The sequence below is a fragment of the Eulemur rufifrons genome, chromosome 7 (assembly GCF_041146395.1).
Source record: "Eulemur rufifrons isolate Redbay chromosome 7, OSU_ERuf_1, whole genome shotgun sequence".
Lineage (NCBI taxonomy): Eukaryota > Metazoa > Chordata > Mammalia > Primates > Lemuridae > Eulemur > Eulemur rufifrons.
The window spans coordinates 12,021,480-12,125,628 of record NC_090989.1 but is presented as its reverse complement, the minus strand read 5'-3'; the positions used below and the strand labels follow the sequence as shown (position 1 = coordinate 12,125,628).

At 37.7% G+C, this 104,149-nt stretch overlaps 2 protein-coding genes across 9 annotated transcripts; both read right to left on the bottom strand.

Moving 5' to 3' along the window:
• Positions 1–3,935: 3,935 nt before the first annotated feature.
• Positions 3,936–14,196, bottom strand: CFAP298 (cilia and flagella associated protein 298). 3 transcript variants are annotated; one of them, XM_069472343.1, is made up of 7 exons: positions 13,533–14,196; positions 11,142–11,309; positions 10,007–10,074; positions 6,534–6,692; positions 5,270–5,401; positions 4,440–4,535; positions 3,936–4,128 (listed from the first exon to the last, which is right to left on the bottom strand). In XM_069472343.1, the coding sequence occupies exons 1-7, from the start codon at positions 13,669–13,671 to the stop codon at positions 4,018–4,020; spliced, it is 873 nt and encodes a 290-aa protein (XP_069328444.1). In that variant the 5' UTR covers positions 13,672–14,196; the 3' UTR covers positions 3,936–4,017. The 3 variants fall into 3 exon arrangements, with proteins under 3 accessions (XP_069328444.1, XP_069328445.1, XP_069328446.1); XM_069472344.1 differs by lacking the exon at positions 4,440–4,535; XM_069472345.1 differs by lacking the exons at positions 10,007–10,074; positions 13,533–14,196 and having other exon boundaries at positions 11,142–11,280.
• A 2,847-nt stretch (positions 14,197–17,043) lies between these two features.
• Positions 17,044–99,256, bottom strand: SYNJ1 (synaptojanin 1). 6 transcript variants are annotated; one of them, XM_069472340.1, is made up of 33 exons: positions 98,802–98,872; positions 97,669–97,814; positions 78,987–79,073; positions 77,242–77,509; positions 73,713–73,938; positions 72,867–72,950; positions 67,036–67,097; positions 65,663–65,759; positions 64,292–64,461; positions 63,195–63,276; positions 60,676–60,828; positions 58,061–58,217; positions 55,804–55,827; positions 53,092–53,283; positions 50,947–51,031; positions 46,668–46,808; positions 46,188–46,380; positions 45,758–45,916; positions 45,381–45,537; positions 44,669–44,786; positions 44,353–44,568; positions 41,322–41,400; positions 38,161–38,323; positions 34,464–34,673; positions 33,192–33,335; positions 32,522–32,560; positions 30,818–30,865; positions 29,555–29,593; positions 29,348–29,418; positions 27,447–27,555; positions 26,976–27,193; positions 23,182–23,205; positions 17,044–20,076 (listed from the first exon to the last, which is right to left on the bottom strand). In XM_069472340.1, the coding sequence occupies exons 2-32, from the start codon at positions 97,790–97,792 to the stop codon at positions 23,185–23,187; spliced, it is 3,936 nt and encodes a 1,311-aa protein (XP_069328441.1). In that variant the 5' UTR covers positions 97,793–97,814; positions 98,802–98,872; the 3' UTR covers positions 17,044–20,076; positions 23,182–23,184. The 6 variants fall into 6 exon arrangements, with proteins under 6 accessions (XP_069328441.1, XP_069328437.1, XP_069328442.1 ...); XM_069472336.1 differs by lacking the exon at positions 23,182–23,205 and having other exon boundaries at positions 98,802–99,256; XM_069472341.1 differs by lacking the exons at positions 30,818–30,865; positions 98,802–98,872 and adding an exon at positions 98,697–98,777.
• Between the last annotated feature and the right edge of the window lie 4,893 nt (positions 99,257–104,149).

Genomic DNA, 104,149 nt, shown 5'->3' with positions numbered 1-104,149 from the left:
GAATTCAATCCATTCAAAGTAATGATAGACCAGGACTCAGCCCGTGGAAATCTGTCTATACCCTAACCTTGGAACCATGCTAGAGTGACCTAGAATCCTACCAGCAAAGAAACCTGTGACCTGCCTGTGCTAGGCCTGGAAGCAGGTGGGGTCTCTCCTCCAGCTGGGACGCAACTCCAGCCTCATTCTTTTATCATTTGGGGCAGTGGTTTTCGGAGTTGAGCCAGTGTGTGTTTTTGCTTACAGCATCTCAAGGCCGAGCTCACGTACCTTTTCCCCCCTCACAGTTAGCTGTTGGTGACCTACTATGGACTGAATGTGCCCTCAAAATTCTTCTGTTGAAATCCAACCCCCAAGGTGATAGCATTAGGGGGTGGGCCGTTGGGAGGTGATTAGGGCATGGGGGTAAAGCCCTATGAATGGCATTAGTGCCTTTATAAAAGGGACATGAGACACCTCTTGTCCCTTCCGCCATGTAGTTACAGTGAAAAGATGGGCGTCTGAATGAGGAAGCAGCCCTCACCACGTCCGGAATCTTCCCTGCTGGTGCTCTGATCTTGGACTTCCCAGCCTCCAGAACTGTGCAAAAATCTGTCATTTATGAGCCACCCAGGCTACGGTGTTCTGCTTTGGCAGCCTGAATGCACTAAACATGAACCAAAGCCGAGTCTTAGGAACCATAGTCTCGTCACTGCTGGCTCAGATGTTAAACTTACCAAAGGCTGCCATCTGCCCTCTCCAGGGAGGCCTCTCTTGGTCCGGTCCATCACAGACGTGCACTCGTCACTGTCCACCGGCTTATGGTTTATACCTACATGAGGTACAAGCAGAAACTTACTGTATATTAACAGCAGACTGTGGGGTGAGCAGGTGATTTTGAGATGCTTCACCTTGAGCAATTTAACCTTTCCGGGCTTTGGTTTCCTAATTTATGAAATGGCAACAATACTAGTTTTTCCCTGATTTGGTTGTTATGAGGTCTACATGAAAAAATATAGGTAAAGTGCTCAGCACCACCACCTGGGATATAGTAAGGTCCCAATAAACGCCAGCTGCCATTGCCGTCATCACGTCTAGTGTTGAGCTTTTCCTGGGAATCAACCACAGCTCTCCTTCAGCTTTCTCTGGGACCAGCAGGACGTTCAGCAATGCGGAGTGGTGACTCCTGGGAACTTGTGACAATCAGAGCGTGGTGGGCCGTGAGCAGTCCCCTCGTCACCTCTCCAAGGGGGTGGTTGCTGAGGCTTTGGCAGAGAATTTGGCAGAGCTCAGACCCCCTCCCGGCTACTGTGCTCCGAGCATGTGGTGGTTCCTTTCCAGCTAGACGGCACATTCTTCACAGAGCAGTTGCCAAGGAACGATGTGATCTTGTGACAGAAATACTGCCCGACGCTGTCAGTTTGCTGTTCACAAGGATTTTAGGTGGTGTCAAATTTTATTACTAGCATTCCTGGTCTCCGTGAAATAATCATGTAAGAAGACAAGTTATGTCAAAGGGCAAAACCACAGACCCAGATGGGCACCTCGTTTCCTTTTGACATGGATCCAAAGTAGGACTGGGTGAAGAAAGAAAGTACCAGACCACATACTTACGTTGATGAATAGCCTGACACCGGCAGGATGACTTCTGCTGATAAACTGGTTTCTTGGGAAGTCCTGGGTGTGACCCCTTGTCCCTACCATCACTAGCTACATGACCTCAGATGAGTCAGCGGGTGGATGCAAAGTGAATTAACACACAGCACAGTGAGCAGAGCGGGCGCCAGGGGCCGCCTGCCTCCCGTTCCGCACGGATGGCTTGTCGGGGGCTTCTCACCTGCTTACACCCCAAAGACCCGCTGCGTCTGAACAGACTCAGCTCAGGGGCTTTGAGCAGAGAAGGGCGGGAGAGGCTTGTTCTTTTTACACTAGTACTCAGTAGTGTAGTGTGGTGCTAGCAACCTAGTGATCTCTTTACTCTCAAGTGAGAGACCCTTTGGCTAGGAAGTTCTGCTTTGGTTAGGAAGTTTTGGTTATGAAGCAAGAGAATAAGTATAATGGCCACTTAGAGCATCTATATCCTACTGAGTCAATAATTCCTAATGAAATGGAAGGAGTGGTTCTTAAAAAGATCTACTGTGATCACGTGGCTTCATTAACTTTCTCTTGCGAGAATAAGAATTTAATGCACATAAACTGAACATTGACAAAGGATGCTCATTAAATAAAATCGTAAGATCTTATTGCAAATTTTATATCATCCAAAGCCAAAAACTATTCATGGAGACATTTAAAATGATAATAAAGTAAAAATGAAAATGATGCAAATTTGGTTTTACAAAATTTGACAATCAACCAAAAGAGTAAGAGGCACAGAAAGATAAAACAGTCAGCCACAGCCCACTTTAGAAAACACTGTTCTGTGATTAAGCTGGGGATCCTGGCCCCGGGAAAGGCTGCCCCTCAGGGGGCGGGCACTGTCCCCGTGCCACCTGCCCTCGCTCCCGTGGCTCCTCTGTGCAGGATGGTGGGAGCTCAGGCACCGGGCAGGAAGGCCAGGGCAGGGGAAAGCCCCGTGTCCTTCACCTTCCCTCAGGGCGAGCATGCTGCCTTTTCTCTAACTAGGGGGACGGGATCCTAGACACCAAAAGACAAGCGTGAGGAAATTTCTAGGCCACTTCTGGTTGCCACAGACAGTCTGGGAGGCCTCCTTCAGATGCTGAGCTATCAGGGCTTGTAGGCTACTTGAATGGTTTACTGGGATGAGGAGTTGGAGTATTTAAAAGCAAAGGTGTCCTACAACACCCAGTCAGGACGAAGGGTCCAGTGCATCCTGCGGATGGTCCCGGAGCCCAAGTCTGACACCACCAGTCCCCTGGGGGCAAATCTCAGCACGCTGAGAGCGGAAGCCAGACTGTGCCGTCCACAGGGAGAGCCGCACTTTACCAGGGTCCGAATTCACTTTCAGGATCTATTCTGATGAAGGAGACGGGAGAAGCTAAGAAACCACAGAAGGATTTAAGTGTCAGGGTTAGACGAGTTTGGCCACTCAACTTACATCACCGGTGTAGCCTTTACTCCTGGAAGACAAGGCCAGAGAGGCATCAACCAGAGGGTGAACTTCACCTTCAAGGCTGGGGGATGCCCGGCCACAGTTAGACTCTTCAGCGGGATGACAGGAGTCTCTCAAACAAGGCTGAGAGTTTGGCTTTAAATACATCCACCGGCCGGGCGCGGTGGCTCACGCCTGTAATCCTAGCACTCTGGGAGGCCGAGGCGGGTGGATTGCTCAAGGTCAGGAGTTCGAGACCAGCCTGAGCGAGACCCCGTCTCTACTAAAAATAGAAAGACATTATATGGACAACTAAAAATCTATATAGAAAAAATTAGCCGGGCATAGTGGCGCATGCCTGTAGTCCCAGCTACTCGGGAGGCTGAGGCAGTAGGATCGCTTAAGCCGAGGAGTCTGAGGTTGCTGTGAGCTAAGCTGACGCCACGGCACTCACTCTAGCCTGGGCAACAAAGTGAGACTCTGTCTCAACAAAAAAAAAAAAAAAAAAAAAAAAAAAAAAAAATAAATACATCCACCAACAGCGCCAGAAGAGAACGGACGCCAGGTGGCTGCGCAGCGGCCTCTAGTGGTCACTGACAGTCAGGTTTTATATCAGGTGCTCGACTTGCTAAGGAAAAGGTCCTTTCAGATTTCCTCCAATACAAGTTGTCATGAGAATATAAAAAACAAAGGAATCGGGAAGAAAAAAAGTTTGTAATTATATTTTTAGTATTTTATTGAAGAAAACCCTGAGACACTAAATAGCTTTCCCAAAAAGAAGTTACACATTTTTCTTTTGAGGATGTATTTATTAAGTCCTAAAACCCTGAATAACTATTTTGAAAATTCAAGCTAAAAGAAAACTAAGAAAACTAGAAATTTCAACATCTTTTATAGAGGGTGGTGGGGTGTCATTTTTATTATAATTATTTTGCCTAAAAGAAAGGTGAGCTAATATTTTTGAAAGCTTCATCAACTGGTGAACTTCATCTTGGTCTCCACTTTATGTCTTTTACTCCATGAAAATGTCTTTTCAAAGCAGTGTTATCTGCCCATGGAGAATTTAAACAGGTGTCGTCATCATTTTCTTCCAGTCTCTGGAAATAAATACGTTTTATTCAGGAAGGCATTTCAGGAGACTGTTTCACACATAAAGAGACTGAAGAAAAAAAATCCATGGCCGACCTTCCTGCTCTGGGCCACCCCAAAAGCAGGACATGTCCAGGGCTTAATGCTGGGGACACCTGGCCGGGCACAACAGCCCTGGACAGATGGTAGAGGCAGAAAGCGGTCCCCCCCCCCCCCGCCCCGTTCTGCAGAACTCATCACCCCCCACCTGCCCCAGGTAAGCCATGCAGGGTACGCCCTGGGTGCCAGCTCTGTGGAAGACCCATCTGTCACCGGGTACCTTGAGTTCCTCTTGTCTCCTGTGATAATACAGCATCAGCTGCTTCTGCTCCTCGCTGCTAATAATAGGTTCTCGGGCTGGAGCTCCCTGTCCCCTCTGAAAAGGTTAGTGCGAGAGCAAACTGTGGATTGAGGCATTCTTGTAGTGACAATCTCAGAAGTGACAGTGAATGTTTTATAATTGCCTTTGCCAACTGCTAAAGATGAACAAGTCATCCACATCTGATCACCCAGAGGGAGTCACCAAGGGACGCCTTGGTGTTCAGCAGCCCTGAGCTCTGGAGGGAGATCAGATGCCATCTCTGTCATAGCCATTCCCAAGGCAGCCACTGAGGCTCCAGTGGGGGAAGAAGGTGCCCAGAGCCACAGGCTGTGGGTGTAGATAACGGTGGAGGGCCTGGTTTCCCCAAAGTTACAGCGTGATGACTTACAAGCACACATAAAACCAAGGCAGCCTTGCAGGTAGACAGCTCTGTGTGACACCCTTCAAAGGCCTCCAACCCTTCCTCCTCGTGTACAGAGCATCAGCAGTTTGAAAAAACCTGAATCGGTGCTCTGGGCTGTACTTTTCATTTCAAGAAACATATTTATTTACTCGTGGCTGTATTTTTAAAATTGATGTCAACATGGCATATTCTTTCCCTCACAAATGAAAACAAACTCCAGTTATTGCCAATGGACCCATGTTTCCTTCCAGTTTTTGCTGGTGTGTGGAAAGAGGATATATTTAGTTTAAGCTGAAGCCAATACGATTAAAATAGTAGTTTTCACAAGTAGTTTAAATCTTTCAGATTTACTGCAAATTTTTATCAGTAAAGCCCAAGTACGTACTTGCTGGATCTTGACGATAATTTTGGTCTTTTCATTTTTGCCCACGTAGTCTGCAAGCTTCTTCGTTCTTCTCAGCTCTTTGGCTGCCCACCACAGCTGTGCCTGTGACTCTTTAATCACGTTGAGTCCTGCCTGGGGCCAATCGTAAGGACCGGCTTTAAGGAGACACATCCCCAGCTGTGGTCCCACCCCAGGGGCAGAGCCTGGCAGGGGACAGGGGACAGGCTTCGGACCCCCTGCTCTCTCCCCATGCCTCCCATGGGAGGCCCTAAAGTCAAAGTCCTTGCTGATTTTAGGACCTTCCCTGCAAGTTTCACCTCGTGCCCTGACTCAGTTAACCTCTTACTCTGGGAAACAGGGAGTGTCCTCTCACCTGCACCCTCGGCCGTAACGTAAGGTCCCGGTTAGATGGATTTGGAGGTTACTGCCGGGGAAGAATACTGGGATCCTGCTGGGCTGCTTTTCTGTTTGTTTTTGTTTTTTTGAGACAGGGTCTTGCTCTGTCACCTGCGCTAGAGGGCAGTGGTGTCACAGCTCACTGCAGCTTCAAACTCCTGGGCTCCAGTGATCCTAATGCCTTGACCTCCCCAGTCCCTGGGACTACAGGTGCACGCCACCATGCCTAGATAATTTTTAAAGATTTTTTTGTACAGATGGGGGTCTTGCTATGTTGCTCAGGCTGGTTTTAAACTCTTGGCCTCAAGCAATCCTCCCACCTCAGCCTCCCAAAGTGCTGGGGTTACAGGCGTGAGCCACTGTGCCCAGCTCCTGCTTGATAGAGTCATAACAGGCCTGCTGTTTGCTTCTGCATAGTCCACCTATTTAAGATGCCTTAGAGAAAAACCATCCAATAGGATAAGCAGTGAGAAAAACAAAGAAAAATGGAATATAAAGCTAAGAAAATAACACAAAGCAAGGAGTAAGACTAGAACACAAATTTCCATGCAAAGGGACCAACACATTTGCATAGAAATAGGAACAAATAAAGTTTCTGGCTTTCCAGCAGCCAAAGAAAGTGGAAATGTTTTCAGTTACTCTCGAGGCCAGCCCCACACACGCGGCCTCTGCTGCCTCTCCGTGTGGGGGCCAAACCCCTCACACACTCAGGGTCCTCTCCTGAACTCAGAACTCTGCTCGGAAGCGCAGCACGGCAAGGACAGAAACCGTGCAGAAAGCAAAAAGCTACCTCCATCAGAGGGGAGGCAAATCCGGAGGGCTTTGGGGGACATGAACTCACCTTCCAGAGTGCCCAAGAACCACATACCTGAGTTCCTGACAAATCTTCTTTATTTTCAAATTCCATCCGGATGGGATCGTAGGGTGGCAACCCCATGGGATAAACAATCATCACTGCCCCTCTGAGCTGGTCCAAGGCGTCTTTCACCATCTCCATAGTGACACAGACGCTGGCTTCCACTTGTTTCTGAAAACGGGCAGCCACTGTTACCTACAATGCAGCTGACAATTCCACACTCACCAATCACGTTCCTGTACAAGACCCTTGCCGGACACTGCCATAGCAACAAAAAGGAACCAAACAGTTCTCCTCCAAAGTGACTGCCATCTATCTCAGGGGCCGAGCCAGCTACCCCGTGGTCTGTATTATAGAGCAGACTGTAACAGCCCCCTGGCGTGGGGCAGGCAGGAGAAGGCAGGGCTGGCAGGGCAGGTGGAGTTTGTTTTTGACGGGCCATGAAAGCCGGGCTGAGGAGTTCGCATTCCCTCTGTCTGCCGTGGGCAGCGATTGCCTTTCTGGGAAGCAGTGGTAAGGCCGGGGAAGTCGGCTTGCAGTGGGCGTGGGGCAGACCCGGCTGCAGGGAGGCCAGGCAGCAGGCTCTGGAGAGCACAGAGGAAGGCGGATATAATGGAGAATATATCTGGTCTTTTTTTTTTGAGACAGAGTCTCGCTTTGTTGCCCGGGCTAGAGTGAGTGCTGTGGCGTCAGCCTAACTCACAGCAACCTCAAACTCCTGGGCTTAAGCGATCCTCCTGCCTCAGCCTCCCGAGTAGCTGGGACTACAGGCATGTGCCACCATGCCTGGCAAATTTTTTGTATATATATATATTTTAGTTGGCCAGATAATTTCATTCTATATATCTGGTCGTTGTACTCGGTTCCTGGCACAGAGCTTCAAACACTTGTGGAATTTCCTGCGTGACAGGAGTGTCTTTTGTTATTTACAGTGAGTCCTTTTTCACCATACCTGAGTTTGTGCTAACATGTAACCCACGGCTGGCACAAGGAAGAGGCTGGCCACGCCAGGAAGATCGAGCACATGATCAGTGGGTCCAAGTGCCAGCCTCACCCCCACCACCTCCAAGGAGGGGAAGGGGCCAGAGACGGAGTTCAGTCACACGGCCGGTCATTTAATCAGTCCCACCTACTTAACAAAATCTCGATAAAAATTCTGGACATGAAGGCTCAGTGGAGCTTCCTGGATGGTGAACACATTGACATGTTGGTGACACGACTGGATTCCACGAGGCGAGGGCATGGAGCTCTGCACCCCAGTCCCCCACGTGTCTCTTCCATCTGGCTGTTCTTGAGGTAGCCTTTAGAGTAAAACTGTAATCAAAAGCATATGCTTCCTGTGACTTCTGAGAGTCCCTCTAGTGAATGACTGAACCTGAAGGGAGGTGTCGTGGGAAGCCCCAACTTGTGGCCAGGTCCAATGGGACCACTTGTGGCTGGTGTCCGAAGTAAGAAGAGTCCTGTTGATGACCTTGCCCTCTAACTTGTGGGATCTGAGGCCAGGCGTCGTGGCTCACGAGTATAATCCTAGCACTCTGGGAAGCCGAGGCAAGAGGATGGCTCGAGGTCAGGAGTTTGAGACCAGCCTGAGCAAGAGTGAGACCTCATCTCTACTAAAAATAGAAACAATTAGCTGGGCCTCGTGGCGAGTGCCTGTAGTCCCAGCTACTCGGGAGGCTGAAGCAGCAGGATCGCTTTAGCCCAGGAGTCTGAGGTTGCTGTGAGCTCGGCTGACGCCATGGCACTCTAGCCCAGGCAACAGAGTGAAACTCTGTCTCAAAAAAACAAAACAGGGGTGGGGTGGGTAGGGAAAAAAAAAAGAAAACAAAACAAAAACTTATGGGATCTGATGTTAACTCCAGGTAGTTAGTGTCAGCATTGAAGGACTTTGCCCTTAACCTGTGCGGTCTGTGCTAACTCTGGGTCGTTAGTGTCAGAACTGAGTTGAAGTGTAGGATGACACAGCTGGTGCTGGAATGCAAAAGGCTACAGAAGGGCTTTAGATAAAGTGGTAGCTGTGGAAGTGGGAGGAGGAGGAGGTAGATTTGAGAGGCATCAGAGGAGCAGACGGTACAGGACTGAACTTAAGGCACATGGGTGACGGAGTGGGAAGTGTTGGAGATGGCACTGAGGGTTCGGCCTATAGAACCAAGACACTGGTAGTTCTGGTACTAGAAAAAGAAAAGCGTGTAGGACGTGCTTATTCTTAGGTGCCGAATACCGAGGGAGAGGAGTGTGGAAACAAGAGCAGTGTGACCTTGAAGTGTTGGCTGGATGTTCAGGTAGAACCATCTCGGAACCGGCTGGAAATTCAGGTTGCAAATTAAGGAAGATGTCCCGGGTAGAGGACAGAAGTTTGAGAGTTATCTGCAAGGGGTGGAATCTGCACTTGGCAGGATAGAAACAAATGCCGAGGGAGAAAGAGGGCCAAGGATAAAGCACGCTGAGAAGTACACGGGCAAAGGGAAGGAGTGGTGTGACAAGCAAACACTTCCACAGCAGGAAGTGTGGGGGGCGAAGGGTGTAGAACAATGTCCAGGCCACTGTTTTCTTACCATGTTCTGAGATGGGCAGATGTGACCAGGTGTTAACAGTTATTATTAACACTTTTAAAAAAACTGTTGTGGTCAAATGCATTTTGCAAACACTGGATTGAACCAAGGCCTTTCCTGCAGGGCTTCACAGAGGCTGACTATATTAACAGGCGCAGAGGGGCAGCCTTTCCTGAGGCTCTTAAAAGCTTAGTGAAGAGCTTGAAGAGTTCACAAAATACTGCTTTGGCAGTAACAGTTTTGCCAAGCAAGCCAGGAAGAGCAGGAGAAAAAGCAACCGTCAACCCAGAAGACTTGCAGATGAAGGTGGTAGCAATTAATGCTCCCAACACATAAATAAAAGCAAGACACAAATACCAGTTCTTTAAAGATCCTTAAACTCTTTTCCTGCAGATGCACATTATCTGCATGGCGATGGTATAATCTATGCTTCTCCCTCTATGAAATACTTTCTGTATAAATACTTAAGACAATGACAACAAACTTATTTATATTAAACATACATTATAATGTCAATAAAGTATCTGTAGAGCTATTCTATGGCCACGATATTCAAATATCCCCATTAGCTTTCTTAAGTTCTTCAAAAAGGTAAAAGAAACGAAATCAACATGCATCAATTCATATTTGTGGTACAAATGAACCTGTATTTACACGGCCACAAAAATGTGTGTCTGCCCATGAGAACCGGGAGGATTCTGGACCACTGTCATAATTAGGAAAAGGAAAAGCTATCACCCACTCCAAACATGCTTCTTTGCTTTAACTCTGGAAGGTGAAAAGAAAAGAAAGGAAAACAAAAGAGAAAGAAGGGGGGTGGGGCGGAAAGGAAGAGAAAGGGGAAAAAAGGGAAAGAAAAGACTGAGAGATAAGCCATAATTGGAGTTTCTATCTCAAAAGACAAGCTTTAGAGCATCATTTTAAAAAGCTAACCTTAGATATGATTGCTTTGGCTTCTTCTATAGTCTTCTTTAACACTTGCTTCATTTTTTCATTTGGAGCTATAAGAATAGAGAGGGAGAGAGACAGCATCAAATATACAGCCTCTTTAAAACTATTCTTAAATATCTCATTTCCTTTTATCTTATTTATTCTTAATAAATAAGAATATTAATCAGACATTGAAAATATTAATACAATTTTGTGTTAGAATAGAAATGGTTAATTTATGAATATACTGGTTTAGAGATGAATAATGAACTGTTAACTGGTTCATGTGAGACAATATTTTTTTTCATTGATATAATTCCTTCTGAAAAGCAAAGACTTCTTCGGATTGAGAATGAGTTTAGGTATAAAAGACATGGGAGACAACCACTGTCCAGGTTACAATTCAAAGGAAATAATACTAAGAATTCCTATTATCCCCAATATTTTAAAAAATATGTGTTTGAGCTTGCAAAGGCCTTGCAGGGAAACTGTTTTTATTTCTTCTGCTCCTAATAGCGTTTTAGGGACAATCAATTATAGTTTTTTAAATGGAGCTTTTAATGCGGGTTAAAAGGGATATGCCATCAAAAAGGATTATCCTTTCTTCCAATTCCATGTGATCAACCATATACTGAACAGAAAAGAATTTCTTCAGTGTTCTGCCAGTGTTCCGCTGAAGTGCTCTGCCCCAGAGAGAGGCATGGCCTTGACCCAGTGGAGACCCAGTGCTGACATTCCCACCTCTGTGTCACAGAGTGTCTAAAGCAGCCCAACGTCTGCAAACAATAACAAAACACAACCTTGAATACATTTTCAATGAGTGTCCGCCAAAAATGATTAGGCTGAACCATATGAAATTGCTAATACTCAACCATTTTTGACTTACAAAAATGGTAATTTCATCTAGTTCATCTAATATACTTATAAGTGAGCTGCAACTTAGTAAGAGCAGGAAGACAGACACTTCCTTTATGCCCCTAATTTATCATGCATTAGAGTTTTACCACAAGGGCTACATATCACAGTATTTTATAATTTTGTATAGAAACATTGAGATCAATTTTTTAATTTAAAGAATTGCTTTCATACTTACTGGTACATTCAGGCATGTGCATGCACAAGTGAGAGAAATACTCACCTTGCCCATTCCTTCGTCCAATGTCATCCTTTTTAAATACTGAACCCCCACTGGGTATACATTTTTCACCCCATTCATCTTTCAACTTCAATTCTTCAATCTGGTCATCAGTCAGTCCTTGCATATTAGGAGGGAGAAATATGCCATGTTCTGCTAATTCTTCCATTTCTTAAAAATAAGGGAAAGTTAGACAAATAGGTATGATAATCACAACCATAACACCTTACACCCCACTGGAATGGAAGCCCCCAGGAGTCAGGGGTCCTGCCCATCTGGCTCCCTGTTTTGTTGACCAAACACTTATGTACCACTTGCTATGTGCCAGACCTGTGCCAGACTCTTGAAAAGAGTCACCGATTCATCCTCAGTCAATAGAAGCACAGAGAACTTAGGAGCTTGTCCCCTGTCCCAGGCAGTCTGGCTATAAATTCCATGCTCTAATCCTTTGTGCTATGTTGTGCTTCCTGGAGTTCAGGAGGCACAAGATTAACACTCACTGAAAGCCTGAACACATACTCATATTGGGTTTTACAGTTTTCCAAGTGTTCACTTAGATGATCTCATTTAATTTAACCTTGTAGGGTAGACAAGACAGTTACTAACACCTCCATTTTCCTTAATTTACAGCTGTATATTCTAAGGCTTGCTCAGTTGACACAGCTAATACTTTACATAAAAACTTCACAAATAATTTATATAAATCAGTGGGGAGGATTTAAGGCAGATCCCATCCCTTGAAAGTAGGAAACATGACGAGGGCTTTGATTTTCTAGTATCATATCCACTACTCAAATGCATGGCTTTATAGTTTTCCTAATCCATATATATTTACCCAAAAACCAATCCACATTTTAACCCTGCAACATTGCCTGCCTTCCTTTCTCCCTTCCTCTTTCCCCACCTCCCTTCCTTCCTGTGAAGGAGGCCCATGAATCTAGGCGTTCCCACAACACTGTGGGAAGATATCATGTGACCTGTAATATACAATACTATGGAACAAATGGTGTAACTGAATGGGATGTTTACTGTCTTTCCTCTCACCACTATCTAAGCAACTGGGGGGCAAGGGGCTGATCTTACCCATCCTAGTCTTCCCAAGGCTGAGCACTGGTGCTTGAGTCACAGTTAACACTGCCAATTGTAGAATACATCAAAGGATTCTAAGTTCACTAATATGACTCTTAACAGTTGGCACCACATTTCCAATTTATAATGTTATAGAAAAAGAAGTTGAGTTTCTTTTCTCCTCAAATGCTTTAAGTTTTAAACAACATTTCTTTTTTTTTAAATAGAGGTGGGGTCTAATTATTATGTTGCCCAGGCTGGGCTCCAACTCCTGGGCTCAAGTGATTCTTGAGCCTACCCAGTAGCTGGGACTACAGGCACACCCACTACACCCAGCTTAAAAAAACATTTAATATTGAGCTTGTTTTGCAAGCACAGTTAAACTATCTACATGCTCTAAGAGGCCATGACCCTTAAGTTCTCCACAGTGCAAAAATCACGTATTTATGTAACTTAATAAATCACATAAGGAATATATCATTTATTACATATATTTATATAATTTATATATTTAACATATGTGTGCGTACATATATAAACACTCAATAATTTCCTAGATGACACCTGGGGTACCATCAGGTCATGTTTGAGAGCTGTGCTAATTCGGAAGGTACTAGCTGCATTAATCAATTCAAATGAAATAAAAGTTAAAAATTCCATTGCTTGGTCGCACTAGCCACATTTCAAATGCTCAGTGGCCACAGGTGGCTAGTGGATACCTATAGGATAGCACGAATAGGGACTGGACAGCGGTGCCCTAGAGAGGATGCGAAGGACGGCGACCGCAGCGGAGAAACAGGCTCACGTCTCCAGCAGTGGGGAAAAGAACACCACGACTTTCTCGATGTTTTCTCACCTTTGAAGAGCAGTCCCAAAGCCGGTGGCTCACCACCGGAAACTGCTTCACCTCGAAAGTCTCAAAACAGGGGATTCGCCTTTTAAAAACCCACCCAGTTCTCATCCCACCCCTCACGCTTGTTGAAGTGCACCACATCTGCTCTTCAGCCCGGTCTTTCGGCTCCCTTCTGGGGCCTCTTCTCCCTCACTCACAGCACCCCAAATCCTGGCTCCGAGAGACATTTAGGCACACTTGGCCTCGCCCGCTGCCCACCTCCGAGCCGGGGGTGCCACAGGGGCCCTACTTTCTCTGGTTCTTTATTCATCTCCGCTTAACCCCGGTGTCCCATTTCAACCTGTGCCGCTGCAAGTCTTTCCCAACCTTCACAAACCTGACCCCTCGCCCTAGCCTGCGCATCTGCCTCCATCCCAGATCGCCCCATTTCTTCATGCCTCCCGCGCCCGCCCGACCCGCGCGCCGGGCCGCACCTGAGCAGAGGCGCTGCACTTTGAGCCGCCCGTTGTAGACGCGGGCCACCTGCACCGTGAGCTCCTCCAGCTCGGTGCTCCCCGGCGCCTGCAGCAGGAACTGGCTCTCGTCGCCTCGCTTCACGTGCAGCAGAACCATGGTGGCCCGGCTGAGGCGCTGGAGCTGCGAGAAGACCCCGGGATGCGCGGCCCGGGGGCCCGGCCGGCCGAGGTCAGCCGGAGGGGAGAACGGCGGCGACTCACTAACGGCCGCGTAGAGGCCGGAACCCGGGGCTCCGGCGCCTGCGGTGCGGGTGGGCAATCTGCACTCCCTTCCGGAAATGGCTGTTGCCAGGAGCAACGACTAAACACAGAGTCCAAGGGGCGGCCAGCGCAAGATCCCCGAGGGCGGAGGGGCGGGGGGAACCTGGCGCGTGAGGAGACCCAGCAGTCCCTTCCCGTACGTAGCTGCTGCCGGGGCAACAGCCACACAGTCTGAGAGGGCAGCTGATCCCCGTGCACTGGCGGAGCTGGCTCGCCGACCCCACTCCCGGAAGTGGCTGTTGGGGCAACTCTCAGACCGAGCAGCTGGAGCGGAGCGCGGGTCGCCCAATCGACTCGCCTAGGGCCCCAGATCCCACCCACGGATATGGTTGGACCGAGGTGGGGACTGCTAGGTCTGGAATGTGAGGTGATGGATACCACAGCAGGTTGCCCGCATCCATCTACCCACAGCCACTCCAAATCCTAGCGTCATTTCCGCCTCTAGCGGCCCCCACTTCCGGAAACTCGTCCTCGCTGCTTCCGGTCTGAATATGTTTGGTGGAGGCGAGCTGAGGGGGTTCGTTGCTCCCCGCTGTTCGTGCTGGTCTGGTTTTTAGGACCCAGGGACCAGGGCGAGTGCCCGGACTTCTTCGCAGAGGCTGATTGGGATTGGCATAACTAGGGTAGCTTAAGCGGCTGTCGCAAGAGCGACCCTCCCGAAAACATCCAGCCAGCCATTGTCTAACAAATTTTTTCTGAACGGCAATCGGGGCCAGGCGCTGTTTCTTCTCGGCGCCCCAGATCCAGAGCCGCTGCTCCTGTGGATCTTATATTTAACTGTGACAAAGATAAAAGAAAAATAGGTAGACAAAACAAGTTCAAATACAGGTACAAAGAAAACTAAACACGGTGATTGACTTTTTAGGTTGGATGGTCAGGGAATACCTAGAGGGGTGGTTAACATTTGCACTGAGTAACTGGGCGCTAGCTAAGCAAGATAGTGCAAGGCCTCTACCCATGGTTATCTTTTTATTCTTGGTAGGGGGCAAGAATACCAAAACTTCCTGTTCCCAAAACTGGAACGTTGATCCTCTCCATTGAAACTATATCCCGGGGAGTGTGTAACTAGACCTGGAAATGCCCAAAGCCAATCTAGGGCTTCATATTCAGAATGACAGTGGATAGACAGAAAGGTGATGGAGTCCAGGGAGAGGGGAAGATCTGTTATCTCTAGTACTGTTGAGGCAGGGATCGCCCAGATCCTGGAACAGGCAGTGTTGGTCTGACTGGCAAATACCTCCCCAGGAAGAAGCGGGCTACTATGTTCTTTTAGCGCCTGTCTGCTGGCCATACGGTAATCCCGTTTCTCCTGAATCCAATTACTCATCAAGCCAACTTCTTAAAAGAAGGTAAAGAGAACCCCTTGTCCACAAACTTATGTATTACAGGGTCTGTGGACATAATTTTTAATAATATCAATGAGAACTGCAGAAAATCTTTGCATAAAATCCCATGTACTATCAAGTTTTGTTAAATATGTAGCTTATTAATCATCTGGTGGAAAATCACAGATCAAGCTCTTGCAGTATCTTTAAATTTGTCACCACTGGCTTGGGCATCGTGGCTTTTGCCTGTAATCCTAGCACTTTGGGAGGCCAGTGCAGGAAGATCACTTGAGACCAGGAGTTTAGGACAGCCTGAGCAAGAGACCCCATCTCTACAAAAAATAGAAAAAATTAGCCGGGTGTGGTGGTGAGCACCTGTAGTTCCAACTACTCGGGAAGCTGAGGCAGGAGTATCACTTGAGCCCAGGAATTCAAGGTTGCAGTGAGCTTGTGACAAGGCCACTGCACTCCAGCCTGGGCAACAGAGCAAGACTTTGTCTAAAAAACAACAACAAAAGCCTTAAAACTCAACAGTAAAAAAATAAACAATCCATTTAGAAAATGGGCAAGAGGACACAGACATTCACTGAATAAGATTGCACATAAGCACTGGAAAAGATGTTCAACATCATTAGCTTTTAGGGAAATGAAGTTAATGAAACATTCACTACTGGATTGCTGAAATAAAACATAGTGATCACAGGAAATGCAGGCAAGATGTGGAGAAACTGGATCACTCATATATTGCTGATGGAATGTAAAATGCTAAGCACTCTGGGGAACGGTCTGGCAGTTTTTTAAAATGAAAGCATGCCATTACCATGTGACCAAGCAATTGGGCCTTTATCCCAGAGAAATGAAAACTTATGTTCACAGCAGCTTTATTTGTAATAGCCCCAAACTGGAAAGACCACCAGTGTCCTTCAGTGGGCAAATGGTTAGATAAACTGTGGTATATCCATACCACAGAATACTACTCAGAAATAAAAAGGAACAAACTATTTATATGTACAACCGAAATAATCTCCAGAGAATTATGCTGAGTGAAAAAAACCAGTCCCAAAGAGCTATGTATGACTCCATTTACGTAACAGTCTTGAAATGACAAAATTGAACAAGGGAAAGGGGGATCCAGGGGATGGGATGGAAGGGGAGTGGGAAAAGGGCAGCATGAGGAATACATTGGTGATGGAAATGTTCTGTACCAATGTTAATGTCCTGGTTGTGCTATAGGGCTGTAGTTTTGCAAGATGTTGCCACCGGGGAAACTGGGTAAAGGGTATATGGGATCTCTCTGAATTATTTCCTACAACTGCACATAAATCTACATTATCTTAAAACATTTTTTAAAAGACTATTATTCTGTAATTTCTTAATCAAAGGTTAATGAACATAATGCAACTATTTAAGAGTCAAAGTTGTTTTGAACATCAATCATATAGATCTGAAAAAAGGCAATACTCAGAAATCACTAGCTTTGGCTTCTTAATTTGGGTCTTTTTAGCCAGTCCCTTTTTTGGTCTGGCTATTTGTGTCCTAACTCCCCTCTGACTCTCAGTTGTTTCTTCTGATGTGAGTCAGAAATCCAGCATTCATGCTTCATGTGTTATTTTTAAGCCAGCATGATTTTGAATGAGGGCCTCTCTTACCGAGTAAGTGTGTGGGCTTTTTAATGATGATTAGTAAACTCAGAAAATCTTTCTTATAACTTTTAAACACTGTATGGAAAAATGAAATCTACAAAAATAAGGTCTTGAATTAAAATGCCTGATTTGGCAACAGAGTTAACCTATTTTCCCCAAATGTCACTGAACTTGTATATGTAAAGTACAATGAAAATGGCTAAGAAAAATTCTTCTCTTTTGAGCGAAGAAGTCAGCATGGTAAAGACAGGTATATTTATTTCACACAACAGCACATTTCACAGGATATGTACATGTCTGTATATCACTGACTTTAATACTGTACTTCTATAAAGTATATAGTTATAAATATTGTATGCCACATAAGCAATAAAATTCTTACATATAAACAGCAATCTACTATAGAGAACAAAGAATTCACAAAGAGATCCTTAGTGTCTAACTTCTGCTCTGCTTTTAACAGAACTGCTAAATATTTAATAATACACAGAATAATGGCTAGTTATTTGCAGCATACCTTTAACTTTCATAACTCTGTGCATTTTCAGCAACTTGCCAAGTATAATTTTCCTGATAAAGGCTGAGCTGCTGATGATATGTATACTTTAGACAGTAGTTTATATTCAATAGGTAACATTGCTCACAAAACTGTAATTTGCACTAGTGATGTTTACCTAACAACGAATTATTTTGCTAATGGAGAGCAAATACTGTATACACTAGTCACATAGATGTTAAAGCCACAATTTCAACAAGTTAATTCACATTTTGAAGCATACTGCTTATAGTAATACTGCTGTTTAAAAGATACTACTGCTGAAATGATTAGAACCTCCAAAAAGCACAATATAAAACTCACAAGAGTTATTTCTAACAGCAAATCCTGGCTGTTAACAGAGAGGATTACTTCTATAAATATAGTATTTTGATAACATTTGAGCTTTTAGAAAAGTGTTTTCCTAATAGATTTGCTTTATGTTAGTGCAATGCGGTTTGCTGTGCTTTTACATTTTACATACTTTTAGCCATGAACTCTATTTTTTGATATTCCCTCAGTGCACATCTTTAAAGGTTAAATGTGGACATAGGAATCTAGGTGGACATATACAACTCTTTATATAAAAGGAACATTAATATAAGTCTTAATGGGTAAAGATGTTTTTAACTTAAACTGACAAAACAACTATTGCTCAAGTTGTTTTCTGATTGGTTTACTTAATGATATCAAAATACTACATTCTGTAAAAATTCTGTGTACTTCTTCATAAAATTAATAAAAGCAGGATCAGCTGCATATTGGCAGTGCAGGAGACAAAATCCACAGCTAATTTGAGGTATAGCCTCTAAAAACTTAAAGCAGCATCATAGATGTGTTTATGTAGCCTCCTAAGGGGGGAGAGAACACACACTGGGTATATCCTCAATTCAAAGCACTCTGGAGATGGCTGCTTTCCCTGCTAAAAGCAAGGCTGCAGAGCAAAAGCAGCAAAAAGAAAAGTGTGGGAGCGAAATGGCCACCATATACCTTAACGTACGCAGAGAAAAGAGTACAATTAGCTCTAATATTTCTCACTGAACTTGGTGGTCTGTGCCTTCCTTGCATATAAGGCTTTAGTGCGTTTTTGAGAGGGCTAGAATATCCATCCATATGATAATGACCACAAAATACGCTGCTTCCAGCTGCAAGAACCTCCTCCCAGAGAAAAGCATATGGAGGTGCTAGAGTGGAAAGTAACAAGATTGTGTGTATCTGAAGGGTGTGCAATGGTAGAAAATGCCAGTTATGTAATGAAAGTATTCTTGTTTTGGAAATAAAATTAATGAAATGTTCAAATTACATTTGCAGCCATCTTTTGGTAAGAAGATATTGAAAAGAGGCCTTTGTTAGAACTTTTAGGTAAAATTTGGTCTGACTGATATCCTAGAATTTAAATTATGAGTTGATAAACCTGTAAATGTGTATATATGTATATGCATACATACACACATACTTTTGAATAAAGCAATGACTTTCAAAACCATTTCACTGTAACTTTGGCAGCTCTTTGGTAAATACTTATAAATACCAATTGTTAACAAGTACAAAAGGGCTGTTGGTAATGTCAGCTAAAAGTTGCATGGGCTTTTTGAGATGCTTCAGAGAAGACTGACAAAAAATTTCTGAATAAGGACTATTTGCTAAAGTAGTTTTAAACACTTTTTATGGCTACTACTGTCTCCTATTCATCCGAAGAGAAACACACCAAAACTCCAGTTAATAACAAGGACTTTTCCTTATTTCTGATATACACATATTCCAACTCTGTATACATCAAATAGTGGTATTTCATGAAGATATCAGTGCACTTAACAATCACTTATTATTGCACATAATGAATAACTAATGCCCAATTCTTTTGGCTCTACCCTGCCAAAACTAAAGAAAAAACAAAAAACCCAGCTGTTTTCTATCATATAACATTATCTTTCTGTAAAGTCTAGCGTGGGTGATGCCTTAGATGCCAAGGTTGTAAACGGATCTACTGGAGGGCTGGTGCCAGGTGGGAGCACAGGGACAGGAGGTGGAGGTGGTCTTCTTGATGGCAACACACAGAAAGAAACATTTGTATCTTTATTCCAGTCATCATTCAACGTCATGTTGGAGCCAGAAAATGAACGTGGTTGATTACCCAGTAAGTCTGGACAAGCTGACTTTGATTTCCCTTTCACACCAAAGTCCTCTTCTTCTTCAAAGGTTACCCATCCTTTTGGGTTGCTAATTTTTACTGTAGACTGGCCCTGCAGATCAAAACTGTCCTTAAAGTCATCAAGTGACGATGAAGGCTTGCTTTTATTATGACCAAAAGGCTTCAGAGAAGGGAAAGGACTGTTAGTAACAGGCTCTTCTTTGGAGAACCACGAAGTTGACTCTAATTCTTGAGATTCAGTTCTAAATGGGTTTCCAGGAGTAGCAGTCCTGTCACTGAAAGGATCTGTGCTGGTCAAGCTAGTAATAAATGGGTTTGAAGAACTTCGCATATTTTCCTGGGATTTACTCCGAGCTGGAACTGGAGGCATTGTTGGCATGCAACTTACAGAACTCAAAGTATTAACGTTACTTTGTGTTGCAGAAGGCAACTGAATCAACCTCTTTGGGTTTGGGGTTAGAACAGGTGACATTTGAACAGATAGCTGAGCCTTTGATACAGCAAGCAGATTAAGTGATAGATCTTCAAATGGATCACCCTTTAATGTTGATTCTCCTTTGACACCGGAGACTCCATTTGTTTTTACCTGGAAAACAAAAAAGAGAATACTGAATAATCAGTTTGTATTTACTCTTAATACCCCCTATCCTTCCTGTCTCAATTATTCTTCCTTTTGGGGGAGCAAGTATACAAATTTAGAAACTAAAAAGCAGTTTTTGTGTAGTTTATTACTCTGGCAGTTTAAGTAAAATGAAACAACTAAAATCTTTTTCTTTAAAAACTCCTTACTAAATAAATCCTTTTCTTAAATCTATTTTTTAGATCCCTAAGAAATTAGAGTTTATTTCATTCAAGCAAATTTTGAAAGGGTAAGAAGGAGAACTCTACAGAATTAACAAATTTGTTCATGTTCAGTTCTATCAAATTTTAACATAAACGTAAGAAACCATTTAGAACTTATGCTAAATCTACATAAACTTCCAACACCCATCTATGATGATGATGTGGTTTCATTGTTCTTTTAAATATATTTTCACTTAAAGTTACTGTGGAAATGCAACTTTATAGATAAAAAATTAATTTTATTAGTATATTTGTATTCATAAACTAAAGAATCTTTCCCTTTTCTGCTTGGAAAAATGAATTTTTAGAGTTCTTTGCCCTCCCCCACCCCTTTTGGAGACAGAGTCTCCCTCTGTTGCCCTGGGTAGAGTGCAGTGGCCTCATCATAGCTTGCTGCAACCTCCAACTCCTGGGCTCAAGTGATTCTCCTGCTTCAGCCTCCCTAGTAGCTGGGACTATAGGCCTCTGCCACCACACTCAGTTAAGTTTTTCTACTTTTAGTAGAGACGGGGTCTCGCTCTTGCTCAGCCTGGTCTCAAACTCCTGAGCTCAGGCAATCCTCCCACCTCGGCCTCCCAGAATGCTATTAATAGGCGTGAGCCACAGTGCCCAGTCTAGTTCTTTGCCTTTTAAGTTCTCTTTTGTAGAATAAACAAATCTGAGTAACATGACAAAACTTTTCTTAACTGACCTTCCTCATCTTGTAAAAAATGTTCCAAAATATAGATGCTATGAATAACCAAACATAACAATTGCTTAAAATGGGGGGGGCGGTGAGTGGGGGTGTGTGTGTGTGTCACATTATCTCTTATGTTAATTCTAAAACCACAAAGAACTTGTGCCAAGAATGGTGCCCAGTCCTTTCTAGGTGACAGAGTTGGCCAAGAACTGTTATCAGTAGGAGTGCTCAGAATTACTTCATGGCCATCAAAAGTTTCGCCTGTTGTTCTAAATCCCTTGGGTCGCTAATTCACAAAAAAGCTGGGTGGAGTGAACCACTGTTATGGGATTTGATCCTGGCCTCATCAGCAAATTAGCTCATCAGGCATTTCATTATTAATTTTCAAAAAAAATCTTTATAACTCTTAAAACTAGGGTAAATGACTTGGACATGTATGCCAGCTTTAAAGATAAAAATATAAATTGTCAGGGTTGGCTAAGACAGGGAAGAAAAAATTTCAGTTCAAAACTTGCAATGTAACAAAATGGAGCACTACTCAAAATGAATTTAAATAATCATTAAAGCAAAATAACTATACTTTCATGAAATATATTGGGAAAAAAGACCAGTAATCCCAATAAAATGTAATTGCATATTATGAAACATGAACTTAGTGCTTAAGAACAGAGAAAGCTGTAAAAAAAAGAAAGACAAAAAAATAAAGAATAGGGAAAGCTGTTCACTTGTAAAAGGAAATGGTCATTACTGAATAACTTTCCAGTATCTGTTTTATTCCATTATCCTACAACATACTTTATAATTGATTGAACAAGTATTTTTCTTCACAATATGAAAAATGTTATATAAAATTAAAGGGTAAACATGTCACAGATTCTAAACTGTATTCTCAATGTATTAAGACAGACCTATATATGAAAATACACTTGAGAGGAAAATTTATATAGATAATATAAAATTACAATTAACAGCCAGGCACCATGGCTCACACCTGCAATCCCAGCACTTTGGGAGGCCAAGGTGGGAGAATCACCTGAGGCCAGGAGGTCAAGGCCAGCCTGGGCAACAGAGTGAGACCCCTGTCTCTACAAAAAATAATTTAAAAAATTTAGCCAGGCACAGAGGTACATGCCTATAGTCCCAGTTATTTGGGAGGCTGGGGCAGGAGTTTCACTTGATCCCAGGAGTTCCAGGCTAAACTCAGCCATAATCATGCCACTGCATTCCTGACTGGGTGACCCGAGCGAGACCCTGTCTCTTAAAAAAAAAAAAATTATAATTAATTCTATATTATCAATATTTGGATTATTTATGAATATAAAATGGAAATATTTGGTTGAGTCTGGGACCAAATTCTCCTATGGCAGATAAAACAATCCACAACGAACACATTATATAGGAAAGGAGAATTTTATGTTCTGCACAGCTTAGAATGGTAGGCACCTGTCAAGTAAATGCTAAACATTTAAATATCTTTATTTTCATGTGTAAGAAAAATTTTTATTTCAAAAGAAGTTAATGTGATAGAAGCAGCATCATTTTTCCCAATCAGACTTGAAATTACAATGAGAGCCACATCACCATTTATTACATTAGAATTGATTTCTAATCTAAGTAGGATTTGTGATGACAACATTAAAATTGGTGGTATTTTCACAGAGAAAGGTGTTGGAAGGACCTTTAAATAATCTTGTTATAATATTAACTTTCATCTTTCTAAACCATCAATTCTTCCTTACCAAAAAGAATCCTGCTACTGAAACTACTTAAAAAAATATTTCCCAAAAGAAAACTAAAAAAATTGAATTTTGTGTTTATGTAATTATGCCATTATTAAAACCAAGAACCAATTTGGTTTTTCCAAATAGTCTTTCATATTACCTAAAGCTTACCTTTTTAAGTTATACTTTTTAGTTTTGTTAATTTTCATAAAAAATGAAGCAAAATATGGTAAAGCATTAGCAAGAACAACTAAAATGGTTCCTAAAATCCAAAATACTAATAAGAAAAAGAAAAAGCAGGTTTTATGGTATGATAATAGACTTTATTAATGTGGATATGTGGTTTTAAAAATGGGTGAGACTTTAGATGTATGAAGCAAAAGCTTCATACATCTAATATGCTAAGACAGATGAAAAGCACATGTAAGATTGATAAATAATCAGATACCTGTTACCCTGATGGTTGCTCCTGCTTTGAGAAAGGAAACACAGACATCAAAGGAAAGAGTTAGGAGGACAATCCGAGATCAACCAGTAACCCTAACAATTCAGTCAACAAAATACTTTTAGTTCTACGTTACATACAGAATCCAAGAGCAGCAATACTTCCAGGTTGTAGCTTAAGTTCAAAAGACAATTCCAATTCCTTTTATAGTTCTGTTGAATTAAGGTCCAAACTTAAATTTTGTCTTTGATTACTAACGAGCTCAAAGTTTTGTTATTCCAAAAATAACATTCCAAATAGGTTTTTGGAGCTCTGAAATATTTTAAGCAGCCTGTTACGGACTGAATGTTTGTGTCCTCCTCAAAAATTCATACGTTGAAGCTTAGCTAAGCCCCAGTGATATGGTATTTGGAAGTGGGGCCATTAGGAGGCAATTAGGGTCAGACAAGATTATGAGGGTAGCACCACCATGATGGGATTAGTGCCTTTAGGAGAAGAGACACCAGGGAATGTGCACGGGGGTGCATATGTGCACTCCCTCTAGGTACACGCACTGAGGAATGACCATATGAGCACACAGTGAGAAGGTGGCTGTCAGCAAGCCAGGAAGAGAGCCCTCACCAGAACTCAACCATGCTGGCATCCTGGTCTCAGACTTCCAGCCTCCAGAACTGTGAGAAAATAAATTTCTGCTGTTTAAGCCACTCAGTCTATGGTATTTTGTATGGCATCCCAAGCAGTCTAAGACATAGTCTTAGAATAGCCTATGGATGTAATTATTAGAGAAAATGTATAAAATGGTACTACTTTGCAAAAGTACAACCAAATTAGTGTTTATTTTAACAAAACGGTCAGGATCCAGGCTTGTTCTATATTACTCAAATTTTTTGAAGGATGATACTATTATTAATTCATCTCATAATTTATTAGTTGGAAGATACAACAAGGTAAGAAACTGGATCTTAATTCTTTAAAAATGAAATCATAATCTTTCTATAATTTGCAGTATTTTTAAAATCTAGCATTCTCAAGAAACAGTTTTGAGGAGAATCTTCCCCAGTCCTAAAGCTTACTTTATTTGTAAATAGCAAAACTAATTTTGACAAGTTAGAGAAACACTATCCTTAAATATATGAAGCACTTCAGAGTTTCCTTGAATTGACGTGAACACTGTCTTGATGCTCTCAAAGTCATGTGCATCAACTCTGGCACTGGATAAGAGAGTAGAGAGTAGATGTCCAGGGCTGTCGTACCCTCCAGTAAATGGATCTAGAATGCTGAGATTATCTACCTGGTCTCTTCCCTAACCGTCAACTTCCATGTCAATACGATGGCGGTGAGTTCTCTTACTTTACTTCCTGCTGGATTTCCCTACTTCTGGTTCTTAGCTGATAACCAGATGACTAAGATGCTGGAAGTCAGACAGATAAGTCAGGCATTTTTCTACTTTGTAAAGGATATATGATATGTTATACAATCATTCAAATTAAAATAATCTTTTCTATATAGAATTATAAAGAACATTTAAATAATAAAAAGTAAAACTGAGTCAGGTATGTTTTTATGTTTTAAATGCCTTGTAGATTTGGGACAGGATTAATAAAGACTTGTAAAAATGACTAATTGTTCAATTCTAAAACTATTTCATGTCATTACCAAAATATCAAATTTGTCATATTTAAAAATCTCACCCTTGTCAGGTTTGAAAATCTTGTATATTTTTCAACTTACAGCTACTTCAGAGAATTTAAAATTTATTATTTTCTGAATAGGTATTATTCTTATGGTTCAAAGGTCAAAAGGTAAAAAAGATAAAAAGCTTCCTCCTCACCTCCCTCCCAGCCCCCCAGGATTGTGCATTCCCTGGAGGAAACTGTAACCACTTCGTGATCTTTCACAAAGACAGTCTACACATAAACAAGACCCCCTCCCTCCGAAAAGGAAAAGTGTGTCTGTGCATATAATGTTCAGTGGAGTTTGAAATCAATGACTGAGGCAAAAAGAAATTTTAGAATTTAAAACAAACACCTTTGTCTTTTTGATGAACTATGACAAGATTTAAGAACACAATCTACCAGCCCACACACAGAGCACATGCTGTCGGCCAGCAAATCACTATACTTATTTCAATGAAAAACAGAAATCAAAACAACTGAAAATCATCTCAAACAATGCTGTTTGGCAATCACTGGCATATTCATGCTGCAATACTGTTTGTCATAAGATGACTTTATAATAACTTCAACCTTAGTTAATAACTAGTGGCTAGTTTGAAAGTTTTCTCTCCCTCCAAATACATTTTAAAAAATAAAATATACTGGAGAAGAAAAATCCACGACTCACTAAAAGCAGACTGGCAGAGAGAAAAGGATAGTGGACATTTATTCTCGAAAAATTTCTACCACTATAAAATATCTTAATCATCCTCAATTTTCTGAACTGAAAAAATGTAGAATACTTTTTGGTAGTAATCAGCTTAAGAGAACATTTTGTTTTTATCTATTATATATCCTTCAGCTTTTATGAATGTGACAGATAATTTAATGAGTGCTGACTGCTAACAATATTCAGATTGTATTAAGAGTCATATTTACTTTAATATTTGTTTTCACCATGTAGAAACATAAAGAAACTGTTAAATTCTTCCAACTAGTTGGACATACCCATATATCTATAAAAATAAATGCAAACTATTACTTAATAAGTAAGCTTAAGGGACATTGCCAATATGTAGTATTTTAGATCTTTCCAAAGTTTAAAATCAGACTTTTAAAAACTTCACACATTTCTTTGGCCTTGATGGCATTTTCAAGTTAAGACTTTACATATGGCTAGACAACAAAATATGTACTTACTAAATATAAATTTCATTTTCATTTTAACAATTTTCCTGAAATGTACATAATAAAAATAAAATAGCTCCAAATAAAAATAAAACAATTTAATGCACATGATCATTCCTCTATTAAAATAACTTTGTATATATACGCCAGAAGTCTTTCCAATTTGAGATAACAGAGCCTCCATGAAAGTATGACTTCAGTACACCAGGGCAATGGCACTGTTTTCTGTGAGACACTAATGAGGTGACCTATTATTTTGATGATTTTTACTATGGTGAATGAGCCTACCGCTATAAGCCCATATCATCTAAACCTATCCAATAACAACTACAACTGTTCGAAATACATAAAGAACCCCAGTGCCAGCTCCAATGCAGAAAAGAACCACTGCCTGCATCAACAGGAACTACAGGATTATTCTGTTTACTGGAAAATAACCACAATGCCAGCGGTCCAGGGACTGATCTGATCTGCCTCTCTCCAGGAAGTGAAAGCCAAAACTAATTTATTGCTGTGAGTGATATGAAAAATAAATTATTATTGTTCATCCTAATTTATTAACTATCCAAAGTAGGCTATGTATGTAATATAAAAAAAAAAGTCACAAACTTTTAACATTAACATGAGAAAATGGCCTGGGACTTGAAAATGACCTAAAGAACCTGGTACAGGATCACTCTCTGAGAATTTCTGATCTAAGCAACAGGTTTAAAAAAAAAAACCCAAAACCCTCAAATAGTTACTAATAGCATGCATTTGTTATGTGACTAGTTTCAGATGTCAAATGAGACTCATTTGTTGAAGTCATATCTCAAGATGCTATTAATATCAAAAGAAAAAAAGAACATTAAAGCTCACATTTATTTCTTATAACCGCCAATGATTAAAATAAGTATGTTCAAAGACTACACCATATGCATCAAAGATAATATTTTGTGTCATAGTGAGACTTACTTGCGGCTGTGACGGAGCTTCTGAAGGCAAGCTATGGGATGACCTGCTCCGAGGTGGTGGCTGTGGTGGGGTTTCCAAATTTGGCTGCGGGCCAGACTGAGGCACAGGTGCTGCCACAGGGACAAGAGGCTCCTGCAACCTTTGAGCAGGTGGGGGCAGAGAAGACTGCGGAGGAAAAGCAGCCTGAGGCTTCAGTGGTTCAGGAAGGAAAGCTGAGCCTAAAAAAACAATGATGTCAGATGTTAGGTGTATTCTAGAAATCCATGTTTTTTCCTTCTTTAGTGAAATGTTAGGAAAACATTCTAGTTGGTTTTTCCCTCCACCAAGTAGACTAATTTCTTGTGGAATAAAGAAGGAAGGATGGCCCTATTTGAATATGTCATGGAAAGTGGGAGATGACAGAAGGGAAAAGAAAAAATGAAGGAACAATATAGAACAAAACTGGAGCGGCATTTCTAGTACAGTGCCTACCTTTGGCTGCTTCTGAGGGCTTGCTTTGGCTTTCAGGAGTCAGTCTTCCAGCAGCCGCTCGCGCATGGCTCTGGGGGGCACTGATAACTCCAGCACGGGGTGGAATTGTCTAGAAACAGGAAACATTATACTCGAGACATTTCCTTATTTTCAACAGATAAGATTCTGTGAGGATATTTGTTTTTGCATCTCATTTACTCTTCTCTAGAATATTCCCCATCCTGTCATTTTAATTGCTTTCTACTTATAGCCATATAGTGATAAATTTTAAAACCTTTTTTGACTATTCACAGTGTGCCAGGCACTATGTCAACTAAGTACTGTGTGGGCAATTTCATTTCATCTTCAAAATATCCCTCAGAGGTAGGTATTATTTTATCATCCCTACTTCAAATTAAGATGAAGAAATATATACAACTTGTCCAAGGCCCTACAGTTAGAAAATAGAGCCAAGATCCAAACTCATGTCTGACCAACTGGAGGGCTAGGGTTCTTAACCATGTGCTGTGTTGTCTTCATGGAAGAGACTGGGACGATTTTAAAGCACACAAGGAGATGGAGAGATATATACCTGAGCAACTTCAGAAAATCTACACCGTGAGATAGATTAATTAATTAATTAGAGATGGGGGTGTCACTATGTTACCGGGGCTGGACTTGAACTCCTGGGCTCAAGCAATGCATTCACCTCAGCCTCCCAAGTAGCTGGGACTACCGGCATGTGCCACTGTACCCAGCTAGATTTTTTTTTTAAACATAGAAGTAAAACTTTTGAACACCTAACTCAGTATTCCAAATCAAATACATTGAAAGGCACATTGGTGAAAAATATTTTTTCTACTTTCATATGTTTGCTGAAGGCTCTAAGCCCCCACTATTTATTTTACGCAAAAGCTAATACACACTTTTAACCTCACAAAAATTCCGACTTCCTTTCCTATCCTTACAATACTAAATAGAATAAAGTTCTTGTGGGAAGTGTGACAGTGAAGTCAGCAAATGGCAATTTTGCCTTTTTTGAAAAAAGGACAATGGGTAATAGACATCTTTAGGTATATTCTACAGCCATTTTAATTTGGAAAGTAATATTATATATAGAAAAGTACACTCAGATTGTTAAGCAGACTGCTACAACAGAAAAGACAAACAATTTCTATCTTTATCAGAAGTAGTTTCTTAAATTGTCACAGCCTTAGGTAGAGTAATAGCTCCCAGTTCCTCACTCTTCAGATATGGGTCTGTCAGCACTTCAGGCTCTAATGGACTAGCCTAAGTCACTGATTACTAGTTTCCATTTCCTCTTTCTCTCTCTTTTTTGGTTACCTATTATAGCCCAGAGAAAATTTTCATTTGGATAAATAATGAAAAAATTATGTGTATAAGAGAACATCTGATAAACATACAGAAAACCACAGATTCATGAGGTAGGGAAAAACCCTGCAACACCACCTGCTCGCCTATTTTTAATACTGTTAGAACCAGTTTTAGTATACTGACTCTATCATAATATTTTTTTCTGAAATCTCACTTAAATCTTTCTTATTGAGGGATGACTATATATCCTCATTAGTTACTCAAATAGTATGATAAAAAGTTGCCCAAATACATCACTTCCTCATATGAGAGAGTCTAAAATATGTATTTCATGACCATAATTATTTTAAGTAAATCACTTTTATTCAAATAAGGAAATCTGTTTAGTTATTTTCACAGAGCATGTTAAAATAATGTTAGAGTTGAAAGGTACCTTAGAGACCATCAAGAGTAATTCCCTCATTTCAGAGTTGAGGAAACTGAGGTCTTGAAGGGTCACATGATCTCTCCAAGGTAACAAAAGTAACTAGTAGCAAACTGGGATCTAGAACCAATACCCCTTGGCTCCCAGGCTAGGTTTTACTTACTGGTCTGGCCGCAGTGTATCCAGCAGGTCCTGGGCCTGCAAGTCCTGCTTGAGGTGAAGGCTGACTGCGTCCTACAACAAAGACATTGCATCATGTATTTAAGTTAAAAAAAAAAAAGTGAAAATAATCAAGAAATCAGGTACTTATGTCCCAAGTGTTTCATGGTCCAGTTTTAAGAGTAAAGTAGCTACATTTAAGTCTTTTTACCTATATTATCTTTCCGTGTTGTTCCAGGGCTTTTGGGTGCTTTGAAGCAGGAAGGGAAAAAAAATTAGTCATAAGTAAACAATAAAGCAATATCGCATAACATCAGTTGGCTGTTCTGCTTCATTACCAGCAGAAATGGGAGCATGAGATAATAACAAAACAAAGTGCTTTGCTTTGGATCATGATGAAGGGTGTTATCAGTACTGAATGAAATACTCCAAAAGAGAGAAAAATTAGAATGCTTAGCCCTTTATAAGAGACAGGTGTCTGATACCTCACTTATGGGGCTACTTTTAAGGTGATATTCCCCACAGAGCTCTCTCTCTCATGAACCTTGAAAATAGCCGTATGAATGGTCCCAAGATGCAGCACTGCTGCTCCTCAGAGCCTGACAGACAAATGGCTCCTTAGCGACAGGATTTATCATTTATCAAGTTACATAAGAGGCTCCTAACAGTGCTGTTTTAGGACTTCACACTGTGGATATCATTGCGGATAAATGATGAGATCCTTTGGATTCCAATAACAAAATCCTATGATTAAGACAGAAGACAGGCATATCTTATTACTAAAGACCTGCCTTATGGAAGACTGTTAAAATATCATTCAAACTCATTAGAGAGACAGCTGAAGGACGAAATGAAATAAATCACTCTTGGGGCCAAAAGGAGTAGGAGGGACTATCAAGGCGTCATCTTAGATATATTCTCCTTTTTGGAAAGAAATTCAAGTATAATTGTAACATGAAAGACATTGGCCCGTTAATAACTATAACCTTAACAAATGGCCTGTAGTCTTAATGTTCCTTTAAGCAAATCTAGCTCAGTACCCATTTACATAAAAACAGCTATGTTATTTGAAATCATCCACAAAATTCTGTATTCTTGAATTTGAATAGTTTAATTATAATTACTAATTTTGGAAACTTCAGATTAGTAAATATATTTCTAAATATCTGACTTATTCTGAAAAGAATTTTGAAGGCATTCTTCTTAAAAGGTTATTTCGCAACCTAAGCTTGTATAAAACACTGAAACAGTACAAACAACATAAGAATCTCAGAGAAATTAAATGGATATCCATTAGAAACTATACACTACAGAGAATGAAAGGAGAAAAAATACAAAGTAGATGGTAAGGAGGCAGAGGAGAAGTTTACAGTTGGACTAAAAAGAGACTTAATATGCCTTTAAACACAGGGGGAGGGCTGACATTGAGAAATAAAATGAGGGAACCATTTCTAAAATGCAAAAGTCTTGTTACCTTCCATCTCTCTCCTAGCCACCCCAGGACTGGGAGGGCCTCCAACACCTTTTTAGAGAAAGAACAGAAGCTATATATTGTGCAGAGCCCATAGCACAGAATGAAAGGCAGGCACACATGATAATTTCTACATTAAATTTACTTTTGCAAAGGCTCTTTTATTGCTTTAAATTTGTTCAAAGATATCAATACAAAACAAAGTGACTTTAGATGCCTAGCCCAAACCTGAGTCCCTCCTTTCCTCAAACACAAGAGTAAAAACAGGATGACAGTTTCCTTTTTATAGGAAATAAATTACTAGCAGTAGGGAATTTTTAAATATGTTTAATGAAGGCCTTTGCTTTATAATCATCTCATTCCTTATATCTAGAGCAAATAAAAACTCCAATATTTGTCAGAAGGAAAAACTCATAAATTAAGTTTCAATTTCATTTTAAATTTTTATAAGACTACATTAGTATCCTAGAAATTAAGTTCTGGATGCGTTACTTTAAAAAAACTTTAAAAGTACTATAATGACTTTCCCCAAGATTACTGCCTTAAAGGAATTATTGGTTAAGGAATAAAATACCTACAAAAGAATTATGAAGAGAAATAATTTTTTAAATTAAAACATTTCTAATTAAGTCACTGGGTCGCTAATAAGAGAGAACTTTCCACAAATTCATTTTAAAATTTATTTTTTACAGGTTGTTTTCCTAATTAAAGCAGATGATAAATAGAAATTATCACAAAAATAAAAGCAGTTTAAAATGGGAAACATTAATGTTTTCTGTAAGCCAATGAAAAAATTATCACCTAGCAGTATTTTGCATAAGCAGTATTTTGCGTAATGCTGAAATAATTTAGTTATCCTTATTGTACAAAGTTATTTAAATTCACACACAGGCAAAGTCAGTCTATAATAAGACCTGAATTGGTCAGCAATGTCAGTTAGAATAGACCAGCTACACATGTACAGTGGGCCTTAGTAATATTAAAACTGGATTTGCAAAAGCTCTTCTAGGGAACTGTGAAAATCCGCCTTATCCTTTCTTGAGAATTAGATCAAATAAATTTGTCAGATGTATAACTCCAATTGACCTGACTTTTCACATAAGCCAAACTACACTTCAAAGAAAAAGTGATCTGTTGTGAATAAAAGTTTCCTCATGAAAAAAAAGAAAATCATATAGTTCTTACATAAACAGATGAAGCATGAATTTTATGACAAGTTATAATAAATGCAAAATGAAAGATATATTTCAGATAATTATTATAACTCTAAATTGCATTCCTAGGAAAGTGCTAATCCACAAGCTTTTCCACTAGAAAAGGAAGGTACTAGAGCATCACTAATCTTGGGAAATGTTCTGAAGTCACCTGAATCCCTTTTGAAATTAGTATGACTTTTGAGGATTAAATCTTTGTAACCAAATTGACTATGTTTACCAAAAAAATTCTACCAGACCTGATGAGTAGTTCACCTATATTTACCTGGGAAATGGAAGCCCTCATTAGTTTTATTCACAAATAAAACTAAGCTCAAATCTTTTACTTAACAAGAATATAACACAAGTTTAGAGCTATTTTTTACTTGGAGTATATATGTCATTCATTTTGACTTTTATCAAACAAACCTAAAATGTCTTTCAGTTGTAGGGCTCAAACTCTAAAACATTAATGAACCAAGATTCATACATGATAACAAATGTAAACAGTTACCTCCAAATTCTTTTCTAGCAGGTGCAGGACTCCTAGCCCCTTATAGTTCATAAGAAAATATGCAGCAGAAAGGAAATGACAGTAAATAAAGAATTGAAATTCCAGTCAAGGTTTTATTAACACCATAGTATCCATTATGTCAAATACTGTGTAGGAATTACATATTAGTATCTAGGTACTATTAAAAAGCTATTATTCAATACATATAATTAAAGCAACAACATTATATTTAATTAAAAACAACAAATATAAAACTCTATATTATAAATTTTATAGAAATTAGTAAATTTTAATGATTTTATGCTTATAAATCGAGAAATGAAGATTTTAGGAAAAAAAATTAACCCCAGTTTTTTGTACCTAAGTTATTTCTGTACCTAAGAACAGTTTATACGCCTAGCTACATGAAACTAGCAAAAACCAAACAAACATCTCTGGTACGCTGGCTGAGAAGGCAACTAGGAAACATGTTAGAGAAATCTACCTGGCAAACAGTCTACCTGGTCTGTCAAGCCTACCATGGTCTTTAGGAAAAACCTGAGAAGTAGCAACAATGAGAAAAAAGCAATAAAATCTAGAAGCTAGAGATTGGAAAACATGCAAAACATTTTAAAGTAGAGTGGAGGAGAATTTTAAATCTAGCAGAAATGAAAATAAGATAGTCTGTCACCTGAAGGTGGAGGAGGCCTCTGCGGGGGAGCAGGACGCGTGGGAGGAGCAACCGGACGGGGAGGTGGGGGTCGCTTGGGCTCTAGGGGCTGGGCAGGATCTTTCTGCTGCAGCGGGGCTGCCGGCTGAGTGTCAACAGGAGAACCTAGAACAGCACATTAGGTAAGGTCAGGTTCCAAATGGCTGCCGGCAGAAAGGAATGGTACTTCACATATACACAAACACACACACACACACACATATATATACATATATATATACATGTGTTCTATTTTACTAATTTTTAAAATTTGTACAATAGTGTAAAGAAAGGGCACATATTTTCAGTATGAATGACAAAAATAGTCTATCATTAAACTACCCTCTGGTACTATGGCAGCAAAAATGCTAACACCACGCTGCCTTTTCACCTAGGCCCCAGGTGCTGAAAGCTGATTTACTAAAGTGGCCCTATCAAGAAGGCACAAAGTATTGTTTAAGTCATTTGTAGTCTGCTGGCCACCAGAGAGAAGAAAAAGAAAAGCCCGAATAGTTACGGGGTCCTTTTTTTTTTCTTTTTTTTTTTTTTGAGACAGAGTCTCATTCTGTCGCTCAGGCTGGAGTGCAGTGGCATCATCATAGCTCACTGTAACCTCAAATTCCTGGGCTCAAGCAATCCTCCTGCTTCAACCTCCAGAGTAGCACTGTACCCGGCTAATTTTTCTATTTTTAGTAGAGATAGGGTCTTGCTCTTGCTCAGGGTGGTCTCAAACTCCTGAGCTCAAGCAATCCTCCCACCTTGGCCTCCCAGAGTGCTAGGATTACAGGTGTGAGCCACCACACCCGGCCAAGTTATGGGTTCCTATCATAACAATAGAAAATTATTAATGATAAGACTTGGACAAACCTAATTACATAGAAAAAGGATTAAGAACAATTTTCATCTACTAACAGGATGATGAGTTTCCATTGAGAGCTTTTGTATGCATATTAAAACAGGGTACACTTTAGCACATGGGTACAAAAATTAAACAACAATGGCTCTCCAAAATCAAACACATTGGCTAGCGCTGCAGTCCCCAATCCCTGGGCTGCAACCCGGTACTGGTCCGTGGCCTGTTAGGAACCGGGCTGTGCATCACTGCCTGAACTCCACTCACCCGTCCCCACTCCCTCTCGCCATGGGAAAACTGTCTTCCATGAAACTGGTCCCAGGTGCCAAAAACGTTGAGGACCACTGGGCTAGAGGTAGTCTTACAAAACTTAAAAAAAAAAAAAAAAAAAAAATACACACTCTGTGCACTTGGAGGCCCAGGAGTTCTTGATGGTGCTCGGCTTGGTCTGACAGGAAGGGAAGGTACAGGAACCTCTGACATTGTAGGTGACTGGCAGGGACTGGTCCGGGGTGAAGAGCTCGGGGAAGTGCCAAGGCCAGAACTTGAAGATGGCTGGAGATGCTGAGGAAGAAGTTCCTCCACTTCTGCACTATAGTCATCAACATCACCTAAGGAAAAGCAAGGTTATCAAAGATACCACCATTTTAATTTGCTTAGAGATTCTTTTTCACCTTAGGTTTTAAAAGGTTAAAATACACAAAATAAACATGTCAATGTTATGGCACTGCAAATGCATGTGGATTAAGCACATTAGGAATATATAATATAAAGATACCTATTATTTCAGAGCAACAGGATGCCAGGACACTAACCACGTGGAGCTGGGGTGGCTCAGTGCTCATATTCCTCTGAGCAGCTATTGTAGAGCTGGCTCAAAAGTTTTCTGCTGTCCCTCCAAACCTGTCCACTGCGCTCTGTGGAACTGCCCTGCTCCCCTGCCCAACCCAAGTCCAGTGCTAGGGTCAACAAGCTCTCAGGCAGCCACAAGCCTTCCCCAGAAGTCTCCTCTCTGGCATAACCCCTACCCCACAAAGACCCTCTTTTGCTTTAACTGAACACCGGTTCTCCCAAGGTCTCCTTATATCCACTTCCCTCAGGATTGGAAAGTGGGTCAGGATACCCCTTTGCAACCTAATTCCAATTCCAGGACATTAATCTTCCAACCCTGAACAAAAAGTCCTATTGCTTTGAGACTATGCCATCAGGAATTTATGTAACAGCCTCCACCTCCACTTGCTACAGTAATCTCCAATCTCCATTCTTCTGTCTCTTGAACCTGTTCGTTGAGGACTAAGCAGAGAGCAGGGTGGTAAGTGGGGCCCTCTCATCTTTCTGCGTGACATCAAAGTCCGTGTGGACAACCCGTCCGACAACCTAAATGCCTTGGTCTCTTTCTTATTGACAATTACCTCCACTCCTAACACAACACACACACCCCTCTGAACTACACCACCTCTGAAATAAACTCAACCCTACATCCTGACCACAGCCTCTCAGCCTTTTAGTTCTCTCCCTCAGTCATTCTTTCTTCCTTTGACGTCATCAGGACCCAGGGCTTGAACCCTCTAATTCTCACCCTCATCCAATTCTGCTTTCTTCTGTGTCTAGCTTCAGATTCTACAGTTCTTCACTTCGACATTCCCCTAACCCACTCTTCTTCCATCCTACCAGCCTGACCAAACCCCAGCCCTGCCTGATTCCACTTTCTACTCTTTCCATAGCTGCACTTGGGCTGCTGAGTGCTGCTGCTAAAGAAGTCCATCTAGACACAGTCCAGATGACAGCAGTCACACAGAATGTGTGCTTCTCTGTCTCTTCTGGGCTCCCAAAGCTGCCTGGCAACTCCATGAAATTTCCAGGTTGGCTCTCCCCCTCACCCCTTCTCCTCAGGAGCTTTATCTCAAAGCTTCTCAACTTTCCTGAAACTGTGGATTGCCTCTCTCTTGCAGATAACTTCAACACTTAACCTTCACAGAGAAAAGAGGTGTCTTATGAAGGGAACACCCTCTACAACAGCCTGCCCTAAGCCCAAGTCTCATCACGTGGCTGGCACTCAGGTATCTGCGGATGACGAATGTGTCCTACCCACCTCGGTTTTCTCAGTGACCTTGCTCTAATTCGGCCCTGCCCTTCCCCAATATTGTCAGCCCTTTCCCCTCTACCAGCACTTTTCCATCAGCACCAAGCACTCTCAAGCCTCTCCCATTTAAAAACAACCATCCCTGGATCCCCTATCTCCCTGGAGCAATTTCCTTCTCTTCTCTCTTTTCCCCCAGTCTCAGCCAAACTTCCTTGAAGAGCTGTCTACAGACACCCTCTCCACTTTCTACCCATACCAATTTGCCACCATCTGGCTTCACCACACCAGACATTATTCTCATGAATGTCACTAACAGCTTCCCTCCATGTTACTTCATCAGGAGGACAAGTTTCTGTCCTCATTTCTCCTCATCTCGCTGTGCTACATGACACCACTGACTACTCTCCCTTCCTTGTTCCACTTCCTTCCATTGATTTTTAAGCACAAAATGGCTCTGTAACATTTCTTATTGTTTCTTCTCATATTCCTTTTATGGATGGCCACCTTCTGTCTAGCTTTAAATTCTGTGTTTCTACACATCTGATCCGAGGACTCTGTGTTTCTCCATATTCCATTCATTCTCTCCTATCTCTACGTGACACTACTGGGCAAAGAAATAAAATGTCCATGGCTTTATTGGCCATCAGAGCTTCCCTGTGAGTCCAGAGCTCTTTCCTGAGCACCAGACCCACATACTCAACAGCTGACACTGACTTGACTGACTCCACAGACATCTCAAATTCAACATGTTCAAAATTAACTTCATCTTTCACTGCACACCTACTCTTCTCCCTGCATTTTTTCCTTCATTTACTCCCTCACAAACATGCTTGCCTCATCAATTTAGATTCTCTTTCTCCCCCTGGGGCCTGTGGACATACCTTCTCCTGGGATCACTCTTCTCTACCTTCCTTAATCCAATTCTCCCCAAGTCATTGGATTCTCAACTTAAATTTCAATTCCTCTGGGAAACTTTGCCCAACTTCCCAAATCCAGGTGAGGCAACTGTCCCATGAGCAACCACAGCACCGTTCATTGTCACATTTATCTCACTTTATTATAATTGCCTGCTTAATTGTGTGTAACACCCAATAAACTGTGAGTTGTAGGAGGGCAAGGACCACAGCTATTGAATTTCCAGCACCTAGCATATACCTGGCACATAAATATGTGTGGACTAAGTAAACAAATGAACAGAGAATATGAAAACTGGAGATAATCTTGAAAGATGTTTAACTCTTGAATGTGATATCTAGGTGGAGAGGGTATCACAATATGATATATTATCATTTTATAAACTAAGGTATGCATTTCTATTTTATTTATTTATTTATTTATTTTTAGAGTTGGTGTCTCGCTCTTGCTCAGGCTGGTCTTGAACTCCTGAACTCAAGCAATATTCCTGCCTCAGTCTTCCAGAGTGCCAGGATTACAGGTATGTGCCACCACACCCAGCCCTAAGGTATGCATTTTAATGAAAAATGTGCTAGGATAATACAGCTTATAGTATTAAAAATGCATTTTTTAACCATGTTTAAGGAAATCATTATATCCCAAATAAACGGTTACATTTATATGGATGGCTTCAGTTTCAAATGTATGTGTTCCTAGCCACTTTAAGTCTTTTTTAATTATGTTGAAACATACCCTCTTTTGTAATAATTATTTTAAACACATTTCTGTTGTCAGAATACCCACTTGGAACTTCTACTTTTTTACCTCAACTTTAAATATTGTGACTAAAGCATTCACCAAAAATACCAATTTGGGCTATTATCACACAAAAATATAAACTAATATCTGTAAAACCCTTAATATTTAATGGTAGGATGGCAAATACATTTAAAGCCTAAGAGCAAGCAAAACAAACATAATACAATGCAAAATAAATTCTAACTAATACTGCTATGTGTGTCCCAAGAAGATGAAGAAAGATAAACTTGTATACTAAGACTTTGCAGATGGGAAGAAAATCTATCTAGAACTACAAAAGCAAATGTGTTCAACAAACAAACCTTCCATATCAAAATCCGCTGTGACCTCCGCATCTTCACCAAGCAGGGTAGAGCTCGTTGACGATGGTAATGAAATGCTAATTTTCTCTAAACTCATCTCTTCTTCCAAATTTTTGATCCAGTCTGGACTTTTTAAAGTAATAGTTATAGTCCGATTCAATAACTAATTGAGCAAAACAGATATAAAATAAAAATTCATTAACATGAAAATTAACCATTTTGGAAGAAAGAGGCTGCCTTAGTTATCCTATGCAATGGTAGAGACAGTTAATTTAATTAGACTCAATTCAACAGAATTCTTTCACACGTATTAAATTTTTAACTAGTTTAAAGGTTGTTTCCAGTTCTCCCTTTAAAAGCCAGTGGTGCTAAATAAACATCTTCTTTTCTAGGCTTCAAGATTCCAGTTTCTTTTGCTACAGAGTATCTTTTCCTGGCTATGTGTAAATTCACAGATAATTCTGCTACATAATTTTATGTTTCCTTTGATTTTGATCCAGAGTTTAAGTAATTGTTTTTACACCAAACAATTACAGAAGAGACAGTAGAAAAATCTTTAAAATACGTTACCTGTTCATTTGGTCTTTCCTAATCTGGCATATGGAGATGCTGGATTGTCAGCTGCTATGTGCTAACCTGTACAGTTTTAGCATTTCAAATGCCAGAATACTGAGAGAACTGAAGACCATTTTAAATCTTTAACAAAGTTAATCATTCTAAAAACAGAATGACTGTTACCTGTGAAACTGGCACTCTGCCTTTCCTATAAATTTGAGTGGCTTTTGGACTACAGTATAATCTAAAACAACCAACACATTAAAATGCAGTTATATACCATGTCCTGTCAATGTGTTTTTTAAAAATACTTTTAAAAAACTTGCTGATAACTGTAAGACTCCACAGTTAAGGAAAAATAGTGTACTAGAAAGAACTTCTCATTTAAAACCCATATACACATAACAAACGTGCTTTCTAAATTGTAAGCTCTCTCCCATATAGTTCCAACTTCCTCTGTTTGAAGAGTTTCTTGACGTGAACAAGATGTGAACATTTTTGGTAACTGCAAATAAGCTGTGCACCTGTGACTAATATGCTGTGCTGACAGTGGCACCTCTGTGGGTACTGATCTTCCTTGGCTGCAAGTGTTACTGATATTAGAATTTCTAGAAGGCATAATGATGGAGAGACTGAAATCAGCTGACCTGAACGGCACAGCTGTGTTTAATAGTCACTTAGCATCCACACTGAGCTTTGAAGTCAGAGTCCTAAGAACTCATAATCCTTTACTTGCTTATTAGATCTGAGCATTAAAATCACTTCAATTTCAGAACTTAGCAACATGCTTTAGAGATTATATATTATTTTTTATTTTTATATTACTTTTTAAAGTCAACAAGTTCTTTTATATTTATCAAAGAATACTAACAAGCATTCTTAAGCCTGGATCACCATCATGGCCATTTAAAATGTAATTCCTTAGAAATAACCACTTGGTAGAGATCCGGGCCAAATGAAAAGAAATTTAGATGACAGAAAAGAAAATACTCAAGAAGGTACACAGGGGTTCCCTGGAATGCTGGTTTTAATAATCAAAATTTGGAAGCAATCTAGATGTCTACTAATAAGAGTTTGCTTATATAAATTTATATATTTATCCACGTAATGAAATTTATGCAGCCATTAAAAATGACATATTTGTTTATATGGAAAGATGTCCATGACACAGACTCAAGTACAGAGGTGGTGAAAAAAACAGCATTTATAACATGGTCTCATTTGTGTTTGTACATGCATCTGTGTATATGTATATACCATTTGTGTTAATATGTGTGTGTATATACACATACATAAAATCCCATTTGCATTAATACATGCATATGCTTATATGAAGGTTAAGAGAAATTATTTCATAGCTGTAGGATTATGAGTAGTCATTATTTTTTATACTTTTCCATATTTCTTGATATATGATTTTGCATGAGCATATTAGTATTACATTCAGGAAAACAAAACCCTACAAAATCTATTTCAAAAGCAATATATGCATAGAAATTTATTTCTCCAAGGAAGTTGAAGTAATGCAACAGAAGAGGAAGCTCAGGAAAATCTTTACGGAGCTGCCCATTGTTGGAGAAATTTGGCCTGGATTGTAGTCCATTCTTTGTACTGACCATATACTTAGAAATTTAGGATTTGTCTGAAAGAATTCAGAAAAAATGCAGATGCAGTACTACAGAGAAGTAAAACTATCCTAGGCTATTCATGTAAATTTCCCCCATCAATAACATTTCAAAGCATAGGTTAGGAATATCTCCATTAACTAAAAATTTCTAAAATGCCTCTATGGGAGGGATTTGTTATTTTTGGCTATCCTTGTAAAAGATAACTGGGTACCATAACCCAAAGCAATAAAAAAAAATTCCTGGGAATGAGCATGTTCCTCCTTTGTTTTCTTGCAAATAAAGCATTTTCTTCATCTGATAGAAATCTTTTCTACTATACAGATGAGCCAGAATATCTACCCCCAATTAAAAATTTAAAACTTTTTACATCATAAAATATGATAAGAATCAAATTAGGTGATAAACATGTTTTGTTATTGGTCTACATCAATGGTTAATATCTCAGGCTTAGTGTGGTGGCTCACGCCTATAATCCTAGAACTCTGGGAGGTTGAGGCGAAGGATCACTTGAGCTCAGAAGCGTAAGACCAGCCTGAGCAAGAGTGAGACCGCGTTTCTACTAAAAATAGAAAAATCAGACGGGCATGGTGGCGTGTGCCTGTAGTTCCAGCTACTCAGGAGGCGGATGCAGGATTGTTTGAGCCCAGCAGTTTGAGGTTGCAGTGAGCTATGATGACGCCACTGCACACTAGCCAGACTGTCTCCAGAAATAAAATAAAATTGAATTAAATTAAAATAAGAATTAAAATTTTAAAAAATGGTTAATATCGCTAGGGAAGGACCAAAATAACCCCATGCTAGTCGGAGACCTAGTCTAAATCAAAAATATTAAATAATTCCTCAAGCATACCATAAGATCTTTTACCCTCCTTAACTGAAAATACATTTAGATAATCTTGCTGCATGTCTATAAAAATACTGTGTAATCTTCACACATTTAATTTCAGAAGGGTTTAGAGTCAACAAATGCTACCTTACCTCTTTACCATTTAGGCTCAGAACATTCAAGGCAGAGCTTCCCTCCAAAAATGTGACCCACATTTTATCTTCTACAAATCTTTAAGAAAAACAATAAAAAACTGTAATTAATGTCTTAGATATAACTGGCCCAATGATTACTGATCAACAAGGACCTACAGAGGCCTGGAAGAAAAAAAGTCAAAGAGGGAGAGCAGTAGGGCTGGGGGTGACCTGGAGAGGGCAGTCTTCCCCTAAAAGCATTCAAATCCCATAGCAGATACTACGCTAAAGGAATAGCCAGAAGAAATGGGCCTGAGAACTACCATCTGTGATCCTTACTATAATCCAATCCATTCCTTTCATTGACAAGAAAAAAAGAGCCAGAGGTTAAGTGACTTGTTCAAAGGGATCCTACAAGAAGAGTAAGTTACAGGGCTAGGATTCAAGTCTCCTGACCTCATAGTCCAGCACTTATATATTTTTACTGTCTCAATGACTTCCCTCTAGAAAATTACTTGTTATCAAGAAAGGTGACAGGAAGTTGTCAGTGAAAAAAAAAAACAAAACAAAATTTAGGTTGTGATCCTTGTCTTTAGTCATTGACAAGACATTTACTCTCTGAGGACTTTAATGGTTTTGCTATAACTCTAAATTTATACTTACGAAATTAAAAATCCTCAAAAGGATAAAAATAAAAAGGACATTATAAGTAGTTCTAAAGAGGATGGTCACCGATACGTAATAAGGTTATCAATGTAAAAAAGAACCAATTATAACATTATCAGTCTTATTTATAGAAACAATTTTACAAGTTGAACTACTCCCAACTGTATAAAACAAGTTCAGAAATCCTTGCAGATTTTCCAAAGATGGGAGAGGGGTAAACATTTACACATGTACGTACACACACAGTCTCTCTCTAACTAGGACTCAAAAGTACGAATTATGGATATTAAGAGGAAAAGGCCAAAAACAAAAGTACTTTACCCCTATTGAAATCAAGGGTCTGGAACAGACTTCTACAATCACTCCAACATGACCAAGGTAATTGATGCAATTTCTTTGGCATAAAGTTATTAAACTGCAGGATGCTATCATTTGAAATACACGGGGCCATCATTGTCACCTAACTACCATGAAGGTATCTTTTTCCAAATTGTTAGCAATGGGGAATATCCCTCCACCAAAAGTTATAATCACCACTGTAAAGCTGCACCTATGCTGTGCCAGTCCCACCTCCCCAACCCCAAACATTCTTTGTTCTTTGATAGTGGTACCAAAGCATTTATGGTCTCAGAGCAGGGCTAATCTCTTGGTCTTTATTCTCAACTAGCAATGTGCCCCTTATACATTTCTAACTTTAAACAAGGGATCCTGGTTCTTACATCCATGGATTTATATAGGTCCTTTTGGAAGCTATATTTCCTTCCTGCTTTCATTCACTAGGGTAAAGGCGTCTAGACCTTTCCCTCAATGTAAAGATCTATATGCATCTAAATTTATCCCATCCACATTTCCAAGGAAGCTCTTATTTAAATATACAGGGATTTACAGGCTTCAGTCACTCCTTAATGGTTGTCTTAGTCTAGACCAAAAGGTGTCATCTCACAGCTTAACAGTAGTGCCCCCCTTGTTGACTCTCAGTGTCTGCTTCTTTTCCAACTTGGTTGTCTTGGGGTGTAACAACCAGAATATTCCAGGTGTGGAGACACCTCATGGTTTTATAATATTAGGGTAATGCCTTATTTTCTTACCAGCATTTTTTCCTAACGATGACAAGCATTTGGGAGAAAGCTTTTGGCATCAATTTAACACCAAGTTCTTAGAGACTGGGTTATAAAGTCAGGTCTTTTTCCATATTAGAGTCTTCATCTCTATACAGTTTGGATTCTAGCTCACTGCAATATTTTGCATTTGCTCATGAAGACATTCATCTGCTACTTTGCTGCCCACTCACACAGTCCACATGATGCTTCGGGCAGTCTGGCATTTCTGTACTTGGCAAAACTTACTCTCATCTGTAAACTTGGAGATCTCACTATGTACTTCCTACAGCCTTAAGATTTTGCAAATCGTTTGTTTTGTTTCATTTTAAAGCTTTGGGGGTATATCTTTGTCAAAAGATTTGAGGGAAGTCTAGATACAATTTCTTTTCCATTTGCTCATTTAAACTCTGAAAGGACTTGAAGTGTCTTAGGCATAATTTTCACTCTACAGAAGCCATATCATCTTAATTCTGTGGACTATGCTGTGTAGGATGTGGGGAAGCCATTACACATGTGCTGATCCTCCCAAAAAGATTGCAAGCAGGAGTTACATCTTTGATGTCTCCTCTGCTCTTCCAGAGCACCTAATATAGAAATTTGCCCAGGAAATATCTATAAAACATAGCTAAATAACCAGATGACCAGCACTGAAAGGAATTTAATAGTATCTCTTTCCCTATGGAATTCAAAAACACACACACACACACACACACACACACACACACACCATTCAATCTCTCAACATTGCTGTACACGTGGAGAGAACATTTTCAAAATAAGGTAAGAGGGTTTTGGTTCTGCAAAAGGCAGATGGTTAAGTCAATGAGAGAAATCAAGACTGGAATGAATGTCTCCTGACTATTCATCACATCTCTGTTGGTTAGAAATTAAACATACTTAAAATTACTTAAAACATCAAATTTCGTAAACCGAGGGGAGAAAAGTCACTCTACTCTACTCTGATCTCCCCTTAAAAAAATAATAGCAATCACAGCTTTATTCTGTTGTAGGGATTTGCTATATGTTCTATCATATAGGAATCTTGAGAGGTCACAGCTAAGCTTGCACATATTTTTGTCTTTAATTGCTCATATAAAGTTTCATTCTTCATTTAAACTTTATAAGCAGAGAATTCAGTTTCAAAACCTATTGAATAATACATACAGTAATTTTCTTTAGTTTGGGACTAAATACTATTCAAACACTAAATAAAGTGATTTCTAATACAGAAACTATTATTTATGGATCATGAGCTTCTTTTAGATAATAAATATTTTACTCACCTTATGAGTATAACTTCACCAAAATTTGCAAACTGCTGCAGGAGCTCATCAATCAAGGCATCATCAAAAAAATTGTTTTCTGGTAAAGAACTTTTGATTGAGACCAATACTGTGCCATCTGGTGGACCCTGAACTGCAATTACTTCTTTATAAATGTTTTGCCTCTCTTCAGCTTCAACTTCAAATATATCTATATCAATCAGGGCAACGACAGGCCTTAAGGCATAAAGGAAGACAAATGTATTAGAAAGGTTTTAAAATGGGTGGATTTCAAACAAATTTCAAGCACCGTTAGAAATACTGAGATTGTTTAAACCTATGGTCAGAAGTCTTCAGCTCAGCTCTTCCATAGTGCAGCAAGGTGCCAGGAGTCCATGTGTAAAGGATTTTGCTTTCATCTTGAAAACTAGCATTTAGAAGATCTAGATCTTCAGCTGCAGTCAGAAGAAAACAAAACACAAGAGAAGCCATATGAGCATGACAGGCCATGTGGAGCAAAGAGATACCTCCTTTCTTTCATGAGCTTCAGTGGTCTGAGGCTGGAATGCCAGATACATTTGCTAATAGGCAGGAAGTCTAGATACCTTTAAATTAGAAAGGTTTTTGGTAAAGTTACCATTTTTATTCTTTACTTAGTAAAAATGAAGATGTGGCTTTATTTCTAAGATTAAAGGCCTGTGACCAAACAGTGCTTCCTAAATAATGCAACAGATAAGTGGCAGTTCAAAATATATACAAACCACTTTAGTTATTTAAGTTAAAAACCTGAATTAACATTCAATTGAAAATTTCACAAAAATATTTCCTTGATTCCGTTTATATGAAATTATATGAAAATACACTGAAAAAATTAAATAAATTATAAACAGATGAGAATATTTTTAAAAATCTGTCTTTATATGTAAATTTTATATATTCTATTCTAGATAATTATTGAAAAAAATCACTCTCCTCTTATTTTATATAGTTCCCTTCTTCCTCATAAAATTTGCATTCATTCATTTAAATAAAGAAGTCCATTTCCCAACCTGATCTATCAAAAGGCCATTTCCTTCTTCTCCAGAGGACACGGTCTGTCCATGCAGGGGTACGGCACTTTTCACTGGTGTCATAGTCGTCCGAAAATAAATCATATTTATATGTCGGAGCAAAGGTTACTTTTCCCTCTAAAAATCCTCTAAAAATCTAAAATAAATATATACAAAGTAAGTTATTCCAAAACACAAAAAAGTATGTTTTTATTCAGGTCATCAAAGTAAAGGTAATTTTATATTTGTTTGCCTACAGATGCATATTTAAATATAAAGAAATTTCAAGTAATTAAAAAAATGATTAAAGAAAGCATATTTCATGACCCCAAATCCCCTTCTTCTCAATGCAAGTATCTTCTCAAGTATGAATATACCTGTCCAGCATTTTTCTGATTGATAAGCTGATCTCCTGCTATAAGAAGATCCCAATTCTGCTGTCTTATGAGTTCTTTAACTTCTTCATTAGGGAGATCAATTCGATAGTTGAAATCACCACACCAAAATACATAGTCATGGGAAAACAGCATCCTTCCCTGAAAGCAATGGGATAGAATTTTAAATTCAAAACAGTTTATTTTTAAAAAATGTATTACAACTATTTCTTTGCCTCAGATATGCTTACACCCTCCTTCCCTGTCCTGTTTCTTTAGCTCAATAGTATTATATTAACACATGAAGTATCTACTTAGGTAAATATTGCTGATGTTCTAGGAATTAAATTTTCAAAAATACTGATATAGAATTTGGGGTATATTAAAATACATTTCAAAGTTTTATCTTCAATAACAAGCAGCAAGAGCTTACCATAGGAAAACTCAATTTTCGTGCTATTTCTATAAAATCTTCATTTCTTTCTTTGACTTGTGACTGCCCTGCAGCAAAGTGGCTACAGACGAAGCAAAGGCTGGTTGTATGGAACAGCATTCGGATTGCAACGGCTCCCTTATTTCCAGTTGCACCTCCCATTCCAGTCTTCACAGTATCAACTGCAACATCCCTTTAAAACAAAGAATTCTAAATCACAGATTTGAAATTTTAATAGTTTTGTGTGCATCAGAAATTAGGAATAGATATATATATAATCATATAACTATATATCATATGGTACTTTGAGAGAAAGCCTATGAAACAGTACAGTGAAACTATTAGTGACTCTTTAATCAAAAACTCATTTAAAAACAAGAACTATGGATAAATGTTTCTCTGAAGCAACAAACATTCTAGGCCTTTTTCTTGTTATTTAATGGTAGGAAGTAGCCTTAGGAGAGTGTTCTGTTTACTGACCTGATAAAAGGAGCATGCTGTGGTCTGATAAAAACAAACAGACAGACGCCCACCAACTGTTCAGAAGCCAGCAGCACATACTTGTTGTCTCTGGAGATTGTCTTCTGAAGTTCCACAGCCCAGAGCTTCTGATTTGTTGTGCTACCAGAAAATATTAAAAAGGGAATCTTTTAAAAAGATATTGACCACAGCCTATTTTATATGATAATTGTCAATTATACCTTCATCTAGCCAAATTTCATAAGACTGAAATCTTTACGAACCCTGTTTTCGTTTCTTTTAAAAAGGAAAACCCAAAATTTAGCCAAAGACCACCACACTTACAAATCTAATCTCCTACTCCTTTACAAAGAAAACACTGACACAATTTATTAAATGACTACTCCCCAAGTGAGTAATCTAAAGCTATATTATACATTTTCCTTTTTCTTGAAGTATTCATTAAGGTCATAAATAAGTACAGTTATTCCTTCGTATCTATGAGGGATTGGTTTCAGGACCTCCCTCAAATACCAAAATCCAAGGATGCTCAAGTTACTTACATATGCAAATGGTACAGTATTTGCATAACCCACACACGTCCTTCTGCATACTTTAAATCATCTCTTGATTACTTATAATATCTAACACAGTGTAAATGCTATTTAAATAGCCATTATACTGTGTTAGAGAATGACAATAAAAAAGTCTATACATGTTCAATATAGACACAATTTTTTTAGTATTTTCAATCAGTGGTTAGTTGAATCCACAGATGTGAAATCTACAGATACGAAGGACTATGTGCTTCCAGATACACGTCCCCCCATTTTTCTCATTTTTCTGAATTATGATTAATGTATTTTTTAAAAACTGTGGGAAATTTTAAACAGCCACAAAAAAGAGATAATTGTTAAATAGATAACCATATGCCCATTATCCAGCTTCAAAATTATCATTATTTTGCTAATCTTCTTTCTTTCATCCCTTTTCGACTTTTTTTTTTTTTTTTGGTTCCCTAGAGTATTTCAGACCAAACCTGAGAAACATGCCATTTCACCCATAAATACTTCATATGCATTTCTAATGCAATGGGACATTTTTATTTTTTATAGAATCACAATGCTGTTATCACAGTTAAATATTAACAATTCCTTAATATCATCTAATACTCAGCTCATACTTAAATTTCCCCAATTATCTAAAAAATGTCTTCTTGTAGTTGGTTTGTTTCTTCAAAACATGGTCCAAACAAGGCCCATATGCCATGTCTCTTGAATCTCTCTTAATATTTAATGGTCTTACAACTGTCCTAATCCCCCTTTCTCCAGTTTTTAATGCCTTTTTTTTTTTTTTTTTTTAAATAAACTGGGCCATTTGCCTTTAAAATACTGAACAGTCTGGATCTGGCTGATGTGTCCTCATGGTATCTTAACTTGTTCCTCTATCACTCATATTTCCTTTAAACTGGTTGATGTAGAAGTTTAAGAAACACATTCAATTTTATTTATTTATTTAGGCAAAAATAGCCATGTGGGTGGTGCTACACTTCCTACTGCATCACAGCAAGAGGCCCATCATCTCTGCAGTGTTACACCCAGTCAGCTGTTCAGATGGTGTATCTAAAGGACTCCTTATAAGGTTCCCTATGACCCCTTCTTGTAAGGACTTTGCATCTACTGATGATCATTGCTCAGATGCACTATTTGATTAGGGGTTGCAAAACATTGATTTTCGTAATTTCAGCATTCCACAGGCAACTATAATAAGTTGGAATCCTAGAAAGAAACCTTTATCAGCTATTCAATTACTCTAAAATACAGTTCATATAAGAAAGGCAGGATGTTTATTTCTCTTTATCTATAAATTTTCAGAGTAGTAAGTTTGTGCCTAAGAACCTCCGATGGAGAGCAAAACAAAGTTTTTGTCATTGTTCCAGATCACACAAATGATTAGTGGGAAACCAGAATATGCCCTCACATTTACCTAACTAATCTAACACGATGCCATACCTCGTCCAAACATGGATTTAGTACCTACCATAATCCCACCAATGTGACCTGGATTCTGAAAGGAAAATGACGCCTTCGTCATTTTCTTCAGGTCACTCCTTAAGTTATCTATTCAATGAACCCTACCCTGAACATTCCATTTAAACGGTTAATACCTCTCTACCTCCACAGACCCTATCCCCTTTTCCTCTATTTGTTTTCCATTGCACTTTTCTAACATCCTCTATAATTTACTCATTGTAATTATTGTTCATCATCTTTCTCTTCCCATCAGAATACAAAGTCGATGAAGGCAGGGATCTTGTTCTGTTTTAGTCACTGAGCTATCTTTAGCATTTAGAGTGGTACTCAGTAGATACTGGCTAAATAGATAAATGAATATTCACCACTTTATTAAAGAAAAATTTTATTAAACTCTATTTAGAAAAACAACTGATCAATTTGTTTGGTACTAGGAAACCTAAGAGTATGTTCTATTTTAAGACTTGAATATATATTTTCAGGAAAGGTAAACAGCAAAATAAGTGAAGTCAGATTTCCTTTCAGCTTCCCTGATTTCAACTGTTAATTTTATTCATTTTGGCTAATAAAATAATTGTCATCAATTTGTAAGACTGATGATTATATAGTACTATTTCAGCAATAATTTTCTTCTGAAAAATCTTTAAAAATGTCACAAAAGATGGGCCACTGCTCAAATTTAAAAGCAAGCATACTTTGTTAAAACACTTAAGCTTTAAGTTTCACTCATACAGTTTATATTTATAATAAGGTGTTCTCTAAGTGTGGTTTGGGGACGTCTTGGGGGGTCCCCAAAACCCACGGTGTCACAACTCTTTTACTGACACTACTAAGACATTGTTTGCCTTTTTCACTGTGTTAACTGACATTTGCATTGATAGTGCAAAAGCTACAATGGATAAAAGTCATAATGCTTTCACTGACCAGGCACCAAGCTGTTACCGGTCATCATTATAATCTCACACCCATGTATCTGCAGTAAAAAATACCATTCCACTTAAGTATATCCCTGATGAAGGAGTAAACATTACTAATTTTATCAAAGCCCAACCCCTGAGTCACATCTTTTTAATATTCTGTGGGATAAATAGAAAATACACAGAAAGCACTTCTGTTGCATACTGAAGTATGTTTATCTCAAGGAAAAGCACTTAATACTTTCGGTTGTGAGTTAAACGGCCACTTTTTTCATGGAATACAATTTTTTCTTTAAAAAACTAACGATATCTGCCCAAATGATGGGAACCACCCCCCTAAAAAAAAGAACTAATGAGAGACTATACTTACTGAGATATAGGTTATTTGGCAGACATTTTTTCAACCAAGCTTGTCTCTTCAAGAAAAACAACCTAGAGTATTTGTTTCCAATGATAAAACTTAAGTTTTCAAGCTAAAATAAGTATTTAGGAAAACTTGTATCTGTTACCATGATTTCCACAGCTTCCCAATAATTAAAGTATTTTCTGATGAGATGACCAGTGATATTAACCATTTCAATGCTTTGATATTATATAATTGTCTCAAAATTTGGAAGATCTACATAACTGAGTAAACTAATATTTTCCAAATGACCAATACACAATGTTACAAAATCATGGAAGCGTAAAAGACCAATGAGTTTTAGTATAACAGAGCACAAAAAATTCATTTATATGGTTTCACATTCCATTTTGCAACTAACCTTTAAGAACTACCACTTACTATTTTACCAAAACCATGAGTTTTGGTGTAGTATCATAGAAAAAATTGCCTGGAAAGGCTATTAAAATATTCCCTTTCAAACTACATAATTATGTGATTTTTCTTCATATACTTTAACCAAAACAATATACTACAATAGATTGATGCAGGAGGAGATGCAAAAATCCAGCTGTCTTAAACCAGACATTAAAAAGATTTGCAAAACTACAAAACAATGCCACTCTTCTCAGTAAATTTTTTGTTTTGGAAAAGTTATTTTTCAAAAAAATATGTCATTTATATTAACATGTCATAGGTTTATTATTGTTAATTTTAAATGAATGAATGATATTCTAATATAATATCAAGAGATATAAAAAACATCAATAAAAGTTCTTTAACATTCTCAATATTTTTAAGTATACAGAGAGATCCTCAGACCAGAAAGCTTGAGAACTGCTCTTTTACAATTTAAAAAGCACCTTTCTATATATTATCTCAATCTGTCCTTGGAACAACTACTTAGTTATCTGTTCTCTGTGTCCCTCAACTGACAAACTTTTTGGTGTGTTACCTGGCTAGCTTACCTTGCATTCACAATGTTTCCAGCATTCAACTCTACCATTTCTTCAAAACCAATTGCAAATATATCAGTTGGCTTACTTCTTTTATCTACAATTAAGCATCCAAGAAATACTTTTAAATATAGCCTTAGTCAAATGGGAACCCCACCCAACACAATACCAGATCTCATAAAAGTCTACTTTTGTGTTTTGAGTTTAACAAAACTCATATTAAAGGCAAAAACTCATGAGTGGGATAAAATTACCTTAGATTTACTTTCTATTCAGGTGTCCTAAGTTTGTTTCTATAAGATTGTTATTCCTGAAGATCCTTAAGTCCTTTCAGAAATCATTTTGAAAGAACTCTTGCTAAAGTTTTTACCATGGACAGCAGAGAAACAAGCCACTTCTCAAAGGCTAAAGTGAATCAGAATTGTAAAGGTAAAGAAATTGTTCAGAAAAGGCACAAAGAATAAAGTGGCTGAGAAACTATCTCAAATTAGAGATAACAGTGGGGAGGAATTTTTCACATTGAAATTCAAAAACCATGAATGAGCTTGATCTTTTTGCTATTTCCCGGGTGGAAGAAACCCAGGAAAACTAGAAGAGATCCAGGAGTTAAGGCATATCACTCTGTCCCAGCTAATATTAATAGCTACCTCCTAATTGACAAGGACTAAAAGAGAACAGAAGCTGCTTGTGATAAGCAGCCCAGGGGTACTTTGAACACCCTAAGTATCTCTAGAAATGAGGACAAACAGCTAGAAAGAGCCTATAAATACCATAATACTAATAAATAAAAAATATTGCTAGTATGTGCAAGGCTAATACATATATCATCTCATTTAATTACCACACAAACAACGTATAAGATTGTTTTTGCCTTTTACTTAAAGACAGGAGCTTTAGAGAACCTAAGCAACTTGCCCAAGTTCACACATAAAATGCAGCATGGCACGCAGACTCTGGAGCCAAACTGCCCGAATTCCAATCCTGGCTTTGCCGCCATTACATGACCACAGGCAGGTTACTTCCCTTTTTGTGTTTCAGTGTCATCTATAAAATTGGAATAATATTGTCTATGTATAGGTCTGCTCTAAGGATTAAATGCATATATGTAAATTAATGTTAAGCTGTTATTTTATTATTATTATAACTTCAAGTTTGGTTCGATGTAAGTGAAAGAGGGCATTTTAATAAGTTTGGGGAAAATCCCAGGGTTTAAGATGTGACTGATTAAAAATAACTAAAAAAGAAAACTTTGTATCTCACACTATTTCCCATACACATTAGCTTCATATATAATACTTGGTAATTATATACTATTTTTAGAAGGAATAAAAGTTGATTTTTTTTTTTTTTTTGAGACAGAGTCTCGCTTTGTTGCCCAGGCTAGAGTGAGTGCCATGGCGTCAGCCTAGCTCACAGCAACCTCAAACTCCTGGGCTCAAGCAATCCTTCTGCCTCAGCCTCCCGAGTAGCTGGGACTACAGGCATGCGCCACCATGCCCAGCTATTTAAAAGTTGATTTTTAAAAAAAGAAAAATTAAATTCATGATTCAGATCAAAACCTTAATGAAAGTATCCTCTGCTTAATGTTTGGTTCTGGTTATTAAGAGCTTGGTGCAAAGTACCCAAACTGAATGACGACAAAGTTTTTACAGGGACAAACAAGTACTGTTAAGTTATAAAGTACCAACAAATATAACAATGAGTTTTGTAAGATTGTTCATGACCCACTCTGATATTTCTCATGTTAGTAACTAAATAGAGGACTAGAATTTAAAAATGGGACATGAAAGTCAAATTATCAATTTACAAAATAATCTTGGTTTATGTCAGTTTAAAATAAAAACAGAACTAGTTTTTCTTATATGTGTGGTCGCCTTCAAAGATACCTATTTTTGTATGGACCCTATTTCCTGACAATCAACTATCAAAGAAAAGGAGTTTTTACTTTACCATTATGTTTTTTTATGAACTAAAAAATAAAGGTCTAGAAATTTAAAAAGAGGTAAAGATCTGATCTATAAACATGCTGGCCTTCAAATTTATAACTCCAAGTTTCTTTCACAAATCAATCCATATTGTGAAGTGCTATATTTGTTTTCTAGATCAATTAATCACTGTCAGGATTTATTAATTAAATCCATATCATAAAAAGCCAACCTTGAAACTCCTGGATGCCAGCTAACTTGGGTGCATCAAGAAGCCAGTCAGTGAGCGTCTGATTCTTAAAAGCTATGCTGCGAAACTGCTTCCCACCATTCACATTCCAGGTCCCGACACATACGCGAATTTTCTTGGGCTTTGAATACTTGTAGAAATTCTCACACATGCTCTTTAGTACTTTAGAAGATGCTAATCAAAAACAAGACAAAACAGATTTTTAGCGGCATTAAACCATTTATAAAAACTGATTTGCATAAGTGAGACATGATGTCTGAAAAGTACAATTATCATCACAAGCACAGGTTACATGCAAAGGCACAAAAAAGATCAGCTCTGAACACAAAGCCTGGCATGAGGCAATTAACCAACACATCTAAAGAAATAAAAAAATCGACAACATTAAACACAATAGCCAAAGTAAAAAATCTATTACAAAACTAGTACAGCAACATAAAACATGCAAAACAAACAATTGTGTTGCAATGAAATGGCACATTATTTCATAATGTACAAAACCCTAGTAACTATACAGTTTTAGATATAGCAATTAACTTTCATACAACTCTCATTAAGAGGCTGGTAAAAATATAAATTTTACTTCTTCCCAAACAAAAACATTTAAGAACATTTACATTTAAGATTCTAGCTACTGGTAGGCAGCTTGATGAATAATGCCTCCCTGACAAAAATACAAATTACGGAAGATAATGAGGTGTCTGAAAATGACAGCACTATTAAATGCTTCCCATCTCGCTCAGAGTGGAAGGCAAAGTCCTCAACCATGGTCAACAAGGCCCTAAACAATCTCTCTCTTGCATAATTTTTATCTCCCACCTATCATCTCCCCTTCTAAACCACATTCCATTTTGGTTAAGTTAAATTCTCAGCATTTAAAGTAGACAAAACCTTAATAGGACCTCAAACTAAAAACACAGAATTTACACTGTGTAAATTTAACTGGTAAAAGGGAAAAGAAATCAAAACTATTTTCATCTTTTACCACATGATCTTATTTTATTATGATATTATTATTTTGTGATACCAAGATATAGCAGTCTTGTGAGGAAATGAGAGTGAAAAGGCAAATAACATATTATTATAAAAATAATTTTGACCTGTGGACTCCCTGAAAGAACTACTGATTTAGATGATAAGCTTATCCCCATTGTTCCCAGGAACAGATATGCAGACTTCCTACTCTTCTACTATTTGAATTTTTTGTTTTTTTATAGACAGGGTCTTACTCTGTCACCCAGGCTGGAACACAGTGACATCATCATAGCTCACAGCAACCTCAAACTCCTGGGCTCAAGTGATCCTCTTGCCTCAGTCTCCCAAGTAGTCGGGATGATGGGGATCTACCACCACGTCCAGCTAATTTTTAAATTTCTTACAGAGATGAGGTCTCACTATGTTGCCCTGGTTGTTGCTATTTGATCTGATTGCTTATATAGAGGTGTCTGGGTGGTAATAAAAACAGAATATTTCTTTTAGCCTTTTGGTATGGTTAGTTGAATGCTCACTATATCTAGGTAAAAATCATTCTCTCAATGGTCTTTATTTTTCATTGCCATTGTTACCACTGTGAAAACAGCTTCTAAAATCCATTCTATATCAAAATCCAAGTTCTATAATGATTACAAGGCTTAAAATATTCTGCAAAACAAATAATGAACTGCCGGAAAAAAAACATGTTGCCACATTGTATGAACTAATAAAGTCGGTTTTTAAATGTAATAAAAAGGTAAAGGTAAAAATTATTCTTAGTTATTCATAACTGGTTGGCACCTTAATGTGCTTAAATAATGAGTCTATGCTAAAACAACAGAAGTCCATCCCTAAATGCCATTATCATTTTAGAAAATGGTGGTTCATTACATAACTCAAAAATATAACCAGGTGCTCCCTTCCTCCACCCTTCTCAGAAAATAACCAACAGCTTCTCAAAACATTCAGATCTTAAGTGATACCAAACCTTGAATAAGGGAAAGAAAAGATGTCATTTTCAGCTAAATGCTGGCAAAAGTTAAGCTTTTGTTCCTTTTGCCATGGGAAACGAAAAAACAAGATCATAAATCTTGCCCAGAGAATGAAGACACAAGATTCCTATGAATAAATAGGCAAGAAAAATAATGACCTTTAGGTCTTATACACTTAACTCTTCTTTGTTGGCAATCTTGGTGCTTTTTAAAATTAAAAGATTTCAGATCATATTTTAGTACCAGTCTACAGTTAAAGAAAATGTTTCATCCACAATACAAGCCAATGAGACAATGCCTTCTTAAATACTATGTGTGAGAAACACTGTTGAGTAGTCATAAATGTCACAGATGGTACTCTGAAATTAATCCAAAATAGTCACATCTGGGTTTTTTCCATTAGCCTGTTAAGAGTAAGGCATAACACTAGTAATGTCTATTCAGTGAAATACAAAAGTGAAATTAAAACAAGCTAAATTATCTTTAATTGGAATTAAGCATTTGCTACCAGAAGACAAAGAACATTTCATATTTTCTTTTGAATGAAGTATTTTATTTTCAAGATTAAAATTTCTTTCTCAGATTAAAGCAAGATATCAACCTATCCTGTTAAAATTTGAGGGAAAAATGAGAAAATTTCCACTTATATGGTTTTGTTTGTTTACAATATCAACTTTAAAAAATAAAGAAAAAGTTTCTTTTATTTATAGATTGATTTTCTATACTGTACCTGACTGTAATGTCTGCTCAGAAACTATGGATGCATCAAGAAGAAAACAAAGAATCATTAGTAAAACAACAGGTTACAGTTGAAATCTAAGTGTGAAAAAACATTCTGAGATGGCCTCCGTTTTCTCTTTTAAGCCAATTTGATGACTATTTTTTCTGTTGGCTACAGAACACCAAAGGTTACAAATAAATGATACAAACACTCTGCAGCTAAGGAAAATCCTACAATGACGCAGTGATGTCCACTGTTTCACCATTAGAGATCCTAGACCTGCTCTTCTGGCTGCTCCTGTGTGTATGTGCAAGTGTGTACACGTGCTCATGTGAATGTGTGAATGAGAATATTAATATGAAAACCTAAGAGGCTGGAGGATGCCAGATATGGAAGATACTGCCCTAATATATACCTTTTAGTATTCTTTCTGGGATTCACCAGTTGATAAGTACAATCAGTTCAGCTATAACAAGACAAATACATTCAAAAAACATCACAATGCTAAGCAAAATTGTGCAAATTCCCATAGCCACAAGGCTTATGGGGAAAATGGGGTGGGAGGACTATACTCAAAAACTTCAACAGTGACACACCAAAAAAGATAGGAACCTAATAAAAACAGCACAGCATTATGCAGGTTAAATGGTTATGAAATGCATGAATACTATATAACTCCATCTTGAAAACAATATGAAGTTGGCTTGTAGAAATGGGCATCAGACAGGGTGCAGCTTGTGAATGACTGTGAAAGATGGAAGAAGGATTATCTGAAATTAGATGGGAAGTTGAAACAACAGATGTGGATGGGTATGACTCATAACACACATGGTGAACTGAGTTCGGGAAGCTTTTTGATGTGTATGCATATGTGCATGTATGTTTTATATATTTCTACACATCTCAGTTCTGCTGGGTGTGGTTGTCTGCATTTAACTCTTGTTGCTTGCTGCAAAATAAAGCATAAGCTCATGCAAAGTTGACATTTTGCTCAAATCATTCCCTGATATATCAACCGCGTTGGAAGAAATTCCCATTCTCAGAACAAGCATTATAGCAGAACTGACTGTACTCTTTTTTTAAGCATATTTTACATACAGTAAAATGTGCAGGAAACTAAAAAACTGATGCTCAAGCTTGGGAATTACTTAGTTCCTTTGCTTCTCCTCTTCTTTCCTTCAACGACTTACTTTTGATTGTTGCTTATTAATGCCTCCACATCAAAGTAGGCACAGGTGGAAAGAGGTGACAAAACACAAATCAATCAAGTCTCTACTTTTGGAATCCAGGAAGAAAGCCTGAAGTTGAAAGTAGTAACTAAGATAAGATTTTTTTTTAGGGTTTTAGGAGGTCTCAGTTTCCCAGCCTACTTATAAATCGCTGAGAATCTGGCTGTAATTAACTACCTTCAGAGCACTACGCAGAATTCTGAAAGAATCCATAACCTATTTGACCAAGTAATTACCCAAGAGTATATTACTTGAAACAGGAAAAATGTTCTCTGACTTCAACAGGGAACACTAAAAGGTTTGGTTTGGGGCTAACAGGAAAAAAAAAAGTGTTCAGAGTGCTGAAAAGTCTAATTTATTTTGTCAATTATACCTCAGTAAATTTAGGAGGAAAAAAAAAAGAAAGTCTAATCTACTAAGTTCTATAATGAATGTTGAGTTTTCCCATAATACTACTTTTATGTCCTCACCGACATGAGAAGCTCACACTGAAAGCCATATATTTATGTTAAATATTCAAATTGTTAATGGCAGTTAGTGTCCAACAATAAACGCTACCTTAAATTATTAATATGATTTAATGCTTATTGATGTAATAGCAATTAAAGGTTAAGACCAAGTTACAGAAACTTTCGGGGTAGTGATTAGAAAAATAACCAATATAGGCATTGGTTTTTTTCAATAAATCATTTTTCCACATTATTAGATTATTGAATGCACTTTTAAAAGTACTAGTTGAATAGTCCATGAAACCCTGCCTTGTATAAAGTTAGCAATACTTAAATTATTTACCCCCTCAAACATAATTTATAGAAAAAAACATGGGCCTCAGTTTATGGCTTAATGGTATAAACATTTCAAAAGAGACAAACATTCTTTGAAGAATGCAATTTGTAAAAATTACCATTTTAGAAATTCCTTCCAAAACTATTTTACAACTACAATCTAAAAATTATTTATGTAAATAAAGTTATATTTACCTCTTGGACTTTTAGGACTATAAATAACAAAGTAAATAAAATATCAAGTACACATACCACGCAAGCTTCCAGTAGTTAAAAGAGCTCGTGCTTTGTCAGCTAAATCACTATTTAGAGTATTTCCCAGTAGCAAAACATCAATGGCTTCTTGCTTGGAGCTGTCAAAGAAGTTATTCTGAATTGTTCTGGTAACAGAACGAGCACCATCTTTTAACTTTCCAGCCTGCAGAGGGAAAAAGGAGCATGGACTTTCATTCTATTGTTGATCTTACTCAGTAGGTATTTTGAAACTTTTAATCAGTTTTATATGATTTTAGTATTAAAAGGGTCTATCTTGAATATGTAATCATCACAATTAAAATTGTCTCAAGATGTCAGTTTCCTCAATGTCACAACTATATCCAGTAATGATAACTAGAGCAGTAAATACTTAGCATTGTTTATTATAAAGGAAATAAACTGAAGTATACTTATTTAAAACAAGGAAATTTCTTCTTACATGGTAACTGTAAGTTAAAATTAAAACTGAACCTAAGAATTAAGGTCTAGTCTAAAAAGAAATTCATGATTACAGTTCATAAAAAATATTACATGTAAACTACAGTTTGTATATTTTGAGTCATTTTATTGTCTACGTAAATATAAATCATAAAATAAACTTATTCCTATAATTAGAGTTCATTATGACTTTTAATGAACATACATTTTACTTAGGCACGTTAGTTACCAAAAAGATTTATTTTGATCTTACAGATCTTGATGACAGTCAAAAAAAAAACCAAAACAACTTTTTCCTTTTAGAAAATTTTAGTTTGTAACATGTAATTTTTATCCCTTAAAAGAATAACAGTAATTAGAGGCTTCTTTTCAGAATACAGAGCCAATTTTCTTAAATGCCACTAAATGAATGTCACTATATTTAATCAGCTATTTACATTTGGCATTAAAATGTTATTTCCTTCCATCTGATAAAATAGGCAAATGACATTATTCGAAAAGACACTCACCATTCACATTATCAGGCAATTAATCAAAAGGAACCCAGAGAAAGGAAAAGAAAGAGCAGTTCAGATGTTAGATTTTAGTTCAATTCAGACTAGTATATTTAATATATAAAATTTCATATCTATGTTAAGTTAAAGATAAAAGACCACTGAAAATATATGTAACCTCTGTACATATATTGTCTTAGTCACTGCAGAAACAAAAAAGTAGAAGAATATAAAAGAATATTTTAAGCAATAGTTGTAGAGAACCAGATTTTAATAGCAAGAATTATGTTCTCTCTTTAAAAGGAATAAACGAAAGTTTAACAATTTCAGGTTTTCAAACATTAGGACCATGAACTGAACAAAAGGAACTTTGCAGGTACAGCTAACATCTCTGGACAGAGGCATGGCATTTTAAGAGATACAGAGAGGAGGAAGATTTGGAAATTAAAAGAAAGAAAACTTGGGGGCCAGGCACGGTGGCTCAAGCCTGTAATCCTAGCACTTGGGGAGGCTGAGGTGGGAGAATTCCTTTAGGCCAGGAGTTCAAGATCAACCTGGGCAACACAGCAAGATTCCATCTCTACAAAAAACAGAACACTTAGCCAGGTGCAGTGGTGTGTGCCTGTAGCCCCAGCTACTTGGGAGGCTGAGGCAGGAGGATCGTTTGAGCCCAAGAGTTTGAAGCTATAGTGAGCTATGATGATGCCACTGTACTCTAGCCTGGGCAACAGAGTGAGAGACACTGTCTCAAAACAATAAAAATAAAGATAAAAAATAAAAGAAGACTTGGAGATAATAAATGGTCTTTAAAGAATTTCGGCCGCTATGCTGAAGCTGAATGAGAACTATAAAAATGGCAAATGTTCTCGTTTCTATTCCTGAAATAATTTGAGGAATTAGAGATTTAGAATGTTAATAAATTCAAGTGAGGCCAGGATACTTAAAAAGTTAAACAATATTTAAGTATATAAAATAACAAAAAATATTTCAAGTATGGTTCCAAAATCCCTCAACAATAGTCAAATATTAGAGGACAAAGTAGTCTGTAGATAATATCAGCAACTAAAAAGTAATGAGACTTTTTAATTGTAACTACGGCCATATCTCACACTTAGTTGGCACATTTTAATAGCCTCCTTTTCAAGGTAAGATAAGTAAAAGAATAAATTATGCCCTAATGTTGGGTTCATAGTAGGTATCACATAAATTGTCAATTGATTTATTTGTCCATCCAGTATCTGTCACATCTATTAAACAGTAGGCACTGTGTCAAGTGCAGGGGACATAAAGCCAAATAAGACAAAACCCTTTATTGGGAGGACTATGGTTAAAAAACATCATATTTATAATCAAAACAAACAATATAAAAAGTGAAACACATATACAAGGGAAAATCATGAAAAAATATAAGCAATACATATAGTCTTAGTGCATTATCACTAAATCACTAAATGTGTCATATCTATATACTCTCCAAACTTAGGAAAATATCTATCTTCCATTTAATCATTGTATCCACTGTGCAAGGAAGGAAGTATCAAAGAAGGCACAAAAGCACGATAAAACAGAATTCTAAAACAGATCATTAAAAAATCTATTAATTAAAAAAGACCATTTAAAAACTTTATTAAGAGAGGAAAAAGAACATCTTTTGTAATGTTATGATAGATCTAGATCTACCTTAGCTTTCCCTTCAAGAGCTCCAGTCCCGGCATATATCTTACTGATTGAATCACCATTCACAGACCACATTGATCGAAAAACTTCTTGAAAGCGAGTCACCAACTGAGGCTTTTCAGCTAACCCAAGAGCTTCCAACTGTTTAGCTAGCATCTAAAACAGCAAAAGATACATGCAGATGCCAAGAGGGGGGAAAAAAACAAAAAAGAAAATAAATAAAACAGCAAAAGAGAAACTTTTAAAAGCACATTAATATATTAATTGTGATCTGACTTTTAAGTACTACCAGAATCAAACCAAAAATTCATCATCATAGGACTGTTTTGGACTGGATTTTGAATGCAATGGTTTACTAGGCTGTGTTATTAATATTTCCCACCATTTCAATTTTTAAAGTAAATTCCACATCAAAGAAAACTACAAGTAACTTAATATATTGTCTTGCATTAATAAGAACTTCTTTCTGGTTAAATGATAAAATTAATCTTATTAAAATATCCCTATAAATCAGACTAGTTTACCTTGCTCACCTAAAAGAAATAATCAACAGCATGAAGTAGAATAGAGAAAAATATTTACCTAGTTTACCTAAATACATATGGGAGTAACTAAGTTTACTTAATTTTTAGATTTGGCTTTGTAAGTTTAAGTAATTAAGGTCAAGAGATTATAAAAAAAAGAAGAGCTGCTCTTCAATTTTCACAAAATAAATAAGTATAGCTTTGAATAAAGTCATGACAGTTTTTATGTATAATATCTGTATCAGTACTATGTATAAGGAAGAACTATGGGAAACAGAGCATGAATTCGAGGACCTGTGGGCTACCACAATTCCTTCATCACAGATAACAAAAGTGTTCAGAAAAGTTATTAATCTTTATCCTGTATGAATTACAGCCTTGAAATGTGGCAGAGTTAAAGCAATGTATAATCTAGTCTGTTTCTCTTATTTGGAATCTAGTCACATTCTATGCCTTGCATTTTTACGTAACTCCTTTCCATTTATGTTTTATTTTACATTATCTGTAAGTATGGTGATTATCCATAATTATAGAAGAATTAAAAACTAAGATAATATTTAAAAAACCCGAAACTGGGTTCATTTTATTAGGTAGAGACTTACACCAGAGCTGTTCTTTGCTAGCATGGAGAATAAAACAAAATGAGACCCAGGCCCTCCTTTACCATTTAAAACTCTCTCCCTTCAAGGAATTGGGCAAAACTATTTTACTTTGCTATTAGTTTGGCTTTGCCTACCTTGGTAGTAAATTTTATAACTAGTCAACCAATTGCGATACTAGGAAGTATATTCATACCTAACTACCAACAGTGGAGAGTCAGCTAAGTCAGATCCTGAAAACTAACATCTATTACACTTTTAATAAAGAGGTTCAAGTATTTCAATAAGCTTACTCTAAGAATCCATGCAAATTTATTCAGCCACTTAAAACCAGAACTTGAAACAAATTTGAGGCATGTGATAAACTCCATCTAAAATGACCAACATGCCTCCTTTCACTTTCTTGTTCCTGTCATAGTTTCTAAATAAATTACTATGATAAACCTAAATGACATTATTTCAAAAAATTCCAAACAGTAAAATTCATTTATTTACACAAAAATACATTTCTGTAGCAGAGAATTTTACACACTGTATTTTCATTTTTGAGACAGAAAGAACTGCAGCTGCAAAGTAACTAATTAACCATTATTCTGGCCAAATTTCAGATCCTTAAGTAGAGAAAATAAGAACATGTTACTTCCGATTCCTGTTTCTTATAATATTTGAGAACTATGCTAACTAAGTTCATATCCACCACAGCCTCATGACCCTAACGTGCATAGTAGGGAAAACTCGGAAAAGCTCAGCACTGCTGCACAGTTTGTCAAATAGTTGAGACTATGTTTTATATTAGACTGAATTTGATGGAAAAGTAGTAAAGAAAAAAACCTTTTAAACAAAGACCTTATCAGAGAAGTTGAATTCATTCATTTTCATTCTAACGATGGCATTTTCATCTGATCCTGTTTTTTTGTAGCTACTCATTTGAAAACACCAGACAAACTGGACTGTGTTAGAAACTGTCAAAAATATAATCCTACAGAATTGCACATGTGAAAACAGACCCTCCCCATCCTAAGACAGACTTTTAAAAGACAACACAGAATAGAAGACCAAATATATATACATATTTTTTTTCAAAAGACAGCAAAAGCAGCAATTGTTGTACTAGTAGTAAATAAATAGTAGTTTTAAAAAGGGAGAGTTACAGAAAAACAGAAGAAAGTAGGTGGACAGCTACTGAAAGAGAATATGAAGGGCAGGTAAAGGAAACATTTAAATCAAAAGGGAATTTGGCAAAAAAAAAAAAAAAAAACCAAAAAACTAAAGAATGCCTTTAATGAAGTGTAACTTCATTTATATTTTCTGAAAAGTGACTAATGAGAAACATAAGTATTACAAAAGCACTCAAAGGGGCATATGATACAAGGCACATACATTTTAATTTATTTTTTACCTCTAAGCCAAGAAATGCTTGCACACTATTTGTTCTATCAAGACAATCCAAGCAGTTTGTTCGAACAGTACCACTCTGGCATCTGTAACAAACTCAATAAAGTTAAACTGCTAGTTTAGAACAAAAATAAAGCTAAAGCAAACTAAGAATAATTGAAATGATTAAAATGTAGTGCCCACTTTCCCCCTCCAACTTCTTATTGTTAAAATTTTCAAATATACAAAATTTTCAAATATACAAAAAAAGATGAATTACACTATGAACATCCATACATTCACCATCCAGATTCTATAACCGTTAACATTTCGCCACATATTCTTCATCACATACAGATCACACACTTATTTTTAATTAGGCAAGTAGTTACGAGCTAACTTTGCACAATAATCAAATATTTATGGAAGGAATTTTGAAAAATCTAAGATCTGTTATTTCTACTGCCTAACCTATAAGATTTTTAAGGCATTGATACTAAAATATTATACAAGGTGAAAAAATTAAAAATTTGAGCTTTGTTCACTAAAGTTTACCTCAGTCAATATTCTGCACTTAAATCTTTCAATATTTATTTTTCTTCTCTATTTTACATGCAAAAACTAAAGATTTAAATTATACTAAAGCAGACAGTAAGCAATTTCTTTTACTTCTATTTGTACTTAATAGTTTTCACTGAGGTCAAGAAATAGTAAAACATTAGTCTTAAAAGAGAAATGAAATGGTTTCATAGATAACAGTATGAGGTATGGTGCCAGACAAATTCTAGCTCGAGTACTTCTAGTTAAGTGATCTCTAGCAGATTATAGCCCCTGCCTCAATTTCCTCAAATATAAATGGGCATAATAGAACCTTTCCCTATAGTTGCTGTAAATACATGTAAAGACTAAGTACACTGCCTGCCCCTTGATATGTGCTCAATCATGTAACCTCTTATTATTATTTGCTGAAAGAAAAACAAGCCTAAAATCAAGTATAAAAAAGATACTTCATTTAATTATAAACCTGAACTTAAAAAGGAAATTTAAGAGTTCAATATTAAGAGTAATTTTAAAATTATACCGAAGTTCCAATTTAAAAACAGAGAAGCAGAGCAGTCAAACCTTTGAACTTCACTTCCATTGAAATAAAAAAATCCATAATCTAGAAACTTCTGGACTTGAGGTTTAAGAACACTATGTAATTTTTCTGCCTTTCCTCCTTTAACCATTTGATGATAGTCAAAATTCACCATCTGGATATCAGTGGCATGTTCAGAAGCTTTCAAATGACTCTGAAAGTTAAAAGGCAAATATTCATCTAAATGTTAACTAAATAAGATCTTATCAATACAACGTTACAAATGAAACCTTACATTTTAAATTAAAACCTCAGCATGGTCCTTTGAGATTTCACTAATCCCACAAAACTTTCATCAACAATGGCAGTAAAATGGAAAATTACTTGCTGATACCTAAAGACATCTTTTCCCTACAACCTCATGTACTATCCCTGAGAGATTAGGTGATACAATTAACAACAAGGAACTTAAATAATATTCTTTTTTTCCCCATCCCCCCACTTAAATAATATTCTCATCTGGCTTAGAAAATGAAAAATTATTTCTAATCACCAGCATTTTATAACACAAATTTAATAACTGCTATACCTAAACTCAAAATAAAGTATCTTATTTAAGACAAAGCCTATCAAAGATAGAAATATTCATTTTTATACCTTCATTAAAAAATATACAAATATTTTTAATATTACCATAAAAGGTTACTCTCCAAAATGTAAGCTGTTTATTAACATATTTATTTGACAAGGTTAGAAAAATAGCTAAATAATTAGGTTACTTTTGGATTTATGAAATTTAACTTTGAAAAATGTTTTCCAACCACTTGGTTTAATTTAAATTTATAATCTTATATAACACCATACTTTATATTAATCCATTATTGATTCAGTAAGTGCTCATTAAAATATTTTTCCTTTAGAAGTCAGACATTCCTTTGGGTTCTTCTGTACTTGAAATTCTCAAGTTTTCCCTCAATACAAAAAGGTATACTCTTGTATGTTCTATAAATGCATTATTCACAATTTCATAGGTTTAAAACAATGATTGTGGTTTCTAGGAAGTAGGCAAGGCAATGAACAGGTGAAGAAGGAATCTGCCTGATATTTCTCTGCTAGTGATAGATGAACATTTTTGTGGGGATGGTATTTTTCTGTTTCTTTACAATACAAATAAGCAGATTAGAAAATAATGTCAATTGCCTTGAAAGCTTTCCATAATCTCAATATCAGCAACATTAGCTTAAACCTAAACTGTTTCCTAATCGCCCCAAAGAGTTAAAGGTTCCAACAAGTACCCAACCTTTTTCTAGGAATTAATTCACTTGCTGGGAGAATTTGATTATTGTATTATTTTATTTTTTTAATACCATTCTAGGTGTCCATGGCCAGAACAAAAGAAGAAATGATGTACTTACCTGGAAAGCCTTACTGAGCATATGTTCACCTTCCTTAGATCCAAGCAAATTTACTATTATTTGTTTACCATATAAATTCTTAAGTGTTCTAAAATGCCTATTAAAGAAAGGAAATAAGCATACGTCAAATGATAAGCCTAATTTTTTTTTCAATAAACAAGAATCCATTATCAAACAGAATCTATATGGCAGTATTTCAAACTCACAGAATTGGCAAAATTGGGTAAAAATTTACTGTACATGGTCTCAAAACTCTGAATTTATGAAAAATCATTAATGCAATTTCCTCTCTGACTCATGGGTGCTGGGACTCCCACCTATGCTGGAGCCGTGGAGGCCTCCAGCTCCCTGCCCACTCTGTGAGGCTGGCACCAGACAAGACAGACACGAGCCTTCAGCTTGGCTAGGAAAGCAGTAAGGGCAGATGGCGAAGGCTGCACCTGATGTGTGAGGACACAACATACTCCGTGAGCATTCAGAGGGACCTCCTTACTAACTCTAGCTGCTTTCATAAAAATAGGCCCCAAATATGAATCTTTTTTCTCTCCAGCTTCCAATCACTCCAAAAGCTATGTAGAGCAATGACATGCAAAGGAAATGTAACATGAGCCATATCTATAATGTTAAACTTTCAAGAAGATACATTTAAAAAAGTAAAAAGAAACAGATGAAATTAAGTATTTTTAATTAACTGAACATATCTAAAATATCATTTCAACATGTAATCAATATAAAACAGATACAGCTGGCCCTTGAACAACGTGGGTTTGAACTGTGCAGGTCCACTTACGTGTGAATTTTTTTCAACCAAGCAAGGATCAAAAATACAGTATTCTCAGCATGCAAAATCCACAAATATGAAGGGCTGACTTGAAGGCTGACTTTTCATATACACAGGTTCTGCAGAGCCATCTGCGAGACTTGAGTATGCAATGATTTTGGTATGGGGGAGGTGTTTCCTGGAACCAATCCCCCATGTACACTAAGGGATAAACATACTAATGCGATATCTTACATTCTTTTTTTTTTTTTTTTGCACCTTCTCTGAAATCTCCTGTGCATTTTATGCACTTACAGCATATCTCAGTTAGGACTAGTCACATTTCAAGTACTTAGTAGCTACATGTGGTTAGCAGCTACTCCACTGGATGACATACCCATAGAGGAAGTTTTAAGGGCAAGATACCAAGACCCACACTTCCAGCACCAAGACAGAAGAAAATACAGTAATGGTATCACAGTCTTCCAACTAAATTAGGAGTGAGAAGGAATTTTACTTCAAGCCAAAATTGGAATGAATCAGTAAACATAACTAGTGTCACTACTTAGCCATATCAAAACTTACAGGACTATGTAAAAATAATCAGTCTTACCTATCAAAAGCAGGTGCATTAGCTTCAAATCCCCTTGACATACGGACACGATGGGATCCCACCTTAAACAAGAAAAATACATTTAATCATTCCGAAAACCAACATATAGACAAAAGAAATACCATTGCTTACAGTATGCAAAGATTCATTTGCTGAACACAAAGTGATTAATCAAATAATTGATTTTCATTCTTGACAGTCTTAAAAAAAAAAAAACAAGTTCCAAGGGATTCCCCCCACTTTTATTTTTAAAAAAGCAATCTCATCTAAAAAAAGAAAAAAGAATTAGAAGTTACACCATTGTGAAATACTTGTAAACCAACAGGAATTTTTATTGATGAAAGATATTTTTAAGAGTGCTTTTATATGCATTACCTTGTTTTAAGCTCAAACTACATGCCCTATGTAAGTTAACAGATATTTTTACCATTTGGGCAATGAAAAAACTGAAATACACACAGGTAAAATAACTTTCCCTCTTAGGTCAACATAACTAATCCCAAAAGAGATTCAGTTAAGATTTTATGTCTCTGACCTAAATTCCTATTCTTCCAAGCTGACTACCAGTACAATGTCTTATGTGTTTTATTCTCTGCTATGCTAAATACTCCATTCACCTCTCCCTCACTAAAAGTTCTCTCAAATTAAAAATATAATTCCTTCCTAGAAAAACAGATTTTCCAAGTCAATCCTGTAGTCACACAACTACAGTAACCGCACATTTTGCAGAATGAGAAATTTTGGACTAAGCAAATTAAACAAAATGGAAAATATCTACCTATTATGTATTGTTATAATTTTTCTTTTCTGACATAGGACAGTGACAGAGAAATGAGGAAGAACTGAGAAAGATCTAACAGATGCCAAAAAGAAATATATAGATGAGACCAGATTATTTCCTTGACTTGACTTTAAACATTTCTCTATGAGACTTTGGAATCAAAGTTGCCTAAAATTCATTCTTGCTAATCTATGAACAAAGTGCTTTAAAGGGGGTGTGGGAGAAGGGTTGCCAAACCAATCATTCAGTTTGACAAATAAAACCAGAAAATAAGCTCTAATATGCTCATCCAATGCCAAAACTGAATTAACAGTACAGTATTATCACTCATTAAGCATTCCCCCTGTTGTCCTAAATCAGACAATCTAATGACTGATAAGCAATGAATTCTCTCTTTAATTTTTTTAATAAGAAATTGATTAAGCCTAATGTCACATCTATATTCAATTTCATTTTATAGTATTTAATAGTCTTCATGAAATTTTAAAATTTGAAAGATGTTTGCCCCAGGACATTAAGCATTTTAGACGGTCAGCAGAAATTGGTACTTTCTCTTAAAGTAATCCCAGATTAACTGCCTATAATTCTATAAAAGTTCAAGACTTAGCATTTTGTTTATTAATATTTATCTTACATAATACCAAAACTGTCAATAAGGTGAAAAAATACAAGTTCTCATGTTTTTTAGGTATTGTAAATGGTTGTTTTCCACCACTCTGCTCCCTGATACACATATACATGTAGGTCCACATCATAGCGCTCACAGCAATCTATTGGTTAGACTTGACTAGGTTTATTACTCTATGTTAAAGGAAAAATTCTATAACAACAGAGATGTTGTGAATTCTGATAAAAGTAGCACTTCAGAAAGTTTTAAGGCTTTAAATAACCACAATTTCACCCAATTAAAAAAAGTTTCATCAAAGATATTTTTTAAAAACCATTTAATTTGTGGTATGGAACATCATTTTCCATCAATATTGTTGCTTCATGTTCACATATTTCTGAAACTTCAACCAAACACCAATTGTGTAGGCACAGATCTCATGATGTTTATGACTTTTTAAGACTTACTAATATAAGATATAACACAGTAATATAATATCAGAGTAATACAATAAATTTTAAACGCTAAAGTACTTCAGAGAAAGGAAATTGTAAGTAAAATGAGTTTCCAGCACTTAAAATATCATTCTTACCTATGTAGCACCTTACAACAATTCTCATAATGCCTCAAATTCATGTTGATATTTACCATTTCCATAAAAGACCTGAGTCCCCAGATTGCAAGCTCTCTGTGAAGCACTGTTATAATCTTTGAATCTCTTATTACACCTAGTATAGTATAATATACACTGGAAGAATTCAAGTATTTAATGAAGAGATCAGCGTGGAGGAGTAACTAGAATCCATTCAATGAGATCTGAGTGGCTGTTGAAGGATAACAAACCTTGATTTTGGAAGTAGAGGATTCCTGTTAGAAAATTGCAAAGCATGAAGTTGGATAAGCCAGATCATAGGACATGGGTGCCTAGTAGATCTGACAAGCATAATATATCAAAAGTGGAAAGAACTGTCAGAGCTAGCAGGAAGCAGGGCCTAGAGGGATAGATCACTTAGAAAACTGCGAGTATCTTCCAGGCTAGAATAAATTATGAAAACCTTAACTGAGGATGATAGCAGTGGGAATAAAAAGAAAGAGAAAATCCAATGCCTAGAGAATGTGGGGGCTAAGTATAACAGGGCTCTCTTTGCCTTCTCAGGACTGGCTGCTTCAAGGCTATTATAGTAGGATCCTGCACAACAGAACTGAGTAGAGAACTTAGTTAAAAATGCAGATTCCTGGCCCCATTCCAAAAGAAGAAAAGATCAACTTCAGCTGATCTGTAGTTGAAACCAAGACTCTGCATTTTAAATCACTTCATATGATTCCTCTAAGATATTTTCATTTTAAAACATCAGTGGAATCATGGAGGATACAGGCTGGTACCGGTCTGTGGCCTGTTAGGAACCGGACCACACAGGAGGAGGTGAGTGGTGGGTGAATGAGCGAAGATTCATCTGTATTTACTGCTGCTCCCCGTCACTTGCATCACCGCATATGCGCTGCCTCCTATCAGATCAGTGGCAGTGTTAGATTCTCATAGGAGTGTGAACCCTACTGTAAATTGCACACTCGAGGGATGTAGGTTGCGCGTTCCTTGTGAGAATCTAATGCCTGATGATCTGAGGTGGAGCAGAGGTGGTGAGGCTAGTGCTGTGGAGCGGCTGCAAATACAGATTATCATTAGCAAAGAGGTTTGACCACACAGTAAATGTATAATGTGCTTGAATCATCCTGAAACCAACCTCGTCCCCCTGTCCTATGGAAACACTGTCTTCCATGAAACCAGTCCCTGTTGCCAAAAAGGTTGGGGACTGCTAGACCAAAACATTAAATAACTAAGAAAACCACTGACCTAATACTCAACCCAAATCAAGTCAATAATAGGCCCCTCAGTGACAATTTGGCAGAATTATTGGACTGTCTCGCTGTCTCAAAAATTATAATCTTGGCCCAGCACGGTGGCCTGTAATGCCTGTAATACTGGCACTTTGGGAGGCCAAGGCAGGAGGATCCCTTGAGACCAGGCAGACTATCTATATGAGGAGGCCACAGCATACAGAAGGAAGTAGTAAAGAAGTCCCACCCAAGGAGGACCTTTCAGTGTAACTACTCGGGATCCAACCTTATTGAATAATCAAACACTGTAATTTTGAACTTCTTAATAAGAAAACACAGAAAACAGCATAACACAGGCCCATAAATAGGTTACTAGAATCTCTTAAACTAGCCTGCCCCTAAAAACAAAAGCATTCAACTTCTATCAAATCAGGCTTTTATGAATGTTCTTTTTTTTTTTTTTTTTTTTTTTTTTTTTGTTGAGACAGAGTCTCACTTTGTTGCCCAGGCTAGAGTGAGTGCCGTGGCGTCAGCTTAGCTCACAGCAACCTCAGACTCCTCGGCTTAAGCGATCCTACTGCCTCAGCCTCCCGAGTAGCTGGGACTACAGGCATGCGCCACTATGCCCGGCTAATTTTTTCTATATAGATTTTTAGTTGTCCATATAATGTCATTCTATTTTTAGTAGAGACGGGGTCTCGCTCAGGCTGGTCTCGAACTCCCGACCTTGAGCAATCCACCCGCCTCGGCCTCCCAGAGTGCTAGGATTACAGGCGTGAGCCACCGCGCCCGGCCTATGAATGTTCTTAAAGCAAATATTCCAAACACCCATTGCTGATCATGAAAGCTTAGGAGAAGTAGAGTTGGGTTGGGAGTCTTTCCCAAAGGAGATTTGGAGAGAGATATATCTATTTAAGTTACCCCTACAAGCCAAAGATAAAACAAGTCAAACCGGTCTTGGACTTGACAAGAACTCAAGAATTTTTGTAGAGCAGTGCAAGTGTTAATCCTTGTTAACTCTTGGCCTATCATGAACGAAATGTATTACTAAAAATGTTCAAGTGGTGTGTAATTTTTCTCCACAATAACCAATCTAGAATGTAAGAGATCCAGTAGTAAACTAAAAGAAAGATTTTTTTTTTTTTCTTTCCCTTTTCTCAATACTATAGACTGAGGCACAAAACTTACTGGACTATATATATACCTAGAGGCCTAAAATAAATATGACATACTTTAGGGACTAAATATTTGTGAATAAAAATAAAATGCAAAATTATACTATTATGAACAATCCAATATTATGACTTTACATTTTTAAAAATCTTCTATTTTATTTTATTTATTTATTTTTTGGTGGAGACAGGGTCTTGCTATGTTGCCCAGACTAGTCTTGAACTCCTGAGCTTAAGTGATCCTCCCACCCTGGACTTTGAAAGTGCTGAGATTATAGACATTAGCCACCACACCTGGACCTTATATTTTAAAAATCAGGCATTTATTTCAACAAAGGCAAGCTTGAAAAATTATCAGAAAGCAAGTCAGAAAACATACTGAAGATGACAGGTTACATATAAATTATAAAATAAAATTCTAGTAGCAGATATATCATTGATAATAACAACAATAGCTAACCCTTACATGGTACTGATTGTGTGCCAAGTGCTATTCTAAGTGCTTTCCACTTAATCTTTATAATTCCATGAAGTTGGTACTATTAATATTATTCCCATTTCATAGATAAGGAAACAGAAGGGTTAAATCACTTGCTCAAGATCACACAGCTAGTAGTGGTAGAGTAAGGATCTCAATTGAGAAGTCTGATACTCAGTGCTTTATTTTTACTTTTTTTTTATTTTATTTTTTTCAGACAGAGTCTCACTACGTTGCCCTGAGTAGAATGCCGTGGTGTCATCATAGCTCATGGCAACCTCAAACTCCTGGGCTCAAGCAATCCTCCTGCCTCAGTCTCCTGAGTAGCTGGGACTACAGGCACACACCACGACGCCTGTCTAATTTTTCTATTTTTCGTAGAGATTGGGTCTCACTCTTGCTCAGACTGGTCTTGAACTCCTGAGCTCAAGCAATCCTCCCACCTCAGTTTCCCAGAGTGCTAGGATTACAGGTGTGGGCGTGAGCCACTGCACCCAGCCCCAAGGCTTTGTTTTAACTACTACATTCTTCTGCCTAAAGAGACTAAATTGTTACATACTAAGATAACAAAATATTAAATATGAAATCACTGAGTATCAATGTGCTATAAAAACCTCAAATTTTTCAATATTAAATACGACAGCTGAATTCCTATGGCTATTTGAAAGAGCATTAAAGGAAAAAATACCTAAGACAAGTCCAGGAACTCTGTACTCAGATCCTGATTTTTGTGAAGCTAGCCAATATTATTAGATAGAATAGTTAAACTATGGTCTATGGTCACACCACCCTGAACACGCCCAATCTCATCTGATCTCGGAACCTAAGCAGGGTCAGGCCTGGCTAGTACTTGGATGGGAGAATACTGAAACTATCAATGAATTGATGAACTATCCTGAAAGTTTAGGAAATATGGAAAATATCAAAAAAATAAAAAACTGAATGTCAAACACATACTTGCAACCCTGGTTGCTCCCAGAACAGTGGAACAGATCCTCGGATTTGTATGAAGGAAGAAACAGAGTCATCTAAGTACACAACCTAAAAAGAAAAATAATATATAAATTATTTCCACAGAGAAAGTTATATCTGTATTAGAAAAATGAATTTACTAAAATCTGTCATATGTTAGTTATATTTTATATTTCTCATATATAACTGTCCTAATCAAAATATCCAAAACAGGCCATTAAACAAGCTTTTAATCTTTTTTTCAATGAATGATATTAATCAAAGTAATAGTAAAAATACAAGCATAAAAATCACAACTTTTAAAAAGGAATTTCTTTTAAATCTCAATATTTTACACACATACCTTTATATCTCATTTAATTTTTCTTTAATTTTTTATATTTTTTTTAATCTAATTTGAAGATGAGCTGGGCTAGGGGTGTATTCTGAATTTACAATCATATAGTTTCATAGCCAAAATCATAGCTTCTAATTTTTAGATGGTACACATACCTGCCATTAAGAGTTGGGTTTGATTCAATGTCACAAAAAACACTTAGGTTATCCAGCTCTATAATTGAGGGTTGAGGGTTTTTAAATTCAATACCAAAACATACAACATTGAGTATGCCATGCTGCCCAGTGACTATCTTGTTACCTATCTGAAGAATCATATCAAAATAAGTTTGTTCTAGTGAAGCCTTTTTTAAGGCCAATATGTAACGAAGGACATTCATAAAACAATATTATAGATGTCAAAATCAGTTCTCAATCAAATAAAAATCTGTCATTCTAGTATGTTCTGTGCCTTTCCTATTATACACAAATCAAGCAATATAAAACACTATATACCTGTTCTGTTTCTACAAAATTGGCGACATGACCATCATCATTTGTTCCCCGAACATTAAACCTGGTCCCAGCTCGTTCACAGCTTAATCTTGAAATGAGGCAAGCCTTTGCCTGTTTATGAGCAGCATAAATTGTTCTGATTTCTACTCCTCCACACATGAGGCGTAATAACCAGTCGTCACAATTCACACCATAGTGCTTGAGATGCAAATGCAAAGACTGATTCCTACCAGAAAAAGAAAAAAATGTATTACCTTTTTGAGTACTAAATAACAAAATATAAATTTTAAAATGGTGATTCTGGAACATTAACTTAATGTTGTTAAATTAAAAGGCACCAAAAATAAATCAGTTCATTTACATTTATGCTAGGGATCGGAAGATAGAGCTATAAAATGAGATTCTTCGACATATTATCCATGTCCATAGAAAAGAAGCATTTTTGTGTTTTTAGTGTCTGTGCCTCATTTCTGTTATGTCTTTATAGATGTGACTAGTGGCTACCGTATTAGACAGTGCAGACCTAGGGTTCACTCCAAATACTTTAAGCATTCCAGCTAACAGATGGGGCCTGGTTTCCAGACTTTTTCAGGAAAAAAAGTTTTATTCACACAAACACACAGAAGCCCAATGATTACATTACAGATAAAAGCAGAGTCATCACGGCTAACTAAAGCAGGGGTGGGGGCTGCAGCCCTGCCAGGTTGGCCTTCTCACCTATCACCCCTCATGGGTCTCTCCTGGAACTTTAGTCCTCCACAGAACACACTGGTACCTGCTGCTTTTCTTCAGGTGGAAAAGAAAAAAGAAAAGAAAAAAAAAAAAAAAGAACACACTGAAGCTTCTAACCAACCTAACACTAAGAAAAATATATTGCTGAGCAGAAAAACGCTATCAATTTAAAAGTGGATTTTCCATATTATTAAAGCTTGGTTCTCTGAGTTTTAAGTGGAATTCTTAAGCTCTCTGTACTACCTTCCTGTCTTAAACAAGGCATAAAAAATGCATCAGCATTTTCTTGAAGACTCAGAGCAGCAGTCCTCAGCTCCCTGCCCACCACTCAGATTACGGGCTGCAGCAGAGATAAAATAGGTGCTGGTCACATGCAGTCCTGGAAAACCAGCTATGACCCCAACTCCTCTTACCCATCCAAGAAAGCATACAGGAATGTAAATGAGTGACTGGGATAATGTTAAATCTGATGACTATTACTTATTTTAAAAATATTAATACATTGACTTAAGCTTCCATACTTTTATTACCTACACTGATCTGAGGCAAAGTTCACATTGATTGTGACCTGGTATGGCCAGACACCACAGTGGAGACCCATGTCATAGTGAAGGTATAAAAGACTTATTTGTCCTCCATGTAAACAGAACTCAGATCCTAGGCATTCTGTGCAGAGTTTCTCCCTCTGCTGTCAGTTTTCATGGTGGGTTTTGTGATGGGTATTTGCCACTCTTTGACTACAAAAATTACTTGGCTGCATCCTGGAGAATACTTCTACTAAGTGCAATGGTATGCACAATGAATTCTAAAAGTTTCCATTTTTCTGTGCAAAGTGAAGCTTAAGAATGCCAATCCTGCATGGGTGCAGTGGCTCACACCTATAATCCCAGCACTGTGGGAGGCCGAGGTGTGAGGATCGCTTGTGGCCAGGATCGCTTGAGACCAGCCTAGGCAACATATCGAGACCTCACTTCTACAAAAAATTTTTTAAAAAGTTAGCTGGGTGTGGTGGCATGCACGTGTAGTCCTAGCTACTTGGGAAGCTGAGCCATGAGGACTGCTTACGCCTAGAGTTTGAGGTTGCAGTGAACTATGACCACACCACTGCAATCTAGCCCAGGCAACAGAGTGAGACCCTGTCTCAAAAAAAAAAAAAAACACAAAAAAACAAAAAAACAAAACAAAAAACCAATTATACGCAAAATTGTAAAAATTATAAAATGAGCAAAATTCATCTTTGGTGTTTTAGCCATCCCTTTGTTCAACCTGTCTCCTACTGGATAAATCCTCTCAGGCTTTCTTTTATTTAAATTTGTCCCCATTTTCACTCTTAATTGAATGAAAAAAGCAAATAAATTATTCCTATTGATTAAACTTAACCAATGTATCTGTACCTGCTTAGACTTCTAATCGTTGCAGAAAAGGTTTTATCTCTCAATATAAGGAATTTTGGGTAGGAATGAGGAGAGAACACAATGGTAAAGACAGCTGTCCTAAGCACACCTGCAACATGTTTACCTTTTCAAAGGGACTTCAACGTCTTCCACTAGAAAAAGTGTAGTGCTGAAACAGTTTTAACTCTTGGAAGCCTATTTCCTAACGCCAGACAAAAGTGCATTCCATCATCACTAGCTTCTCCGAGCAGAGAGCACCTTACGTCCATCCACTCCCCTAATAACCCCTTCATCCCCTCCCTCCTTCCCTCCCTCTCTCCCCCTCACCCCCTTTTGTCTCCTCCCTGTCTCCCCCTTTGCTAAACCCAAGTCTCCAACATACAGGGCTCTCAACCTTTTTTGCATTCTGCCCTCTCTCCTCCCCCATTCCACTACTCTGGGTCTAAACACTGCCAAATGAGCTAGAAAGTGACCAAGCTGTTGCTCTAAAGTTAGTTTCTTATCCTAAGGTTAACTTTAAGCTCTCTGACAGGTAGAGAAATGGGCGTACCTGAATGTGCTACTCAAGACCCATATAAGTGATAGTGTGAAAGGTGAAAGTGTGAGAGAGAAAATAGAGGAGGAATGACACCTTGAATCTGAACAGTTAAGGGAGGCCAAGAGCAGAGAGTCTTCAACTTTGGCCTTATAACATATTTCAATATAATGAAACATAATTTGCACATGGCAGTAAGGAAAAAAGTCAACATCAGTGCTGGCTGTAGACAACAGAACCACTATACTAGAAATGTGATCTGCTACAATAAAGCAATACTAATTATAGTCCCATGCATTCTGTTCACCATTCATGCCTACTTATAATACAGCACAGTTATGCATAATCATGAAACATATCACAGCTACCTACGTAAGTTTTATCTTATTATAGTACTAGTCCTTGTCCCAGTGTCCCAGTATACTACTACTTCACAGTCTGTTGCTCTTGAATCAGGATCATCTACTTATAGTCTTAAAATAAAAAATAATAAGGGAATCTTGGCTTAGGAAGGGAATATTGACAGAAATAAGATCTCAAAACTAAGAATAGTAAATATGAATAACATAGTTTTGTTACAGCTAAATTCATTCCTAAATTTAAAACAAATATTTAAAATGTATTTCTAAAATGAAAGGTCAGTTGAGATCAGGAGAAGCAAAGGGGTTTCATGTCAAATGCCAACTTCAATAAACTGACTGTAACTACCTGCCATACTCTGCAGAGGATTATGGAGCAGGAAAGAGGGGTATGCTCGATCAGCAATGTTATCTCTGGAAATAGCAACTGTTGAACTATTATGCCCAAAATCACCAAGCTATTACACGGCACATGATTTAAAAGGGGAAAAAATAAAACACAAACTCACCAGAAAAATCTATTATCAGTTGTCTGTTCTTGCATGCTACGATGTGCATTAAGACTCAGATCTAAACTGATGCCAGAGGCAGACCATGCAAAATAAAAGTTTCCTGAATTCAAAACTTTTCGCACTTCTGAAATGCGATCTTCATCTGAAGAATCAATTCGTAGTGATATAAACTCAGTGGAAGTAACTCGGAACACTTCAGATTCTTGAATTTTTCCAACAGACATACATCCTGTGACTAGGACCAGATAATGTAACATAGTATCTCCTGCAAAAACCAAAGATTTTATTGAATGAAAAATCTCAACATTTTTTAAGCTATTTTCTTCTTTCTTCTTGTATCTCTATCTTTTAAATCTGACACTGATTATTTTAAACTTATGGATTTGTTTAAACTCACAGCTAGATCTTTTCTAGTTGAAAAAAAAATCCCTGTTTAAATATTTTAAGTATAATAAAACATTTAAACATTAACAGGATAATCTCACGCTTATGAAATTCCTCCTCTGCTTAATCTGAGGCTATAAAAATTTATCAAATAAAAAAAAATAATGTGTTACAGTCTCTATCTTCCCTTTATAAGAGTGTTAGGAAGTTCAGATAAGATAATGAATGTGAAAGTTCTTTGTACAATTGAAAAACATGGTATAAAAATGTGTGCTGATAATGTTGACGATATATGGGCAAAAGTCCCTGGTAACAATTTATAAAGCAATTTGGTTTACAAACCTTTCATAGAAATTTTTTCTTCTAATTGTGACAAAAACCCTATGAAATTAATATGAACTTGAAATTCAGCAGGTGTACTTTGATCATGGGCTTTGACATAGGCAGAAACAGCCCTTCATCTTGGCTCCCCTATTTATTATCTGGACCAATTTCAGCATGTAATATAACCAACCTGAGATACTATCCCTTATAAAAAGGAATTAAAACAAATACCTCACTAGACTGTGAGGATCGCCTAAGATTAATTAGCAAAGCACCAGTGTTTTACATGTGATAGATTCATAACAAATGGCAAATCTCCATTTTATAGAACAGTGCTTCTCAAAGCACAGTCCATGAACTATTACCAGCTCATAATGAGAAAAGATGCTTGTACTAGAATGGAAATTAATTATATCACCAAGTTCACCCTACCAGTTAAATTTTTTTTCATAGTAAGACTTTATTAATAAAGGAAGCAATATGTTGATTTGCATGATGGTGCAAGCTCCTTATCTCATCACAGGCCAACAACAAAACAATTCATGGACCATTACCAGTCCTTGGGCCACACTTTGGTTCACACCATTACAGACAAACTGGTAATCACAAAGGCAACTCTGCAGTCCACGGTGACATTAAGTGGCAGACAGTCTCAAGCTGAGACCTTCTGAATCCAAAACAGATGTCTTTCCCACTGTAAACCAGGGAAATCAGTGTGCTTCTCATGAAGACACCTTTTCCAAAATGTATTAAAGCAAAGAAAAAGAGCAATGCTTTGATTTTCTTTTTTGACTGTTGATACCCATCTCTTAAAGCGTTCAAACTAGAGCTATCTCTGGAAGTTAAAAATCACAAGAGCTTGACCATGTAGCATGATTTTTTGGGCAATAAACATTATCACAAGATTAGCTAAATTAAGGTTTAAAATATGTTAGCACATTTATAACTTGAGTAGGAGTCTGAAATAATATATAGGTAGAATAACAAAAGTAGAAATTTAAAAATGGATGAATTATATTGAATAATAAACTTACCAAGATTTAATCGTAAAACACCTAAGAGTCCATATGCATCCAGTACTTTGGAGTATGTACCCTTGATTGCCTCTTTTTCTGCAGATGCTACAAAAGAAGTTTTAGGTTACGAAAAATGACCCGAAATATCAGATTCTATTAATACTTAGCTATAAAGCCAGAGTTTCAACCAAAAATGTCTAAATCTGATATTTAAAAAAATCCTATATTATTAACATAAATGTATTGCATAAAGTAGTTTTTCAAACTAGTAACTGTTCTTCCCAAGGAGTTAACAAATTACTCCAGAAACATCTATTAATTAATTCATCCTCTCCCACTGATTTGAAATTTATTTTATTCATCCTTTTATCCCTGACACTTAGAATAGTGCTTGACACATAGAAAACTAACAAAACACTAAATGATGAAAGCTAATGGCAATACTTGACTACACAATTTAGTACAGGAATGGAGAAATCTGAATCTGAAAGGACAAAAGTCTGGCCTTTGTCTTAATTTATTTCTTCTGTTATAAAGTTAATGTTATCTTGCCAAGGAAAGTAACCCACAGAATATTTTCATGAGGGCAGGCTGTTGTGGTTGTTCCATTGAGAAGAAAAAAACAATAAACAAATCCTAAAACTTTAAAGGAAGAACCTTCCTAGTATATAGCAAGTACACATTAAAAATTTGACAAAGAACCAAAGAAATATAGCAGCTGGTATGTCAAAAGACAATTAAAAATAATACATTCTAAAGTCTACCATTTAGAAAGGAATGATCCCCTTTCTCATTCCTTCCTTTTCTTCCAGGTTTCTTTCCTTCTCCACTGCCCTTCCTTATCCATTCCCTACCCCACACCCAACTCACCTCTTGGCTGACTGGTCCACTCCTTATTTACCTCTTACCTCTTGCACTTATCCCCTTTCCTTTACCTCATTTATCTAGGACATAAGACCTTTCAGTAATACTTGTGTGTCCCACGTTAGAAAGTCATTAAAAGATCCTTATACCCTTCACATTTTCTGTCCATCTTTATTGCCAACAAAAGGGGTCTTTTCGGGCTACTGCTTTGCCTAATACTCCTTTGTACTTTTCATCAGAGATCTTTTCCTTTGCCTGGAAGCTCTTCTCCCGGGTTCTAGAGAACATCTTACTTTCTCTGCCTGCTTCACTTCTTTTTAGATCATCTACTCTTAAACCTTCTTCCTAATGATCTCACTTTTGCCTTCTAGTGAGTTGTACTCTGCTAGTTGGCAGCACAGGCTAAGACTAAATGACTCAATCACTCAATTAGCTGACACTTTCACCACGATTCCCTAATATGTTCATTATTAAGTGTGGGCCTTTATCAAACCACCTAGTACGAAATCAGGGAGCAGAGATTTCACAAAGCCATTAAAGTTATGTGGATTTGCATCTCATTCTGCATTCCTAGAGCTCCTATTAATATTATTATACCATATGTTTATAGAACAGTTACTCCTAACATTTCATGACAAGCAACACAAATATAAAACATCACAATATAAATTTTAATTACACTTTATAAAGTACAACAGGATTGCCTTCCCCTAAATACTGCCTTGTCAAGAGTACCACATGCATACAAAACATTAGAGAGACTTGTTATATCTCTCATGAAAGAAGACATGGCTTCCAGGATAATATTCTAGAGTTTTACAGGAGACATTCTATATGCATGTAAAATACCATCACTAATATAGTAATACAGAAATTACTAGATAGATCAGGTTCAGCATCAATCATCATTTGGGTTCAAATAGCAGCAGCTAGTAAGAATTAAAAAGAAAATATATACTTAATGTTAAGTCATCACCTGTCCTTAGAAAATAGAAAAAGTAATTCTATAATGTAAATTACCATGCAACAAAATGTTCTCTCTTATAATAATGCATAATAATTACCTTCCCATTAACTGTACTCCAAAATATATGAACATGTCATATGTCTCAGGCCCAATGAAGGTCCATCTATTATGTCAACCTAATTCAAACATGCATGCCCTGCAGTTTAATATTTACACCTGTGTAGTATATTCTGAGACTCAGAGAACATACATACACACTTTAAAGTGTATATTCTTAGATAAAAGTGTATGCTACAGAAAACAAAAAAATAATTCAAAGAGTAGAGGACATGGCATTTGTTATTTTCCCTACCAATTTTTTTTATTCCCTTTAAAATTCTAAAAGAAATTTTAAAATATTTCAGCTGAGGAACTTGTATATTGCTTCTGTGATGATTATGACAGTAACAACACTAGGCTGCTTTCATGCATTATTCAATTTTCACAACAACCCTATGCACAAAATTGCTACTACTTCCTTTTGACATATGAGGAAACAGGCTTAGAAGCGTTGTCAGAGAATGCAGCTTCATGAGGGAAGGCATTCTGTCTAGTTCTCTTGCCCTATCCCCAGCAGCCTAATCAGTGCCTGGCACTCAGTAGGGGGTTCACAATTGTATGTTCAATAAATTGGTAAACTAAATTTAAGAGCCATATGTACTTTTAATTCCAGGCACTTCCAATTTAAGAAAACAGTGTCTTCTTCCTAAGTATTTTTTTTTATCTGAAGGACAATAGATGTTATTTTAATTGTCCATATATGCTTCCAAGGTCAAAGTTGTGTGCAGAGAGGTCCAGTGCAGGTTGCCAGGGCCCAGGGGGAGTAAGGATGGTCCATGCATGGAGGTGAAGCCAGAAGCAGGAAAAGAGGGCATCGACTTGGGGGAGGGGCAGCCTGGCATGAGGTGCTGCAGTCTGACAGGGGTGAGGAGGAGTGTCCATCCAGGGATGTCATGGGTGGCCTGGCATGGTATGTCAGAGCTTGAGAAGGATGGGGAGGGGCAGGATGTTGGAGCCCCAGAAGGGTGAGGAGGTCACTCATGTGGTGGAGGAGGCTATAGTGGCAACAGGAGAATAGTTATACAGGGGAATGATCAAGGATAATGAGAGTCAGGCTTCTCACTGTCAGAGAAGAGAATCACAAACCAAAAAAGAAAACTAGTATGGACAATGGTGATTGGAATTGAGTTATGGGTGTTTTCTAGATAGACAGAAGATGAGAAACACAGATATAAATGAGTGTAAGTATTTATGTCATACACATACATATTTACATACACTCCTTGGCTCTAACCATTGACAGGACCTGAGATCTGCAATACTCTGATAGCAATGAGCATTCCTAGCACCCATATCTTGGTTTCTAAATACCATTCTCCACTAAAAAGAACTAGGATTCCATGGAGAAATGGCTGATTCCAGGGAAAAATCTGGGACAAAATGAGCCTGAAACATATTCTTGCACCAGAAAAGTAAGGAAGTGGTGTTCACAGAACAATGGAGACATTGCTAAAATGCAGGAGCCAGCTTGAAGGTGCTTCTACTGGCAAAACCTAGGACAATTTGAGCATCAAATAAATAATAAGAGTAATGTATTGCAACTTACTGAATAAACTGATGAATTTAAAGTCTGAAGAGGAATGGGATATACATAGTCTTAAAGTACCTCCCTTCAAAATAATTACAAAGGAAAAAAAATGTCTGCCAGATCATTGCCTTAATCAAGTAATCAAAGTTAACACCAACAGTAATGGGACAAGTCAAAATTATGTGCTAGCTGACAGGATATGACGAAAATAATGCAAAACCCCTTCTGCAATATTTCTGCTGAAGATGTATAATCTGAATCTAAACATGAGGAACCATCAGACAAATCCAAAGTGAGGGCCATTCTTCAAAATAACTAGCCTTCGTTTTCAAAATTTTTAAAGTCATAAATGTCAAAGACTAAGGAATTTTTCCATTTAAGGAGACTAAAGAGACATACCAACTAAATAAAATGTACAAATCTGGACTGGATCTTTTTGTTATAAAAGATATTGTTGGGATAATTGGTGAAACTTGAATGGAGTCTGAGGATTACACAGCCATAATTTATCAACGTTAATTTTATGATAGTTATAGTTATGCAGAAGAAAGTCTTTGTGGGAAATACATAATAAAGTATTTGGGGAATGGGGTGTCATGTAAGCAACTTACTCTAAAAAGGCTCAGACAAAAAAAAGTTCCTTGTACTGAACTTCAACTTTTCTGTATGTTTTAAATTGTTTCAAAAATAAAAAATTTTTTTAATTTAACAAGCAAAAACAAAATTTAAAAATACATGTACTTATTCCTAAATCAAGAAGCTTATATCTCTAAATGACATTAGTAAGATAAACTCTCATAATATCTTGTTATTCCCTCCTCATACATTTTTTTTAAATGGAGAAAAAAAGATTTCCTTATTTTATGACACTGTATTAAATATACAAAAATACATGATGTAAGAGAGATGAATCTAAATTACTGTCCACCTACTCTGGTAGTTTAGTTCTAGAAAATAATTTGAGAATCTTCCACTATAAAGAGATTACTTAAAATAAGAAAGCCTATACATTATGTAAGATAATATGTATAATCTTTAGATAAAATACAGCATTTGTAAATACTTACTCAATCCATCCCCATCTTTCTTTTTCCCTTAACATCCTCCCCTTGCATCCTATGCTTCAGCCAAAAGAATAATTTTGTTGCCCCTTCAACATGTTCCACTTTTATTCTCTCTTCCTTTGTTCACAGTGTTGTTTCCATCTGGAGTAACCTTTAGTCATCTTTAAATTTCTAAATATTACCCACCTTTCAGTCCCTAACTAAAATACCACTTCCTTTCCTTAAGTTTTCCCTGATCACTCTAGTTGGAAGTAACTCTTTCTCCTATTTTTATGCTACAGTCACTTGTATGCTAATAACAATAGAAAGTAGCATTTCTATATATCTCAACACAATAACAACCTAATACGAGACTGATTAAGTATACATCTAATAGACAAAAACAAATGGAAAGGTTATAGTACAAAAGTAAATGTTTTGCTAATTTAAAAATAATACATAAAATGATAAACATTTTACCTTTGAAAGTATTTGGATGCCCTCATTACTGAAGTTCACATTCAACAACTCCTCACAGTGATGTCTGTGGCAGGGAGTGAGGGTGGGAGTGGGGGAGACAGGCATTGTTAAATAATTGCTAACCAGGATTTAAAATAGTGGAGTTTTTGAAGTGGTAGGGTGTGCAGAGAGTTCAGAGGAAACAAACTGAAAGAATGAGCGGAAATGAAAGTTTTGGACATACAATGACAGGGAAATTCAGGTCACTTTCCTGCCTAGTGCAGTCTTTCAAAGTATCCACTGTACTTTCAATGAACAGAATAAACTGCCTTTTGTGGAGAGGTTTTTTTTTTTTTTCTCTCTCCTATTCACGATAGTTATTAAGCAAACAAGATGCTAGGAAAAACAAACCTTTCTTTATAAGTTACTGATTTCTAACCACAAGTAGGTAGGAATGTCATACAAGACCACTGTTTTAGGAGTAACTCTGAGCCCATCAAGATCTGCCGCAGTTCAGCTAAGGTCAGGAGGCCCACACCTCTTTAGTTTACATATTAAACACATCTGCTAAGGCAAATCCCAACTTCTAAAGTTACTGCTATAATACCTCCGAGAGAAATAGTACCTAACTTCCTCAATGGTTTAAAGGAAAAAACTCTTCTTTTTATGTCATACTCAACACTATCTTTCATTCATGCCTTAAATCTTGCAAACACGTATTTCCTAAGACCACAGAACTATCTTAAGCATAAATTTACAATTACAGCCATATTTTAAATATATCCTTATTAGAATTGATAATCTGAAGGCTCTCTGATTCTACTCCTAGTGAATACATGAATAGGAATAAGGTCATAGAATAGAATTGAAAGCAAAATAAAACATTGCCATAAACATTTATTCTCACAAACACATTTATTAGGCTTCAAGGAGATGTGAACATTGACTGGATATGTGATTTTTAAAAACTACTGTTAAGTTTTCAGATGTGATGATAATGACATTGTGGCTGTTTTTTTTTAAAAAGAACTTTTATCTTTTAGAAGTACATATGAAATATTTATGGATGAAATTAAATGATATCTAACTAGGATTTACTTCAAAATCAATGGAGAGGGCCAGATAGTGGGTAGGGATATAGATAAATAAAAGTGTCCATGAATTGGTAACTGTTGAGCCTGGGTGGGAATACCCAGCAGTCAATTACACTATTCTCCCTAAATAAAATGTTAAAAAAATTTAATCTCACAACATTCTTTGGCATACTGGATAAATTCAGAAAGAAGAGAAGATAACTCTGGCCAGTCAGTGAGAGAGCCGGAAGCTGCTAGAATTCTAAGTGATCAGACAAATACTTTCCTCCAATTACCCTAGACCAGGGGTATATTAGCCAAAAGTTCAATAGGCATTTGGACTTTTATAAACTTGAAAGGAAGCAATAAGAGCTTTAGAACATTCTTATAGCCTGCTTTTCCCAAGGCTATCAAATATTCATCAAATAATAATATGTAATAAATTGGGAAAGGGAAAGATTCGGCAATTCAAGAATGGAGGCCCCAGGAAGGGTAAAGACTGCTATAATTTGTCATAAATGTTTTCCTTACGTTTATCCTAAATAATATAGCTTTAACATTCTACTCTGTTGGAACTGGTTGAAACTATCCTTGGAAAATAATAAGCTCACCTTGGTCATCATCACAGATGATATTAAGAAATATCTAAAACTATATAAAGCCATGAGGTAGTAATATTCTACAACTTAATTCCAATAACTTATTCATTATTTTAGCTCTGTGCATGTTTTCAAAGTTCTTTTACCTGAACAAATTCATGAACTGAAGGCAGGTCCAAACTACAACTTTTCCTATTTAAGCTACTGGAAAGCACCAAAAATAGAAGCTGTAGAAATGGTTAATTTATAGACTATAAAACATTTAAAGTATAAATATATTAATTATTCTCTGCCAAAATTTAACATATCAATTGTTCTCTATCACATTAATCGACATCCTTTTTTTGTGGAGTGGCTTACTCTTATAGCACTATGACATATGATATAATTGGCATTATTTATCATTGTTGTTATTATAACCTCCGTTCTCAAATTAGAATTTAAGGCAAAACAATGAAGCATTAAGATCAAACAGAAATTCAGATGAAAACACAATCATACACCTACTTCTTGATTTTCATGAGTTGTAACTCTAAAACAGAGGCTTACTGGCTGTCACATGTTAATCATAGCTGCATGGCTAACTCTGCCATCTGAACAGGAAAGAAACAAAATTAACACTACACAAGATCCACAGATAAAAGTTATTAAACTTAAAAGTATTTTAAGTTTAAATTAAAAGTAATTTCTGATGAATTATAATAATTTGAACTAAATAATAAAGCCACCCAATAAAGGTCCTGCTATCCAATGTCAACAGTCCGCTGTGGCTCAAACCTTCCAGAGTAGGAATAGACTGTCTTTCCCAGCTGATACAGAAGACAAGCTAAAGAAGGTCAATAAGAATGTGAAAATAAGACTGCAAATTAAAATGATCTTCCTGCAATCATAATTTGCCTGTGGTTGCATGCACCACAGTTTGTGGTCAGCTTATTTGCATTGCAGATAACACTTTGGTATAGAACAAGAGAACCTCCAGAGGATCCTAAAGATCATGTAGTCAAAGCTTCTCATTTTCAGAAGAAAAAGACTAGAGGTTAGGTGATTCATCCAGGATCACATAACTAGCTAAGCAGTAAAGCCTGTTTTCATGTCATCATATATAAAGAGAAAAATTATTTTAAAAGGAAGAGGTTTTCTTTGTATAATTAAGGAATTAAAATTCCAACTGAAAGACATCAAACTACCTAAATTAATGTTCTATATAAACTACACATTCCAATCTTGGTGACATTTTGGAAAAAATAACCTTTCATTCATTCATTCATGCAACAAGTATTTACTGTATGCCTAACATGTACCAGGACCCTGAGCAAAGTTAAAGGAATAAAAATAGTACCCTGATAACTTCTTAGGAATCAGATTAGGAAGACAAGTATTATATAACTATACAAATGCAAAATTATAAATTATAATAAGTACTATGATGGAGTTTGAACAGACTACAACAGGAGGACCTATTTTTTTTTTTCTTTTTTTGAGACCAGAGTCTTGCCCTGTCACCCCACGTAGAGTGCAGTGGCATCATAGCTCACTGCAACCTCAAACTCCTGGGCTCAAGCAATCCTCCTGCCTCAGCCTTCTGAGTAGCTGGGAGAAGTTGGGACTACAGGTGCATGCCACCATGCCTAGCTAATTTATCTATTTTTAGTAGAGACTGGGTCTCGCTCTTGCTCAGGCTGGTCTCGAACTCCTGAGATCAAGCAATCCTCCCACCTCAGCCTCCCAGAATGCTAGGATTACAGACAGGCATGAGCCACTGCACCCAGCCAGGAGGACCTAATTTAAAATCATTTGTTGGGGGAAGACAGTGGTTAGAATAAGCCTGACTGTAGAAGTGACCTTTACACTGAAATCTGAAGAATAAACAGGAAACTAGCCAAATGAAGTGTGGAAGCAAAAATGTTCCAGGTAACATACACATATCCTATGACCTGGCAATTCCATTCCTAAGAATATATCCAACAAAAATATGTACATGTATGTATCAAAAAACATACACAAGAATGTTCATACTAGTGTCATTCGTAATGGCAAAAATTGTAAATAAACAAATGTCAATAGAACAGCTAAATACTGGAATAGTCATACAATAAAATACTACATAGCAACAAAAATGAGTAAACTACTGCCATTTGCTACAACGTGAATGATCAATCTCCCACATACAAACAACATTGAGTGAAAGAAGCTAGACACAAAGAATACATAGTGGATGATTCCATTTATGTTAAGCTGAAAAACAGATAAAGCTATTCTATCTATTCTATGATGTAAGAAGTCACAATAGTGATTCTCTTTGTAGACATGAAGAAGATAATTGGGAAGGAGCAAGAGGGGATTACTCCCTAGAGAGCTGGTATAATGCTTGATTTCTCAACCCGGTAGTGGTAATATGGGTATGTTCACTCTAATAATTCAGCAACCTATGTGTTTATGATTTGTATACTTTTCTACATGTGCTATAATAAGCTTATTATTTAAAAAATAAAAATTTGAGAAGGAACAGTATATGTGAAGATCATAAGACGGGAAAGAATATGGTACATTCAGAACTGAAGGAAGGCCAATGAGGCTGGAACACAGAAACCAAGAGGCAGAGTGGTATGAGACTGAAGAGGGAGGCAAGGACTCAATTTTATTGTAGGTCACCTTGGAGTTTGGATTTTAAGTTCAGTGGGCATCCACTGAAGGGTATTAAGCAAGGGAATAAGATCTAAATTGTGTTTTTAAAAGAGTGGGGGTAGTTAGGGGAAGTAGAAGCAAAGAGGCAACTGTAATGAGATGACATCAACTTAACTGGAATAGAACCAGTTAAAATGGCATGAATTACATGGATTACCAATGAAATAAGCAGGTTGAGTTGACTGTACTTGGTAATGGAGTATGTAGAGTGAGAGAGGAAGAGGTATTGAGGAAGATTTTAAGTTCTGTGGATGGAGTGCAATCCACTGAGACAAGGAAGACTGAAGGAAGAGCAGGTTTGAGAGTATGCAGTGGTCAATGTGACCATCAACACAGTATTTATTCCAACCCTTCCTTATTGTTTAGCCACCATACAGTTTGGGGTACTACAGGAACCTAGATGATCATAGTAATTACTATCTCATGCCAATGATCTGCCTGATCCAAATGGCACATGATATCAATACCAGTTGGTTCAGCAATAAGCAATCAATTTGATCCAGTGCATGGGGGAAGTGCATTTTCATTTTGTAGGTTCTATCTAACCCATTACCTCAGTTTGATAAAGCTGGATCTCAATTGTGTCATCCAACATAATTATTCTACCCAACTCTGTATCAATCCTGCATATCTTTGCAACAACTACACCTGATAACTATACTTTCTACCCCATTCTCTAAGAGAATTGATGAAATATTAAACCAAGGACAGACAACCAATGAGCACTAATGTACAACCAGCTAGGAATTTACTTAACTATAAGACTCAAGAATAAAAAAAAAATTTTTAATAAAATAAGATTCGTCCTACCTATACTTCACACATGGTTTACAGGACATAAAAGACTTTGTTTATCTACATTTCAGCAAGGCATCCAACAGATTATAGCAATCCTACAGTCCACTAGTGAGCAGAATGAAACACAACCCATAATAAATATTTGTTGCTAAGAGCTATTTTATGTAAACAAACACACTTTATATATGAAAATTTATACAAGACTACAATAAAATAGACAGAATATTTTAATAAATATTTAATATATAGAAATATTTAATGTTTGAGACAATAATATAACAAGAAGGTTTTTTTTTTAAATTTTTTCTTTTCACTGACTTACTTATCCCAAAATCATTCAGGAATTTAAAGAGCATATAAGTTCTTTCCACCAGAACTGAGGGAGTACTTAGTGTCCAACTGACCAAGAAGAGTTCATGCATCTCCCCAAATGCCAAATTTATTCACAGTAATTTGACTGGTTCAGTAGCTATGAAATGTAATCCAATGTGAATGCACATGCTTATATATGTAACATTACAAAGCAACAATGGCTTACACTTATAAAATCTATTTTAGCTGGAAAAAGATAAAACACAAATTCTTATTAACAACCATTAAAAAAACTCAAAACAAACAAATTTAAATTGTCGCCAGTAAAATACAATATGCAATTTTTAAAGCTATACCCACTTTTGGTACTTTAGTCTACTCCATTCTTTTATTGCTTTCTATGCTTCTTTCAAAATTTCACTGATTCAGACTTTATCATCTCAAAATTTAATTTTTTTTTTATATTTGAGACAAGGTCTCACTACGTTGCCCAGGCTACAGGGCAGTGGTGTCATCACAGTTCACTACAACCTCAAACTCCTGAGCTCAAGCGATCTTCCTACAGCATCCCGAGTAGCTGGGACTGCAGGCACATGCTACCACGCCCAGATAATTTGTGTCTAATTTTTGTATCTTTTGTAAAGATGGGCTCTCGCTCTTGCTCAGGCTGGTCTTAAACTCCTTGCTTCAAGAGATCCTCCTACCTCAGCCTCCCAAAGTGTTAGGATTACAGGTGTGAGCCACCAACCCCAGCCTCCTATAAATATTCTTAAACTTTGTTCTGGGATAGTTATTTGGAAATTAAGATATTTGAAACAGTGTGATCCCTTTGGGTCTTGTTTTTAAGCTTTTTTAGGTAGGACTAGAGTGGAATTTAGTCTAGGGCTATTTTGCCCCATAACTGATGCAATATACCCTTTTGAGTACTCAACTGAATCCCCCATGTATTACAGTTCCCCATGTATTCCCCACTCTGGCTGTTCAGCAGGAAATATTTCCAGCCCAATGTGAGCTCTAGAAATTTTTTCTACCTGCTCCTTTTTGGTGACTCTCTCCCTGCCTTGGATAGTTTCCTCACACATTGGCACCGATCGGTACTCAGCTAAAGTCTCAGGTGGAATCCTCTACAGACCTCTGGAGCTTTTCATGCAGCTATCTCCTCATTGGTACTCAGCCCCAAGAATTATGACAGCCTTGGTCTCCCCATATTCCCTGCTCAGGGAGCCTGCCAAGCTTTGTCTGGCTGCATTTTCTGCCTGGAAGCTCTTCAGGCAGTAAGCTGGAGCTATCATAAGGCCTATCTAACTGCCCTCTCTTGGGCGTCAATGTCCTGTGCTGCCTATTGTTGGATGTCTGAATATCATTCCATATATTTTGTTCATTTTGTTGTTATTTAAGGTGGGAAGGTAAATCTAGTTCCTGTTACTCCACCATGGTCAGCAGCAAAAATCCTCTTACAGTCCTTGGCTAGTTATATTTTATAGGACAAGTAAGAACATCTAATAGAACTGAAATTATATAATAAAAAGACACTTAATGGTGTTTTACTGTTCAATGAGAGAGAAATTCTGCCTTTCCCTTTTATTTCCTCTTTGCAAAGTTAAGTGGTAAAGAAATGAAAGCACTTAGGAAATATTGGTTTGGCCCTACAATGTAAGCTAATCCTGCTACCAGCCCAGGATAGAAAAGTTGGGTTGATTTTATTTTTAAAGAGTTGATATTTAAGTTGTTGTTTACTTTCTATTAAATATATAGATTCCAAAAATTATTTATAAAAAAATAAATTTTTCCAACCCTAACAAAGTGATAAATAACAAGTCTGAATTTCATCATTTCTCTGCTGAAAAAGTCAACTATAAAAAGTCATTTCTACCCTCAACTTGCAAATGTTTCTTAAAAAGAGATAAGATACTGCAACTTATCTAAAGGGCAATCATGCTGACAGCATTTGGCAATTAAAAAAAAAAAAAAACTATCCACACTGCTTGTCATTTTCACTTACTACACTTACCCAAAATTCTATACCCTGACATTTAACTTGGCCCAGCAAAGAAATTTTGGGTTTAATGACCTCACGCTAAATTAAACCATGTTTTCCCCTCCAATATATTCATAGCTTATTGGCAAAAACACAAGTGTAACAGTTCCTTCATTAAAAATACTACCAATTTCACTCTTATCTGTAAAGTATTTTACTGGCATTCCCTTCTTTTCACTCTTTATTTCTCACCCCTGAAAGTAACAGCCACCACCCTCACAAAAGCACAAACAATAATTACAGTGGAAAAGAAAATCAAATGGTAAGATTATATCATTGCAACAGTTATTTAATCTTTATAAGCCTCAGTTTCCACATCTGTGAAATGTGGATAAAAGCACAACTCACAGAATTGGATGAAACAAAGTGCATGAAATACCCTATTCTACTCAACTGTATGCTGAGATACCCCAGGGAATTGCAGCAAACTCCCAGGGAAGCCACAAGCAAGATATTTTAAATTGAAGGAAACACTGAGAACCTCAATATATGATGGATACCAGCCAAATTATTAGCTTGAAGTGGTTCAGAGTTGTAACATTGGATTGCAATGCATTCCTTGGATGACATATATTTGTGAAGCTGGGTTTTGGTGGGTGCGTGATAAAAGCAAGTACCACTTGAAAAGCTGTGTGGAACAGGAAATGAGAAGGGTAGTCAGTGTTCAATCCGATTCCAAGATCTGAAAAGCTGTCTGTTTAGTCATCAACAGGCACACACATCCTACTAGTAAATAAATGTGATTACTTATGAAGAAAATAAATTATTTTCAATTTATTCTGCACTTTTTTCACATAGCTACTAAATTTGCTGGATATAAATATGTGTTAGACCTATATAATAAACAGAACTATTAGGAATTGCCTGTAGCCTAGAGGTGCTGTTAAAAACTTAATGAGACAATAAGGGCACCATGATACAATAAAGTTTAGAAACCTCTGGCTTAATGTTGTGACTGACACAGTAAGCTTCCAGTAAATGGCAACTGTTATTCATTATTATTACTCCTTTACACTGTGCCCTTTCATAGAAAAGACAGGATACTTCACATTCTATGATAAAGGTCTCCAGAATATTGTCCTACATTTATGACTCATATTTGCATGATACAAGAAAAAATTAGGTAGACAAAGTATCTCTATGTGGACAACCTGGTAAAACCAGGGCCAGAGTTAGGTGATGTGGCCTTGCTGTCTACTGAAGTGCATGATTTGAGTACTAACCTGACTCAAATTATACTACTTGGTAAACCTGAAAATAATTTCACCACTGGACAGATGAAACCAATTCATCCTTAGCCTCATAGTAGCATGTGATATAGAAAAGATCAAAAGCTTTAATTTTAAGAGTTAGGAATTTACATCACTGCCTTACATCCCCATCTTTTAAACAGGGGATCCACAACTTCAGTTTTTAGAATCATTCTCTATTTCCCATGTGTTCTCTTTACTCCATCTTCTATTTAGGATACAATGATGAAATAAATTGTTTACTAAAGCATGAGATAGGCTGTAAATAATAACACTGTGGGTTTAATGCATGTATGTCTGACTGCTTGTCCTTCCCTGTGATGATGCTTTTGCGTGTGTATAAACTGTAGAAAGACTAGGAACACTGAATCATACACAAAGTTGAGAGATTTCTTTTATCTCTTAATGAATTAGTTTCCAGGGGGTGGAAAATGTACTGTCATAACTTGCTGGCCATCACACTTGCTGCTTATACTGGTATAGACGCAGCATCCTGATCACAGAGTCCACCTGCTAAACTGAACCACTGCCCCACAGACATCAAATTTCACTTTAGGACAGGCGCAGTGGCTCACACCTGTAATCTCAGCACTTTGGGAGGCCAAGATGGCAGGATTGCTTGAGGCCAGGAGTTCGAGACCAGCCTGAGCAAGAGTGAGACCCTGTCTCCACAAAAAATAGATAAATTAGTTGGATGTGGTAGAGCACACCTTTAGTCCCAGCTACTAAAAAAACAAAAAAACAACAAAACAAAACCAAAAAAAACCCCACACAAACAAAAAAAAAATTACTTTTCTTTAAATGGAAAATAATTTCATTATTGATTTCTTCTGTTGCATTTATTTATTTAAAAAACTTCTGAAATGTTCTTATCCTTAGATAACAGTTAAATGTTTTTTGGTAATATACCCATTTTTAGCATTATTCATTTTTGAAAATTATGAGTATAGAAAATGTCAAATTCAACTGAAAAAAAAATTTTTTTGAGACAGGGTCTGCTCTGTCACCCGGTGCAGTGATGTCATCATAGCTCACAGCAACCTCAAACTCCTGGGCTCAAGCAATCCTCCCACTTCAGCCTCCCAAGTAGCTGGGACTAGAGGAGTGAGGCACTACACCCGGCCAAGAAGAGTAATTTTAAAATAAATTGTTAATAGTATTTATAAAAGTCATAAATAACATTCATCAGACATTTTTAATTGGCATTTCAGAAAAACCTTAATAATGTGGTTAACCATTATTTCCATTAGGACTTTTCAGTAACAAATCTAAATAATGTGTAATATGTCTTTTATATCAGCAGTTCAATTGCAATTCTTTAAAATATAAGAAATAAACTTTATAGAAAAATATACCATAAACACAATAACTATGTAACTTTGTAATCTAGTTTAGGTTAGTTTTTCCCTTGATGTTATTCACTTAATAACCATTTATTCTTAAGGTATGGGTAAAACACTGTACTAAGCATTAGGGATACAAGCATTACTAAGCACAACTTTTTCTTCAAAAAGCCCAGCATCCAGACATAGAAACCTGAACACAGTTCCATATGATATGAAGGCACTATACCCAAAGTGCTAGTGGAGCATTAGCACTTGGTTCAGCTTGAGGGTTTTAAGAAAACTACTTATTAATCCCACAATAGATAACAATAGCATTAAAATTCTGGAAACATGGTTATTTTGGATAAAATCTGCAAGCCAAAAAAAACTGATCCCCTAATTTTTCATCGAAAGGTCTACATAAACTTGGCTCAGAAATGACCATCACAATCTAATTATATCGGAATCTCTGGGGGACTAGAGCCCCAGGTACCAGAATTTGTAAAAGCTGTCCAGGTGATTATGACACTTATGTCATAGCATCATGACTGATTTAAGCTTAGAATCCTCTCAACATAAAGACAGAGTCCTGAGGCCGGATTAGTGGACAATAGGATCGGTCTCTAAGGGGATCCATGTTCTGAGACTATTTTCACTGTATTTTCATTTGCAATCTACTTTTTGGTATGTGCTCATAATACGAAAGATAAAATTTCATGTTTGGTATCTCATGGCACTTCTGGCATAAGCCAAGACAATTAAGTGACTGCCAATCCTCAACACTGTATACCAACTAAAATGTCTCATTTTTTAAACTTTACTCTTTAAAGCCAGAGCAACTAGAGACTGTTGAAATTATAAAGTTTGGGTATGTGAAGACTAGGGTCACTTTTACCATCTATTTTAAAGAAAAACACCTGCATACATGCATTTAGAGAACAACAAAACCAGCACATGAAGAGTGCTCATCTTATGATACAGACTAAGTTCTACAGAAATGACAGGAAGGTAGAGATAAAAGCGAGCTGCAGTGATGAGGCAGATTCTCATGAAGGAAGAAGACCTGAGTGGGACTGCCAGGCTTGGACTAAAAAGGTAGAGAGAAGCACTCTAGCAGTCTTGGGAGGAAGAAGGTGTAATAAGGAACAGCATGATGAAGGCTGGAATAATCATCGTAATCTGAAAAAGCACTGAGGAAACACCAGAGTCTCCTTAGAGATAAACACTGGATAAATGACAGGTTGAGGAATTTGAACTCAATCTTGGTGAAAAACCGGGTTACACTTCAGTTTAATATAAAAAATTATTATAGAAGATTCTTCTGGTAGATTGATATGCAGGATGCACTAAAATTCAGGGATCTGGGATTGCTGAAGATAAGAGAACATGTCAGCATTTTCTAAGCACAGTTCCCTGAATATAACAGGCATTTAAAAATTGTGAAGGCTTTAAAAAACGAACACCGTACAGCACAATATAAACATTAGTATCACTCCAAACTGAAGGCCAAATAACTTTATGAGTCAAATGATTGATAAAAAAGGTTTGTTAGCTCTTAAATATTATTATTATAAAGTTTATAGAAGGAAAGATAGTAACATATCAAAGAGATTATACATCCATTTATGCTTGCTTTACAGAAAGAGGCAATATTCAAACATTTTTCTCTGAAGAATTACTTATACAGCCTAAATATAATGAAAATAAATAGAATAAATAATTAAGAAAACATTTAAATATTCTTTCTCCTTAAAATGAATATTAATGTCAAAATGGATGTTTTGGGGCCTTTCAAAAAAAAAAAAACATTATCTGGCATAAAAGATGGCTGCTGAAGGTTTTGGAAAGACAATTATTCTTAGGTTTTCTGGCCTTGGAGGAAAGTACACAATAAACCTAAAAACTATAGATAATACATACTTTGTAGCTGAAAATTTGCCTTTTCATTATAATTATGAATAACCACAATTAAAGAAACATTAGAATTTAGACAAGATCAGTAAATAAGGTAATGTCACCAAACACAAGCAGCTGAAAAATGTCTTCTACACTAAACCAAAACTTCAATCTCCCCAAATATTTTTAGTTAAGAATTTATCAGTATAAGAATTATACTTGTAGTATAAAAATATATGCTATGGAAATTAATATTGTAGCAAGCTATTTTCTTTATTTAAATATAAAAACAATTTGAAGCAATTAAGTCCATTCTGATTGAGTATAATCAATATTTTTTTTTTTTTTTTTTTGAGACAGGGTCTTGCTCTGTTGCCCGGGCTAGAGTGAGTGCCGTGGCGTCAGTCTAGCTCACAGCAACCTCAAACTCCTGGGCTTAAGCGATCCTACTGCCTCAGCCTCCCGAGTAGCTGGGACTACAGGCATGTGCCACCATGCCCGGCTAATTTTTTGTATATATATATTTTAGTTGTCCATATAATTTCTTTCTATTTTTGGTAGAGACGGGGTCCCGCTCTTGCTCAGGCTGGTCTCGAACTCCTGACCTCGAGCGATCCACCCGCCTCGGCCTCCCAGAGTGCTAGGATTACAGGCGTGAGCCACCGCGCCCGGCCAATCAATATTATTTATACTTGTTCTTACAAGACATATGGCCCTTCTCCTTCATTCAAACCATGTTAACATATGTATCAAAAATATATATTTCTTATACTCCATTCTTTGATTATGGATTTTCATTATGTTACTACCCTTTTCCACATCAGGATAAAATTAAACTATTTTTGTCAGGTTAACTTATGCTGAAGTTAATATTCTTTATGCAAAGATTAGGGTCTTATGCTCTTCACTTACTAAGTGTGGAGAAAGTTAACAGTTTAAAATATGTAAGGGATTGTATTTGCAAGCATGTCTTTCAAACACTTTTAAATTTATAAAATAGAACCAGTAACTAAACTGATTTTCGCATACAAAAAACATAAAAAGAACAAGTAGTTAACACTAGAAAACCTCTAAAAAATACTACCACATTTGAAATAACCCCAAACTGGGGCTGTCTGCCTAAATCTTACATTAAGAACAAACCATAATATTCAAATTAGTCATTTTAATTTCATCCATCTGCCGACAAAATAACCCAAACCTTAGTAATCTATTTTTCTTGTGATGCAGTAATCCTTTTCTTTAAATTGGACTATCAAAATAATTTTTAAATTATATGAAACCAATCACATATCTCACATGAAATTCTAGAGGTTTACAATTCTCTCAATGAAAATATAAGGGCCTCAATGTAAGACACTCCAATAATATTGGATAATATTAGATAATATCTACTACTATAACTGATCTACAAGAAATTCTGTTCATTACAGGAAAATGTCAAGCAAGCCATTTTATGAGTTTATATGATATAATATAAACTGCAACAGTTCCTTCAGAAAAAAGATTTACTTTTGGAAGCAGCAGAAGAACCCAAGAACGCAAAATCATGTTACCCAAACCTGCACCTCCCCGCACCCCCCAACAAAAACCTGTTAACAAAAAGTTTACAGGAAGGTTTGATTAAAAAGAAAAAAATGTATAATCTGCTAGATGAAATACAGTGAAAGGGTTGTCAGAGTCTTTTCTAAAAAATGGTTGAATCTGAATTATTTGAAATCAAAACAGAGACCATGACCAGTTGGGCTATAACAGATGACTTACAGAGCACGGCTACAGCCCCAGACTCGAACATGAGACATTCTTCCTTATGCCTAGTTTCCACTATGAGGCTGAAAGGTGGGGGGTCTAATTTGTGATAGATCCGAAATCCTTTGCTGAACGCCATTCTCCTTTCTTCAGAGGCAGCCCTGTGAAAACCAAGCAAAGCAAAGCAAATCAAGCTGGTGTTTCCTTCTGCAGCGAGGACTGCAAGCAAGGCATCCAGAAGTCCCTCCCTGCCAGGTTTTGATGGGGGGGGGGTTGGGGTGGAAAAGAGGGAGCTCAGGAAGAGAATGGTTTATTCCAAAAGATAAGTCGTCACTTAATTTTACCAAAAAGCAAGAGGAAAAGCTACCAATTCTCAAGGCAAAGCAAAACAAGGTTTTGGCACTGTTATGTCCATGAACGGTTTGGTTAAGACGAGTTTCCCGTTTAATTTATGTTTACTGAAAGGAAAATTTTGGAGCGTATTGCGTTCGGAGTTGTTTATCAGCTTCCTGCTTCGAGATTTGTCACTACGTTGAAAGGGAACCTATTCGGAAACTTTAAGCCTTTCCTTTGGGGGTAAAGGAAAGGAGGTGGGAGGAAAGGTTAACAAGCCTGATTCAAAGCTCCTTAGGGGGCGGGAGGAGGACAAGGATTAACCACGACAGGCTCTCCCAGGGGCGACAACGAAGGGCAAGGGAAGCGGCACAGGTTACCGCCGGCTTGGGGGACGGCAGGTGGATCCGATAAATATGAATGGCCACCCAGGAAGAGTCACGACTCCGGGAACGGAACCGACTGAGGGTCCTCGGGGGTCCTGAGCAGTCAACCTCCTAGGGGGTCGAAGGCGCCGTGTAGCCCAACCCCTCCATTATGCACCAGAAGAGAAGACCCGACACCCAGAAGGACTCGGTTCCTTCTTGCCTGCAAGCTGACAGCCGCTGTCACCACAGCCCCCAGCCCAACACGGCGCCCCTCACAGCCCGCGGTCTCCTCACAACCCCGCCCGGCCTCCCACACCTGGGCCGCCCGCGATCGCTCCTCACCGCTCCCGCTGAGGCTGCGGCGGCGGACACTGCTTCAGGAAGCGCCCGCCTGGCTGCCGGTGGGTCTGGCCGCAGCCGCTCCCCGCCCCCCGCCGGCTTGCTCACCTCTTCTTCCGGCTCCTCCTCCTCCTTCTCCTGCAGCCGCCGCGGCCACAGCCACCGGAAGCGTCACTTCCGCTCCAACAAGCCCATCTCTTCCGCATTGCGCCGCGGCTGGGGGCGGAAGACCCGCCCTTCGCCGGGGAGTGGGCGGGGCGTGAGGAGGGAAGCTCCGCCCACTCTGGTCGGCCCCGCGGCGTCTGGCTACTGCCGGCTGCCCCCGCCTACACCTGGGCAAAATTCGCCTCCGGCGGCGTGTCCCCCGGCTGCAGCTGCAGATCCCACCACGGAGGATGCCGGGAGAGGGAGGATCCGGCCTCCCTGGCCCCCTCGCGTGGGCTTTTGAGAGCGTGAGCGCCGGGGAGGGACTCTGGGGAGAAGCTGTGGGGGCTGAGTATTGATACGTGCCCGGCTGGGCGTCAGGACCACCCCCTGCCGCCTCCACCGGCTGGACGGGCGAGGGGAGGGCTCGGGACGGTCGGCAAGCCGGGCCAACCGGGTGGCGCCTGAAGAGCTGTCCATGGTGTCGCGCAGCAAACAGCGCCGAGTGCTTAGTCTGAGCTTCTGGGTAGGCAGCAGGAAGAAAAACTAATACCTGCTTTGGAACAGTTTTGTTCGCTCCCTTTTCTTCGCGTGTGTTCTGGAGCTGTCAGGAGTACAGTAGGAGAGAGTGCACAGCTCTACACACGATGGAGAGGGGAAAGTCACAAACCAGGATCTCAGGGTTCAAACAAAACATGGCTGTACCGAGGCCGAAGCAAACGTGGTTGTCACCGAATGACGGATAGCGTTTGCCAGCCGTGGAATTTAGTAACTAAAGGCATATAACCCGTTTATCTCATCTTCATTTTCAACGAATCATGCTTTGCTGGCTAATATCAGTGTGTCCCATAGACTTCTCTTCCTGATTCCATTTAAGAGACCTAAATATGAGAATAGAGTCAAAGCCAGCCGGGCAGAAAGGAATTGAAAACCTGAAGAACCCAGCACTCTGAGAAAGTGTTTCCACTTGCCTTTGCTTTTTCTTTACCTCTTCCCCTTCTTGCTTTTATTTTAACAGCAAAAGCAGAATTTAAATTTGGTATGTTGCACAAAATCATTTCCTCCTGCAGGCCCTCTCATGTGACTTGATTTAACATTTCTTCATCCATTTTAGAGAAGCTGGACCCACCCTGGTTTCAGGACACTAACATAGCTATAATTAATTAGAAAAGAAGCCACTTCCAAGGCAAGAGAAATGAAAAGACACTTGGATTTAGTTCTGAGAACTGGAGGGGATTTCTCTCTCATTTACTACTGTTTTCTTTAAAAAAGAAAACTGTTTTGCTCTTTGTAGTGGCTACCAACAGCAGCCTCAAAATGAAACTAATATCGAAATAATCTCTCATTCGTAGTTAGCCGTTTTTTTCTTTCCAGAAGAGTCCATTTCAATTGGGGATTACATTTGACAGAGAAAACTAAATGGGAGTGGAAGAGAATGGAATTTTTCTTAGTTGTCTGTTCAGGTATAATGTCTCTATAGTCCAGATATGCAGGGGGCGGGGGCGGGGGTGGAGGTGGGGGTGGGTGGGAAGGGGAATGGCTCCAGGAGAAATGTTGATGTTATCAAACTCATTACTTGGGAGATACCTTCTATGACAACTGAAATCACTCAGTTTCAAATGGAGTTGGGACCTGAAACCCAACTTGCTTACTCTAAAGCCCAAGATTTTTTTCCACAACGCCTGTGTCTGAGGCTACACTAGAAACCCTGCCTTTCTCAAACGGAGAAGCATAGGAGTAGGCTCTTCTAGAAACAAGTGTTCTGCCTATTCCTGGTTCCTTTTGATTTTGGACTAATGAGGTTGAGATCCAAGTTTCTGGGTTCTGCATTGGAATTACTGATTCCTCAAATTAAACTTGAGGGTAGCACAACTCTTATTCCTAGAGTTATTAGAAGGCCACAGCTTTTCCAAATCCTTTAGAAATAGAGCACTTCAATCATGAAATAAGCACATGCCCAGAGTTTGAAAAACATAAAGGCGATATTACTAGTGGCTTTTAAAATGTTACTTCTTCTTTTTCTTGTCCCTCTTTCCAATTTATACTTCTACTTTTGTTTGTTACAGCACTTGAAAATAGCTGGACAAATTTTCACCAAACTTTAAGTATCTTTGGGATGGGCTGACTGAAATACAGGATAAGTGGCATACACAAACTTCCTAGTGAGATCCCAAGGGCCTGCAGAGACAGACCAACACCCTCTTGACCCTTGAAACTGAGTAATGAGGGGCCTGTGGAGGCTACAAATATATCCCCAAAAAGATATTCTCATCATAATTCCTGGAACCTGTGAATGTTAATTTAGGTGGAAAAAAGTATTTGCAGATGTGATTGAGTTGAGGATTTTGAGATTATTTTGGATTATCTAGGTGGGCCCTAAATGCAATATAAGTGTCCTTATAATAGGGAGGCGGTGGAAAATGAGAGAGGGAGAGGGAGAAAGGGAGGGAGAGAGGAAGAGAGAGGGAGAGATAAAAAGAAAATGAGAATGAATGTGAAGACAGAAATAGAGATTGCAGCAATGTGGCCACTAGCCAAGGAATGTCAGCAGCCACCAGAAACCGGAAGAGATGAAGGATTTGGAAGGCCCTACTGACACCTTAATTTCCAACTTCTGGCCTCCAGAACTGTAAGAAAATAAATGTCTGTTGTTTTAAACCACCCAGTTTGTGGTAATTTGTTACAGCAGTCACAGGAAACTAATACAAGGCTTATGTGACTTTCCATCAGCGGACAGACTGAGATCAGTGTAACAGCGCCAGACAGGTGTTTCAGATATCATATCCAATAGAACGAACTGAAGACAAATACCCTAATTTTTAGATATTAATTTGTGAGCAAGTTATTATACTGTGGGCAACTCTGTATTATGTTGAAACATGCAATTGCCATTTCTGTAGGTAAAAAATATTCTCACATAGTGACAATATAAGGCCCACGTATGTCCCATGTAAACTATAGCAAGGATTTTATTTAGAAATGATTAATGGTTTTCCAATGACAAAAAACCTATACCATATAGTACATGATTATGAATTTTGACAGGTGCTTACCATACAAATAGTAGTAAGGCATACTTTTCTGTATAGTCTGGCTTTTCTTGTTAAAGATGCTAGAAATTGTGGCAAATCTGGGAAATATTAACAGTTTGATCTAGTAATCTTTACCAGCCTCTTTTCTGGTTACAGAGGCTACAGCTAACGTTTATATCAGGATCAGGATCTGTAGAGATCTGTTAGTATATAGAAAAGGATGGCTCCTTGCTAAAGAGAAAACTGGTCTTGAAAGGCAAAACAGTAGGTAACAAATAGTGTTAGCTTTTTGCTTTAAATAAGTTCATTATAACCAGTGAAGGATAAGATTTTAAATTAGAGAAATGGAAATCCTGTAAATAGGAAATCTAGTAAGTGCCTGAGAGAAAATCATTTTGAGAAGAAAATCAAACAAAAATTCACAAACTGAAAAATTACTCACTAAAGATAGAAAATTGCCACTAAGGCAAACAGGGAACTTGTGAAAGACAAAACTGAAGCGTTTTCATTTTAATGAAACACAAGGATTCTCATGGAAATCAAAGTATCAGAGCCAGAAACAGGGCTCAGCCTTACTGAGATTAGAGCAGTAGGATGTTCACTCTTCAGGCTGGCTCAGAATCCCAAAACAGGTAAGCCTTCAGGGTCAAAATGTTTTGCAAACTACTTTAAAATGGTTTCTGCAAGATTTGTTGAAACTTTTTTCATTTACTATGTATTTTGAATCATTAAACATGGGAAATAATGTACATTTTCCTAAAGATACTTTTAAACAAGAGCCTAAGAATTAGAGTGCTAGGCATTCTCATTGTATGAGATGATTCTATCCTTTAAGCCTCTGCTAGAGTTAGGACTGACAGGGCTGAGGAAAAGCCAATACAAATTACTGGGATCCAGGAGTCCAGAAACAGCCGAGGGGCCGGTCTACATTGCACATCGATACCAATCCCATGTAACAATATTTAGCCTGTCTGCCTTTGCTGAGTGGTCTGAAGCGGCTCTCAGCAGCTATGAACCTAGCATCCAGTTTCAGTTCTAGAGGGCAGTGTCAAAAGGTTTTGGACAATGACCGCCTTATTGAAGTATAAGACCTCCCAAACATTCAGACATATTTTATTGTTCTCACTACATGTCATTCTAGTGTTTGCCCTCATTTTCACTTACCCGAAACAGACCAAATATTCTTTGTCATATCTAGCAAATGGCAAGACTCCCTTTACTATGGATATTACCGTGTTAGAGACGAGGAGAGTTCTCACCCTGAAGAACCACTACAACATAGCAACATACATTTTCATAGTGTACATTGCAGCTCTATAACCTTTGACCATTTTAATAAGGGTTTCATGATTTCAAGAGAAGTCAGCATTTAAACCAAAATTATGCAGTTGTCAAAACTCACTTAACTGTATACACAAAGGTAAACTTAACTGTTTATAAATCATACCTCAATATATCTGACTTAAAAAAACAAAATTAGGGAATTGTACATTTTAATATATTCTAAGGAAGGTTCTCGCTGTGAGACTTGTGCAAACTTGGTCAATTCTGGGTACTAACAGGTTACCACAGCAGGCAACTATCACTCAAATCAACTGAAGACCTCTGGGAGGGGATATGGATCTGTTTTCCTACCTGAGACATTAGAAAGTTGGGTTTGGTGGCCATGAAATTGGGCCTCTCAGATCTCTTACAATCAATCAATAATGAGACCCTGGTTATACCAGGCCGTGCTCCCCCAAAGCTGCTTCCCACCAATGGCTGAGGGGCAGCAACACAAAGGCTGGCCCACCCCTGGAGACTCTGGGTTGAGAGCTGCCTCTCAGCCTTGCTGAAACTTTTTTAGAATTGAATCAATGTCAAAAACCTTCATTCCTTCCCTCTCCTTCACAGAGGTCAGACCCACCTACATCACAGTCTGACAGCTCTTCCAGCCCCCTCTCCATTTTCCCCTATAGGTATTTTCCCCAATAAATTACTTGTATATCTAATGCCATCTCAGCATCTGTTCCCCAAGGGACCTGGATTCACATGCTATGGCATTTGTCCTCCAAGTCCTTTCCTTCTTTGGCTGAGGTCTGCCCCAGGGACAGTATCTCAATGATACTCTAGCCTGTGGAACAGGCCAAGAGAAAAGCCCTCAGGCAGAGGAGCAGGTGCTTGCAACAGTGGCAGGAACAGAGATATGGTAAGGCACTGACATCTGTAGGCTGTAACAGTACTAATCACTCCTTACGAGTATTTTATACTGTTACAATAAAATAACTTTCCTTTAAAAAA

Bases quoted from the DNA above. Each gene is read 5' to 3' on its own strand.
- CFAP298 (XM_069472343.1), bottom strand. From the start codon at position 13,671: ATGGTTCTGCTGCACGTGAAGCGAGGCGACGAGAGCCAGTTCCTGCTG. The intron at 5,402-6,533 runs GTATGTGGTTCT...GATTGGCCCCAG, and splicing joins AAGATTTGTCAGGAACTCAG to GCAGGACTCAACGTGATTAA. The intron at 4,129-4,439 runs GTACCCGGTGAC...ATTTATTTCCAG, and splicing joins GGAGACAAGAGGAACTCAAG to AGACTGGAAGAAAATGATGA.
- SYNJ1 (XM_069472336.1), bottom strand. From the start codon at position 98,899: ATGCGGAAGAGATGGGCTTGTTGGAGCGGAAGTGACGCTTCCGGTGGC. The intron at 55,828-58,060 runs GTATGTGTACTT...ATGCATCCATAG, and splicing joins AACTACTGGAAGCTTGCGTG to TTTCTGAGCAGACATTACAG. The intron at 45,538-45,757 runs GTATATTCATAC...TATTTATTTTAG, and splicing joins ATCAGAAAAATGCTGGACAG to ATTTTTAGAGGATTTTTAGA.